The following is a 144,179-nucleotide window of genomic DNA, read 5'->3' on the forward strand; positions in this document are numbered from 1 at the left end:
AGAGCCCCAAGAGGAAATAATTGTTCTTGTGAAATTTGAAACCCCTGAATAATTCTATTAAATAAAGAAATGGTAATTAGATGAATAGAAATAAGTAATAAATGTAGGTGTATATTGAATAGATAGATAATCAGGGAGGTAAGAATATAGATGTTGGAGCTAGAAAAGAGGTGCCAAGAAGAGAAAAGGTGCTGTAGTTCTCTATTTAGTATAAACAGTATTCCACATTGTTTTTTTGCATCTAATCTAGACTGCAGGTGATGAATACCTACTCAGACAGGAAGGAAGGGCACAGGGCAGAGTCATTCAAGAAATAACACAGCAATTAACATCAAACTGGTGGAAAATTCAACTCCCAACAGGCCTTGAGGCCCACGATGGCGGGAGATTTGACTTCCAGTAGGCCTTGAGCTTCATTATATGCTCATTGTAATATACTAACATGCTAACTGGCACTCCCACAGGCACCATGACAGTTCCAAGACTGACCATATAAGGTCAAAAAGTGATGGTGACCCAATTCCTGGGAATCCCAGCCCCTTCCCCAAAGTAGTTGGAATAATCTTCCCACTTGTTAGCGTAAAAAGTTACCCAGGCCATAAAAACTAACTATCCCCACACTTCATGTCTGCTCTCTCTTCTGAGTGAGATGGCCCACACTCTGTCTATGGAGTGTGTAACTAAATTTACTTTATACTAAGCACCCAACCCCCACACCTCGTGGCCTTTCTCTTGCCTTCGGAGACAGCCTGCCCTCTATCTATGGAGTATGTATCTCTCTGAGTAAATCTATCTTTACTCAACTGTATGTGACGCACTCTTGAGTTCTTTCCTACATGAAGCCAAGAAGCCACACTTGGCAGGGTTTCTCAGGGACTCAACCGAGACCTGTGACACGGCCGTCCTTTGGCCCTACGTTCATTTTTCCTGTATCATACTCATAATTTTTACCTAACCAACCTGTAGTAACTTTTTATATACAAGGTGAATTTTAATATAAAGTAACATTTCAAAAAAAGAATATCTTTAAGGGAGTTCATATTATAATATGAAGAACACATACAGAAACTTAGCCATATAAAATCATGAAAAATTCAATTCATGTTAAGTTGATTAGTAATTATTTGAACATAGGGAGTATGAGAAAATATCTTTGAAGATTACACTAGAGAAAAAATGCAGGAACCAGTCCATAAAGAATCTGTTGCTTTCAATAAAGTTTTAAAGAAAAATTTAGTAGATTATACTTGTTCATGGTAAACAATCTGAAAAACATAGAACAGACAGAAAAAAATTATTTTTAATCCTCCTACCTTATAATTGTGAATTTTTTGACACTTTTCTTTCTTTTATATTATTATTTAGTATGTAAATTTGCTTTTATTTTTGGTAGTTTTCTGTTTTGTTTTTTGCTTTAGTGTTGTAAAATATCTACAGAATAAGTGCTTATCACTTTTGCATTCTATTTCATTTAATCTTTCTTATTAGGATTTAATTATGCCAATTAAAATTCATAGAATATATATTTTAAAAGCTAAATATAACTCCATTTTCTAGCTATAGCATAAATTGACAGTGTCAGCTGAAAGTTCATCCAATTAGCAAATTCAGAGTCTCACCATCTGCTTCATCCTGCCCCTCATATCACTGTTTACTCTGTCATAGCACACAATTGATTTTCTTATAGCATGAGCATAGTCTAAAATTACTTTGCCACTCATTTATTAGTTATATTCTCATTTTCTATCTCAAATGAGGCTCCAAGAAATAAAAGCCTTGTTTACCTTATTCAGGAGAGCTCAGACCTGTTTTTTAGATACCAGATACCAATAAATATCTTTAATGGATTAACAGAAATTATATAATATAAAAACTAAATATTGGTAATGTAATTCAAACATGGATGTTATATAACATTAGAAGCAATAAGAATTGACAATTATTTAAATCTACAACCATTTCCTGTAAGAATTTATAGCAAAAGTATATTATAGGTTGCTTACCTCAAATATTTTATAGATAAGAAAATGATAAGAAAACACATATCTAACATCTTAAAGTAAGCAAACCTAGCCAATATAAGATATTTTGCAGTAATAATTCCTAAATGACTTACTTTTTATTTTTATAAATTTCTTCTTAATGTAAAACTAATTGATAATGTAAATGTAAACATAAATATAGGAAAGAAATCTTTATTGGGGTTATTTATCCTATTATATTTTCTGTTGAATTAGCCAATAGATGATTAGACAAAGTATAATAATTCCTTTTACTTGGAGATTCTACCAGGAAGGACAAGAAAACTTGGAAAACAACCTATTTGTTGAATGGATAACAATTAGGAAATCATTGATAGAAAAAGAATGAATTATAAAGAATTTATTGTAGAAATAACATTGATTTCCAGGTCAGTAGAATGATGGGATACACAGAAAATTATACTTTGTGATTGTTGTGAACATTTTTTATATTTGATGGAAAAAATAGAATTTTATGGGCACCAATCATTTCTCAGTCCAAAAATATAAACATATGTCTCCTATAGTCTCAGGAAAATAAATCTGGTATGATTATACATTTGTTTTTTAAAACATACCTGAACTTTTTTTTCTTACATGTTTTAAGCACTGTTATCTAACTACAGTTAAAAATCAAAATCCCATTTTAACAGGGAACTTCTGCCTCCAAAATGCTTTTGTACATCTTGATGATCAAACCTCCCCTAAAGGAAGGCTAATTATAGGCTTCAGTATGCACCTGGGTGAAAATTAACTTTTAAGCAGCCTTTAGAATAAATGTTTTTTAATTATTATCATTATGCAAAAGCTGCATAAATGCTTTTAATTGTACTTATAAAGTAACATTTGCTATAATCACTTCTAATATCCAAGAGCAACCACAAGGGTTTTTTTTTCCTTTTTTATTAAAAATAAAAATAGAACCCTCATTATTGATTCACAGGTCATTTTACTTTATGAGCACAAATGTTATAACTGAAATACATCAACTGCAAAAGTGTAACATGTGCTCAGTGACAGTTAATTAAAATTGAATTTAAAATATCTTGAAAATACGTTTAATTACATGATTAAAGGTCAATATACAAGATATTCAACTATAGTGTTGAATTTTGTGATTTGATTACCCTTTGATATTAAGCATAACATTTTTATAGAGAAGTAAGATTGAACATGCACATTTAAAAATAAGAATATGTTTCATTTATTTGAAAAATATTTGATGCTACCATATTTTATTGTCTCTTTTAAGAAATATTGCTTAAAATTGCTGCCTGTGTGTATGAGTTAGTGAATAAGTTTTTTTTCATTTTTTTACTTTTAATGGAATTTTAGTCATTTTCAGTTGTGGTAAATACACGTAAAATTGACCACATTAACTATTTTTAAGTGTACAAGTTCAGTGACATTAATTATATTGTTGTACAACCATCACCACCATCCATCTCCAGAACTTTTTCATCATCCCAAATCGAAACTCTATACCCATTAAACAACAACTACCCATCCCCCTCTTTCTCCACCCCCTGGCAACCCCTGTTCTACCTTCTGTCTCTAAGAATTTCTGCTCTAGATCCCTCATATAAGTGGAATAATACTAGATTTGTCTTTTTCACCCATGTTGTAGGATGTCTCAGAACTCCCTTTTTGAAGATGAAGAATATTCCATTGTATAGATACACCATATTTTGTTTACCCATTCATTCATCAGTGGATAATGGGTTGTTATGAATATGCTTGTTTGAGTGTCGGTGTTCAATGATTTTCATTTTCAAAGAGTCACACTAACTACTGTGTTGAGATTAGATAGTAGATGTCAATACTAGAAGCTGGAGACCAGGTAAGGGGCTAGATGAGTGATGATGGTGAGAGAAAATGGTAGTGGTGGAGGAAGTGAGAAGTTATCAAACTCTGATTGGATCTCAAAGATAATGCTGGCCTCTGGGCTGAAGCAGTGGGCATTTTTCTGTGCATTCTTTCTTTCAAGGCTAGCATCTGATACAGTGAAATTTACTTCTTTCAACTTTCTATGGGAAATCAGAAAATGATACTTCTAGAGAAACCTTGTTGTTTATCTATAGAGAGACTGACAAAAGTGCTAAGCAGTCTTTAGTCCTATCTCAACCAGCTAGAGGCCTGAAAAATTTCTCAAGGTGCCAGAAAACCTGAACAAAACACCAAAAAAAGTTTAATTTTAACCATTTGAGAATAAGTTTTGTTTCCACAAAACTTTTGCTAAAAGACAAAATGCACTGTCGTAAGGGTATATTTTTATTCAAACTTAGCCAGAAATTAAAAACAAAACAAAACAAACAAACAAACAAACAAACAAACCATGTGCAAACAAACCAAAAACACCTTTAAAGTAGCAGCTTGAGCTACAATTGATGAAGGGGTGGGGAAGACAGGTAAGAGGCTATAATAATATGGAGTGAGGTAGCAGCTGTTTCAACTTTTGTTCTTTTGTTTTTCTTTCGATTTATTTCCCTCTCCAGCTACTTTTTATAAGAAATGTGCAGAAGACGGAGATGTGGTATTTTAAAAACACTGTCTCCAATTTTTATTTTTGAATAGAAAAAGTAATATTCCAGACAATTACTTAAAATTTAGCCTCAATGATTAGATTAACTGTGATGCTTCTTTTTAATATCATATGTAATCACAACTCTAGTATCTGTCAGAAAGTTTTAATGTTAATTTATTAAATCTTGACTGTTTAATTATGTTCATAAAGTTTAAATATGTTATTGACTATATTATGTGCAAAACTGTAGGCTGCCAGGATCATAACTGTTACACTAAATGATTTGGAGGTAGAAGCTAAGATCTTTGATCTGTGATTATATTTTTCCTCTACTGCTTATGATTATTTCCCATCCCCTGGAATGGGGACTTCATTAGTAAAGATATAGTAAGTTCTGCTTTGATAAGGGGAAGATTTATGTGAAAAATTCATTTTCCTTGTGGTCTAGTCTACTTTGAGTAGTTTCATCCTCTTGAAGACTGCTTAAACCAATTCATGTAGAGATATGTAGAAGAGAATTACTAAACACCAAGTAACCCAAAGTAAACTGATAGGTAACCCAATCTTTGAAGATATCATAAGGCATTAATTCACAGATCTATGCATTTCTCAAAAGAAATGTTTCTGGTATATTTTATATACCAGCCAGTAATGGTATATTTTCTATTTTTAAACTTTCTGTGGTGTTTTTTTAAATGTATGAGTAGTATGCTCTACAAAAGTGATAGAGTGAAAAAATGGAGAGCAAATGCATTCTAAGATATAATAGAGAAATGGCCTGAGAGGAGACTGATCATTTGAACCAGGATATTGAATACAACCAGGGAAGATAATTTTAACAGGAAAATACAAGTTGTGGTAATTCCATTCCTTTATATCTGATGTAGTCCAAAGAATAAAAGAACAAAAGCAGAAAATGTTAGTATTCTTTTCATATGTGTTTTTAATTAATTTCAATTAATTCAATTTAATTAATTCAATTAATTCAATCAATGATTTGTTTTATTGTTATGAATTATGTTGGCTTCTAAATAAGTAAACTATCTAAAAAGCAGAGGCTGCATTATTACATTTTCTTCTCTCATCTACTGTTTGCCCACAGCTGACATTTAGTTCCTTTAACAAATTTATCAATGAATGGAGTAGGAAAATTTGAATGTTAAGTGGCAGTATCTTAGTACTGTTTCCCAGTTATATGGCTGATAATAACATTTAACTTATTCCTTAAACTACAAAACTGCTTCTTGACCAATCTCATATTACTTTAATGATGATATCATGTATATACATACCTCATTTAAATTAGAGATAAGGCGTATTTGTCTTTCTCTATTGAAAACGTGGATTTGTGAATGCTAATATCATCATAATCTTTAATTTTCATAAAAATCGTAGTTGTTGAAAATACACATACAAGAATTTTAAAATTCGAGAATGTAAGTGCATTTTATTTATAAGATGAGGATACTGCCACTTTGGGGGAATACAGTCTAATGAAGCATATTTAGGATGGCATATTATGTTATGACAAATATGATTCCATGCTATTTTACTGAATGGGTATTAGTGAATTAAAGTTTGTTGTCTTCCCATGAGATATTTTAATATTTTACATTTGGGATGATAATAACGTTTTTAAAGGAGTGCTTTTGTTATTTCTTAAATAGTCGTTCACATAAACTCTCACAGAATGCATATAGACCTACTTTTACCAAGGATATTATGTCATATATATATATATCTAAGAACTTTAATGAGGATATTTTGATATATGTATATCTATCTATCTAGAGAGATAGATTTATGTCAGAGAATTGGAAAGTCTCTAGAAATTAACCAATCTAAACAACCCCAATTTAAATATGAAGAAACTAAGAATTTCTTTTAAATATATAATATGTATTTAATTTTTGTCAGTTATATCCTTGTCAAAATATATATGCATATTCACATATACACTCATATACACATGCATACAGCCTTGGAGAAGACATAAGAATTTAAAAGTGTAAAAATAAAGCAAAAATATCTTTACACTTTACATCTCAAAGTTCCAATTCACTCTCTTTTTATCATCACATATAATCCATTGAAAAATATATATTTCAATATATATTTTCATATATAAATGTGATTTATTCATTTATGACTGTTAAAATTCCAGAATGATATACAATGTATATATTATGAATAAGTAAGGTACATGGCTAATTACAACTATTTAACTTTTAATATAGGTAGAATTTTCATAAGAAATTGATCTCTTAGCATAAGATACTTGATACTTCTCAGTAACATATTGAACAGTAAGAAAAAAGTTAAATTGCTGTCAAAATAATATATAAAATTTGAGTGATTAAATGTTTCAACTTTTAAAAATATTTACCTTAGAATTCAGATATTTTAAATTGTCCTAAGCAAATTGTATTATGAAATATTTAATGAAGTAAGAAGATTTCATTCAAGGATCAATCCCTTGCAAACATATTGGATGCTATTTTTCATTAGTCATATTATAATTTCTACTTTTCATTTGTCTGAAGTTTATTACTCTAAATTTAGCTAGGTACTACCATTTTATATTTTTACTCAGAAAAAATACTGTTATTTGTGAATTTCTGAAACACAATAGGCAACCATCATTCATCAAGTTTGATTTGGTGAGTCCATATACTACTTTTCTGTATATGAGATAAGATCACTTATTTTTTCTTACAATATAAATGGAATCATTGCCGATTTCCTACGCATATAAGAATTGAATTTCTTCAGGTAAATCTTATGTTTCTTTTGTGCCCACAAAGACATCTGGATACTCACTAGAAGTGTAAAAATTCCAACTAGAAGAAAAAAGATATAATCATTCATTCTCTTATTTTTATCATGAATACAGCAAGTTATATTAGAAACAACTATCATATATAGCTCTTAAAATATTTATCAAATGCTGCATAGTTCTCTATCAATTTTCTTTACTCACATTTATCTTCTAGCATAATATACATTCAATCAATCAATGGTTATATAGACATAAAAAGTACATAGAGATTAAAATAAATCTATATTTTTTATGTCTCACTGCCACAAAATACTCCCAAATAAGGAGTTTAAAAAATCTCTTTGAATTTTTAAATAATAGTTTTCCATATGCTTATAAAATACCTCTAAATATACATATACACACATATGACAAACCACATTAATTGTAATCCAGATTTTTGTGCAGTTGAACAAAGAATGGATGAAATAGACAGAACATATATCCCTTCTAATACATGCATTTCATAGCAATTTGACTTTTTCCTCTGTGTTAAAATGACCAGCTTTCAATATTACTCATACTCCCAGCCTTCCCTTCACAGGCACATATGGATGCTTGAAGACATAGTATGTACAGGTCTGTGAGCATGTACAAGAGAGTTTCAAGTGAAGTGTATTAATATTATTGCTTCTTTTTAACAAAACTTTGTTTCTCAATAAATATATTTGCATTTTCTAGCTTGGGTTAAGCCACAGCTACACAGAGATGCATATTAAATAAAGTTTCAATATATTTTAATACTGCTAAAAAGTTCAAAATAAAAATAAAAGCATTCCCTTACAAATATGACTAATTTTAATACTATAGCAACTTGTCCTCAAACACCACATATCTTAAAGGTGTATTTACTTCAATTAATTATGAGTAAACCTAAGTCTTACCTGGCAGTGTTTGCGTCATGACTGTGAAACTAATCCATGATCCAATCTGTTAGATTGAAACATAACAAGTATTTACTTGTTCACTAATGGCATTCAATAGGCAATTAAAAAAACTTAAAACACAGTAGAAAAATTATAAGTAGAAATACATATCCCAAAGATAATCATTTCATTGTTAAATATGATAAAGCCATTAAATAATCCCATAAAACAGTGTCATATTCATAAGAAAATGAAAGATAATGTTCTAAAAATGTTGATTAAAAAATAAAACCCAGAAACTTCTCAGGTTATTTTATATGACAATTGTAAAATTTTCTTTAAATATAGATTAATATATGTACAAATATTCTTTATTCTGCAGAGAAAATTATGGTTGAATAATTCCAATTTTCTATGCCCATAGCAAATTGAAATCTATATAATCATCTATATTTATGTCTATTCTATGCCTGTATCTATGGTAAAACCTGTATGTATAATGATATCATATATGATAACACTTATAACATATATTAACCTATAATACATGTAAATACATAAACACATGTATTTAGTATATCATCAAATAAAGTTCAGTTACTTGCATATGTAAATAACATACCTCATAGGTGTAGTTAGGACAGGAAACCAGGAAAAACATCCATGTAAAGGGGTTATAATTTGGAGTTGGGAAACAGGCATTATTTCCTTTTAAAAAGGAGTAAAATGTCAATGATGTTCCATATTGCAAATCTGATCACATGTTGTATAGGTCTAAGTTCCCTAGAACAACTATATACCATGTGAAATGTCATCATATATTTATAAAAACTATTTTCACAAATTACTTCAGAAGGCACCCATTTTCAAATGGTACGACCTTTTGACTCAAATAGAATACCTATGGTTTTCTGGCCATGTCTACAGCTATGTTGCTGTGAAATTAACCACAAAAATCAGTTCTTTAAGTTTTTAAATAAAGTTATATATAAACATTACTTTGTATATTTGTATACTTTGTAATAGTTGCAGCAATATTGCATACTGAGATTCATAAATGCATTTTAACAATTGCATGCCTCTTCCTATTCATTAGTGTCAAAGAAGATATTGTTGGTTGAGATTTTTAAATATCTTAAAACCCTCTATTAAATTAGTGAAAATCCAAAGTGAGTTTTATAAGGATGTCATTTAAATCAGAAAAATGCGAAAATCTCTCATAAGAGGATTACAATGAATATCAGTGTAGTTAATATTCAGAAATGCCACATAAATTATTTCTGCTCAGTAATCAGGGTTGTCATTTACAGCTCTCATTATATTTAGCATATTGTATTTTGATTTTTGTTAGTTGCTTTTTGCCTCTCGAATTTTGTTCAAGAAACATTTGGGTAACAAATTTCCAATGGTTTCAAGTTGAACTTTGAGCTGTGATATTTTAAAATAAATATGAATTATAAAATTACTATTCTCCATAGCAAGATTTAATCAGATATCACATTAACTAATCTTTCAGTTATAATACTAAAGTCATAATGAAATGTCAGTATGTTGTTTTCAAAATTGTGACTACTGTTGAATTGTTAAAGTAAAAAATATATTAGACACTATGCAGATTTCATGCACTGCTCATTTCAAGATAAAGACATATATGTATGCCATTGAAGTAGTACAGATTCTCTTGGTAACATTTATGTAAACGCCTTTACGTAACTTCCATTTATTTATCAATAGAAAGATAATTGAGGAACCTACCCACATTATAGGAACTGAATTTCAGAGGCAGAATTTGCACACAAGATAATCTAGGTTAAAGGCAGTTTATGACTGATAAGCCACTGGAGGTAGTGGAATGATCAGTGTCCACAAATATTCATTTCTTCCAGATGTCATTTGTAGATTAAATAACCAATATGTTTTATGACACAGAAAAACATTATATAGGTATTTTCTAAAGTGTATATAATTGCTATTAATTATAATAATATATGTTTATAAGTTACTAATTTAATATTTACATTTCTGTGATATGTTTTCTCAACCCATAGTTACTATTTATAATAGAGCTTCAGTAAAGTTAAAGTTGAAGGTTTTTTTGTTTGTTTGTTTGTTTTTTTAACATTACAATGCTGCACCACCCATATTCTTCTTCAGGCATAAAGGATTTATCCAAAAAAAAATATTCTGGGAAGTGTTTCATATGCTTCACCAGACTGCCAGAAATGTGCAAGACAAGAAAATGTGAAGAAATTCAGACAGATGTTAAAACAAACTTGAAGAGACAAACAGACCTTTACTACTTAGTTATCTGTTTTTTCATATTTTTAAATGAGATTTCGTGTGTGTGTGTGTACACAGATACTTCATTTTAGAGAAACCATTATTAGGGAATATAATTTAATTCAAATATTTGGAAAATTTAAGCATACAAAGACAAGAAGTAGAGAATAGTAATCTCAAATGTTTCCAACAATTGCTTTAAAAATAGTAATTAATAGAATTCACTCTAGAGAAGATTAAAAAAGAGACTAACCTGTGTGATTGGGATGAGCCAACACAACATTGATGAAATGGTTTCCAGCTTCACAAATCTGCAAAATATTTCAACCTTTTCAGTGTGATATACATGTGCCTCATTAAAAATACATTTTATAGATACACAAATATCCATGTAATATATTAATTCCAAAGATCCCCAAATATATATTATTACTCTAATTGTGGGAAGAGGAAATTTTGTATTATAATAATAAAAGAAGCTATTGTGGATAGATATAGAATCATAGGAATGGGTCACCTTGATTTAGAGATTTTGAAGATATTTTTGACCCTTTTAGACAGCTATAATCAAATTCCCTTGTTAATCAGATCCTGCTGATTATCTGCTTTGTACTTGATACAATAAATAAATTTTTATGGTGTGAAGAGGCAAGTTATATCACTGAAGATAGATTTGGCATAGGTTTACATATTCTAAATTTATTAACACAGTAGCAACCCTTCTATTGCAAGGGTAGTATGGTTCCCAGCTGGTTTTAGCTTAGTTTAGAAAATCTGTTGTAAGCAGTACTGCCCCACAAAGACACTTACTGCTTGTCTGTCACCTGACCCCTTGATCATGTTTAGTAGGCATTATGACCCTCTAAGAAGCTCAAGTGTTAATGTCTCCTGGGCTAATAGGGTTTGAATTTGCAGCGTGTATCCTCTGAAGTTAAAACCCTTTCCTTTGTCTGTCATACATACTTTACGTGATTTAACATAAAATGTATATTCAATATATAAATAACATGTTATTAATAACAAGTTATGTTATCCAAAATATTGTTTAGAATCATTCCACTTTTCACCAAATGATAAACTGTATCCCATAAATTGAGCACTCTTAACTCAATGGCTTTAGTGCTATAAATCTCTTAAAATATATCTGATTTTGCTCTTTTTCTTTTCAACAATTTCTGAATTCCTTTCTTCGTATATAATTATAGTTCTGTAAACTTTTAATTTCTAGGTGGTTCTGACATTGAATAACTGGCATATATTTCTACACCGTAAATTTTATGGAAGAAATAGATTGAAAGAGAAAACAAAACTCCATTTGTCGTTACCTAAAACTGTTATACAAAAAGTCATTTGGAATAATCAACTTCAGTAGGTTGATTCTCTCAGAAGATAATATTAGCACATACACCAAATAAATTAAAATAACATTTGAAGTGCCAGAAAAATCATATGATTGTTAGCATTCGTATTTTTGCACAAATTAATTGTAGAAGAGGCTTCTAATTTCTAAAGTTACCATTAGAAAGAGAAGATTAAATTTTCAGAATTTTCAGATCATTATTTTCAGTTGAAATTATTTACATGAGTAAATGTGATTAAGAGTAGGTCTTTTGCTGGATGGCCCTGTGTTTGAATCCTGAGTCTTTCACTTACTCATTGCTATTGATTAAATGATTTAAATTTTGAAACTTTCCTTCTTCACCTAAATGCAAATTTTAATTCCTGTTTCATAGAGATTTTACAGTGATTAAATGAAATCAAGTACCTGACATATTAATTGCTCAATTAAATTATTCTGATAATTTTAGTTACCAATGTAATCAATTAAAACTTCTTTAGAGAATTGCTCTGCATTGATCTCACTTCTCTAAGTTTCTGTATTGCATATTGTCAGCACCACAAAACACATAATTTGTTATAATGTTTTATTTGTGTAGGTTTCAGTTAGACCACTAGAGTAGTCTTACCATAATTTATCATTAGGTGTTCTTTATCCCACTCCCCCCCCAAAAAAACATAATGTGTACTAAAATAAGAAATATGAGAGAAGAGGATAAAAAAGTGATAAATGAATAAGCCATATTTTTCATTTTGCTACCTACTGATGAAATGCTTACCTATGTATGTTCTAGGGGCAAAAAAGCACTGACTCTGTCTATATGCTTGGAAGTGCTTAGTTTATCATTAACCTAGCAACTTCCTAATGAATTTTAAAGAGAAATTGTGACAATCTGTAATTTTTACCTTAAGCACTGGCTTTCAAATTCTAGGTAATAAGTGAGTTCAATACAGGTTGCAGTACTAGTTGATCTAGATAAAAGTGGTTGATTTAATTTCCTCTTGGGTCAGAGCTTACTAACATTAGAAAATTCTGTCAGTGCTATAAAACTCAATATGTGGTTTTATCACTGATTTAAATTCCAGGGACACATTAAATTTGAAACATTGGAATATTTCTTAGCATGATTACATACTTCTCCTGGATTGATTCTTACCCAAATTAGATGTCTTCATTTAGTATATTGTATATTAACACAACAATTTCATAAATAGCATTTGGGGAAGTTGCTGACATTACTTTTGACTTTATATTACTTAAATTATAAATTATCTTAGATAATAAAATGTGTCGATACTGTCTACTATGAACTATGTATGGCCCCTATGTAACACATATGACAAAAACAATTGTAGATGATAAATATACAGAAACATAAAAAAATAAGGAGACAATGTCCAGATATATTGAGAGAGAAATAATACCCAAACATTATATCCAAAACAAGCATGATTTTCCTCATTATAATAGTGGAGCAAGTAAATTTGAAAATATTTCTATTGGGTTGCTCATATATGAACTGATCATTTGCAACAATCTTACTTTTTTCAAAAAGTAATCTAATTAAAAATAAGTTTGTATTTTTTAAAACAACTCACAGAGAGATGCAACCCACAGATATTACCAGAATTGCCTGAGTTGTAAAGAACAAGATGGCCTAGATTTTAAAATCATTGTACAAAAATGTGAGTATACGTAACATTACTGAACTGTAAACTAAAAATGGTTAAGACGGTAAATGTTCTGCTATTTTTTAACTACAATTAAAAGTAAGAGTAGTCACTAGGTAAGGTATTTAAAGTGAGAAAGAACTTTAGAGTGGTAAATAATAAAAATTCAAATGGACTTAAATCTGGATTCATATGGTGGCTTAAAGCAAGTGAAAAATATTTATGCTTTATTTTATATAAACTTTATTGAGTAATTTGACTACTTGTTGCTTCTCAATAGCATTCATTTGAAAAATAGCAGAGTGTTGATTCAATATTCTACTTTCCCTCAGCATTATCATTATATGGATAAATATGAAATATGAAATTTTAGCTAATTAAAAATTAGTTTTTTATATCGAAAAATCATCTTTTAAAATGTTTTGGTTCAGAACATAATCAAAACATTTTTCCTTTTTCAGCATCTTCTGTACTCTCAGTTCTTTGAGGTTTCAATTTTATCTTTAATCAGTACAACTAAATATTTAATAATGTACAGTGTGGGGAATGTCAAATTTTAATAAACCACAATGGACTTTGGTTAATATATTAGAAGTTATATATTATGCATCACATCATATTCTACAGATTTTTCTGAAAACATGCCCAATTAAATCCTGCTGTATCCAGACTGAAAGACATGATTGGAACAGAAAATAGAAAATTTCAGCAGTAAGATTCTTTTTGTTTACTACTAGGTACAGTAGTCGCCCCTTATCTTCAGTTTCACTTTTTGCAGTTTCAGTTACCCATAGTCATTTGTGGTCTAAATATATTAAATTGAAAATTCTGGAAATTCACAATTCATAAACTTTAAATTGCCCACCATTCTGAGTAGCATGATGAAATCTTAGGCCATTTCACTGTGTTTGGACATTTTCTTAATATGTTTATAAATTAAACTTTGTTATAGGAATGCAGGTTAAGGAAAAAACATAGCATATGTAATGTTCATACTATCCAAGCTTTCAGGCAATCACTGAAGGTCTTCGAGTGTATCTCCCACAGAAAAGGGGAAACAATGGTATTGTGCCTCATTCAGTAACATGTTGGCATTGTAGCAAAGATTCCAGTGACCGATGACCAAAACAAAGGATTGAAGGAGACGAACTTGCAGGGATATATAATTTATATATTGTTCTTTCTTAAAAGTTTCATCATATTAAACATTCTCTACTTTAAAAGTTTAATAAGTGTCAAATAAGTGACAAAAAGTGAAATAAGTGAAATAAGTGTCAAATAAAGTGAATAAGTGAAATAAGTGAAAATAAGTGTCAAAAAAAACCCAAAACCCTAATACAGAATTTGTAGTCATCAAGTGGTTAGGCTGTCATATTGTCAAAGTAAAATCCTCTTCGTTTCCACAGTAAAAGCAAGTCATCTTTGTTCAATGATTTTATAATATTTTTAGAGGAATGAACATAATAGTCATCTTATTTCTGCATATCTATTATTCCCTTCAGTTTTATATAAATTATTATTAATTATTGGCAGCTCTAATACCTAATATTGTTATCATTTAAGCAATGTGATAGTCATTTTACTAATTCATTTGAAATGCAGAAATCTGCCAAAATATGTCTAACACTCATAAGCTTGTTTGAGTTGCAGCTATTTTTATTTTCTCTAGTCATAGTGATGGTAATAACAATAATTACAATTTTGTTTTATTTATTTTAATATTTCAAGAATAAGGAAACTTCAGGTTAAATATATGATTATAGGAAGTTTCACCTGTAATACATACCAACTATTCTGATCTTGGGAGGTTAACTTATACCTTAAGGGATAAATCATATCACATAGGCTGAAATACTATTTGATATAATAAACCAATATTACACTGTTTCAGCATTCATTGTCTTATAATTTATATTACTATGATCATAAAATTATAGAACTACATGCATTTATTAAGATATATTGTTCCTAGATATGGTAAAGTTCCTAGATAAGATATGATATATTGTTCCCAGAATCCTCTCCACTAATTACTGTTCTATGCACAAGGTCCTTTTCAGCTAATTGTTACAAGAGAAGGTGTGACTTCTTGATAAGAGCCTAATTTATTACTTCCCCAAGATTTTCCATTTTGATAATAAAAATACAAACTTAACCTGAATGACTGAATAACTAATGGTGAGAATGAAGGTACAGAGGTAAAACCAGGAAGAAAAATTATTTTCAGCACTCTGCCAACCATGTCTTATGAGTTATTATCTATTCCTCCATTTCCTACATTATTAAAGACAGTAAGAAAAGCAAGAAAAAAATTCCTTTTCTCATGAAACTCTCAATGTACAAAAAATTGAAAAATCATAATTGCTTCTGGGGAGCACAACTAAAGTTGAGAGTCAATGAAGGAAATAGGATTGTTAATTATATTAAATATATAGTGTTTCGCAATGGTGAGTTTGGTGTTCTGTGGATAAGTTGGGTTCAGAGGATAAAGGGGGTCATAGAACTATGAAGAGGCTGGATTATAGTGTATCTCCACAGTACTTACAGCAGAAAAACCAAGTTACATCCAGATGTTATGGAGGAAGATATTCTGAAGTCTTTATAAATTTGCATATATTTGATTCTACTTGTTTGATTTTTTTCCTTGTAGATTTTGTGATACCAGGATATATTCAAGGAAGGAAAGTTACGTTGAAAGTCAGAAAGAATTTATAAAAAAAAAAAGAAGTGATAGAATACTTCTTATAATATAGTGTAAACATTGCAAAACCTACCAAAATCAAAGATTTTACACAAAGAATCATTACCTAATTTTAGAAAATATACATTGTAAAGTGTCTTGTTTTATTTGCAATATACTTTGGTTAGTATATTAGGGAACACGATAGTAATAGAAATAAAACAAAGGGAGCAGAAGAGAGTATTACAATTATTGATGGTTAGTCCACAAAAGGGATGATTCACACAATAATAATTAAGAATTAGCTGTAATTGTATTCAACTAAGTTCTAACATATTATCTTCTTACCAAATGGTAATCTGGCTCTACATAACAACAGAAATGAAAACAACTTTAAATGAATATTTTTTTCTTCTGTGTTGAAGCAGTGTGTAGATCAGTAAATGAAAACAGAAGTTTCTCAAACATAACATTTTATTAGTAAAAGAAAATTAGCACTTGCAAATATGATATGCAACTTTCTGGTTGAATTTTATACAAGATTTCTTTTTACACCTTTATTGTGGTATGATTCCTGTACAGTAAACTACACGTTGAAACCACCACCACAATCAAGATAGCTAACATTTCAATCACTCCCCAAGAGGTGCAAACAAGATTGATCCATGAATTTTCCCTTTGTTCCTTCTATATAATAATTGATTCTACATAATGTTATGTATGCTAGGCATCTTCAATTTAAGTGATTATATATAAACTCAGTCAACTCATTATTTGTTATATTCTGTATTAGAATCAATTTCTTAAAATTTATCTTGCTATCATATTTTACTTCTGAAAGTTGAATGTCTTGCCTGCATTGATTATTATTGAGAAGCCACAGAACTAGCAGGCCTTCCTTTTTAATTTGTCATCACAATTTGTGATTTTAACAGTCATGGTGGACCTTCAGTCTCATTTCTAAATTTCAATTTGCAGTGGAACAAAATTGCATTCAAAATTTGACTTTCAAATAATATTTTTTCCATATATTTAGTACTATCTATAATTAAAAGCACAGGTTTTTTTTTTATCTTAATTTTGGTCTATGATTAAAACGTACTGCTTCTTATGTGCTTGGACTTGTGGAATTAAAGTTATTACATTTACTTACTCTGTCAGTACTGGACATAGTCTATGCAAAGTACTAACCGGTATTTGTATAGTTTGGCATGTTGGCCCCTACAGACAGCAATTGTGATAAAAGATTCCTATTTGCCTAGTTCTTTTTATTATTATTTAATAAACATTTTCCAATGGGTGATGTATAAAATATCATTGATTAATAAAGACATGTATGAGGAGGAGGCCCTAGTAGCTTGATAAAAAGAGCAGTTTTTAAAAGTCTTCAGAGGAAAGTATATATAGCAAACTACTAGAATTTCAATTATTTCCAATTATGACTCTTTTCATTTTTTAAGAAAAATATTATAGCTATGATGGCATATAATGATTTAAAAAGCTACAAATTTTAAGAAAATTATTGTTTTATACTAGAGCCATAGATTTACAACTATATCACATTTGAGAAAAGGAGGAAAGCAAGACTGTTATATAAAATGGAAGTTGTGTAAATATTTTCAAGTGTCATTGTAAATATTATATATTATGCAAATATTGTGTTATGTAAATTTCTTTCACTAATGAGTTAATTGAGTTTGCACATAATCACCTAAATGACAGTCAACAAGTTGCAAAAAAAAAAAAAGTAGGATATAATATAGGAAAGAAGGAAAATGTGAGAAACAATTAGGCATTAATCTAAAAATGTATCTGAATAAGTAGCAAGTATGTGTTTATTATTTTTTAATCCATTAGTTCATTCTTCCATTTGCTCAAATTTACTGAACAGTTAATATACAGAAAACATTAGGCTTGGAACAATATAGATTAGCAATGAAGGCGTCAAAATAAATAAATTGTACGATTGCTGTCTATGAACAGTATACACACATGGAAAATTAAAAGGTGGTGATATATTTATGACATATTTGCTTAAAAATTCTAAACAAAATAATTTGTGTCATTAAAGCAAGTAGGAAGCCCCTACTTTGTAGGATACTAGGTGTAAAAAAGATAAAAGCATAACCTGCCCCTCTCACAGCCAACACAGTAGTGGATGTTATTAACCAAATTATTAATTATGTATATATGTACATGCATACAGGTTCATACAAGAGCTTTTCATAAAGTGTAGTGTTATAATTTGTGCCTTGTACAAAATGGTGGGGTATAAGTTGTTCAATACAAACTTTACAAAGGATCTGGACATGTGCATGAATCATGAGAGTTTATCAGTGTACCACAGGCAGGAATAGCGCAGTTAATCTTTCAAGGGTAGGAATGAGGAAAAACAAGAATAAGGAATGAAAGCATGCAATTATGTGGTATATGAAGCCAAATATCTATCTAATAAAATAATGCATTTCAGAAATAATAAATAGTCTGTTGTACTCAGATTGATTTATATCAGATTCAAACAATATGTATGTAAAGTTAAATGGAATGAGCTAAAGACCTGAACTGAGAACAATTAGTAAAGAGCCCCATTTCATTAAAAAAAAATGGACTTTGTTTTCATCCAGAATTACTCAACATTACACCAAAGTGGTTTTTGGATGATCATCAGGTAGACTTGTAAAACTTTTTATTCTTAGAAGTCCATAAGTTGGTAAATGTGCAGATAATAAGAATTACTGAGTTTAATTTTTTCAAAATTTACTCTATTTCAAATAATTCTAATCATCATTTATAGATGAATAGAACATTTTGGTTAAAAGATTTAGAGAACTAATGACTTGATTATAGGAAGTTATTTGATTTATTTCATTTAATACCATTATGTATATGATATAAAATAAATTTTCTACATGACAAATCCTCAAATATAATCTGTTTGAATTCTGAATAATGCTACAGTTAGAGTATGAATAGCCAATAATATAAATACGTACCAGAAAGTTGATAGTAGATACTATGACTTGCCTGTTTCCAAATGCTACAAAGCAGAAAAAGAAAATGTTAGGTAAACACTCAGTTTTTGGATTGCATACTACAGATGTAATTCAGGCAAGGCTTACTGACTATCACTACCCTCTAATCAAAAGTACTATGTGATATATAATTAACCTTTTGGGATGATACTTTTGCAGTCTAAAGAGATGGTAATATTTTTGCTTTCCACATAATATTTTTCTTCTAGTAAACTAATGATATTTAGGATATAAATGGAATCTATTATTAATTTGTATTATTAAACTCTTTGATGGCCTATTAATCTATCTCATTGTCACTTTAAAAAGCACATTAGTATGACCTAACATAATGACAATCAATATCTCTTTTAATGTTCAACAGTAAAAAGAAAAATGCTAATAAGTAATTTTTATTTTTGCATTGATGTTTTACAGCAGGCAATATGTTAGTGTTTTATAATTTTTCTTCATAAAAACAAATATATGAAGTAAGTATCATTGTTCTCACCTTACAGTAAAGAAAAATATAGTTTAGGTAGTTTGCCACATCATATAAATAATACTGGACAAAATGGAATTTGAAACCGGGTTCTAAATTCACCTTGTTCATGGTGGAGAAGTTGGTATATACAAAACTAATGAAAAATAGAATTATCTAACAAGCTCATTATCTGTATTAACAGTTGAATTTCTTCTAGTTTTATGTGTGTGTACATGTAAATTGTATTTATTTATATAAACACATCTACAAATAAAAATTAATGTAATGCCTCACTTTGAATCTTGGATTTTTTTATGTAGGCACGTATTCAAGGAGTTTTCATAATTCATTGAACATTTATTGTCAAAGGTATGATAGAATCTGCTTCATAATAATGCACAATGTGGTTAGCTCTTAAAACATTAACTTATTCAATTGCTGCATAGTTAGGGTCACTTTAATTTTATGTGTAGTAGACAGTACTGCTTCAAACATCTTTCTGTATTAATCTTTTACTGAAGTCCTATTTCCATGAGTTAGAAACTCTAAAGTATAATTTAGTTAAAAGTTATATAAGTATGAATACATGGATATATGTATGAAGTACATATTAAAAACATATACATGTGTTAGAAGTTTTGTTTTTATAAAGTGCATGTATATAATTATAAAATAAAATACATTAATGAAGAAATTTGGGAAAGAGATAAAGGTTCAAAGGGAAAATAAACTGCATGAAAAATCCCACCATCCATGAAAAACTAGTTAATATTCAGATTTTCCCCTTTGGAAATATACATATTTGTTATATACTTTTTACAATATTTGATAGAATAATTTTCTAATCACCTATTTCCTTAATATTATGTTATACATATTTTGCCATATAATTAAACATTTTTCACCAGCTAAATCATAATAATTAAATGATATCTATCCCTATCTACCATAATTTTTTTTTAATTTGTATCTGCTAAACTTTATTCATTCAACACTAGTTATTAGAAATTTATAAGACAGGCTGTGTACTTGTGATAAGTTAATTATAAACAGAACCAAATGCAGTCCTTACCTTAATAGAAATTACTTTCCGATAAGGAAACAAATACTCATCATATGCTAACAAATGGAAGTTTGCAGCTTTAATAAGTGTTACTAGGAAGAATCTATGCAATATTTAATATAAAAGCTAAAAAGAAGGATTTGTTGTAATCAGGGAAATCAGAGAGGACTCTGAGCACATGACTGAGCTTTGACCTAAAAAAAGAATAGATATTAACACAAAGAAGAGAGGGATTCAGAACATTTCATGCATCAGAACTGTGAAGGTATGCCTAGTTTTCATTTTTTAATGAAAAAAATTATGTGGTAAAAGCAGGTACTGGGCCACAGTATAACTTTATAATATTTTTATGTTTATTTCCAGAAAAAACCCAAAGTTACAGATAATATAATTTGAAACAAACTTTCTAGAAAAAAATTAGCCACCATTAGAATTTTCTATAGTATTTTTATAATTTGTATATTCTACATTTAAATAGGCAAAAAATAGGACATTTTTCCTTGACCATTTTTGATATTAAACATTTGTGTATTAAGTTTTCTGAAAACATGCATTCTGGTTTGTGGTTAATGGAATATTTCTGCTATTGGGCAGTTCAATTGTGATAATGTATTTTTCTTAATTACCTTTAAACATTGTTCAAGAAGTATGAAAAATGACCTCCCTAATGGTATATGTGTCCGAAATACATACCAGTAAGGTTTTTTCTTTTGTATTTAGAGTGTGTATGTATCTGTGCAAATGTTATTTATTTTATGCAGTCAAATCTTTTGAGAGTAGGGTTTTAGAAAAGGTGAAGCTATTCGTACAGAGGATACAGAAAGAAGTGAAAAAAAAAAAAAAAAGACCAGTTGATGTAAAAGACATAGAACAACAGTTTAAATTATGACAACATAAAAAAGAACAGAAAATTAGTAGCCATAGTTATAATAAAGAAAAATATCCTGAATTAAAGATGAGTATGTAAATCAAAATAATATATATACATAAAGTGAAAGGACATAAAAATAATGATGAAAGAATTAAACACACATGAAAAATAAAACCTCTGTTTATTTCTTCTGATTGTGAAGGTAAAATGGAGAAAGATTACATTGTAAGCATGCAGGTTTTAAAGATAATTTTCAAGGGAAAAGATGTAAAAGTTGGCTCAGCTATTCTGTAGCTCTACGTATCTGAACTTAATGAAGCACCCAATTGGAGTACAATGTTTTAATATAAAGGAATTTCTAGCTTGTTTAATTAGTATGTTTGTTTCATTTCCTTAAATATGATTGACTAATAAGATTACAACTACTTAACTGAAAAAGTTTAATTTGTACTCTTTTGTCACTTTGTCACAGTCTTCTTAATTTTTTTTAAATTTCAGATTCAATAGTTATTTAGGGAATAGGTTTTTAAGTATCTAGTTTCAAACTTTGTGTTTAAAATTTTTGATACTGTGTTTTAAGGTTTAATTCATCTCATCTAAAGATAGTGTAGTTTGTACTATTTCTACTTTGTAGGGACAGCATTGAATTTTTACAATCTAATATATGATCCATTTTTAAAATATTTAATCTATAAATTAAAATCAAAGAGTTATAAAAGGGGAAAATCAATCTTTAAAAATCTTAGGCAGAGTTAATGAATGCAAGGAAAGTTTTTTTTGTAGTGTTACTACAGGAAAGTAAAATTCTTAAGAAAATATTAAACCTAACGAATGTCATAATCTTCTAACAAATTAGATTTGTTGGATTCGATTATTTTCCTGCTATGTGGACTAATTAAGTTGGTATGGACTGAATGGTGTCCCCCAACATTCAGATGTTAAAGCCATAACCTTCAGTATGATGATGTTTAGAGATGGGGCTTTTGGGGTAAAGTAATTAAGTTTAGGGATTAGTGCCCATATGAGAAGTAATGCCAGAGAGCTCGCTCGTGCTCTCCATCTCCCTCTCCCTCCTCGATCTGTGTCTCTACCGTATGAACGCACCAGGGAACCCAATCTGCCAGCACCTTGATCTTAGACTCCCCAGCCTCCACAGTTGTGAGAAATAAATTCCTCTTGTTTAAGCCACTCAATCTGTAGTATTTTGTTATACAGCCACGGTTGACTAAAACAACTACCAATTTAAGATACAGAAGCTTCTCCTGCTTAGATCAAAACTAAAGGTCAAATTGATGTGATTTTTTTCCTCCATAAAAATGTCTATCCAGAATCTACCTGTCTGGCTGATTGGGGATTGGCTAGCCTTTTGTTCAGATTACTGCTTTCTGTGTCCAAACTGCAGGTTCTTTTCCAGTTATTTGCTGGTTGTGAGTGAACTGAATAACAGATGTGCAGTTACCAACCACCATCAAATGTCACAGACCATGATGTGCATCCATTATTTATAGAGTGATATGTGGACTGAATAGCTAGTTGGAAAATTTGTACTTTATGCAGTTGCAATTAACATATGTGGTAACTAAAATTTACAGCATGGTCTTGGGGGCTGATATTATTTAACTAAACCATAAAAACTGAAATTCATGCATATCAGAGCCATGCAAAGCACAGAATGCCATTACATGCTATTCACTCTACTTGGAATCAGTGTTGTAATGCTCTGTGTATTTTCACAGAATTAGAGTCCTGCTTATATCATATGCATTTATCTTGCACAAAGTAAAATTAACCTTTTAGGACCTTATTTTCCTAATACATAATGGGAAATATTAACACTTACATAATAATGTTTCTCATTACAAAATAAATAGCAATTCTGTAGTCTTTGACAAATGTTTTCCAAAAATATTTTGCATATGATTAACACAATCAATCTCTATTATTTTGTGTCAGATATATGAATGTAGCATTTTTCAGAGGCTTCTCTTCTTAAACATACTATGGATCAAAAATACCACTTTTTAAAATTTTACTATTAATGTTCTAAAGTGAGTAAGTACATCTGATAAAATATTTTAAAAATCAGATGGAGTTTGTGAAATCATGGATATTATCCTCAGTATTCATAGTTAAGTTTGTTAGTATATAGAAGAGTTAAAATTTTGAACATTGCTATCATTTACTCTGATTGCTGAACTAGATTTGCTGATCTTGGAAAAGAAAGACCCTGAAAAATTTAATCCTCTGTATCAGTGCTTCAAGCGAAGATACTAATTTATTTTAATATCTTTAAGGTTTAATTATTTCATAAAATCCAAAATACAACCTGAACACATCCTTTATATCCATTTATTTCAAACTTTATAAACTAGAAATAAACCACAAAAATAACTGCTAATTAAACATGAAATTTCAACACGTAACACTAGGGCTCTACCGTGTGTGGCTTGTGGGCTGCAGTAAAAGCTGAAGAGAGAAAAGTCCACAGTATATAAAAGAAGTGGAAGTTTTTTATCAGGGTAAATATTTTCCCCACAAGATTAGAAACTGAGGATTTAAGTTTGATCCAGTGTCTATTTCACTAAATTACTTCATCTGAGTCAAGGGCCAAGACATTTGATACAGTTATAAATAGGAAACAATATGTCACATAAAAAATGCCTCTCTTTTTTTCTTTTTGAGTTATACTTAAAAGAATACATTATTTACTTATTTTTAAGTCCCTGATATTTGATTGCACATGATTATGTGATTACATAGAATGTTTCTTTTTCATCTTTACCCCTTCATTTTACTCTCCATCATTTTGGAGGTTTATAATCAACTTGTATTTTTTTTGCTAGAGTTTCTATGGAAGGAAAACAAATCAAAATATATCAATCAAATTTGGTCTTTTAAACCTACATAAAAATTTAATAGAGTATGTGTGAAAGCAGTTTAAAATTGGCATTTTTTCATTTTTTATCATTAAAACAGAATCTCTTGAAACCAGTGTATTATAACATTTGCAAACACGTTAAACCACATACTAAAGCAATAAGTGAAAGTTTTTGAGTTTAAAAGAAGATCTTTTGCATTTTTTCATTATGATAGAGTGAAAATCTTCCTGTCTTCACAGTCCTTAATGTGTGCCATGTTGTTCATCATTTCTATGTAGTTTAGAGCAGAGTTTTAATATTGGCAATTTAGGATGGGGTTAGATAAGAAGAAATTCTACATACATGGTGGTGTATACTGTGGGTGATTAATGTAGTAGGCAATCCAAGAAGTGAATCCCCAATAAAAGGCACAACTCTACAAATAAAACAAAATAAAAATTAGAGGGTATATATATACACACACACACACACACACACACACTTATTTGATATCACTAAGAAAATGCATTTCTTTGCTGGGACCTTGTTAATATAAGAAGGTATTTAGGAAATAGGTAAATATAATGATGTATTTTAGAAAGATTTTTCAAGAATATTTTTTCTATCAAGTAATAAATATAAGGGAAATAATAAAAATAATAAATAATATCTCACAAAAGGTATACCAATAGCCATTTCCAACAGTAAAGAATGAAAGAATGAATTATCTAATCATTAGTAATAATGTTGCCTGATCAATTATAAAGAAGAAATGGCCTGTTTTAATATGATCAATTTTAATAACTTCTGTCCAAAGAGAAGCTAGACTAAATGATTTTGAGGTTTCTAAGAGTTCATTACAATTACAATAGAATGTGTGCTTTGTTGAAATTTTTAGAAAACAGATTTTTGCAAAAATCCAGGAAGATTTTAGTAAAGACATAACTCCTTTTGATACTAAATTTTATATTGGAAAATAGATTAAAATAAATTTTAATTTGAATTGCAACATGTTATCTAATGTACATTTCCACTTCAATGCTTCAGAAAATTTCCCATTTTCTTGAGAGTTGTATGATGGTTAATAACTCTTGCAGTCATCAGTTTTTGGAAGAGCAAAAGCAATGTCAATACATTGATGACAATCATAAAGATAGGGTGTAGTACCATCATTTTAATCACACATGCGTATATTTATAGGAGAGTTATATACGAGATTCCTCCTCTTCAAGTGGCACTTGGTCTGAATTCAGTGCTAAGTATTTCCAAAATTGAAGGTGTCTAAAAGTATGTAGCTTGTAACATAAAGTCATGGCAAATCTTTTATGTAGGTTTTTTGGTTGAGGGCAGCTCCAATGAACTTGATCACCTAGAAAATGATATTTTAGGGGCAGAATGCTTAAGATATGCCAATAGGGTTGAACAGAAAAATCTAGGCAAGAGAAATAAACATGATTAAATTACTTTGAAGATTATCCAATGCATAAATTTCTCAATAATAATTATAATTACATAACATATTAATTCCCACCTTTATCAAATTTTTCAAAGGTGTATGTCCTGCAGAAACCTTGTGAACAAATAAGGTTTCCAAAAGGTATCTGATATAATGTAAACAATGACAGAAGCAGGCCAAGCTAGAAAGAAAATAAAACATAAACACATTAAATTTCCTTCCAAAAAATCTGGCTTGCCTTATGCATTAGATGTTTATTTTTCTATAATAGTCTGCTTATCAAAAATATTATTTCTGATGACTAATACGTAGGTATTTGTTTCAATAATTTTATTCTCAAAATTTTCCGTATTTATTTATAAATAAAAAGACTGTTACAATAGCCTCTATAAATTTACTTCTGATGTCACTCAAGATATTTTATAATACCAGTTATAAACTGTATGTTCACACCTGCCCCCTGTGTGTGTGTGTGTATATATATATATATATATATATATACACACATACATATACACATTTATATATATAATTGCAAATGTGCTTCTATCAAAATGCCTCAAGATTGAAGCAAAAAATTCACAGCTTTTAAAAGTATCCAAAACCTACTTAAAATGCATTTGACATTTTATAATATTCCAGATAACTTTTTCATTGTCTGGTTGTCCTTTAGCAAGTCCCATAAATTGAAAAAGTTTGAGGTTCATTTCCTACAGAGTCAATGCAGGTTTTGTTTAGCTTGTTTTATGTTTGATTTTTGGCTACCTAACATATTGCAATATTTTGTGTGTCTCTTTGTGTATTTGTTTTTGTTGCTGTTGTTCTTATCACCTCTTTCTTGTCATTTATGTAACTATTATTTTAAAAGTAAATGTCAAATGTGATTTATGGAAGTATATTTTCCTGTTTGTACTAAAGAAAAATGTATTTCCATTAATATGCACCAATTTTGTTATAAAGAAAGTTATAAAATTTACTAGTTAAAATCTGATGTACCCCTTCAAAAAACAAAAATTTAAACACAACGTTCATAGAAAAAGCCATTTCAGAACTCCTATCACCATCAGATTCCTCTCTTTTCACACTCTTAGAAGTGCCCAATGTAAAATAAATTTGTATGTAATTGGTTGGTGTATCTATTCATTCAAAACATTATTATTGAGTATTTTTTTGAATTAGGTAATGTGATATGCAGCAGAAATTGACTAAACTTCAAAAGACATCCATTATATAACTTAAGCTCTTCAGAGGAAAAGCACAAATGTCTATGTAAATATATAAATTTAAGGCAGTAAATTGTATAAAAGAAAAACAATGTAGGAGCGTAATTCTCATGGACGGAATAGAAATGGCTGCCCTGAATAAGAAATATTGAGCTTTATTTTAAACATGAACAAGAGATAAGGAAGAGGAGAGTAATGAGGATGGAGGGAGAGGGATGGCACATGTAAGTGCCCTTGTGGGAAAGGGGACATAGTAGTTACCAGGATATGAAAAGTAGTCATTTTGGCTGCAGTACAGAACTCACCTACAAAACAGAAACAGACTTGCAGACATAGTAAACAATCTTATGGTTATCAGGGGAAAGCTGGTGGGAAGGGATAAATTTTGGAGTTTGAGATTTGTAAATATTAACCATTATATATAAAAATAGATAAAAAATAAATTTCTTCTGTATAACACAGGGAACTATACTCAATATTGTGTAATAACTTTAATGAAAAAGAATATGGAAACGAATACATGTATATATGCCTGACTGGGATATTATGATGTACACCAGAAACTGACACACTGTAACTGACTATATTTCATTTAAAAAAAAAAAGAGTAAAGGGAAGATTAATTCAAGATGAGAAATCTGTGAGTCAAATTGTTCTCTATCTTCTAGTATCACTATGACATCAATTTTTCTTAATTCACTTAGAGTTTAGTCATTTGATCATGTTCCTATTTTTTAAACAAATCATGAACTACGTCTCAATATAGCATCTTGAATAATTATTCTTTCTCTTTAATTTTGTATACAGAAAAGGAGAGAGAGACAGATAGACAGACAGATTACTTTCACAATATGCTAAGGTAGTTATATATTCTGCTTTGATAATTGTCCTGGTCTTCTTTTTTATATGCTTTACTTTAAAATTTGATTTTGGCTTTTGACTAACTAAAGGTAAATTGTAAAATTTTTCCCCAGGGTATTAGTTTGGTCATTATTTCTTTCCTATGCTCCTATGCAATTTTGCCCATGTTTTTAGAGAAGTATTTATACTCAGAGCCCTATATATTTCCTCTCAATTTTGTAATTTAAAGTTTCTTTTGATACTTCTAAATTTTCAGATTTATCTTGTTAATTGTGATCATTAACTGAAAAGATGCCTACTTTAAGGTATAAAGTATTAAATATTATTAAAATACAGTTCCTTGTTTATAAACTTGTAAGTTGGCATATATACATTATTTATGGTTATCTAAAATATATTTCCCTAAAATTGAATCCACTTTAAGTGGGTTTAAAAACAACCTTTATTAACATAATGTCTGTGTAATAGTTTGTCTCCTCCTTAATCTGTATGTACCATACATATGTATTACTTACTGTACCACTGGGTGACGTAATCTTCTAGAGCTCTCTTTCATGTCATATATATATGGGATCCTCAAATAAAAGAGGAAATATATTAACAGAGGTCCTGTGTATTCAGCCAAAAATACCTGAAAATAAGAAGGTGATTTTGGTTAAACAATACATTTTTCTAGACATTATTAAAGTTTACTTAGGGCCATAATAAGCATGTCCACAGACTTAGCTTGCTTCATGAACTGGTGAAATGGACAAGTGAGCATCTAATTTTTTAAAAGAATTAGACTAGGTGCTAATGCAAATAATAAGAAGTCTTCCTTGGAAGAATTAGCCAAGACTTAAGAATAAGGACAATTATAAACAGTTAATTTAAAATAAAAATAAATATTGAACATAATATAATGATTTCCTCATAAATAGTACAAAGGAATTTTTATTTAACTAACCAAACTATTATAAATATATTCCTTCATGTCTCTCCAGCCCCATAAACACTTCATTGTCTTTGATAACTGCCCCTGTCACTGAATGGAATGGCCTATAGTTCCTTTCTTTTTTTTTTTTTAATCTTTTTATGAACATGTCATCTTGAACTCAATTGATTTGACCATGATTCAAATTGAAATAATTTATTTCTCTCTTTTGGAAATTTTAGACTTAATTCTAATGAGTCTGAGTAAGTAGTTTAAATGACTGCCTTCTGAATTCTGTAGTTGAGGGCCAATCAGATATGTGGAGTGAGATATCCAACCTATAGAGAGACAATCATAAGATTTGGAAAGTCTGGAAATGAGACTTTGTGATGGGAGAAAGATTAATTGACTGACTGGTTTTGTGATAGTTTTCTGAATCTGCTAACTGTTCATTATTTGGTTTTGTTTTGATGCTAAAATCAGGTGAAAGTCACTCTCTGAAATTTTCAGCCAGAGAAGGGAAAATAATTTCCCTATGAGGGTTCAAAGAAAAGGGAAAGAATGCAGACATGGCAATGATAAATCCAACTGCCATTACTACTTTGCTTTATGTTTGCCAATTTTCATCATTTTCTAAGGAGGGAAACATGAAGCTGTACATGTTCTGCTCAGATATGCAGGTGTGCATATTGATTTAATGCTCTTATCTCTGGTGAGAATTTTGTATAACTATCTGGGTAGAATATATGATATAATGCACATGCATATTTAATTATATATGTGTATATATATATGCACACACATATCAATAGCTACTTACATATGTAAGTTTCTTTAGTTATACTTTTTAAAAACAATATTATCTCATGAGCCATGAAAGACTTTTATGTGACAGGAAAAACAATGCAACATCTGATAAATTCAGTATTAAGGTAACCTTTTTACTGAGAGAATACATTAATCTATGACATACAACATGCCTAATTATTCAGATATAAATAAAAAGATATTTTCCACTTAGGAGTGTCTGATATGAGAGTCTAGTTAATGCTCTAGAATAATTAGGAGAGTGATTATTTTATTAAAAAAAGTTTAAAAATATTTAAATGCCTCTGATCTAGTCAAGTCAATTTTCAGCAAATTCTGTAGTAATATATCAGGAATGAAAACTATGGCAAACAATAGTTAACCTGGACTGAATGTCAGTCTTTGAGTTAATAAAAATGCTATCACAAATATGAGGTTTTTTTGTATCAGAGGAAATTAAACTACAATCTTATCTCCATCATCCCCTTAAAAAATTGGGAACACCTGGTAGCTTACAGGAATATGTTCCAGGAGAACCAGCATCTTATCACAAATATTTTTCGTGCTGAAACATGGGGGTCAAAAGAGTACCAAAATATGAAGGAATATCCTGACATAAAAGTACTGAAGGGAAATAAAATATAACTTTTGGACAGTGCATCTTTCAAGCAACATATCTATTTGGATGCAAACAGAAGGAAGGAATAGACTTTGATTAAACATAGAAAGTAATCTGAAAATAGTTTTAGAATAAAAAGAAAACAAAAACCAGATAGACAAATAGTAGTAAAACAGACTTCTGAAACAGGAACTGATATTCTTTGGCTAAAAACATGGAGAGTAAAAATAAAATTAAAGCCAAAATAAACTCACAAATATATACTTGCAAGTATACAGCCCAAGCAAATCAAACAAATCTATTAAGACCAGAAACTCCATTATAATCCAGAAGTTTAGTATAGATTCTATATTCAAAATAAGCAAATATGCTCTCTTATTACTTTAAAGATATATTGTGCTTTCAAATTTCAGTTTATTTCCAATGTCAAATTATTTCCTTGCTTTCCCTTTGTTAGAAAGTTCTCTGTATAAACTAATGTGTTGCTTTAAAAAATTTTTTTGTGTGTATATATTTTTTTATTGAAGTATAGTCAGTTAATAATGTGTCAATTTCTGGTATACAGTACAATGCTTCAGTCATGAGTTGCTTTTAAATGTAAAATTCACTATTTCTACTTAAGCAAGCTAGGCAATTAGGATTTTTTGGAACTTCTGAGGAATATTCAACTTGGTATATGTCTAAATTGAAAAGGAAGAAGGCAATAAGCTATTTTAGAAAATACAAATTGAAACATGCTGCTACAATTGTTGTGAATTGATTAGGACTCTTGTGCTTGGACTGCCCTTAATACATTTTATTCTCCGTTTAAAAACAATTTTTTTTAGTCCTATCATTATTAAGGTAGTGTTGGCTTTGTATGTTGTCTAAAATTGCAATTGACAGTTAAAAACAAAATAAATTGTATGTCTCACAGTTGCTGGAAATCACTGACAAAAATAAAGTAGTGCCAACCTTAACTTTCTAAAGATAGGAGAGCTATTAAGTAAAATTATGAGAACATCTCCCTATAGTAATTTTACTTTGTACTCAATGAGTACTATGGGAAGCAATATGATACCAGAAGGCTATTTTAAAAATTTAACCATTATATGAGTAACATATAATGGAGAATTCTATTCAACATTATTCAAACAAACCATCCTAATGGGACCAGCAAGAAAAATTGATTGAAATGTTTTTCAGGAGCCAAAGAATTACTGAGTCATTGAAGAATTAGAAGGTTGAGATGTTTAAAATGGGGCTCCAGTGTAGTGACCTGGTAAATGAAGCCTAGTAACAGATGAAAAGACCACATTTTCTGAGGGTACCTGAGAATGGAAAGACAAAAATTATTGCTTGGAAACTTTTGAAGATGGAGGTGGCTTTATAAAACCTCCAGGATTTGGATTAGAACCTAGAAGAGTTACAGTCTGGGAGTAAAGATGAGACAGAAGTAGATCTATCATCATAGGTACTGAAACTCAGTCTGAAATCATTTCAATCATAGATTCAGTTGAGTTAACCTGGACTCAATATTGCTATTAGTCCATCTGCAGAATGATAAATTATCTTTGAAAGAAGATACCATCTTCCTAGGCCTTAAGTTATCTTTCAATTTTTTCACATCAATTTTCCTTCACCACGTCAGAAGTATGCAAGTATACAAAGAGTGAAGATATTGTGACCAAAACCAAAAAAAACAGTAGACATTGAAAACAGGTGAACTAAAGATTAATGAAACAGAATTGTAAAATATGTACTTTTAAAAAACAATCTTTTAATGTACAAAGAAAACTAAACGTTGAGGAATAAAGCAGATATTTGAAAGCCTGAAAAGAAAAATATGAAAATGTAATATAAATCCCAGAAGGAGAATGCAAAGAGAATAATGGAAAATAAAAAGATGAAGAGATTATGGTAACTAAATTTTTAAATTAAATATATGAACCGTAGACTCAGATAACACTATAAACCCACAGCAGGATAAATAAAACCACAATCATAACTATGCGTACCATAATCAAATTCCTGATAAACAAACAGTGGGAGTCAAAAAACAGAATAATGCAGTTTTGTGAAGTAAAGATAAAAAATAACTGCCAACATGAAATTTTTTCTGCAAAATTATTCTTCAAGAATAAAAGTTGAATAAATAGATTTTAAGATAAACAAGAATTTAGTGCAATCACTAAAGACAGAACCAGAATAAAGCACCAAAGATGTTCTTCAGGAAGAAGGATAATGATTACATATGTCAGCTCAGTATCAGAAGGTAAAACTAAACTGCAATAAAAAGGGTGAATCTAAATAAAGATTGGCCATATGAAATTATAGTGGTAGATTTTGGCTATATATATATATATATACATATATATACACACACACATATATATACAGAAAATTAAAATATGCCATAATAATAGAAAAGTCAGGAGCCCAAATATCTTAATCATTCAACTATCTATGAAGTATCTTCACATTAGTAAACTTAAACAATTTTATTGATGTTCAGTATTTTAAAGCTGCATATTGCGATATCTTGGGTAATCACTAGAGTTAGTGAAAAAGGATTTAGCTACCAAAAGAACAGAAAGTCTACTAGAAAAGAAAGTATGACAATCCAAATGGGGCAAGAAAAAAGGCAGAAAATGGATTATAAGACACATGAGGCAAATTAAAAGAAAATATTGTTTGACAATTAAAAAATAGATAATTTTTTACAATTAAAAACCTATGATTAAAATTTAAAATAAAAAACTATTAAACTATTAGAAGAAATCAGAAGAAAAACTCCCAGGCCTAGGACTAAGCAAAGATTTCTTACATATGATAGTGTGGGCAAAATCCTTAAAAGAAAACATTGATAAATTAGATTTGTATTAAAATTGAAAACTTTTTGCACAGCAATAAAAATCCTGCTAAAAGGCTGAAAAGAAGTTAAAACAGAGAAAATATTTGCAAACCACATATGAGACAAGGGACTTGGATGTAGAATATAAAAGGTGCTCTTTAAACTCAACTGTTGTCCCAGATAAATAAAAACCTATGTTCAAACAAACACCTACACACAGATAGGTAATAGCTTTATTTGTAACAGCACAATACTGAAAACCACTCAGTGTTTGACAATAGGTGAATAATTAAACAAACTGTTACATCCATCCAACTGGATTTTTTTATTGTAAAGTTTTTAATAGTTTTTTATAGTCATAATTTTTATTATAATTATCTATTTTAATTGTCAAACTTTTTTCTCCTATAATTATTTTCTTTTTATTTATTTTGTGTTTAGAAGTTACAGTTTTAAGTACTATTAACAAAAAATAAACAAGAGCTTCCTAACAAGTGAAAAAAATAATTTAAATGTTGGAAAAATTGGCCTCATTAACATATTTATAGACTTTTATTTAATACATACTCCACTGGAAATAAATTATATGACATTTATATAATTTATATAATATTAATATTTCCAAATCACTCTGAGTAGAGAGCACTTTAGTTCTTTACTGTCTATACCCAAAGTTGAAAATCACTTAGTTTCTGAAAGACATACTGACAAGCATCAGCAGTGGTCAATCTGAGATGCTATTGACATTGTGTCATTCAAGCATGATGGAGAGAGAGCAAAATACTGAAAACCACTCTATGTTTGACAATAGGTGAATAATTAAACAGACTCTGTTATATCCATCCAGCTGAGTACTACTCACCAATAAAAAGAAGCAACAACCAGGATGGATGGAAAGGGCACTATACTTAGAGAAAAATGAACATCAATCTCAAAAATTTTTTTGATTCTGTTTATATAGCATTCGACAAGTGACAAAAATATAAAGATGAAAAACAGATTGGTGGTTGCCCCAGGACAAGAAAAAGAGGATGTGAATATAGAAGGGTCACATGAGGGAGTTCCTTTGTGGGAATGAACAATTCTGTATATGATTTTTGTTGGTAGATATGTTAATATATGCAAGAGCTAAATTGCATAGGACTGTACACATACACGAATGAATGTAAAAGTGGTGAAAACTGAATAAGATCTTTAGTTAAGAGGATTTGTATGATGGGAACTATATTATTCTAGTAAACCTTTTTTCTAAGTCTTTCAGTAAGCTCCATGAGACAAGAATTTTCTCAGTATTCTGTAACAATGCACTCTTACTTGATGAAAAATATTATTAAAATCTTAATTTTGATTTTGCTAAATTAGAGATTTTTTTCTTAAAAAAAGAAAACATGATAATGGTTTTATTATAGGAGCACATTTTAATATTTTACAAATGTTCAAGAATGTTATGTGTGGTAAAATATTCCTTTTATTGTATAATTTAGTTGATGTAAAGTGGGTGTGATTGCAACGCAATGTGTGTATTTTGGGCATTAATAGGACTGACTCATTTGGAGCAAAAGAGTGTGTGAACCATAGTGTTGATTTAAAAATATCCAGCCTATTTTTGGAGGTTTCTTTGTCACCTAAATGACTTTCCTTTCAAATAAGCTATAATTTTCTAGTACAATTGTCATAGAATTCTACCTTAGCACTTTTTATCCTTAGTGCTTATCCAAATGATACAGCTGGAATTTCTAATGAACTCAGTTAATGCTGCTCACTCTGACACAGCTTCTGTAGACAGAATTCCCTTTTCATCATAAGTGGACAAAGACTGTGAATATTTTAACCTTTGAAGATCAAAATCTGCTTGTCTCAAACCTCTTTTAGCAGAGGTTATAGGTATCACATTTAAGTATTAAACCTTTTGGTTACAGGATGCATGCATTAATAGGTTGTTTTATGAACATTATAATTCACCTCACAAGGATTCAGAATATTCTAAACTCAGTTTTTAATGCAACAAATTAGTACTCAAAGCCTCAACAAATCTCGGAAACTAAAGCGACCATTTAACGAAACACACTAAAAGTAATTATCTAAATACAAGAAGATGTTAAAGGAGAGATTGCTAGAAAAGTAAAGGTGTGACATTTTGATTAATGAATGTAAACTTGAACTTTTCTTTTTGAGAATTAAATAAAGACATATAAATTATCCTCTGATTGTAATAATTTTAAAATTGATTGTTGCACTATGAAGGGAAACAAAGCACTATGCTGGCAAAAAGAAAGCCATTTTGAATAGAAAATATTACAAGTATAATCACATAACAAATATAAAGTAGAATGTAATCAGAAAAAAATCTTTCAAGTCTGAGAAATACCAAGAAGATAGGTTTAATTTAATTGAAGAATGATTGCACTATTTCTGTATATCAGTGTTAAAATTGTTTTTCAGATTAACTCCTTTACTGCCTGTCAGTAAATATCACAAGTATTTCCTCTTGCTACTGAAGCTATTCCATCTATCTATTCCATTACTCATGAATACTTCATTATTTGTGAAGTAGTGTCAAGTATTTTCTCTGTTTCTTAGTCCTCTGTATCTTGTAATGTAGTCTTCATTCTTCTAATGCCATTGGATTCAGTTGCCACCACTTTGAAAGCCCCTCCTTCAAGACAGTGAAAAGAACACTCCACTTCCCATAACTCAAAGTCTTACTACTTAACTCTGTTTTCAAAACGTCCTCCCCACTTCCTTGGAACATTTTTTATTGAATGTTCTATCTCCCCTCTTTCCAATGAGAAAACCATCTTCATTATCCCCAAGCTCTTAAAAGGAAAAGTTAAAGAAAATACCGTTTAACTGACAAGGCATAAGGAAAGCAGAAATGAGGCCATCAATCATAAGACAGATTGAAAATTTGAAAGGAACTTATCTTCTTAATTTCAACCATGTATATCCATTGCTCCAATTCTTGAGTGAAATTTTGGCCGCTCACCATAGTAAGAATGGAAAATTTAAAATACCATCAGAACAATATTATGTTTCACTATGAATTTATTTGACAGAAAATGTCCTCTCTGTCAGCACATTATTCACATCAAAATATGGGATATGTATATTGCATTTCAAACTGATACTTACTGTAGTCCAACTGACTTGCCGACCTAGGTCTGTAAAATAGAGTGTGACAATGGAGGAAGTTGCAATACTTTGAATGGTTACGTAGTCCTTCAAAAAAGGCCCACCTTAAACAACAAGGAAAGATTATTTTAATACAATTTCAAGGCATAATGATAAATAATTTTTAACGTGAAACTGGAGACAGCTAAGGATGACTTTTACATAGAAATTGTAATTACAATAAACATTTAAAGTAAAATAAAATGTGAATAAACTCATTTTATAAAGTATATCTGGCAAATTTTCAAATACACATGGTTTCCCATGCTATCTAAACAAAGTGCAAGCTCCCACTAGCTACTACCCTATTGTGTTCTGAGAAAGTGTAATATTAGGTAGTATCATAATCAAATATGGTATGAGTTTTTTTTAAGTATAATTTTATGTGTTCATATACATAGATATCAACTGCCCTATAAGTGATTTTATTATAGGATAAATTAGAGTAGAATGATTTCAGTGACCGTTGCAAAACACTAGGGGATGGACATGATTCACTTTTTTAAAAGATCACTATGGATGTTGTGTGGTAACTGGGAAGAAAGGAAGCAAGATTGCTTAGGAGGAAGCCAAAATTCATCAAATAGGAGGGATGATGTTTGGATTAAGGTGACACTGGTGGAAATGTTAAAAATTCATCCATGCCAAATTTATTTTGAAAATAGAGCAGGTTCAACTTGAGAGGAGAGTATTCAGTGGAATATAGACAATGCTTAGATTTTTGGCCTGAGCACTTAGGTGAATGACAATCTCATTAACTCTCATGAAGAAGATTGGGGAAGGACAGGATTTAAGGTGAAAATGAAGATTTTAGTGAGGGTGTGTTTAGTGTGTGATATCTATTAGACATTCAGGTGGGAGCTGTCAAATAGATACTTGGGTAGCTGTGTCTGCAGATATTTAAAAGTCATTAACATTTAAAGCCATGGGGCATGATGAAATTATTTATGCATTCAGTTTGAAAAGAAGGGAATGGAAACTGAGACTGAGCTTTCTAGCACTCCAGGCTTTTAAAGTAAGAGAAATATACAGCAAAGATTACTGAGAAGGAATTTCTCATGAAATAAGAGGAAAATAACAGAACTGATGTCCAAAGACTTGTAAAGGAAATGTTTCTTTCTTAAATATGAATACTAGACAAGTTTGGTAAGTGTATACTGAAAGATATGTACAAAGATGTTCTTTTTAGCATTAGTTGTAACAAAAACATTGTAAAAATCTTAAATGTTCATAAATAAGATATGGACAACTATATTCTGTTTTAATCAAAGGTGTACTGTACAGAAAGAAAAATGAGTAGATTAGAGCAATATGTACCAACATGGATGAATCTCACAAGTATAGTGCTATTATGTTGTTATCATTGTCATTTTTATTTATATTACACTTTATGCTAACCTATTTGTGATTTATTTTATCTCCAATCATGAAAATGTGTCATTTTATTCTCTATTATGGAAAGAAAGGCTAAGATGTTAATTTATGACTATTACTAGGTGATTTTCAAAATCCAAGACATAGATTTACAATCATAATTATAAGTATTTAAAGTAAGATAAAAATATACAATTGTTATATATTAATTTTGCTAATCCAATATGAATATAATGGGCATCATTTCTTTGATTAGCTTATGATATATGACTTTAAAAGAGATCATCTAGGTGGGCCTGAGCTAATAACAGCTTCTTTGCATCTGCATGAAGGAGTCATAAAGAGAAATACTGAGATTCTATATATTAGGGAGAGTCACTGTACCACTGCTGGTTTAAAAATGGAAAAGAGCCACATGGCAAATAATGCAGGTGGCCTCTAGGAACTGAAAGCCAACAAGGAAATAGGGAACTCTGTCATATAACCACAAAAGATGGCTCTGCCACCAAGATTGAAGATGGGAGTAGTACTTTCTCAAGTCTTTAGATGAGAATTCAGCTCAGCCAACATCTTGATTCTAGACTTGTGATAGTTTGAGCATAAAATCTAATCTTACTGTATCTTCAAGCTAATAACCGAGTGTTGTTTTAAGCTGAGAAATTTGTAGTAATTTGTTGCACAGCAATAGGAAGCAAATGTAACATGGTTCAAGGTAAAGACTTTGATATCCAGATGGTCGGTAATGTCATTGTGACAATTGCATATAACAACAAGAAATGTTACTAAGGACAGACACTTCTGATGGCTTTGTAGCACTTGAAATTGTGATGAAAACATCTTTACAAAATGCATCTTTTGACACCTTGGAGGCAATGGTTCCCACTCCTCTATGACCCTTGCTGATTTCAAAAAACAGAACATTGGCATTATATATTTAAAATGTAAACCCATCAATATGATATTTGGATAAAACAACTTAGCAGAATTCAGACATATCATTAATCACACCATTCTTAAACTCAGTAATCAGGGACCCCTTTCCTTGGCATCCCATGCCTGTGTCGTCTTCTAAAGGGAAAAGAATATGTCTAGAGAACCTAGAGTCCAAGAAGAATTGTAACGGAAGCCCATTCCATTTTTCTATATCATATTTTGGCTATTTATAGACCCTGAATTTCCTGCCTAAATTAATTCAAATAGAAGAGTAATACATCTTTGGGGTTCATTTTCTCCCAAGAATGGGCGAGACCTAAGGTGCATACCTTTAAACCTGGGGGTTTGCAAGGCTATTATATAAAAAGGTATGGATGGTTGGAGTCAGTGAGGTGAAGAGAAAGACCAACTCTACTCATTCTTCACACCTTTCTACTGTACAAATCTAAGGAATCTAAGAATTAGAAATTTACCCCTGTATTTCCAGGACATTATGAAGCACATTAATCACAGTAGGAAGAGAACACATTTTAGTTGCCAGTTTGTATGACATATTTATTGCAATGATGGCTGCAATTTTTCACCATTACCATATCAACACCGTTTACAATATGGCTTATAGTTCCTTCTATTGAGTTGGTGTCTATTTCTCCACCCCTTGAATGTAGCTAGCCTAGTGTCTTGCTTTGGCAAAGAGAATGTGGGGAAAGGGATCATATGTCATTTCTAAGCCTGGACCTCAAGAATTTTTGAGTGTTTGTGCTCACTTATCTGTACCTCTGATCCCACCATGAGAACAAGTTCAGAACATTCTGCTGAAACATGAGAGACCGCATAGGGCAGAAAAGAGTGGCTGCAGTTGTGACCACCTTACAACAGTCAGTCCTCAGCAATCCACCAGCAACTGTAGCTGTATGAGTGAGCCTAGCCAGGTAAGGCCAAGTCTAGCCCAGCTCAGCAGAACCACTTAGCCAAATAAGTGTTTGCTATTTTTCCCATAAAAATAGGCTTCCTCTTTTATTTATGTTTCAGCAATGTCTTGTGTGACGGAACTTTAAAAGGCTCAAAATTCACATGATATCATTGCTCATAGTACAATCATTCTGGCAAATACATCCTGGCAGCAAATAGATGTAAATATCTTGCTCTGTCTTGCTGCCGTCTTTTTTGCCTTAATGTTAATAGTTATAACTATGATTAATGAAGCATCTACCATGACAAATTATTATAGTGCTTTACAAACATAATCTTACTTAATACTTATAACTCCAAAAAGCCACCATAAGTTAGTCTTTATTAGCTCTACTTTACAAAAGAAGACCCTATGGATAAATAGGTAGAAGAGTCACATTTAAAATTCTGAGTTACTCCAAATAACCTCTTCTTTGCACCATATCCTGCTTATCTTACTAAATTAATTGGTTCTTCTTTTCAAATATGTCGTCACATTCCTATCCAAGGACACTTAGAGGTCTATACTTTATTCAGACCACTTCCTGGTACACTCAAACCAGGTATATAAATATAAGGGGATAGTAAATAGTCACATTCACTGGAAAGGTTAAACTAACAGAAATTCCCCAGTCTCTAATAGTGTCCTTCAAATTGAGATTTCACTTAACATCGATGCCTGTGGCATTCTGTTTTCGGTATTGTAAGAGTCAAGTTCAGAAAACAGTACCACTATTTCACTTTATGTTTTTTCAACATCCATGTGTTGAAAGGCATTTATGTGCCTGGCACATACTATGCCCTGCAGAGGCAAAAATAAACAAGACAATGATTCTTCTTCTTTAAACACTAGTAAGATAGGAATTTATCTTGAACACTCGAGCTTGGAAGAATTTGACACCATCAACAAAGTGTGACTTACAAGAATGCCATGGATTCCTGTCTTTTCAGCATAGAGATCTCAGAGAAAGATGGACTGTTTAAGATAGCAATGAAAACAGCACAACATCTTAGATCCAAGAAGATCATCATTTGTCCTTAAGTGAATGTGATATTTGAGAAATAGCCTGAATATTAGCAAAAGCACCAGAAAAATAAAATGCAGTTCACGACTATATGGAAAAATTTAGAGACTGAAATTCCTTCACAGATGCTTCTTATAGATTTACAGTTAGGAACACGAACTGAATAGCCTTCCACAATTTACATTTTACCCACAGCTTTTATTTAACAAGTCCAAATTTAAGGTCAAGTTGATGCAATGTCAATAATAAGATTCTTAGCAGGACTCATTTTTAAGTGTGTCTATTTAAAATTGTTTTTGAATGGAGAATAGAGTTTGACACTTTAAAAAACTTAAGGTTTATTAATGGATATAATACTTCTCCCTATAATTCATTTATTTCTGCTCCTCCTTACCTCCCTTATTCTGCCTTTAAACAGAAAAAAAAAAAAAAGGAAATGGAGATAGGCTGTATCAATGAGAATAAATTAGGACTCAGTGGAATGAAGGAATGTAGCAGTAAAATCTTTAGAGACAGGAAGATGTTAGTTCACATCCTGCCTCCAGTACACACTGACAGTAAATCTGTGAAAATTATCTCTTTGAGACTAAAATTTACCACTCACAAAAGAGGAGCACTAGCTTGTTGGGACGATCAAATGAGATAATATATTTAAGGCATTTATTACAATGTCTGCCATTTAGGAAGTAATAAGTAAATATTAGCTATTTATGACATAAAAGGGATTCTAAATTAAAAAAAAGATCAGTGAAGTTGGTTCTTACCACGTTCTAGCTGCAGTCCGATTCGAGAGGGGTACCACTTTGGACCTATTCAAAGACAAATAACATTTGATTGTCCACACAGGTGTAAAAACATTTTAAAAGCTTCCATTGGAAGACAGATTAGATCTTAGGACATGAATAAAACTGATTATCTAGTGTCAGAAATGGAGATAGTGGTTACCTTTGGCAGGGTGCTGACAAGCTCTGATGGATGATTCTGGAAGAAAGCATGACGGGAGCTTTAGGGGTGGTGATTTTCTGCTTTTTGACCTGGGACTGATAACAATTCAGTTTGCGGCATTTATCTAGGTAAAGTGACCTATGACTTTGCAAATTATTCTTCAATACAAATCTTAAAAATCTTAATTTAAAACTAGAGAACTTTGATCTCATTAAAAATTCATTCAATACTGGCATGTGAAAGTGGGTTATTTTCTCTATCAAAATACTACATACTATTGACTTTTAAAATTATGGGCATATTGATCATAGTAGAAACATCACTTTAGTATCTTCTACTTATACTACTATTAGGAATGAATAGATTACCAAAGAATTCTATCTAGATAGGATAATCAAAATATCTTTAATTTGCACTGACATAATAAAAAAGTTAGTTAACAATTACCAGAATATAATTATTTTCTCTTGAAATTAATTCTGTTATTATTTAAAATCTCTGTTGAATATTTAATTCTTAACTTTGAGATACAATTTTAAGCAAATTAACTTGATAAATAATAAATTAAAAGAAGAGTATTGTCAAAGGAATTGTTATTTCATTTTTAAAATATTACTTTCTAAAATGTCAGTAAGAGTAATGATAATATGATAAACTGGTCTATTGCAATCAATTATTTCTAAATTTACTGCAAAAAGACAACTTACATATGTAAGTTCTCTTGGACAAATGACCCATAAGTCAAAAATCGTGATCATAAGTTAAAGGCTATTTAGGATTATATCTAAACAAAATTTAGTTATACTATGGCAAATGAGGAAGACACAAACTCTGACATTTGATTTTTTAATTAGAATATATGCAGGTAAAGACAATTTATGTTTTGTTTGTTATTTGCTAATACTTGTTTTTATTTATATAGCCATTTGTTATGGAATATATGCTAACATTATTTGTTGAAAAGTATTTAAAAATAGCAACTTTATTACCCATTGAAAAGCTGCTGTCAAAATATGATGCAAATGAATACAAAAGAGACTTCTACAGTTTTAATTGAGTTTCCAACTATGGATATTGGAGAAAATACAAACCTTATGAAAAATCATTTATATTTGACAGTAGTCATTGAGTACCTATTGTGAGCGTGTATTAGCTGTCAAATTGTCCATTTTAATAATATTCATGTAAAACATCATTTTCAATAACAGTTTATGATGCTTTTATTGATAGAAATGCCAGTGCAAAGCCAACTCTATTATTCTAAGCAAATAGATCTGTCTGTGAGCTTGATGAGTCCATACTGTCTGAATACACAATGGTCAGTCAGAATTTAGAAGCTCTAAACACTTTCAGGACATAACCAATGTCCTTCTAACATTTTCAATAAAGATAAACTATAAATGTATTTCTGAAGTAAACTTGGAATTTAAAAGTTGAGCTCTTTGAACACTGTGCCGTAGTGAAAGTGTTATCAACTGCTCTGTAAGCTTTTAGATTAGTTTCAGTCATCTTTTCAAAGAGCAAAACATACATTTTCTGAAATGCTCTGTGCTTGTTGAGGGTGAACTGGAATAGGCTGGAAGAACAGGAGAAAAAAAGACAGTTCATAAAGGAAAAAGGACATATATTTCATGAGGATTTTAGCATGTATGAATAACACTGAGTATATTGAACTTGGACAGCTGGTTCGTACCTGAATTATGACTATGTAGTACATCTAATGCTTCTGCCAGTATCTTAAGTTACCTAAGATGTTGAACTTGACTTGTGTGACTCCTATCATATTCTAGTCATGACTTAGAGTTCTTTCCTTGATGATTGGAAGTGTTCATATCACTATGTAATAATATCCTAAATAAGTAATGTCTTCATGTAATTCAAATATATTTATTTTAATAAGATAATGTTTTCTAAATTACTGGTTATTAGTAGTTTAGTCTCATTAGTAAGTTGAAAAATAGAGTAGTGTTATTCTCAGCATAATATGCAGGAACTGAATAGAAAATAAACAGAATAGGACAGAATAAAATAGGATAGAATAGAAATGGATTGCCAGGGCACTGGATGCAACATATTAGAATAAATTGTGGACAGATAGAATTTCTCTTGTTTCTTGAACTTTTATTTCAATAGTTTAAATTGTATAAATGCATTTGTGTTTTACAAGACTAATATGCATTCCTTATTCTGAATCATAGTAAAAAATGCTTGAAATCCATGGATCTCTATTATATATATTTTAAAAATTCCCTAAAGCTTTATATTATAGAACTTTTACATAAAAATTGGCATTAGTGATTGCATTAAATCCTAAGATAAAACAGATTCAAAAGGTTTGATTATTTTCTTTCTTCAAAAGGATTTGTTTTTAAATTTCTAAAGATTAAGGAACAGGGTGATGATATAAATTACATTGGATATAAAGTATCTAAAATATATGGCAAACCATATTTAATCAAGTGTATATGCCAGATAACCTGCTCTTATATTCTTTTAACCTAAGAACGTATTGATTGCCATCATTTTTATTACAGTTAGAATTCCTTCTATAGGATATTGGCTAACAGTGTAAATTTTAACTTAAATGCACCACTCATGCTTTCAGAGATTGAAGTTTAGAAGTGATATGTCAGCAATAGTCAAGTGAAATGTTTTATTATTGACTTACTGATGGCATGTGTTTTATCTTTGTGTAAATGAAAATATAGAGCCAATTAGTAGTTAGAACATACAGACAAAAAGCATACACAGATTAAATTATTTAGTGTGGTATAGTCAGAAGATACTAAAAATTATTTTGCTAGCTTTTGATTACATATGGTATTAAATACTTAACTAAACCTATGTGTCATATTATTACTGAAAGAGGAAAAATTTAGAAGAAAAAATAGTGGAGAAATTTTTCAAAATTTATTAGTACTCTTCGCATGACCTAGACTTGACTTCCTCACTTAAAACACCAGGTAAATCTTGCCCCCTGACCCCTACCATTTTCTTCATCACCAATCCTACCAGGAAGGAGAATTTCTAGGAACAGTTAAAGATTAATTAAATAAATCACTTAATTAATGTGATGGAATAGCCATAGTGGACCATGGAGACTTTTGAGGAGAAAGTGATAGTGAATTTTTGTTGTCTGTATCTTGGATTCTCTGTGGCTGATGTGGTGAGATGAGACGAAGAGTAAATAGACACAGAATATAGTTCTGAAAAGTATGCTATGCGGACCTGGCTCTCTTCAATAGTTCAGTGGAGGAAAGATAAAACAATGGTCTACAAGTTTCTATATGGCTCAGTTCAGTTCCTCAAGATTCCAGAACTGAATATAGGAGAAAATAAGAGTAATTGTTTGAACTGTTCACTGTGTCCTGCCACTAGATACAATTGTTGCAGTCAAGGTCAAGGTTAATCTGGGAGATGACAGTTCTTAGGAAGAAGCAAAGTAGGTCCACATTTTCTAAGTAATTGATATATACAAGATATTAGGAAATACATTTGAAGTGTTCAGAAAATAAATATGGTACTTTTTAACAAAAACTTTAGGTAGCAATGTCTCAAAATAAATGGAGCATAAATTTAAAGTGTACCAATTGTTATTTTCAATAACTGAAAAGAAAAATGAACTACATATAATGTGTTTATACATACTATATTATAAATACATTGTTTACTTTTTTCAGATATAGGAAAGGATTATATGTATGTATAACTATGTGGATCCATTTTAAGGTTAAAAGATAAATGGAAAAAAGTTATATGGATGAATGAATAATCAAACATGAATACAAAAAAAATATTTATACTTTAAAATTGCTCCTGGAATAATGAAGTCTGGCATAATGTAAATGTGTACCAAAAGTTAATATAATTCAAAATCTCTTGATAACATTCCCTGCATGAAAATGATTAAAGAAAGGATATCACCAATAGTTGACAAAGAAGTTTTGCCAGTAAAATGAGCACAATGCATTTCACCTTCAGTGAACTTTCTTCTTACCAAATAAAATGTCAAAATAAAATAATGCAAATGCTCAAATAACATAATTAGAAGGTCATTAAAATCCTATACAAAAGAGACATTTTAAAAAATCTCTTCAACTCATGAAATGAACTTAAGTTAATCTAAAATGACTTCCTAAATTGAACCAAAGTGACTATAAATTTAATTGAAAAACAGTTGTGTGCCTAATAGTTGCTAGGTGCATTTCAAATAATATCCCATTTCAGGATAATCTTGTAAGGCAAGCAAATAAAACAAGAGTGTAATGTGAATAAATTAAAGAAACTACAAGCATGAAATAAAATAATTTAAAATAATTTAATTTATTTAATGGTAGTAGTCTCCTGTGCTTGAATTATATTAAATCAGACCTGAGTTTTGAACATATATCAAGACACAACACTTTGAAGAAAAGATAACAGGCAAGGGGCCGTTCAGAGGAAACATAAAGCATGATGATTTGTCTTTCATGAGATGAGTCTGAAACATCGTATATATTTCATAAGAAAAAAACACTTAGGGGAAAATGAATTTAATTTTCAAATAGTGAAAACTTAAGTAGGATAAAGACAAGGAGTATTAAAAGAAGTTAATAGAGTTAATTGGAAGAAAGAGTATTTGTGCAGGGTAAGAATGTCATCAAAAGTAGTTAACCAGTGGTTTCCTCTCATAGACATGTGTAATGTGAATATTTAAACTATAGTGTAGAATAAATTCCTCCATTTGGTAGGAAGGTGAACTGAAAAACTTTTAAGATATCTACCTATCACTTTTCAAAAAAGCGTTTCATTCTATATTATTTAAAAAAGAATACCAGAAACTACATCAGGCTGTCAATCATCCTAACTATATACATGTTTAATCTTTGTGTAAGCTAAATTAAATTTTTAAATAATTGACATAATAAGCATGAACTATTACTTATAATATGCATAATGCTTATTATGCATAATAAACAGACACTGTTTTCCCGTAGTATATTCATAGTGTAAAAGTCTTTGAAACATACCTACTATTAATCATATATTTGAACAATGGAAAAGATAAGATTGACAATGATGAGATATTTGCCTGAATTAAATCAGTTATTTAATGGCTAAGCCTGGTTTATCACCCAAGGCTCTCAGTTCTCAGTTTACTAACCTTTCTAAAGCCTATGTTGTTTCTGATTGTTTTCAATCAGTAAATAGCATGGCAAAGAGAAGTAAAAAGAAAACAATAAGTGAAGAAAAAGAAAAATGAATATATATTTAGCCACTCTTATTCCTTAATTCCTTGATTTTCTAAGACATAACTGAGATTTTTTATTTTTTTTAATTGAAATATAGTCATGCAATATTGTTATAGGTGTACGATACGGTGATTCACAAGTTTTAAAGGTTATACTCCACTTAGAGTTATTATAAAATATTAGCTATATTCCCTGTGTTGTACAGCATATCCTTGTAGCTTATTTATACATTATGTTTTGTACCTCCTAATCCTCTCCCTCTTTATTGCCCCTCCCCACTTCCATCTCCCCACTGGTAACCACCAGTTTGTTCTCTAAGTCCATCCATGTTGTTTAAGATAGGCAGATGCAAAACTTCATTCCTTTTTATGGCCAAGGAGTATTCCATTGTATAGATACTACACCTTCTTTATTCATTCATCTGTTGATGAATACTTAAGTTGCTTCTGTACCTTGGCAATTGTAAATAAAGCTGTTATGAACACTGGGGTAATTTCTTATTTCATCTTACCTTATTTTTGTTATGCACATTAATGTCTTTAAAATTTAGATATTTCAGTAGCAAGTTTAAAAGACAAAAAGAATCATGTCACTTATAAGTGGTTTAAATGACATCTCACCCTTTGTATTGCTTTAATCTGTGAGGACACTCTATACGGAAGCTTATTACAAGTTTGCCAGATGTATGATCATATATCTTTGTCTTCTTGTTTATGTAGGAATTGAAATGCCCTGCTCTATTATAAACTATATTTAATGTCTTCTGAGTGCCCACTAATACACTGTTGGGATCTACATGGCATGATTACTATTCTTCAGTGTTTAAAAATTAAAGAAAGAATGATTGACAACTAAGAATGATGCAAATAATAACATATTGTACAGTGTCATTTTTAATAGAATTTGGAATTCAGAGAAGGCTAAGGTAATTGAGTATTAGAAAAGTATGAGAATATTTTATGAAAATGAGAAACCATGGGCAGACCCTTCATTAACCCATAATATATAACTAATTAGAAGAAAATTTCAGATAAGAAGCATATGTGGAAAAGTAAAAATACACATTGAATCTTTTATCTTCCAATATGTGTGTATGTATCTTAAATATACACACTGAAGTAAATGTAACTTTGCAGAAAATAGGTTATTTCCCTAAAAAAAAATTAAAATAGCAGATAACAAAACTGATGGATTGTATTTATTGATGATTAGTTATGTGACTTTCATAGTCAATAACTGCATTTGGTGGAAATTATAGCCCCATGATCATGATTCAGTGTATTCACACTGATAAGAAACCTCCCAGATATGGTTATGCTATGAAAAGTTAAATTAATATACTCAATTATCAGTACTTTTTAAAAACAGACATTTAAATGCAGCATAGTACAACAAATGTTCAAAGCCTACAATTAAGTCCAGAGAGCATCAGATACATAAAGAGTCTCATAAAATTTATCACCTAAATTTATTAAAAGATGAATGAAGATGTAAAATAATTAAAAATGTGAGAAAAGAGCTTGGCACTATAAACATTCAGAAGTTTATTTGATAAAATACCAAATAAAATTTATAAAAATCAAACAATTTTATGATAACAAAAGTGTAATGGAATGATGGTATAACCTATTAGACCAGGCAGAAGAGAGAATTAGTCAATTAGAAAATGTGCTAGGAGAAATTAGAAAATTAAAAGGAATAAGAGACTAAAAATAGCAGATTTAAGAGACATAGAAAAAATTAATGATATCACATATATTAGGCATCTACAGGCATAAGCAAATAATTTCATTAACTGCAATGGCAAACTATGTTTTCCACCCCACTTCCTATTGAGGACAACTAAGAAAGTATGGCAAAATATTTTTTTATAAAAATCTCCATATAGAGTTAATAAGGAGATGAAGTATTATGAAGCCAGTATTTTGGAGGAAGGGAAGCCCAGAAAGCTTTGGTCCAGCAATTTAAGCCACATTTCCCTAGAGATAATCTGCTTATATTAGAAGAGACAGCTGAGCAGGATTTTCCACAGACTCACAAGCCTGAAGAAAAAAAATAAATAAAAAGCACAAAAACAACCTATGGAATGGGAAAAAATTTTTGCAAATGAAACTGACAAAGGCTTGATCTCCAGAATATATAAGCAGCTCATACAACTTAATAAGAAAAAAACAAACAACCCAATCCAAAAATGGGCAGAAGACCTAAACAAGCAATTCTCCAAGGAAGACATGCAAATGATCAATAGGCACATAAAAAATGCTCAATATCACTAATTATCAGAGAAATGCAAATCAAAACTACAATGAGGTATCACCCCACACCAGTCAGAATGGCCATCATTCAAAAATACACAAATGACAAATGCTGGAGAGGCTGTGGAGAAAGGGGAACCCTCCTTCACTGCTGGTGGGAATGCAGTTTTGTGCAGCCACTGTGGAAAACAGTGTGGAGATTCCTCAAAAGACTAGGAATAAACTCACCATATGACCCAGGAATCGCGCTCCTGGTCATATATCCAGAAGGAACCCTACTTCAAAATGACACCTGCACCCCAATGTTTATAGCAGCACTATTTACAATAGCCAAGACATGGAGACAGCCTAAATGTCCATCAACGGATGACTGGATACAGAAGATGTGGTATATTTATACAGTAGAATACTACTCAGCCATAAAAACCAACAATATAATGCCATTTGCGGCAACATGGATGCTCCTGGAGAATGTCATTCTAAGTGAAGTAAACCAGAAAGAGAAAGAAAAACACCATATGAGATCGCTCATATGTGGAATCTTAAAAAAAAAAAAGCATAAATACAAAACAGAAATAGACTCATAGACATAGAATACAAACTTGTGGTTGCCAAGAGGGTGAGGGGTGGGAAGGGATAGATAGGATTTCAAAATTGTAGACTAGATAAACAAGATTATACTGTATAGCACAGGGAAATATATACAAGACCTTATGGTAGCTTGCAGAGAAAAAAATGTGATAATGAATATATATATGTTCATGTATAACTGAAAAATTGTGCTCTACACTGGAATTTGACACAACATTGTAAAATGATTATAAATCAATAAAAATGTTAAAAAAATAAAAATAAATAAGTAAAATCTGAACTCTTCAAAAAATTAAAAATAAAAGAATAAAAAGCACAAAAACACACAGACTTTATGCTCAATAAAGAAGGATAATTCCTAGTAAAAGCCCAATCTTTCCATTGCAATTATAAAATAATAGCCAGTCAGAAACAGATCAGTTTTTTTCAGGGAATGAAGCTGCATTTTGAATACCTGTTTAGATTCAAGTGCTCTGTAATTTCAAAAGTCCAGTCCTACTGCCTGAGGAAGCAAAAATAAATCTCTCTGGAGAGATTCAACTATATCCAGAGTCTTTAATTACCTCTACATTTTTTCATGTTTTCAAATTTTAATGACTGGCAATTGGACTGAGAACAGATTTCTAAATGACAGCAATAAGAGATGTTGGCCAAATAGTTTCCAAATAGAGTATTTTTTTAATGTAAAATGAGAACATTATTAGTTTGACTGACAAATCTTATGCTCAATAGACCCTTTCTGTCTGTTACTAGATGAATATCTAAAGGATCAACTTTGAGAAAAAAAACTTATCCCAGGAATAAGAGGTGAAATAAACTAAACAATATTGAGCAAATAAATTAACATATAAGTAGATGATTTATATAAAATGGGAGTGTATTTACGTAACTTGATTATATAAAGTAATAATGATAAAAAATAATTTATGTTAATATACAAGAATAAATAAAATACTAGAATGCAATAATGTCCAAAATGGAAAGTATTCTCTGGATTTAAAGTATTTGAATTTAAAATTCAAATACTTGTAAAATTTAGGAAGAATGTAGACATGGTTATTAATCTCAGATTTGAATAAAAGGCTTTTAAATAATTTTTGAAAATTTTTTACTAAAATTTTATATACCTATGAAGCCAAACTTCCTTTATAACATCCATCTGTTTTCCTTGTTCTGGCATCCCAAAATGTACAGAACTTTCTTCTTTCCTGTCTGGCAAAAATCCCTGCTCCAATTGGGAAGTTCTCTTGCATACAAAACAATATTAAGGGGCAGAAAGTATTGACCAAGCCATGGAATGCTAAATAGGAAATACTATGGCATTACAGAATGCCATGTGCACATTGCATTACCACTTCGGTTATATTGCTTTATTAGTTAGTACTTTTATGCTCTTTCTAAACAATAAAAGCCTAAAAGCCTCAACAAAAGGACAGACACATGAATTCTGTTTCTTTTCTCATAAGAAATAAACATCAAGTATCATACAGAACTCTTCCTTTCTGATGATTTAATATTGTTGAAGCAGTTGTTTTATTTGTGAGAAATGATTCATTCATTACAGCACTTCACTAGAACTAAATGAACCATTTTATTTCCTGCACACCATTTCTTTGCAGTCTTACAAATGCCACCTACATAATTAAATGATCAGGCTAAAATGGAATCAAAGAAATCAGTAAAAATGTGTGATAGTATTTATGTGTCTAAAAATTGAGAGAACCATTTCCTATCTCATACTGAATAACAACAACAAGAAGTTTTAGCACTCAAACTAGCACCAATGTGTATAATTTTGCTGACCTTGAAAAGAAAATGCATCTGCTAGAGAGTTTGCTATTACAAAGTGCTCAAATGAGAAAGACAGAGTGTTACAACACTGTATAATCAGCAACCACAAAGCAAGGCTTCTGTAGGAAAACAGACATGGTTCTAAAAATGGAATATTTAAAAACTGCATAAACAAATACTCAGTTATAAAATAAAGAGTATGGAAGCAAGAGACATAAAGTAACAAGCCAATTTCACAGTAAAATACAAGGCACAAAGCAAGAAAATATGGGACAGAAAAAGAGCATACAGAATACAAATGAACTATTTTTATCTTCTCTGGTTTAAGTTTATAACCAGTTTGTTTACTTAATTACCCACTATACTGCTAAGGGATCACAGAGATTGATCATCATGCCTACATGCCCAGTTACTTTAGAGATCATTAGCTGTCTAAGTCTCCCAGAACATCCATCATCACAGTGGTATTTCTCCTAATTTGTCTTTGTGCAACCACTTGTCAGAACTGTCCACCTCTCTATGTCTTCTTAGACTTCTCCAGTGTGCTTTAGGGCATTTATAGTCTGCCATCAGCAAAACCTTTTAAATCAACAACTTCCACTAGGGGGAAAAAAATCCCTCTGTCTTCTTAGTTGAATATAAAACTTTTCTGCATCTTCTTCAAGTGGTGTTGGTCTTTATGCCAAACTCACTCAATTGTGGACCTAAAAATATATTAGGAATCCTCCTTGCTATTAAATCCAAAACATTTGTTCTCCATTCTCCTCCTGGGATACCTATCACCAGACTGTACTGTTGCTATCTGTGATGGAGTGATCTTTACATCTAAACCACTGAAGAGTTTTTAAGTCAAAGTATCCTCTCCACCTCTACTCCTTTACCATGGTGACTTTAATATCACTTAAATTCTCTGTCCTTTAGTTCCTTGATCTACTCATCTAAATGTTCTCTGTCTACTCTCTCACTCTTTCTCAGTCTCATGCTCACCAATAAATGTATCACCTCCAAAGCACATATTTCAAACATCCTACGTTCTCATCACCACTACCTTTTCTTTATATTTAATTAAGTTAGTATTTCTAGCTCAAAAAAATTTTGATTCTCCAAGCTCTTCCCAACAATTATGTTACTATTTTCCCACTATGATAAGTTTCTTATTTCTCCCACTTTTTAATTTTTCTCTAAGCCCAATTCTAGTTTCCATAACTGTAATCACATGCTAATCAATGGTCTTAACTACTTTGCCCAACATTCCCTCTGTCTCACTATCTGGAAAACACTAAACCTTGTTATATTCAACTATTCCATTTTCTGAGTATGAATATGAGTTTTTGAATGTCTTTCCCCTGATACTATCACTTCTCTGATTTACCTAATACTATAAGAGTAAGCAGATCCCAGAATTGCTTCCCAGTTACTTTCCCCCCTTACCCTGTTTTTATCTAAAATTATCTTATGTACATATTAAGATGTGTAGTATACATTTCTTCTTACTGTTGCACAGCATCGAGAAAACAGGTAGCTATAATAATTTTTATTACTTTAATATATGCAGTAATTAGAAGACTGCCTGGCACAGAGAAATGTGTGTTTTTTTAAGAAGAATTGGCATGGTTTTAATTAAATGTGACATTACTTATTTATAATAAATCTTTTCCCTATATAATGAGTAGTGTTTTGTTGCTGCTTAATTGAAAATTCTGTGGACACTGACTGGGTTAAAATTCTGAGACTATAATCTACCAGTTGTCTTTCTTATCTTGGGCATGTTACCTCTCTGAATCTCATTTTTCTTATCTGTTAGGAAAAAATTAAAATAAAAGAAGGATAACATAGTCACCTAACTCTTAATGTTTTGAGATTTAACTGAGATTATGCATGCAAATTACCAAAAAGTATTAAGAATTAATTTTAAAATGTGATATCTGTGAGAAAGATTTGTATCTGCTGAAATTAACAAAGGTAAGAGGAAAACAGACCATAAATATTTCCAAGAAAGAACACATGTGCAGATTGAGCCAGGTAAGAAATAGATGCTGTGATACAGTGTCTAATCATCTACATCTTCATGTGTTCATGTTAGGTACTTTTCATTTAGCTACTGTTCCTCAATGGTACAAAATGATCATGCTCATTAAAATGTGTATGAACAATTGTAAATTCCACATTATGCTAATATAATTCTATTTATCAATTAAAAATGAACTAAATAGATTTACAGAATCAAATAGAGCAAATAAATACTAGAGTATGAATAATTTCACAGTCAAAATACAGTTGCTGTTGAACAAAACCAAAGAAGCATTACCCACCCTGTCCTTCAAATTATATATTAAATATATTTATCTTTGACACCAAGATAAACACACACACCCATACACGTAAGAGTATAAGGACATTATGGAGACCTTCTGTGTCCTAAGGAGCTTGAACTTGATGCTAGAGGCAGTAAGGTAGTAAGGGTAAGATACCAGAGCAGGTCAATATATGAGCAAACGTATCCAGTAGGAAGCTACTGCAGATATCCAGATTAATTACAAAAACTTGAACTGTCATTTTGAGAATTATAGTAATTTGTAGATTTCACATATACCAATAGTATAGAATTGATATTTTTTAGTAGTAGTCATTTATTTAAGTCAGAGGCCTCTTTCAGAAAATTGCATTGTAACGCACAGCGTAAGAATTTTAATAAATATATTTATAATATGGCTGTATATACACACATACACGATTAGTTGCTCTTATAATTGAGGTATTTCAATTGTTTTGGGATTGGGAAGTTTACATTAATTTGTAATTCTCCGAACCCTTTAGCTTCAAATATAAACAAAACACCTAGGATGAATATGGCTTCTTCTTATCAAACTACTATAAATACTGAGAAATCCAAAAACAGTTCTCAGCTAAGGCAGATAAACAGTTCAGAAGGTGAAAATCTTCCATGTCAATAAACCATTGGGCATTTTAATGACATTTTTGCACTGCAAGATGATTCAGTATGAAGTATGTTTTATTATATATTGTCCCAAGGATTGCTTCTTTTCAGTTTTCATCCTTTGGGACTTGGGAAAAACCTTGAATGTTTCCAGATTGAATCTATTCCCCGAGCTTTGTGTGTCAAAATACTAATGAATTGCTCTGAGATGTCTGCAAGATATAGAAGATACTGAGATTCCACATTGGCTGTTTAATATACAGTTGAGAGTTCCGAGGAGATAGTTTTGATTTCATTCATCCACTTGTGATATTTTCTAAACCATGGAATTGTTTAGAGCACACAAAAAGAGAAAAAGAAATATATAATTCAAAGGGGAAAATGTTGAAGATAGAACCTGAGTAGTAGTAATATTTAAGAGGCCTCAGAATGATGAGCAGTCCTCAAAAGAGTCTGAGACTGAGAGGTCAGAGAAGATAAAAATCAGGTATAATATCTTAGAATCAAGTGGGCAGAGAGTTAAATACAAAAGCAAACAACAACAACAACAACAACAAACAAACAAAACAAAGGAAGACCATCAAAGAGAAGAGCTGGGTACCATGTCAAAAGCAGTTGAGAGTTCAAGTTACAAATGACTAAAAATGATCCATTGCCTTAGCAAAAAAGAAATGGCAGTGGCCTTAGAAAGATCTTTGGCATGCCGACAATGGAAACTATTTTGAAGTGACTGCTAAGTGATGGATCAGAGGAGTGATCCTATTGCTAAAAGTGGTTTGTAAGTTGAGATAGTCTTGATAAAAGAATGAAGAGGAAGCATTTGAAGATACAGGAAAAACGGGCTTAAAATAATAAATCTAAGGATATGGAGAGAGGACTGCATAGAGGAACTAAGAATTTGATACGAATCAATCGGTGAGAGAGTAGTTTTGATAAAGTACAAAATAAACTGTTAAGCTAGATGATAAATCAGAAGACAGATGGTGTTCTAGAGATTATGTATATTTGTGAGTTCCAGAAACTGGAAATCCTGAAGCCAAAGAGTGAGATATTTGGAAGGTAGATGGTCCAGTGATTTATGCAGAGTTTCTAATATTAGAATTCACTTCTAACTAATGAAAAATCTCATGGTGTGGATAAGGCAGCAAGTAGCGAAAGCAGAGTGGAAGTGAAAATTCAGAAAATCAAGTAGTTTTGATACTGGCATATGTTGGATGGTTATTATTTTAGATGTAATTTTTAATGTAATGCCAAGGCCTAGAATGAAGGCAAAATCTCTTAGCCAGATTCTAGAGCTTTCAAAGAAAATAGAGAAAGGTTGGGTAGGTAAATACAAAACATAAGACGAATGAGAGGTAGTAAACTAGAATAACATGAATCTTATAGTAGGTGAAGTTTTATGTGAAAGAAAACTTAATGATTTAAATTTTAACAGTTAACTAGATGATGGTGTAATGTGGATTATGACAAAATATACAGATTTTACTTGATAACCACTCAGTCAACTTCAAAATTATACTATAGATACGTCTATGTAAAATATTCTTTCTAGATTAAATCTCACACATATTTAAGGTCTGTATATTAAAATTCACAGAATATACATATAATACCACGTAATACTACCCTATAATCATTTAGGTGATACTATGACTAGAAGCTGTTTCAATGTGGCTTTATTCTACGAATATTTTACTCTAACCCATTTTGAAAGAGAACTAGGACTCATTAAAATAAATGCTGGAAATATAATAGTGCTATACAGGGTCATATTTGGTAAGTATTAAAAATGAAATATAGCTGTATTATATAAATATTAAGATTATAATATTTGCAAAACATTATGTTTCTGAAAATACCTAAATTCAACTTCACAGAACCCTAAAAATAAATGAAAGTGATGTCAAGAAATTATCTGATCAAAATTATGAGTGAAAGAACAGAGACAATATTATACAATATAAATGATCATGGAAGACATTTTTAAAGTAGAATTGATTCTCTAAAATTTAGATGTTGTTAAAAAAAAGAAAATGTATATGTAAATGAGAGAAAATAGCTGTATATATTTATTGTTAATATATGAGAGGAATTTAAAATTATAAAAATGATGACAATTGAAATGGTGAGAATCTTATACTCCATTCTTACACCAGGATATAGTCCAGAGATTAAAACAATATATGTAAAAAATAAAATCATTACTTGCAAGAGTGCAAATAAAACAGAAATTAACATTTTTAAAAATTGGAGGATGAATAAATAAGCCACACAAAACAGAAAGTATAAAATAAGTAATTGACAAAGTTAAATTTAAAAGATATATTTTTCCAGAAGAAAATTTTAAAAAAGGTGTCTCTGGCCTATAGACTAATTCATGAAGGCCTTATATATCATTAAGGCAATAAAAAATCCAAATAAACAAATATGTGGGTGAAGACCACAAACAGGTAATATAAAAAAATATAAAAAATCATAAATAAAAGTATGATAAACTTCACTAGTCATCCAATACATGGAATCTAATACTACATAAAATATTTTTCCACTCATCAATTATGAAAAATTAATCTCCATAAATATTCAGTATTATTGAGAAAAGGTGAAAAAAAGACATTCAGAAGTAGTTTTCAGTCTGTAAATTAGGAGAAAAAATTTGCAATACATATTAGGATTTCAAGTATGACTAATGTTCACAAACATGGATTATCCTAGTGAATATATCAGTGCATGGTACATGGTAAATATTCAGTAAATATTTTTCAACATTCAATAAATATTGTTGAATAAATATACATAATATTACTTTCTTATGGGAACAATTTAATATATGCACCAGAGAGTTTGTATTGCTTATTCAAGCAAAAGCAAATCTCCAGTAATATTGATGATGTAAACTATTGACATAAAAATGTATGTAGAAAATGTACTGACAGAAAAAGCTGTTACTGAATAATGTATAAAATAGGTGAAATTATGTGTATAGGCATAGAGAAGTATCTGCATAATATTAGTGAAAATGTTAATAATAGATGGATAATGCTTTACTCTAAAGTTTTTATATTTTTGGAAATTTACCTTGTACATTATTCATTTTATTATAGTGAAAGGTGAAGCTATTATTATCTTGCAAAAATAATCTTATTTATTGAATTTGTTGTTTTGCCAACAAAGGTTATACAAATCAAACAAAAAAATCATACGTGAAAGAGACATTGACACACTACTATCTTTTCAGATTAGGGAGAATATTGTTCTACAATTTAGCACATATAAATTTAACAATAGTATTATTTATATTTTCAAGGGATTTATAACAGGATCTGAGTAAACTATTTGATTATGACCTGTTTTATGAAACATGAAAAATGAAATATGTTTTTAACCAGCTAGATAGATGAGAAAACAGGTAAGAACAAATAACCCACTTTATGACATTTTCTTGCAATAACAAAGCATTGTTAATAAAACATTTTCCAAGCTCCTGTGCTTTGTTTTAGATTGTTTACATAGAAATCCACTGTGATGCATTCCCAGTCTTTTGAAAAAGTTCCTTAAGGAAGAAAATCCCAGGAAAGAGACTAATGCTTCAAGCTATGTCTTAATAAGCTGCCTTGCTCTTTTATATTACTTATCATACATTATTTCCATAATCCTGCTATTGAATGCCATTTAATCAGAAACAGTAGTTGTCAAAAACAAAACAAAAGTTTCTAAAAAGAAAGAAAAAAAAGTAAAAGGGAAAAGGAACAGAAAATGCCATGCTTTTTAAAGTTTGGGAGATGATCTTTGACTTTGTGCCAGTGGTTTTAGTTCTTTGTGTGCTTTCTGAATTTGTATTGTGAGAGCATTCCATTTTAGAGTATGATAGCCGATCTTTCTCACTGTCCAGATATCTATATCCCTTTAAAATTTAAATGTCCTAACACAGTGTCATATTCAAATATAAATTGGAAATCAATCATTTGCTATAGACTATCTCTTCTAATAGTTGATGTGTCTATAACGTAGGTACATGCTCAAGATCAAATATGCTAACCTAGTCATTTTGGTACTTGGGGATTATAAAAAATGTCTCATAATATCAGGCTCTGGAAACATCAGCATGTCATGAAAGATGAATGAAAATAACCCTGTCATTGCACAGCAATACACAGCTTTAAAGGCTGTACCATAAGAGAGACAAAACAATTTATATGAGATCACACCTCACACACTTTTCAAATTGTTATTAGTTATGGCAGTTTTATTACATGAACCTTGGCTGGCAAAATGGCCATCCCTTCCTGACAGTTTGATCTCCTTAGATTCTACAATCATATATCACATACATAGAATTCTCAACACTTATGGAAGTATCCAATGACATTAAGTACAGAGTGGTGTAAATTTGACCAGTATTTCAAAGTAGTCACAGTGAGAAGTCCATTTTTAATACCTAGGATATTAATATGTGCCAGTGCTTTGTATTGTGGTTTAGACTGAAACCACAAAGAAATCACTGGCTTAAGTAAGACATTTAAGAGATGTACTTACGGCAAGGGCCTTTTAGTTAGTTAAGAAGACTTAGAGACAACAAAATTGTACTAGTCTTTACATCATTAACTGATTTTTAAAATAGAAAACACTTATGAGGTATCATAAAAAATGTTTTGAACAATGTATCATTACACTTTGTGATTTACTGTACATACTAGCATAATAGGATAGATTTGAAATGTAGTTTCTTCTCAAAATATTATTTCAGAATGTTTGCAGCTCTTGATATTGTGTTGGTGATACATCCTTTAGTTTTCTTTATCATTTTTATATTAATATGCCAATCTTAAGAAAAAATAAATCACAATTTCCCTGAAATTTAAAGGAAATTTATAAGAAAGCCATCTTTCTGCATAATCACTTTTTTTTAGAGATTTGACATTCCTCTTTATTACCATGTATAAGTTGTTGAACTGTTTTGAAATTTACTGAAGAAAAAGAAAGGTAAAAATATCCTATCAGCTACTTTTGAGACTCAAGAGCGGATCTGTGGCCACACAGAGTAACATGGATTAACTTTAATGTAAAATAAAATTTTCATCATTTATAACTAATAGATTCAATGTTAATCAATTTTATGTGGTCATTCAATTTGTGTGTGTTTGTGTGGGTGGATGGGTGGGTGCTTGCACACATGAATGTTCTGCATGCCAGAAAGTCTTGATGGCTAGACTACAAATACTCATCTTTTTAGTAACATAGCATAGTTCCTAATTATTTAACTTGAGTAATTATTTCTGCTACTAAAGTACTTTTTCAACTATAGTAGCAAAAAATGTGTTTTTAAGATTAAATTGAAAATACATACAGTTTGTGATGTTTGAGTTATTTATGTGGACACAAAATATTTCACATGAAATAAAATTTTGTAAATTACCAAATACTGTTGGCTTCAAAATTATGATTCTTTCTCTAAAACTGAAAAAAAATTAACCGTATTTGGCATAAAATTTAAATGATGCATACAGAATCCTAAATGAAGAAGAGATATTTTAAAAATCCTGCTGAAATTTAAATAGGTGAAATATAGTTCATGAAATTTCACATTTTTCCTGAAATGTTTTCAAAGTCATCAAGGATATGGCTAACTGACATCTCTTTTGTTATTTTCAGTTCAGGAGGGCCCATATAATCCAGTTTCTTACTGTACAGCGGCACATTTCTTAGAATTTCTTCAAAGATCAGAACATCAACAGTGACAGGTTTTATTAACTCACTTTTGAAATCTACATGTAATATAAAAAATTTGGTGATATTGCTGCCTACTTGTAAATGATCCTTTAGAATCTTATTGATTAAATTTCTAGAAGGTGAATAGCCACTTAATTCCCATAGCTTTCAGAAAATGTAATTTTGACTTACTGAAGAATAAATAACCTACCAAATTACCTATTTCTCTATGTAAATTATTGACAAAGCTCATAATTCCTTTTGCCGAGGAAGTTATTAGAGAAAGTACGTTAGCTACTTCTTCAGTTAGCAGTAGACGGCTTCTTTAAGGAAAACATTCTGCCACTTCTTTCCTTGGTGACATTTATCATTTTTCTTGCTTCTTTTGTTGAGTGATCAGGGTATTCTACAGCCTTGTCCAGGAGGCTCCTTTCAGATCGCCAAGAGAATACTCATTACTCTATGCTGTATGTGATAAATCTTTCTACTGTTACCTTTGTTTTGAGTTACTCTCCTTGAACCTTTCAAACTTTAGCAATGTATATATCCCCCTGGCCTTTTTGCAAGGATGTATATGCATTGGAACTCTTACAGTAAATTATATATCCTTTCATGTGGATGAAACTACGGTTGTTCTACTAATCACATTGTTCCTTCTTTGCTTTTTTCCCAGGGCTCTTTTTGGGAGCTGCAGAGACAAGTGGTCCAATAGATTACAAACATCACTGAAACTTTTTATGGTGTTGTCAACTAATAGATGACATACTAGTCATTGGCAAAATGATTTTGCTTTTTCTTTCAGAAACTTCTTTTATGACACAGAATCAGTTCACAAATTACACTTCAGCTGATTGTCATTTTTTTTACCCCAGTTCATATATTACTAATTCTTAGATTAGTCCAGCAGTAGAAAATTCCATTTGCAATTTCAAGCCACATTAGAATTTTTTCCTTTTATTTGGATTAACAGCTGTTTTTAATTTAATAGTTGGTCTTATGGTGCCATATGGCATTAGACAAGGACTTAGGTTATTCTAACCAATTAATTGTGAAATAGGCTATGCATTATTTATTGCATAATTTCCAAAATAACTTCTAGTTAGTTCCCTATTTGCAAATGAGACTAATGATAACCTCTCCCAACAGAGATACATAGGTGCTATTAAGATTTCTTCCTGAAGAAATTAACAAAAAATATGACTCAGTAAAATAGAGGCAATAGAGTTTAGTGATTAGAGTACAGGGTCCAGAGTCATATTCCCTGAGTTTAAATTCCAGCTCTGCCACTTGAACTATGTGATCTTGGGCAAATTATTTTATCTTTTTTGTTAAAGACTTTCATCTGTAATCTTTTAGTAGTACTAGAAAATAATAATTCTGCTAGATGATTCATAGAGTTTATTTTGTAAAATTTGCTACATGGAATTATCTTAGGAGATTCATGACACATTGAATATTTGATGAAAGTTAACTATATTTATTTTTATTATTATAAAGTTAATAAAAGGTGGCTAGAACAGAACATGCAAAGATGTTATAAATCACAATATTTCATAGCAAGTACTCAACTTTGATGTTTGCTATAACTATAAGCAAGACAAATGTCATAAGGAAATAGTTTTCCTTTTCCTTCCTTTTTTCATTTTCCTTCCACTTCATGATTTCCTGCAATTTTCTTACTAATGTTTATCAATTTTGACAAATATGTTACTAGTCCATACAAACTCTGTGAGAAGAAAAAATTCATAGCGTACTATTCTAATTTCATGGTGGTATTATTTCTTGTGTTTTTCTTTACTTAGTTTTTAAGCATGTACCTTGGGTTCTGCACCCAGTTCCAACAAGTGTGTAGTAGGGGAAAGTTTTCCCCCACACCAACAAGCAATTTTCAAGACACCACCGTAATGTCTTACAATTTAACTCAGTTCTGACACTACCTGGAGATAGCATCAGATTCCACATGTTAAGTGTTCAGTCCTACAGAACTGCCCTCCCAACTCCCTTCGGATGTCAATTTCAAGCCCAGATTCTCACCTATGTTTCTGACTAACTGACTTAAGAGATTCCCATGATCCCCTCCTTGGGTTCAATTAAGTTGCTAGTGTAGCTCACAGAACTCAGTGAACCATCTTACTTACTAATCGTAAAAGGATATACCTCAGGAATAGCCAGATGGAGGAGATGCAAAGGGCAAGGTTTGGGGAATGTTGTGGAGCTTCCATGTCTGCTCTGAATCTCCACTAGTTCAACAGCAGGGAAGCTCTCTGAACCTTATCCCTTTTGGTTTTTGTGGAAGCTTCATTAAATGGGCATGATTTCTTAAATGATTGGCCACTTGCAATTGATTCACTTTCCAGCCCCTCTCCCTTCTCCAGAGGTCAGCGGTGGGTTGAAAATCCCCACCCTCTAATCATTTGGTTTGTTAACCTGACAACCTAGCCCCCATCTTTTAGTGTGGTCCAAAATTCACCTTGTTAACAGAAACACCTTTATTGGTGTTATCACCTAGGAAATTTCAAGGGTTTTAGGTGCTCTATGTCAGAAAAAGGGGACAAAGATCAAATATATATGTATTTTATTATAAATCACAGTATTGCAGCATCCTAATTTATTTTGCTAATTTAAAAAGAAACACTAAAAAGCATTTATTACTTAAAATTTATTTTAAAATATGTTAAAACTTTTGTCTCAAATGAGAATCCACAATATTTATGATGAATTACCTAGAAACAATTCATCAAGTGTTTGGTACATTTGCTCACCTGAATCAAAATCTCACACAGTTAATTTTGTCAAATATATGTGAGCTTTGATATAAGCTTTGAAAATATGTTTTTATTTAACTTTGAAAACATTTAGTAGATGCTATTTAATCTGTTACTTCAAAAATATTGACTCTCATTCAATATTCTTGAAACAGTCACTGGATTTTATATCTCACCCAACTTTAAAATTGTGGTTTTAATTATAATTATGATATTTACCTCAACTAAACAATTATAGAAGTGACCATTCATAGTAACTTACTGGTGGCTACTTACTTTTTAAAATTATGCATGACATTGGAATGCCTTTTGTGGCACCTTTTTTTGTAATTGCAAACCACCTTTAACTACAAAACCTATGGAAGTTTTTCAAAAATTAGAAAAATGGTGTTTCTTTTTAAGAAAAAAAAAGCTATTGAGATGAAATACTATCTCTATACAACTTTGTACAGCAATGGTATTTTCCAATTTCTCTTAGAAATTCCTTGGCTTACCACAAGTAATGGCACAGTTTCTAAAAAGTATGTTTACTAGACCTTTGCTTTGAGAATTCTTTAAATTATTTTTATTAATATATCTTTTATTTTATCAGCACATAGTATCACATTTATCCCTCTTCTATGGAAGTCTAGACTATAGGAATTTAAATAATTTTGAACATGATAAATCACAACAAAATAATTTTTAACATTCAGAGAGATTATTTTTACTGGAATTTGTTATTGAGCAAACATTTTGATTGTTTATTAGTTAAATCCACTAAATAGAATACATCATTACAGATTTAAGTTAGTATATACACGGTTGTGGTTCTTTGTGAATTCGATTATTTTCCAAAACTACTAACAATTATTATTCCAATAAAGTTAAATTTATGCCAAAAGAGGAATAAATTACCTTTAGAATAAAGAATACATGGAATAGTTGTTGAATTGAGTAACATGAAATAGAGTTATCCAACTTACCTAGAATATGGGTAATAGTAATAGTATGCATATGGGAGGGTTCTTTGGTTTTTTTTTAAGCCTCTTGAAATCTTAAAAAAACATTCACAGAATTGTAGGCACAGTGTCACCTGGATTTGTATAATTCTTTATTCTTCATCTCAGTTTTGAAAACAAAGTTTACTTTCTCTGTGACACATTTGTGAGAAGACGAGAGTGAACAGAGTGTGATATATAGAGATATGAGTATGAAAATCACTGAGGCTCTCCAGGAAAGACTTCAAGATACAAGCAAGAACCATAATTAAAAGTCTTAATGAACAGATGGTAGGAGATTAAAAAAAAAGACTAGTGGAGGATTAGCAGCTGAGGGCATTTCACCATTTTTGGTACATTGAATAAAAATAAGAGAAATAGGCAAAATTATATTTTTGTGTGTATACATATATACAATTTATAGTATTTCTTTTTCATGAAAACCATTGTTCTTTCCCTTTTTGCCTTAACACCTAACATTGTCATAGTTCCTCCTCTTTCTACATCTTCACCATTCTGATTGCTGTGGTGTCACCAGGGTAATCTAAAAGATGACTCACAACAAAGCAGAACTGAAAAATTATGAGCTTTAGAAGAGCATAAGATAGTCACTTTACAGGACAAGAAAAATCACAGTAAAGAAAGTTCTAAAATAGAGCTAAGAAAAATGTTAAACTGACACAAGCCAGAGAACTAGGAAGAAGACAAGAAATCAAGATGAGTCAGAACACCTAAGAGAACAAAGGACAGAGATAAAAGACATGTAAGGAGAATTTTCCCTCAGGAAACCCAGTCTTCTGATAAGAGTTTCGTATATTTTTTTCTTTAAAAAATTAACAGTTTCTATTATAACTCTAGGGCCTGAAAATAAACAGCATCAGAAATACTGTAATAAAAAAAAAAAAGATCTGATGTCAGAAAATAAAGAAGTCAACTGTAAAAAATCTTATAGTTATAAAACTGTGGTTATAAAACAACTGTAGTTATAAAAATATAACTATATATAATACTTATGATATTTATTTTTTAAATAATTTATCAATTTGAAGAAAATATTCATTGCTGTCCAATTTTAAAATATGCTAAAAAGATAAAATATTAAGGCAATCAACACATAGCTCTTTTTTTAACCATTATATATACAATATATATTGTTAGATTTGTCAATATTTTTTCATTTCCATTCACCATTTTCAAATATATTAAACATAATGTCCAACTTAATTGACTTTTAGATACTTCTCTGTAATGTGATACAGCAAAAAATGTTTGTGTTCCTGTCCTTTGTGAAAGCTAAAAAAACCAATGAGTTTTTGAAATACAGTGTAATAAGTGCAAGATTTCCTGAATATTATTTTTCTTTGAGTGATGGATATACTTTAAAGTAAAGGTAATTTTGAAAAAGTAGAAAAAGATACAATTCACTTAAAGCTATTAAAGTTTAGAACTGTGCTTAGAAAAGTGACTAAAATAATAGGTGTATAATACATATCAAGAAATTCTTATGTTTTGATTAAAGCTAACCATATTACTGTCACATTTTCAATTGTCCAGTTCTGAAACTGGATATTTCTAGGATGTTTTGCAAGCTACTTAACCTCATTTTCCCAATTATTAGAAATAGGCTCTGGAACACATGCACATAGAACTGGCTCTAAAATTTTAAGTTGCCGTGTGGTTGTTCTGTTGGTGTATAGATATAAACTAACATAAAATAGTCATAAAATTACACATCAAGGTGACTGCACATTCTTCTTAACACATACATTAGATTTTGATTAGTTTCCTTGTTTTCAGACAATAATAAATATATATTTTATACAATCATTATTAACTTATATAAAATCATTTTCTTGTATCTTTCTACTTAATAGTAAAAAGGTCTTTTTCAGATGTCTTTGCACTTATTACCACAATCCAAACTTTCTGAAACTACTTTATTAGATAAGATTGTTCTAAGTCTTTGCAAGGATAGCAATTCAATTGCTAGCTTAACAAAGCATATGCATTTAGAATGTAAATAAACTGGACATACTTGTGGAAATTACCAGAGTAACATCTTTCACATAGAATATGTCCTAAAATACAAATTTGGAGTTTTCAATAACTTAGAAAATATTGGCATGAATATACAGAGAATTTAATTACCAAGCTAAAAAAAGCTAGAGAATTAATCCATGACAGATCTCTATACTTCTGTTTTATTCTCTTTTTCTCTACTATAATGCATTTCTGGTTTTTTAATGCATATCCAAATCCTACATGTCTTTACAGTGAAATATCAGCACTCACCTTCCTCAGTAATGTTAAACTGGCTAAACATGTTTCAAATAATTCTATTCCGTCCTGTATATGATTTATGTTTCTATTAAAAATTCTAAATAGATTTGTCCCAAATATAAATAAACTTTATATACATTGACTACTTATGTTTTATGTTTATATTCTTTATGTATACATATTGAATCTTCCTAATGAGCAATTATTTGAAGGCTAATGAGGCATCTTTTATCTTTTGTAATTATTCATTAAGCCTAGCATAATGTTATATATACAGAAGGTATCCAGTAAATATTCTATATTTTTCCTGAAAGAAAATAATGAACATGATGAAACTACTACCTATTTACTCCCAAGTATTATTAAACAATTTGATGTATTTTAAATTGTGAGCTTTAAATATTCTTAGAAAAGAAATGTTGTTCAACTAAATCTAAAAGTATTTAAAATGGATCTTAGCAAAATCTATAGATGTACAACACTAAAAATGAATTCTAATGTAAACTATAGACTTTGGGTAATAATGATGTGTCAGTGAAGGTTCAGAGATTGTAACAAATGCACCACTCTGTATGTTTATGCTGGAGGACGCTGTTTATGCGTGGGGCAAGAGAAATGGGAACTCTGTGTATATTCTGCACAATTTTGCTTTGAATCTAAAGCTGCTCTAAAAAATTAAGTTTATTAAAAATTGTTAACTAGTGATTTTAAACATTATCAGTATGTTTAGCAGGTGTAGGTAAACTGATTGAAAAGTTGTAAAAATAAAAATTAGACAAACATACAAATATTTCCCCATAAATAATAATAGGAAATCTCTTAGTGAGGTAAATGTAGCCATTAATAAAGTTAAAGAACATAATTTAAATACATTACATAAATAATTCCTATGTGGAAGAGATTTGATCAGTATAAACGCATGGAGGAAAAATTTTGTTCTATATTTGCTTTAATATAAAGAAATACCTTGTATTGATTAATGCTTTTCATATATAGGACTTTCTTATTAGAATTTTTAAAGTTCAAATAAAAAATTAAAAGAATGTTGAATATTAAAGCATGAATTAGAAAGTTAGATATGAAAATGTTCATGGTGAAGAGGTGTTTAGCATAATATTATTTCTGAGATCCACATAAAAATGTGGTTTCCACACATTCATCAAAATATTCAACTTATTTTTACAGATAAATTTGAACCAATCTGAGAAAAAAACTATAATATAAACTCAAAATTATATTAAAAACTTACATGCTTTGTGAAATTTTTGTTTAACATCATGAATAGTAGATTTTTGTGTCATCTGAAAAGGAAAATAGTAAAAATTATAAGAAAAAATGTTAATTTGCTTGAGATATATTTGTTTAAGAAGAAAACATAATTTAATATGTTTAAAATATAAAATTAGTACAAAATAACCAGTCTGTTTTGTTTAGCTCTTTAGTCACTACTGATTTGACAGTCATGAAACATTGAGTCAATCTTTTTTTGAAAGTTTTATATTTGTATTTAACAATAATGGTGTAATTTTGAGACCATCAATTAAACGTATGAGTAACTGCATAAGAAAGAGAGAAAGTAAAGGAGTTTACCAGAGGAGTCCAGGGATATAAAACTGATTTATATGGACAAAAGAGGGATATTTTCCTTCAGAATATCATGAGGAAAAAAATAACCTGTCTAAGCCCCTAAGTTAGTTATGTTTTTAAAACTTCCATCCAAAAATACTAAGTCTATCAAAATTTATATTGAATGTATTTTTTTGATTCTTTAAGTATATAATGGTTTGACCAATTATTTCATCTTAATCTACTAAAATTAACTCTATTGTTAGAAAAATGAATAAAATAAATATTTCTTTATCTAAACAGGAGAATTCATAAAGATAAGAATTCTATCCAAATACCTCAAGTTATCACAATATTTTCGACTTTCTGACTTTGTTCATATCAAACTTGCAAACTGAAATTCTCCTTCATCTCTGATTCCTTCCATTGGCTTATGAAAAACCCAACAATTCTTTAAAGTCTACATCAAAGACATTTTCACAGTTATGCAATAAAAATTTATTTCCTTCCTTTAAACATGTATAGAATATTGTATATATGATTTTTTTTTGCTACACTAAAATCATGGCTGTTTTTAGAAAATGAAATGAAAAAAAGTACACAAAGAGATGGCACATAATAATTCTCCAAGAAGTCCTTGTTAACATTATTGTATTTAATATTGTATTACATATCAAAAGTATAACAATGCATACACTTATTTTACTATATTCCAGTTCCTCCCATAGCCAAGTATATGCTATACCAGTCAGAAAATTTTTGTCTGATTTCTTTTTTGTATACAGTTTACTAAATAAGGAAGTTCTTAGATTAAGCACTGAAGAATAATATTAGTCCCCATTTGTGTTATGCTGTAAATAACAAAAGGACCCCAAATAATTATGTTGGTATGAAATTTTAAATATTTCATAGCATTGTCCTTCTCTGGAAGATGTTAGGAAACATTTGAAAAAAGTTTTTAGAGACACTGATATATATGTATGTATGCTTGAATATATTATATTTTAATTATAACTTTGATATTTGAATTATATTTTTAAATGTGATGGTTTGTTTTAACAGTGTTCATTGCTTTATCTCACTGTTACTTATCACAAAGCACTATCATATGTTGCTTCTTCTGACAGGGATGCCTAAAATTCACTAGAATAATAGATATTTGTCTATCAGTCTTTTCAAGGGCCATCTAATCTCAAAAAAACAGGTGATTTTCATGATTAACAACTCATAGTTAGGGTTTGCTGAATGCTGAACTTCCTCTTTATGAGGGCACATAATCTTGTGTTTACCTGCTGGTGGTTCCAACAATCTACGAGATCCTTGAACACAATGACCTAGAGTAATATAGTTTGTGTTTTAACATGTGGTACACCATATAGCATGTAATAAAATTGAAGTCAACAATAAAGTTGTGAGTACAAAGTCATGTGAAAACAGTTCCTTGATCTTGTATGAAAATCTTTCACAAGTAGATTATTATGAAAAAGCTGTATGCTTTTTCCCAAACTACAGTACCTTAAAGACAGTCTTCTAATTGACATATACGTATTTTTTCCTGAATTTGCAAACTTTCTAGCCTAAGATTATGCTTTCTTGAAAGAAATCTACATGTGGGAAGTGGGTTATTACAAGCTTTTCACAAAGTTTTTAATTCGTTTTTTTTTTTAAATTACATTTGACTTTCACATGTTAGAAAAGGGCTGATTTTGAATAAATCTTTTAGAACTGCCCTTTCTGGAACAATTTTAGTCAAATACAGCAGAAAAAATATAATTAACCATTAAATGATTCTGACAGTGTTGCTCAATTAGCCACAAGACTGACTGTGCTTGATCAACTCTTTCAGTACTTTAGTTGTACTCAGAGCACAAAGAGAAAAAAAGATGATAATTAACAGAGCATAAAAGAATTTCTGATTACTAAATTTATGTCTCCGTAGCTTCATCAGGAAGTTTATTCATAATAACTTCTACTTTGTAGCTAGTTTTACAAACTCTTAAAAAGAAGAAGCTATCATTACAATAATTTATTCACTTTTGTAAATAACAATTAATTGTGCATATGAGAGAAATGAGTATTCTAACATCTGAAATCCTGAAATTCTCTTCTTAAATGTTTCTTTCTCATCAGAAGAAATTAATCTCAAAATGTTAAGTAGGACAAGGTAAATGATGTTTGTTAGTTGAACCAAAATTTTACCTCTAAATTTCAACTGATCATAGTTGAGTTTTGGGTCATTATTGCTTTATTCAACACTTAACTTGATTAATTTAGGAAAAGCTTTCCACATTTAAGTGAAACAGGATTTGCCTGAATTTGCCCCATATGAAAATACTGCAGTAAAGAAACCCTTTTTTTTTTCTGTCCTACTACTACTTTTTAAAACTGTATTCTAGCCACTTCTCAGGAACTCACTGAAATGAACAGATATCTTCAAACTACCTCCAAAACAAAAAATATCCTACTTAGAGAAATGAAAATTAAGTGGTAAGGAAAAACAACTTGAAATTTGTTTGACAGAGTAATTGCAATGTGCAAACCAAAAATTGCTAGTAAACTCTGTAAATAAATGTTTCTACAAAAGACACACTATAGTACATATAAAATATAAAGATACATAAAATAGTTCCATATACTTTACTCAGGATGAACGAGGAGTTTTCTAAGTAAACAAATGTTATTTTACTAGTAAGTAGATTGTAACTAAAATACAAATAAGCAATAAGTGATCTATATGAAAACATTTTTATAAATTCAAAACATGTTTGGTATTTTATAGAATATCAAGTATTTTCACCATGAATAAAATTGACATGATACTACAAATATGCAGAAATACCAGTTTTAATAAAATTTAATTGTTTTAAGTTTAACTGTATTTAATTTACTATTTAATTGGAAAATTATTTTGTATCATACCAATTTTATTTCCTTATAAACTATAATGAATTACTTAAAATGAGTTTTTGTTATGTCAAAATAATATATATGTATCCATATATCAGTTTTTAATATTATAAATATATTGCAATAACACATTTGGTCAACTTCATTTTAATTCAAAAACAAACATTAAAACATAAAATAAATTCTTTAAAATCTTCACCATAGAAAATTTCAAAAATATATTAATCAGAATAATGTATTTTTAAATAAATACTTCATTCCCCAGTAAATTATATGTATATGTAAATTTTATTTAGGCATATAGCCTAGATATTATTTATATTTTTATTACATATACATATATATCATATGAATATTGTAAATATAAAAGAAGAGGGAAAAGTATGGTAAAATATGACTGGATATCTAATTTTATTACATATAATTTTGGTATAGTTATTATATTATAACATGGCATGCATAAATAAATACAATTTCAATAGCTACTCTAAGACTAATATTTAATTTTTGTAATCCTTCAATAAAACTGAATGTCTCTTATTGACTAGAATATTTATTTGTAGTGTCTATCACTAAGCCATTTTATTTCTATTTAATACAAAAATAGTAGTCTTTATGTATTATTTATTGAATAAATGACTTTCTATATACTTGTTTTCTGTCTTATAGCTTGAAATTCTAAAATATTGAAAATAAGAAAGAAATTTTAAAGTTGAAATTAGAGCTGGATACCCTAAAAAATACAAAAAGAAGAAATATTTTATAAATTGGAAAATAATTCAGATTTTAAGAACACAGAATTTTTCATGGTGAATACTCTTTCTGGAATAGTTTTAGAATATGTTTTGTATCCTAGGTGAGAATATTTTTGAACTAGAGGGAATCGTAAACACCAGAGTTAAAAGCACATTTTTAAGAATAAAATAAAGTTTGGTGAATTAATATTTATGATTGCTTCATAGGTGACTTTGACTGTGCTTTCCTACTGCAAGTTTATGAAGCCAAGAAAATAATCCTTGCACTCAGGAGAGTTTACACTTCACATGATATAACTGAAATAAGAAAGCCCAAATCATATTAAATGAAGTAATTTCTGTCTAAATACTGAAGAACTATTTCAAATAAAATAGTATTACCTATGAGCAAACTAATAAGTAATCATTAAGAAAAAATACCTGTTAAAAACATTAGTGAACAAATGACAATCATTTTCCTTTTCAAATAGTCACACATATTACATGAAAATTAACTGCTATGTGAAGACAGTTAACAAATGAATATTTTATTTCCTATTGATTAATCATTCAACTTCAAGGGGAGAGCATAGCTAAGTGGTAGAGCACATGCTTAGCATGCACAAGGTCCTGGGTTCAATCCCCAGTCCCTCTGTTAAAAAAAAAAAATTAAGTAAATAAACCTAATTAGCTCCCCACCCTACCCCCGCAAAATCATTCAACTTCAAAATCAATGTAAATATGCATAATCCAAATTAATTTATATTCACTTCTTTCAAAAAGTGATTTTTCCATAAACACAAAAATTTTACATCAATAAGACAGTTCATTAAAATGTATGCAAATAAAACTAAAGAGGAAAGAAAAAGTCCCTGTGATATATTTTAAATCCAGTTTGACTCTTCTTAATTACAAACTGTAAAATATTTCAGAGTCCATGTTAAGTGATACAATTGACTAGTGATGATCAGAATAAAAAGGCGTTCTTGGAATAAGTAAATTTATAGTCTGTTGAAAATTATTGATTAAAACATAATTGTTTTCCACTTGGTTTGCAGAGACAGTAACAAGGACATTTACCAAAATCACTTCATCTTTAGTTTTAAAAGGGAAATATGACATTTATGCATACTTCAGTTATTATTGCCATGAAATTTATTTTGAATAAAGTCTCAAATATAGTGAAAATTACAATGGAAGTGATAAGTAATAATGAACTCAGTATCAGTAGTAGTTATCCATCTGTTTTGTGTGTATGTATGTATGTATATATCCTACTTATTAGTAATAAAAATTATAGTTTATCCTGTACTACTATGGTGATTGTAAAAATAGCCGGAATATTTTGCAGATCCTCCCCTCAAGTAGAGTTTATTTCCCTGGACATTAAATTTAAGCTAGCCTTGTGATTTGCTTGAACCAAAAGCATGTGTTGAAAGTGAGGCTGTGCCAGTTGCAAATCTAACACCCAAGAGGCCATGTATTTCTAGTCTTTGTGCTAACATCCCTGATCAGCACCATGTAAAGAAGCCTGAGTTAGCTTCCCCAGTGATGACAGAGACGTGGCCCAGTTACACCCTTTCCTAGAGATCATTCATTCCCAGATCAGTGACCAAGCAGCAGCGACCTGGCAGCAGGCTTGAGAGCCCAGCATATGTCAGCAGATCTGCTGAGCAGCTGTACGCTAAATCACCAAATAACAGAATAATAAGATAAACAATGGTCTTTATTTTAAGCTGATAACTTTTGAGTATTTGCTCTCAAATGGTAAAGAACTATTAAAAATATTAATCATTAAGAAGGGACAAAGAAGAGAAATATATAGCTCAATCATTTCACTGTACAGATTACAAATTCAGAAGAGAGATGTTAAATATTTAAATATTTACATCAGGTTTGTAGATCACCTGAGATGTTAATTCTATTGTATAATGAACTTTTTACTATTTTCTACTGATGATATTAAAGATACATGTCGATTAAATTTAACTTTAAAAAAATACACTCAAATTTCAGCTTCTATACACAAAAATGAAACTAACATGGTACCACTGTGCAATATGTCACATATTTAGTTTTATAATAAATCTGAAACTATTCATCAGTCATATAAATATTTAACCTTAATATTCAAGTTACTTAATATCTGCTTTTGAAAGATGCACAGTGCAGTTAAAGTGAATTTCAGCAAAAAACAAAACAAAAAAGTAACAGAAAACAAAACCAAAATTTTATAATGCATAAGATCTTAAAATGTAAGGTTTATTACCTTGGTGACTCAAGGAAATCCCCATTTTAAGATTCATATTATTTCTTGGGAAATGAGTTATGGGTAGCCAGTTATCTAAAAATAAAAGTAAGATTTTACCTACCTCTTTTAGCATCAAATATTTAAATCCATCCAATTTGAACACTTTTCTTCCTAAAATACATTTATTGTCCTACCAAGAGAAGGATAATTTAAATGGTTCTTGGAAACTAAAGACAAATTAGTTATTTTAGCAAATATTTGTTCTATTGATCTCCACTTCTCTAAAAAGTGACGCTGGTTGTTAGACTGGGATCTTTGGCTTGCTTTGGACAATGGAATGTGGATAGAAGAGGCAATGTCCATTTCAAACAATAGGTCTTAAAAGGCACAAAAACATCTGGGAGCTTCTGGCTTATACCTTGATGAGTGCATGTTCTCTCATTTCTTGGACTTGTTCCTGCACTCGCTTGCTACACGTGCCACTTGTCTTTCTTGAGAACACAGGCAGCCTAATTCTTTCATCTAAAACAAGCCTGATTGTTTCATCTAAGCAAATCAATTAATAGAATTTGAGTGAGAAATTGGGGCTCTGCGTATGATTAAAGTGAATGAACTTTGAAACAAATTTTGGAGGAAATAACTTCATTGCAAAGAGTTTGCTTACTCAAGTAGATTTATAATTGTTCAAAATATTGGTTGTTCCTCCCTGGGCAGGCCTCCCAGAGGGAATATTTGGTGTCTCTCCCATGTTGAACTCAGGCATGATACTGATTGACCAGTGAAATATGAGAGGAAACAAATGTTTAATATTCAAGCAGAAGCTTTAAGAGCCAGAGTGTGGTTCAGCAACTGTTAGGGACTGAAAATGTTTTTGTGTCCCACAATCCATGTTGAAATTCTGTTCCATAATGTGATGTTATTAGGAGCTAGAGTCTTTGGGAGGTAATTAAATCATGTGGGTGGAGCTTTCATGATGGAATTAGTGCCCTTATAAAAGAAACTTCAGAGAATTCTTAGTGCTGTAGATACAATTAGAAAATAGACTGCAGCTTCAAAGGGGATCCTAACCAGAACCTGGCCATGTTGGCACCTTGCTCTTAGACTTCCAGCTTCCATAACTGTGAGAAATAAATTTTTGTTGTTTTAAAAGCTGACCAGTCTATGTAACATTATAGCAGTTTATACTGACTATGATACCCCTACTGTATTCACTCTACTTGGAAACTGACATGACAACAAGAGCTGCTTGTCGTTGCAGGAAAGAGAGCTCAGAGAATGGCCACATCTCATCCACATTGGCATGCCATCTGGGTGTGAATTAAACCTTTGTTATTGTCCATCATTGATTATTTGGAGTCATTGATTAATCTAGACTGAAGACTACTGTTATGTGTTGTGTATTGTCTATGTTCAAAAAGTGGTAGGATTTTTTCTTAGATAACTAGATTTAATCTATTGATGTGAAGAGACCCTCATATCCTATACCCTCGATGGATAGTTTTAAAAGGATTTCCCAAACATTAGAGATCACTTCAAATTCTGAAGTGATGGTAATACATTTCTTTTTATCTACTTCAATGCTTCTATTTTAATATTTATGCTACAGTTTTTAAAATATGGAGAATGTGAAATGAGTTTCAAGCAAAAATAATGAGGAAGAAAAACCAACTTTAGAAAGTTCATATTATTGATTAGTTGTTTGACATCAAACCACAGAGATAGATGCTACAATTACTTCTGCACCACTGGCTCACTGACCTCATAAATGCAATGACATAGTGCCAGCCACTGAAAGCGATGGCATTGCTTTTCAAATTTCATTGTGTGTATTGCATGTTCACAGATGAATTCATCCTCAACAATTAAACAAATTCTGAGTATTGATCATCTTAGAATAGTGAAAAATTTATTATTTAATGTGCCTGAAAATCTGAAAAATATTTGATGATTAAATGAGCCATGAATCATCAACATCTTCATTACATCTCTTTACGTTATATCATGCTTTATCTGGAATTCTGATCAATGCATTTCCATGACTTTGAAGGCCATATATTTCCATACCCTCAAATGTATATCTCCAACACTAAGTTGTTTTCATAGCTGCAAACTTACATATACAATTGAATATTTAACACATTGACACGGATGGCTCACAGTGATCACAAATTTAAAAATGCAGAACTGAATGCTATATGGGTTAAGCCAAGAACTGCTTCTACTCCATTAATGAAACCAATATTGAATTTTTCAAGCCAGAGTCTTTATATAAACCGTAAATTTTCAACTTCATTATCTGGGAAATCTGAGCTTTACTGATTTGATCTCCTATGTTTAAAATCATCCCCCTTCTGCTGTCAAAAATTTTTTCAGTATCACCTACTAGAAACATATTAGGTAATCATTAAACATTCACTGAAGAAATTAATATTCAGTGGAGATATAGAGTACCTAATATATTCAATTTATTTAATTATCTTATATGTATAATAAAATATCTTATTAACTGACTTTACAGTTTTGTGCATACATTTATTAATTGTTTTATTAATTTTTTTCAGATTTATTTAGGCATAACTGACAGATTAAATGGTTAAGATATTTAAAAGGTACAATGTGGTAAATTGATACACATATACATTGTTAAAGGATTCCCTTGTTGAGTTAATTAACATATTCATCATCTTACCTAATTACCCTTTTTGGTTTTGGTGGGAACATTTAAGTTCTACTCTCTTAACAGATTTCAATTTTACAATACAGTGGTATCAGCTATAGTCATCATGTTATGCAGTAGATCCTCTGGTCTTATTCATCTTACAGCTGGAAGTTCGTACCCTTTTACCAACTTCTCTTTATTTCCCTCAAACTTCAGCCAGCAACAATCACTTTTCTACTTTCTTATTCTATGAGCTTAACTTTTTTTTTTAATTCCACATATACGTAACACCAGGCAGTATTTGTCTTTCTCTGTCTAGCTTATTTCTCTTAGCATAATGTGTTGTTGTAATGACAGAATTTCCTTCTTTTTAAAGACTCAATGATAGTTCATTGAATATATATAATGCACATATATATAATATATATACATTTTTTTTTATCCATTCATCTGTAGATGGATACTTAGGTTGTTTCCATACCTTGACTATTGTAAATAGTGCTGCTAATAAACATGACAGCACAGATATCTCTGAGATGGTAATTTTGTTTCTTCTGAACATATACTCAAAAGTTGGATTGTTGGATTATATGGTAATTCTATTTTCAATTTCTTGAGGAACCTCCATACTGTTTCCATAGAGGCTGTGCCAATTTATATTCCTACCAGCAAGTGCACAAGGGTTCCCTTTTCTTTACATTCTGGCTAAAACATGTTGTCTCTTGTCTTTTTAATGATACCTACTATAACCAATAGATAGCCAATGAGGTTATATCTCATTGTGGTTTTGATTTGCATTTCCCAGATGATTAGTGATTTTTGAGCATCTTTTCATGTACTTAATTGGCCATCTGTATGTCTTTGGAAAAAATGTCTACTTAGGTCTTTTTTCTACTTTCAAATTGGGTTATTTATACCTTTGCTATTGTATGAGTTCCTTGTGTATTTGGGATATTAACCCCTTATTGGATATGTAGTTTGCAAATATTTTCTCCCATTTCATAAGTTGTCTTTTCGTTTTGTTGATAGTTTTCTTTACTGTGCAGAAGCTTTTTAATTTGATGTAATCCTGCCTTATTGTCTGTAATCCTACAGTTTTAGAAATATTTTACAACTTATATACATATATATATATATGTATCTGCTCTCCTCTTTCTCTTTGTTATGTTTTTCCAATGATAAAAGGATATTTAATATTGAAATAACAAAATTACAAATATCATCTTTAATTCAAGTTTCATTGAATGAACCTGTCAGAATAGTCTAGGTTATACAACTCAGTAGTTTGAAACAATATATGCTTATGTTTCAACCTTACATGTGTATCACAGATTGACTGGTGGAACCACTCTGCATTTTCCTCACTCTAGGATCCATATTAACAAAGCAGACATCATATGGAACATTGTTTGTTTCCAAGGCAGAAGTTAGGGGGAAAATGGTGAAATTAGAGTAGGTTCTTAAAACTTCCATCAGGAAATGAATACATGCCTTTCACTCTCATTTCACAGCACACAACAAGTTACTTCAAAGAGTTAGGCAAGTTTAATTCTGCCATGTTCCTGTGTGAGAACTAGGGAAAAAATCTTATTAAAGAATACTAATATTTGCCAAAGTCTACCCTTCTGATCAAATAATTCTTCCTCTATCATTTACTCATGGTATGTGTTTTCAAAATGCACACACCATGTCCTCATGGAAGCAGCACAAAATTCCTTCTAGTTATGGTGTTGATCTCAAAGCCCAAGGTGTCTGAATGATATGAGGTATTATATACCTATTCATTCAGAGACCTATAAACCAAAAGACCAGATATCTGCTCTCCTAAAGCCCATTTCCTGCCTATGGATGCTAAGGAACCAAAAATGACTTTAAGGCTTCTAAACTCAGAGTTTCTAAAATGTTTAAAATTCTATCTAGAATATTCTAGAAGACAATAAAACCAGACACTATTCCCATCTTTTCTCTGTATGTCATAAGCAAGAAATGCCATGCATATCTCACTCACTCATGATACAGATAGATATATACATATAAAGTTACATATATATTTCCAAACATCATTTATTTATATATGTGTGTGTGTGCATATATATATGTATGCACACACACACATATACACAGAGAGGGGCTGGAAAATTTAGGGTTTTTCTCAAGATGGGAGGTAGAATATGAAATATTATTCATGTTCCTTCTGTTACATAAGACATATGCTTTTCATCTTTGACCAAGAAAGACATTAGTTTCCTGGGCACATGAGGGGAAATAAAAATGGTCAACTCATCAGCTGTCAAACAAATATAAGATCAACTATTTTGTTACATGCACTACAAAGTTACCCCCATCACCAGTGTGGCCTGCTATGTATAATGTCCATAAAAGTCATGATTGCGAATAATAATCCCCACTGCATATGGCGGGCAGTTTAGTCTCTGCTCCTCTTGGTCCAGAAGTGGTAACTATTAGGCATGATAACATCATCATTCCCCTCATTGTTATGTAGACAGCAATTTTTGGTAACTTTTATCAGTCTCGTTTGATAGTAGAAAAATAGTCTTCAGTAGTTGTGCAGGGGCGTGCACTCATCTCACAGGCTTAAATGTAGAAAAGGCAACCATATAATTCATAGTCCAAGTTTTAAATGTGAAAAAGCATTGTTTTTAAATGCACGGTGACACAAGAATAGAAAATATGATACTGGTAGGGAGTTCTACCTCTGGACATAGATTTTCTGGCTTCTGTAATTGAATAGACTCTAGGTGACAATTAAAATGATAATGCAGTAACAGAACCACTTCACCTATAATAACAAATTCCAAATTCTATTTCACCTAGTGATATTGTGGAGCCTGATAAATATATCTAATAGAAACTATAATGTATTTATAGTAAATATAGTGTGTTTACTCTGTTTTGCTAAATATACTGTGGATATTCAGGGAGGACAAACAGGGAGAGATTCTAGAGAGACAGCAGCTTGATAAACTGTGTGAGGTGAGGCCTTCTCCATCAGTTCATTAAAGAATTGGCTCCATAGGTGAATTCTCTACTGATGGGAACACCATGGTCATGCTGCAATCACTTGCTGAGAGTCAGCCTCTTCAACCTCCCAAATAAATAACTGTGAGGCAACAGCATGAGCAGATCTGAAAAAAAAAGTTATGCGTTCCATCACATACATGTTATGTGTTACAGAACTCCATGTAGTGAACTGTCCTTTAGGGACTGATGTGACAGTGACTGGTATGTGTAATTAGAAGAGACATAATCAGGCAAAGGAGAAATGGGTGTCTTTGTGTACAGAAACAAGATTAAACTTTGATTCCAGATTTTTTTATTCTGTTGTAACACAGTATAGTGTCAAGTTCAGTTAACTTGAAAATCAGGTGTTTTAGCCAAATTGTACTTCCATACTTAAACTATGACATACAAGGACCATTAATTTAAGTTACATGGATTCTACGATCAACAAAGGCCTAAGAAGACATTATGTCTCTACTATGCCAGAAATGCTCATTGAAAAGTAAAAGCAAATGAGTAAATGTATGGATCTATTTTTTATAATCATAAAATTATCTATTTGATTTATTGCCTCTCACTTCAAAATAAAGCAGATTTTATTTTAGCAATTGACAGGTTAGGGGCTGTTCTTGCTGTTTACTTTCTTATGTCGAGTTAAAAGAATTCTACATAAAAATAGCTCTTTAGATAAAACTAGTTTCTCAGTAATTTTAGAGTGAGAGCTTTTTCAGTTTTTTCTATCTATAAAAACAAAGTAGCATATCATCTGAATGATTGCCTCAGGTTTCTGTGTTAAAGTCCTGATTAAATTAGATTCAGACTATAACAGGATTTTATTAAATGAAGTTTATGAGAAGCAGACAATAAATATATATTCAATGGCACAGAGGCCAGTGTTGACAAATAAAGGACTCAATTAGACAGGCAGTAATTCATCAAATGTTTTGTGAAAAGAAATTACTAACTACATTACATTTTGATTTTTTTAAATCAAATAACCAATAATTACAAAATCAGAAACATCCAAACATGAAGTAATATTACGTGGTTATTTGGGAGGCAGTAAAAATGATAATGAGAAAACTTAAACTGCAATAAGAAAAAAAGGACAAGTAATCATTAATTCACTCTTTTTACAAAATGATGTTAAAGTGATGAATTTATAAGAAGGCAGAGGTGGAGCATTCCTTGATTTAAGAGTAAGATCAACTCTCAAATAAAATATCTGTTATCAAGTTGTACTAGGCAGTTCAAAATAAATCTGCCTAAAGGAGAACTAACTTCTGATAGGAAAACAAATGTGTGTGACATTCATAGGCTTTATGTGGTGGCAGACTGGTGGGCTCAGGTTACTTCACTGAATCCCGGTAGATCAACAGGGATTGAAAATTATTTGAAGACTGTCAGTTTAAAAATCCACTAATAAAATATAATATACTAATGGTATGTAGCCTGAAAAAGGTGCACATTTGAAACTGTTAAGTGGGTAGGGAATTAATCTTTGCCTTCCTTCCTAGATTCTCCAGAGGTGTCTTTATAGCAATATGCCTTCAGTTAAAGCCTGAAAGGCCAAGGATGTAAGGCATTTAGAAGAGATAATTTCTACTTTAGGAGATTGCCCTTTTCTGTTAAAGAAATCCCCAGGATGATCCTTCAGTGTGCTGGGACTGTTCATAACTGGAAGAGATTTCTAAAGCCACTCTCAATTTTTTCAGTAGAGAAAAAAAAAATCATCCATTTGGGCTCAGTCAGCACCTTGTTCTTACTTCTGTTTTACTCTGTGTTATATTACCTTGTGTTGGACTATTTACATGTGATTATCCATCACAATGTGGTGAGCATCTTGAAGAAGAGGGAACATTTTGGGTGGTTTATTTAGTTTCCATGCTGGTGTACCTAGTATCTGTAATAGGGTCTACCAGCTGGAAGGCTGGTATTATTCAAAAATGTTTAAGAAGAAAAACCAACAAGGAACAAGGACAGTAGGAGGGATGGAAGGAGAGAAGTGGAAGGCAGGCAATGTTCCAGGATTACATCCGTGCAAGATATTCTTGTCAGTACTTGATAATAATCAATGGGTAACATTTTAAGGGTAATATCACCTTCAAACAATGACTGCCTTCAAATCTTTGAGCTCTTATCACGGAGCCATGGAAATATCATAGGTTTTACAACAGAAAGTAAGATGCAATGTAAAATGAGATGAAGCCAAGATACATACGCTCTGATGTATGTATGATTTAGGACTGCATGGAACGTAGGTACCGTCATTACACATTCTAGCAAAAGTATAAATTTCATCACTCATGTGTTTCTAATAATGCAAACTGAAGCTTTCAGGGAGCACCAACATGTGCCCACCAACATGCGTTGTGAGAATATTAAAAGCTTAATATGATAGAAACATCAAATTCCACTTGCTGCGACATTGCCCCTGCAGTCCTCTTTCCTTTAAGCCTTTAGATAATTTTTTTAAATGGGTGTTTATTTCTTAATGTTGCCTTAAAATCTTGCTCATTTTACAAAATACTTTCGAGGAATAGTTATAGGAAAGAAAATTGTCAGTAGATAATTTTGAGTGCTGAGGTCAGTAAAAGGAACACTAGAAAAATTGTTATATTTTAGTAAAATTAAGATCACAGCAACAAGTAAGGTAATGATTTTGATAGTTGTCAGGCTACCAGAAAGTACAGTAAAATGTTATTCTGCACAAGGTACATGCTTAAAATATAATTATTTTTAATTTCTTTAAAAATAAATCAAGTATGAGCATGAAAAGGTCACACCAAAAATATTTCCCAGAAATAAATTATGTAAGCAGTCTTCATCTTTTTTTGTTTGAACTGTTAGATTATGAAAGAACCAAGAATTTCTTCATTGTGAACTTTCTGACAAATAGGAGAGCGTACACATCTTCAGGTTTTGCTGAGTTTAGCTAAATTACTCCCTAGCATTGCTGCCTGACTTTCACATTGTTTGACCAAGGAACCTGCAGGGAGCTTAAAGTGACTTGCCCCTCAGGCAAGCCGAAGCCCCCATGCATGCCAAGGCCTCCTCCTTCTGTGCTCCTTAGATAAAACCCTCTTGGGGTTTACCCAAACCCCAGTCTTTTGGTTTGAATTGACCAATCTGGCCTTAGCTGAGAAACCCGAAAGCACTCCATTTATGGACCCTAATGAAGGCATGTGTCCCAGGTCCTGTCTCTCTGTCTGTGTTCTTCAGTGTAGTCCCCTGAGGCCTGCTTGATTCTTCCTCCAGGACTGTGAGTAATAAACTCTATTTCATTTTCTCTCCTGGTCTGTTGTTGAATCTCAGCTTACCATCTGGCACCATGTGCCCCACTTAACAAGTGTTGATTTGACAAATTCATAACAGGTTTACATTTAGAGAGATTGCCGTAATTCATCACAAAAATCCCAGTAAAACTGAATTTAACTGAAGTAAAATGGTAATGGAATATTCCTTTAACCTGTAATACCACATTCTATTCTATTGAACCTGGATACAAACATTTGTCTAACCTATGTGGGTTGTAACTACATTTGCTAGAAAATACTATATATTTATTGCATAATTATTCTGTTTTGTTATACATATGATTTTCAGTAAAGATTAAATTAGAAATATATGTATGTGTGTATGTGTGTGTGTATATATATATATATATATATATATACACACACACTTAAAGGTTTAAGTGTGTCCTAAAAACATGCTCTATGATTTACATTTAATTTGAATTATTTTATACTTCTCAAACATGGATTATAAACACACATATGAGAAAAAATAATTTAACTTCAATGCTTTTATTTCACTGTGAACATTTTACTAAACTTTCCTTCATTTTACAGTTCTTTAGTACATTTAATTGATGTGAGAATTCTCATGGTATTATTAAATTTGTAAATTTTGTTAGCTGTGTCCTACTATATTCACAGCTCTCAGCTATAGCCGTTTCCTTAAGGAAATTCCTCATGAAAGGTGGTATTTGTTCAGGTGCCTCCAGTGAGATAACTTAGGTCAGTAAAATGTACGGGAAAAGAAAACGAGGCCAGTGCCCAGTGTCAAAAGCTGGTTAAGCGAGAGGCGGCTAAGTATCCCCAAAGTCTCCAAAGATCTCTTGATGTCATGTTGCCTGCAAATGTGTCGGTCCTGAACAGACTCACAAAAGATTTGCTTCTCAGTTTTACTGAACTCTCTGTCTTCAGTCTTTCTACTATCATTCTATCTTCCACATGGTTGCCAGATTTAATTTTCTGAATGGCAAATCTGAAAACATTATCCCTCTGACTTGAAAGAAAAGAAAAAGTCCAGATGGTTTTGCAAGGCACGCAGGCCCCCTACCCTACTCCCACCCATACCATCTATTTTCAGTTCGCTGCATTCTGCAGCATCACACCATGGACTGACTGACATCAGTCCAGAAACCTTGCTTGTTACTTTTCTACTTCTTTACTTTTGTAATGCTAATTATTGTTCCAAGAGGTTGCTCCTTCTACCCTGCCCATGCTAGTGAATTGTACTACATATTTTTAAAGATCCTTCTGAATCTTTCTTTCCACTGCATTCATCTTTATTTCTCATCCTCATGCTTAAACCACTATCAGATGTTTTCCCCAGCATCCTTTGTATAATTTGTTTTAAACTCTCCTATGCTTGTTGCCATATTATAATTTGTTTTAAAATGTGTAATCTCTCTTTCTGATTTGACTCATGCATATCAGGGTAAGGAAATGTGTTTAATTTTCAACCCCATATAACCTAACATATAGTAACCGCTCATAAAGCAACTAATCTGAATAACAAAGTAAACATAACCCTCTCGCCTCTACATTGTCTCTCTGGGATATAGTCACCACTTCACAGCAACATTCTTTACACAGAAAATGTTGTCTAAATCTTATGTTTTTTAGCGTGTGATCAGAACTATTAATTTTCTTCATTCAGTCTTGACTCGTGGGTTTCCGTAGTATAGTGGTTATCATGCTCGCCTGACAGTCTTGACTTAACAGGAAACAGGCTCTCTTAATTGCACAGTGTAGCCCTCTTAATTTTCTTCCTGTAATGGTTAGCTTTTCTTTTTTCATCTCATCTTTAAATTTCCTAGGAAAACATGATTTATTCACATTCATTCATCTAAAAATGTGTTATTTTAGTTTTAAGGTTTTTTTCTATATTTAAAACACAAACCTTTGAGAGTTATTATTTTATTACCTTTCAAGAAAGTATAATCTTTAGAATGAAATCCAAGAGGAGCCTGGATATGGCATGTTCCAATTTTGCATCCAAGATATATTTATTGTACAATAGCATTTAGGTCATTTGATCTGTTTGAATCATGGCAATGTTGAAAAGGTCATTTTCATGTCATCAGTTTAGTGTCTCCCAAACTATGTAGGATAAGGTATCATTTTTGAAAAAAATTCTGCTTTGTTGTGGACTAATACATCTGTCAAATACAAGGAAAATAAATTGCTAGAAATAAATGAAATACTGACCAAATACAGTCCTCATTTAAGAAAAGATTATTTGATTGAACAGGAACAGAGTTACTCTTTAAAATTGTTATGATAGCTTACAAATGTTCATTCCCAACTACTAGGTTGTATAATGTACATAATGGAGATTTCAACTAATTATTACTGGGACAAGGAACACATCTGCTTATGGGAGATCATAGCGGCACACGAAGGGGTTGCCATCTCAGCTGGACCATGAAGAATGATTGTTAATTAGACATAAGACTGTGACAGAACAGTCTAGGCAGAGGAATCAAATTTGATCAAAACTAAAAGAACAGAAATTACAAAATTGTTTTGGGACTGGTGAGTAGTGTAGAATGTTGAAACATTGAGTAATAGAGAAAAAGGTGGAAGATAATCCCAAATATGTGAATCAGACTACATAAGAGTCAGTAGAGTTGAAGAATGAAGTGTTTGGGGAAAATATATTTTTCAAGACTACTGCTACGTACAAAAGAGCCTTCCAGAAAACTCACGTTTCTCATTTCCCATTGCTTGTCTCCCCCATTTCAGATTCGATTTCTCTTCAAATCACTGTACCTTAAATAGTCTAATTAAATTCAACAATGACTGCCTCAGCATTTAATGCAAGGTATACTTACAGTGTTTCTCTATGCTTCTTAGCTGCATTTGACTCTACTGATCTCTTGTCACTAAAATATTCTTTATTAGGTTTTGTGATGGAATATTCACCATATTTCTTCTATCTCTCTGACTCCTCCTCTTTATTTTCCTTTTTCAGCTCCCCTTTATTTAAAACCTTTACATTTTAGAATTCCTCAGGTTTCTGTAGTTGGTTCCTTTCTCAGCCATCACACTGTTCTTTCTTAATTTTATCTTCTCTACTCCAGTGGCTGCAAGGATCTCCTCTATGTTTCTAACTCCCAAGACAACATGTTTCATCATGACCACCCTCCTGAGTTCTAGATCTTCTCACCCAGATGCCTACGGAGTATCTCACAAAGATCTCCAACTTAAAATGAACAAAACTGAGTTTTGGTTTCCTCCTCACCTCTCTACTTGTTGAATAACAACAACAATAGAAAGCAAACATGCAACAAACAAACATAAAAATCCACAAAAAAGATTCAGTTAATTATGCCATCCTCAGGATCTGCAATTCTCAAACAGCAATTTAATATCATACTCACATCTCCCATGTTCCTCATTCTTGACAACCAAACAACATGTCCTGTTGTTTCTACCTCCTAAGTATCTGTTATATCTTCCTATTTCTGTTTATCTTATTCACTGTCTGGACCACACATAAATACCATGTCTCTAGGGAGATTTTCCTGTTCCACAGATTAACTCATCACCCTGTGTTTACTACCATAAATCACTTTGTGCTCCCTCTTATGTTGCAGGTATCTTTGCACCTAAAATTACTTCTACAGTGTTTGTCTTCCACAGGAGAGAATAAAATCTACAAAAAATAGGAATTTTATCTTTTGCGTTAATGCATTCTCTCTAGAACACTAGATATACATCTTAACAAATATCTTTTGAATTAATACTTACAACACTATAACGACAAAATAGAGAGTTGGAGAACTACTGAATCTGATAATTTCAACTCTTCTTTTTAGAGGCATCCTCTAAAAGTTATTCATCTTTTTTGCCGTTCTAAATGGATTATCATTGCATATTATATATTAGGAGATAAAAATGGCGTTTTATTAACTCAACTGTAGATAAAAATAGTTTTCTTAGATGTGATATATTTGGAAAATAGAAAAATGTAGACAATTGATTATGTATAATAGTCTATATTTGTTAAACATTATTTATAAATAATTTTCTGGAGTATATTTATTTTTTCTCTACTATTACATTGATATGCAATGCTTTTACATCCATTGGCATCTTTTATGGTATATCATGGTATTAGTAACCAGTGCATATTATTTAGAGTATGAGAGTTGGATATAGAACTTTAGAAACCAGTGCTACAAAGATGGTCCCTGTGACTGTGCTTTCTAATTCTAATACTTCCTAATCATTTCAGAAAGGGATAGTAATAACTATCATTTTAAAATGCCTACATTTTACAGTCATACTAGAAAAGTATCAATTCAGATATTTTCCCTCTTCAGTGGGTGAAAAGTATTTTAAATATATTGCTACTACCTAAACTATGATGTTTATTTACAGAAAAATAACTATGTGACTGACATGGTGCTACATTTTGCATACATATGTAAAATTCTTAGATATCCTGGAAGACAGATATTTACCCTAATGGAAAACCAAGGATTAGAGAGTTAAGTAACATGTAAAGGTAATAAAACATTAACTATTTGCAAAGCTCAAGTGCAGAAACAAATAAGTCTGACTTCAGAGCATAAACCATTGCACCACATTGTCCCTCATCACATTGAGTGTTTGGACACTATATATCTTTTCTGAGAGAAATGTAAGTCAGGGCAGATAATGTTAAAGTACACTGATTCTTTTGAAATTAGAACTGCATGCTGTATTATAGAATTCCGAAGTATATGAAAAAGAGGGGTGAGCTTTGGGGATGCTCTGGGTTCATAGAAAATGATTATGTTAATTACCTCTTTGGAGAGGAACCATCCAACTCAATTTCTTAATTTTTTAATGATATAAATATTTTAACCATATTTTGTTTAATTCATTATTAAAGGGAATTTAAAATATTTTAAATTTCTAGGTTTGAATGTTAACTAGTGCTAGTATATATATTATATTATAATATATATAATGCTATAATATATATAATGCTCAAGAGCCTATCTTTGTCTTAAATGGAATGACAAGTGGACATCTTTCTAAAATAGCACATCTGCCCAGAAACACATTGTAGTGCAAATCAGATGTCCCAATCATGAAATTAAATAGAACATGAGAATTTTGGCTAATGAAAGTCATTAATATCTTTTACATAATAGTGTATAATAGTTAAGAGCAAGGCACAGAACGTGTGTTGGCCAGGTTCAAACCTTAGTTCTAACACGTGCTAAGTTCTTCTTTTCAGCTGTCTGTGCCACCTTTTCTTTTTTACATAAGTGAAGAATAATAATATATAAATCCTTTTAAAGAAAAGGACAATAATGAGCAGAGATATTGGACCAGGTCTAAGGAAAAAGAAAAAGCAGTCCAAATTTATATTAAAATTCTAGTCTAAGTGATACCAGAGGTCATAAACTTTGTTGCATCATGCAACATCTTAAAAAAAAAATAAGCATAAGGGGATAGAAGAGAGGAGCAAAAAGGGAACCAGAATGGAAGGAGAGTAAAAAAAAAAAAAAGAGAGAAGGAAAAGAGGAAGAGAAAAGCAGAAGATAAGGAGAAGAGGAATGGAAGAAAGATACTGTCATGTGCATATACATGAAATTCTGAAAACTGTCATTAGGCCATTTTAAGGCAGATATCATTCTCCTTTTACAGTTGAGCATATTAAGGTATAAATATGCTAAGTTGTATGCCCAATGAAAAATATTAAAATGTTAAATTCAGAAATTAAGAATTACCAAATTTTCTAACTGAAGTATTAAAAGTGCAATTTTTATGAAGCCTTGCTACCCTATAATTTTCTCTACTATTTTCTGGTGAAAATTATTATTTTTACCATTAGAAGGATTGGAGAATTATTGAGTACTTTATTTTATTTGTAAGAAGTATTGTAAAAGAAGTTAAGAATTTTGATATAGAGCAAATAAAACTATAGGAGAAAGAGGGGTCTTGAGGTCAAGTTTCTTGGAAAAAAGATTACTGAAAAAAGAAAGCAATGATATTGGAAATTTTTATCAACACTAGTGTTTTAGAGTTCTTTCCTTGCTCTTGAATCATCCACTTGTCACTAGATAAGCTTCTGACATTTTACAATAGGAGTGAAGCAAGAATAGTTAGCAACTTAAATTACCCAGTTAAATTTTTAAAATGTATTTTTCACATATATTTTTGGTGTTCCAAAAATATTTACTATGGTATTTAACAATATTTTTAATCTGCAATCCGTTTTATCATCCTTGATTAGTCATATTATTTTAATTATTTGTGGAAAATACTTAAATTAGTCAAATTAACATTCCCATCTGCATTACCTTCTTTATGAAAAGTTTGTTAGCTTATCAGAACATGACTATTTGTTAGTAAATTATACACTAATACAAAGTTAAATTCTGTACAACTTTGTTGGGAGCAAGTCAGGAAGAATTTTGGCATTCAGTGGAATTATTTAATTAAATATCTTTTTCTGTGAATATATCTACATTTATTTGATTGATAATTAGATTCAGAAAAATAGTAAAAAGTATTTTCAAATATACTCTTCTACCCCAAAACTGTCACTGCTAAGCATGAGTTCACTGTCAGATCCACATATCTCTTAAACAGGCATTAATTCACTGAGTAAATATTGGTTAAACACTTTCTTTGTACCAACCACTGTTTTAAATGTAAATACAGGAGTGAAAACAAAACAAATCCCTGATTTTGTGAAGCTAGAAAATAATTAACTAAAAAAGGAAAATAAACAGTATGTTAGATAGTAATAAGTACTAGTAAAGAAATAGAACAGGGAGGATTTAGAATATTGGCAGATTTTTCATTTTTAAATAGGTAGTCAGGAAAGGCTCCAAGGAAAAAGTGACAGGTGAGTAAAGACCTAAAAAAAGACACTGACCAGTTTTGAGTAGGAAATGATATTATCTGACATAATTTAATAGGCTAGTTCTGGTTGCTAGGTAGAAAATATATTGAATGTGCTAAGGACAGAGCAGAGGCTAGATTTAAGAGTGCTGGCAATAGAGATGGTGAAAATTTGTCACTCTGGATGTATTTGAAGGTTATCACATTGAAGATGGATTGTATGTGGGGTGTGAGATTAGGAGATGAGTCATAATGCCTGTAAGTGTTTGACTTGAGCTATTTGAAGGATATAGTTGCTACTTATTGACTTGGAAAACTCTGTGGAAAATTTTTCAAGGAAGACCAAGGGCTCAGTTTTAGACATACTAAGCTTGAGATGCCTAAACAACCAAACAAATGGATAGATAGATGGATTGATACATAGATATATAAAGAGATACATAGGTAAATATGCAGATAGATATATACATAGATACATAAATACATTTGCAGTTCAAGGGAAAAAGATAAGCTGCAGTTATATATTTATGAGTCATCAATAGGCAGATGATACTTAAAGCTATAAGATTCCATAAGGTAAATGACCACAGAAGGAGAGGAGTTCCAAGGACTGATTGGTGACAGTCCACACATAGTCAGATAATAAAGAAGCAGCAAGAGAAAAGGAAGAAACCAATGAAATGAGTTTTCTTTTAAAAAAAGTATGTATTATCCTGGAACTCAAATAGCAAAAGTGTTTTAAGGAAGAAGATGTGCTTAACAGTGGGAAATATTGCTGATTTACTGAGGGAGCAAAGCGTGACAGTTGACCTTTGGAATTAGCAAGGTATTTGTCACTGTGTCACTGGTGACTGCAGCAGGTTCATATAGTGGGAAGTGATGGAGGCAAATGCCTGAATGCAGTGGATTTAGAATAGAATGAGAAAAGGAAAATGTGGCATGACAACATGAACATGATGAAAGGAATGAGAGAAGTGGGATAGAAGCTGTAAAAGATAATGAAGGGAATAGAAGACTTTTTTTTTTGGTTGGTGTGTGCGTGTGCATGTGCATGTGTGTGTAAGTAAATAAAGAACATGGTTCAGTATATTTTCTTTAAACCCCGAAATTCTCTCAATGTTTTTGTTTTAGGATATCTCAAGTACATACTTTGTCTATTCTGAAATTAAAGTTATAATACTGTGATGCAAACAAAAGTTCTACTAGAGATCAGCATATATTACTAAGATACATACATCCTACTTATTTGAAAATTCGTATGTAACATAAGCATTGTAACAAATCATGTCAATGAGTAATTGTCAAGAAGTCTTGACAATGTACAGTCTCTCCCAGTGTAACAAGGTTCATCACTTATTTTTTTCATGGGTTTGTATTCACATTAAATTTCTCTCTCCAAATTGTTATGAAAACTTACAAAAATATTTTTGCACTATTATGTTCAAGGCACTATCCTAAATATGTTACATATCTCATGGCTACTCTTCACTATAGGCTTACAAAATAGATTTTATTAATCTGTTCTAAATAAGAGTCCTGGTGATCAGCAATTCAGTGACTTTCCTGAGCCTTGATAGACATGACTGATGGAGCAGGGATTCAGTCCAGATATGCTTAGTTCCAAAGCATATGACCTTTAACCTTTACTGCTTTTTAACACTATACTTACTGAAAGACAGGGACTAACTTATGAGAAACACTTCTTTTGTATACTGAGTAGAGCTAAGTACAATGAAAGGCAACTAACATGACTTTACTCTTCATAAAGCTGTTAATTTGTCTAAGAAAAAATAATATATTTGTTACAACAAACAGAATCATTTTTCTCACGTTTACAAATTTAAACTGTTAATAATCATGATGCAAAAAAGTGTAAACTAATTTAATTTTTTTCTTTTAAATGTCTTGCCATCATTATGAAACAATTTACCAAATTATAAAACTAAAACAAGACAAAATAAAATCCAGTTCTACTGACAAGTTTAAGATTTGAGTGCAGTAAGCTGCACATCGATGGTGTTGATTGTGCAATAAAAGCTGGTGAGGAATCCAAAATTAATCCTTTATCTAGCCTACTGATTTCTCTAAAGGTTTGCCACTGGAGATGCAATTACCAGGACTCTTACTGTTCAAATATAAGATTCTGAAACAAAATCCTTATCTCTAAAGAATGCTGGCTTTCTGCAAGCTTAATTATTTTTGCAATTTAATTAATATCTAAAAATGTAAGTCTCCATGTCTTAGTTTCAAATAAAATTTCAATAACAGAAAACTTAAATGTACAGGGAATATAATTAGAATCCCATCAGTTTCTCATTACTTCAAGGTGGATTTTGTGTCAAAATTTAGACACATACCAGAAAAGACAATGTCCAGTCACATTTTAGAATCTTGGTCTTTGGAAATCATTTATCTATTTAATATCCATTCCATTTATTGTTTTATTCCCCTTGATTTCATTCTATTTTCCTTATATGTTTTAAATTTTCAGAAATGAGACATTGCAACATCTGCAAGTTCTGGATGACAATTTTATTTTTTAGATTTGTCTTATCCTGTGTGATATAAAAAAATCCAAAAATTTAACTGAGATAATTAAATTGTAACATGCATAAAATTTGTAAGTTGAAATTCTATTGTACATAATATATATTCATCATTTATATATGGCTCCAGTGGTACTATAGAAAAAGAATATGATTTAGAGTTGTGAAGAAATGGTTTTGAGTCTCATACATCCCACTTATGACCTGCATGAACTTGTAAAAGTTCTTTACCTTTCATTTCCACCTGTAAATAAAAGTTGATATTGCCCAACTAATGTTATAATTACTAAATAAGAAATCACATAGTATCTTGTTGGCAATTAAAAGCAAGTAAATAATTTCTTCTCTTTCCCTCTTATCTATAAACACAGCTAGAACATAGATAAATGGAATCAGTGATTGAATTTTATTTTTAGGACAATGGCAAAAAACTTATTCAACATGCCTGTAAAGCAAAATAAATATATACTTTTATTAAAAATGTCAATCTTCCTCATAGTGAATTAAACTACTTGTGTTTTTTCAAACTTTTGAAAAACTGAAAACGTTTGTAATATTGTACATACACATGTATATCTACAATGTACATGCATATTTTTGTGTTGATTTTTTAACCTAGGATATAAGTTCTTGTTTCCTTAGTGAAACATCTGTAATATGAATTTAGAGATAGAACATATTAAGTGAGATATTCTTTACAGAAACTTAAACACTGTGGTTTTGAAATATGTAATCTTTTCATAAAAAGTGAAATATTCATATTTCAAAACAAATCAATTCTAAATTATTTTCAAATGACTAGATTTTACACATATGCTAAATATTATTTTTAATAACTTTGGTGCTTTTTGCTTGCTGTTTTCTACAAACACTGTTAAAACCCTATGAAAATTTGTATATTTAAGAAAGTGCATGAAGAGAAAAACCTAGACATTTTGTCATGTAAGCTGAGAAGGTGAGCACTGAAAATTTTACCTCCTGACAATGGTCAATGTTAGGAAGAAACCTAGAACCTACTAATTATTAGCTACCATTTAAACTGAATATGAAAGATGCAGTGTATATTTTCTACTGAAACAAAGTATATAAAATATACTTTAAAGTATATTATAACGTATCCATCTTACTCATCATAAAATTAACATTACAAACCAGGAATATATTTTGATATAGACTTGTTAGCATTTAATCAAGTGATCAATAATCTTTGGGGCAGAAAAGAGAAGTTTAAATAAATAAATAAAACTCACCTTATCCACAATACATATCTGCTTTCTGGTGTGAGCATCGAGAATTTCAATCTCAAAGTGAGTAGTTTTTACATGTTTAACTGCTGCAGCTGATCTTAGAGGGCCTGCTGAGAGTATAAGTTGCGACAAAGAGTGAAAATTTCTCAAGTCATTCTTCAGTATGGACCGTGTAGCTCTTGAGGAAATTATTTCTCTCTTGCGTTCTGAAGCAAGGGACTTGTGCCTTTTGAACATTGTGTGAACTACCAGAATCTGTCATGTCAACAGGAAACACTTGCAAGTGTGTTGCCTTCGAACCAGTTAAATACTGCTCGTGAAACCCAGAAAGGTCAAGTGGCATGCCATTCCAAGAGTTCAGTTTTATTTAGCAGGCTTGAAAACAATGACTGATCTATTTCTATATATAACACAGTATTGTGGATTGCTGCAATGTAGATTACTTTACCAGCATTCAAATTATTTCTCTCTTTCTTCTTTTATCTCTGCTTTTTAATATGGCCACTAATATCTGAAATTCCAAAGCAAGAAAAGAATAGACAACAGTTTTCATTATCTCTGAATTCTGGAGGCACTAATCTTCAAACACATATATTATTATTCACAATTCACATTTAGACATATTTAAAATTAGCATAGTGCTATCTTCTGGTTAAATTTAATAACACTTAGTGCATTACATAACATACTTTTTTTTGTAAATGTTTCCTATGATAAAGATTTGTACCATGTTTTTAATACATACATAAACATCTGATACAAAATGGATGAATTCTTCATGCTAAACAGGGAATAGAAAAATGGCAAATCATCTATGAGACTGGAATATATAGAGAGATATTTTATAATTTAAGAAAAAGGAAGTAAGTCTTATTTTAACATTTCTACACACATTATATCATTGGGAATCATTAAATTTATATACAAAATCAGGACTAAACATCACACTTTTCACAAAACTAAATTATGGTGAATTCAAATAATCTCAGAATGAACAATGAAAAATTATAAACAACCTGGGAAGAGGGGTTTGTGGAAAAGACTTCAAGTACTTTGTGACGTGTATAACTGATGAAGAAACAACCAGGAAACATCCAAACTATGTCGTCTCTGACTCAAAGGGATACTGTAGGAGAATATTCTGGGATGTTATCATCAATGAAAACATGAAAAGAAAATGGCTAAAATTATAGAGGGAGAAATCTATATATCTACCTGAGTTAATCTTTACTTTTATAATTAAATAAGATAATGTAATATTTATTTTTAATTGCACTACACCTTATGCACTGAAGATTCACTTACACGTTGTTAGGTTATCATTTTCATGTATAGACCACTATGACAGTCAGTATTTAATATTTAAGAAAATAAAAGACAGGAAAATAATGTGTATATATATTTGCACCTACACCTACACATGTTGTCAGTTTTATCACCCCAGTTGTTCAGAACTTTAAACTTGGCATCATCCTTAATATCTCCCTTTCTCCCACACCTCAGATTTAATCCCTCAGAAATCGAGAAGCCAATCTTGACGCCATACCCAGAGCTACCTTCAAAGTGTTAATCTCACCTGTATTGCTTTTCCAAACTGGTCTTTCTGTGTCAACACTTGCCAATCTGTAGTCTTTTTTTAACACAGCAGCTGAAGTCATCAGCCTCTATACTAGAACTGGTAATACAATAATCTGCTCAGCATTCCTATTTTATTTAATAGAAAAGCCAGAGTTCTCTGAAAAGTCTACACAACTCTGCATCATCAGCATTTTGTTATATCTCCGATTTCATCATCTAATCTATCCACAGTGCCCAGAACAGTGTATGGAATGCAGTGCCCAATAAGCATGTATTAAATAAGTAATCAATTAATAAATAATCAATAAATGTATCATGAAGGTGTAGGCAGAATGCTAATTGCTTGCAGAGGTGAACTATTTCATTGTATCAAAATAACATTACTGCACAATCCATTTATCTTCAGAGATAGTTTATATTTAAAAAAAAAAAGGAATAATGGAAGGACACGTGTGCCAAACTGAAAGAGCTCCCATCACCAATGCTGGAATTATTCAAATAAGAAAATAAATACTGAATGACAAGACATTCTAACTTAAAGAATATGCATATCCATGAATCCATACTGTTATAAACAAATAATTGAATAAATAATAAATAAATGAATGTGGACAAGATATGACATTTTCTTACATAAGAGTCCCAAATATTATATGCAGATATTCTCTCCCTGAGTATGGGTTTTACTTAAGTAACACACTTACAAAAAGGAATGAGTGGAAAGGGAGAATAGAAACTTTTTAGTGGAGAAAACTGGCAGGCAGACAGCATTTTGACCTAGAGGCCGAGTCTAATATCACTGGGAAGAGTCATGTTGATATCATGTACCAACTGGTATCTTGAGATGAGGACAATTCACCTCTGCAGTTTATTTCTAAAAGTTCATTTCCTCCGTCTAACCAGGAGAAAACAACAGACAGACCAAATTGAGGGACATTCTGCAAAAATACCTGATACCCTTCAAAACTGTCAAGAATATGAAAAATGAGGAAAAATTGAGATAATGTGACAGATCAAAAGAGACTATCTAAAGACATGACTAAAAAATGCAATGAGGTATTCTGAGTGTTTTCTGGAAGAAAAAATAAATTCATGGAAGTTGATGAAATATGAATAACATCTATAGTTTAATTAGTAGTATTATGCCAAGGTTAATTTCTGAATTTTGATAAATACGAAAGATTTTTAAATTAGGGGAAACTGGGTAAAAAAAATATACAAGAAAACTTCTGTACTTTCTTTCAATGATTTTGTAAAATTATTCCAAAACCAAAAGTATAAAGTAAGCACACACCCACAACGAAAAGGAATGAAGAAGGAAAAGAAAAAAGGGTAAATGGCACTATTCAAAAGGAGAAAATTGCAGATTTTCATCTGTGCCTATCACCTAAGTTAAATATTTTGGAAAAGAATAAAAATTATTTCAAATATTATGTTATTTATTATTTCACTTTGTATTTTGGAAGTAGTTTAAGAATAAAATGTTTTTTGTTTGCCAAGGTGTTCTTATAAGATGCTAAACAGATCATAATAAAATAACACCCTGAATTACTACTTGTTTAATACTAGACCTGGGAAACCACTTTAAGCTAGATTGTAACTTAAAATATGTTTAAAATAGAGAACTATTATAAAATGATGCAGTGTCAAGTAGGAATCTTTATTCTAATTGCATTTATTTATAATAAAATGTAAAGAGGATGATAAGAATATCATTGTTCTTTACCCTCATTTTTTTTTGACAGAAAGCATATCATTTCAATTTATTTTCCATTTAAAGTGCTACTTCTTATTAGATCATTTTACATAATTAATCGACATTTTTAGAGCAGTTTTAGTTTACACAATTGATTGTTTGAAAGTGCAGAATTCCCATGTATGGACTTTCTTCTCACCAAATACACAATTTCTCTCATCATTAATATCTTACATTAGTGTGAAACATTTGTTACAATTGATGAATTAATGTTGATAGATTATTTATGAATTAAAGTCCATACTTTAGGATTTAGTCTTTGTGTTTTATAGTTCTATGAGTTTTGACAAATGGATAAATTCATGTATTCACCATGATGCTATCATACAGAATAGTTTCACTGACCTGAGACTGTCCTGTGCTTCACCTATCCTCCCTCCCTGCACTCCTCCTGAATTCCTGGCAACTGCTGATCTTTTTATTGTCTTAATAATTTTGCCTTTTCCAGAATATCATTAATTGGATTCATACAGTATGTGGTGTTTTCTAAGACTGGATTCTTTCATTTAGCAATATGCATTTAAATTTCCTCCATGCTTTTTCATAGCTTGCGAGCGTTTAAAAAAAATCACTGATAATACTCCACTGTATGGATGTATCACAGTTTATTCATTCATCTATTGAAAGACATCTTGAATCTTGATGGCTGCTATGAACATTTGTGGGCAGATATAATTTCCAATTTGTCAGGGTAAAAAAATTAGGAGTGTGATTGCTTGATAAAATGGAAAGCCTATGTTTAGCTTTGTAAGAAATTATCAGACTGCCTTCCAAAGTGCTTGTACCATTTTGTATTCCCACCAGCAATGAATGAGAGTTCCTGTTGTTCTACATCCTCAACAGTGTTTGGTGTTGCCAGTGTTCTGGAATTTGGTCATTCTACTAAGTGTGATGTGGTATCTCGTTGTTTAAATAAGCAATTCTCTAATGAAAAATGATGTAGAACATCTTTTCTTATGCTTATTTTCCATCTTTGTATCTTTGGTGAGGTGTCTGTTTAGATCTCTTACATGTTTTGTAATTACTTTTTTTTCCTCTATGTTGAGTCTTAAGAATTCTTTTTGTATTTTGGATAAAAGTCCTTTATCAGATATGTTTTTTCCAAATACTTTCTTCCTGTCTGGCTTGTCTTCTAATTCTCTCAAGAGTATCTTTTGCAGAGCAAAAGTTTTTAATTTTAATGAAGTCCAGCTTTTTTTTTTCATTCATGGATTGTGCTACTGGTGTGTTATCTTCTTAAAATTATGTGGTTTTACATTTATATCTTTGATCCATTGTGAATTAATTTATGTGAAAGATATAAGGTATGTGAATAAGTTTTCCTATTGCATGTGGATGTCTAGCTTTTCCAGTACCATTTGTTTAAAAGACTAATCCTTTCTCCGTTGACCTGCCTATAATTGCTTGATTGTATTTGTGGGGTTCTATTTCTAGGCTATTTATTCTCTTCTATTGATCTGTCTATTGTTTTGCCAACACCATGTGGTCCTTATTATGGTCGCTTCAAAATAAGTCTTGATATCTGATAGTGTCACTCATCTGACTTTGTTCTTCAATATTGTAAGGGATATTCTGGGTCTTCTGCTTCTTAGTTCAGTTGTTATCAGAGATACTCCATGTGCTTCCAAAATTACATTGTGGATTTTCTAAATTATAGTCTCTCACATTTGAATATCTTCATGTTAACAATGACTATTCTCATAAGATTTAATATTGGGAATCTCCAGAATTGATACACCTTTGCGCTGAGTCAATGGCAAAGGTGCAAAAGTAAAGGACACCATGCCTATCATTGGATAAATTGTTCTTGTCCATTTTTCTAGAGAGTAGTTCAATAGTCTGTATTTACATTTTTTGCCAGTACTTTAAGCAACTGATGGAAATTGTAATTATCCATACATGTTTGTGACATTTAACCAGTGACTGTGTCACCCACCAGAATATAAGATTCATGAGGAAAAGATCGGATCTAATTTTGTCCATTGCTCTACCTTCAAGGCATAGTGTTATTCCTGGCATATAGTGAGTACTCACTATTGTTTGTTAAATGAATAAATAATCATGTGAATAAATTTTCCTCTCTAAGTTGAGATACTAATCAATGATATCACAATAAGGTAATCAGTGGCATTTAAGAGCATCTTTGATGATAGAAAGGACCTCATGATAAAAACTATGTTTTTAGTCTGTATTAAATGTCATCTGAGTAAATCCTGGAAGACACTAAACCTGAAATTAGGCAGGTGAAAGAAAAAGAAATAGGAAGCCAAAGACAAACTATTTGTCCTGGGTATTTTTTGGTCAAAGTTCATAAGAAAATATATATTAGATACAAAGAATCGGAGTTTAGGAAATTAAGGTGTGAGCAGAATATTAAAATAAACATCAAAGTATGCTATTCTTGTACCTAAGCAAATATATAAGCAAGTATTATGTGTCTAGGAAATAACATTGTTCAGGGGAAGTAGTATTGGTTCAAGAATTTTCTTGTTATAATGTAATAGTTATGTGATGTCAAGCTTTCCATTATCTCTCACATTTTACTAACTTTATGAATTTACAAGACTTTTATGAAATATAATATAATGTATATAAAGTAAATAGGGACGTTTCTGAAAACTGGAGGGTGTTCAATATATACAAGCAATGTAATTTCTCAGTTTTGGTCTCCAAAATATATTTATGTCTCCCCAAAAATCATATATATGCTTTTCTTTACCCCATCACCCTACTCAAGTATTCAGATTATTCCTCTCCTTTACTTTTCTAAGTCAAAATGGTTATAGTACTAGTTCACATGAGAAAATTAAATTTACTCATAGTAACCACATTGATGCCCAGTTCTAATCTAGTTCAACTGACTCCTTAAAATATCTGCAAGTATATTTATTATTCTCTTCCCCTATAAAGTGTATGTAGTCTTATTTTTTCCAAGTTTCTCAATTTTAGTAATACCAGTGAACTATGAAATGGTCTCTGAATCAGCAGGCTAAAAGCAGATAGAAAGGACCTGAGTAATATGAAAATAAATTATTTTCTGAGTTTCCAGAGGATATGGGTTTTTCCAGAAGAACATTTTATATCCTGATTGGGTTACACAAGTTTCTGAAAATCCTGAAACTACCAAGTGGTTAAAACCACTGATGTTAACATTTCAGTTAAAACATAATAATTAGAAAGTTATATATAATAATTGAATATTTATTATGGATACATGAAATAAGTTCCTTGTAATAAAAAAAAAGGATTAGGAGAGAAAAATATGTGTTCTTACAGTGACAAAGTTTCAGTTTTACGTTTTTTACCAACGGACTGGGATAATTGATCTAAAACAATTATCAATACAAAATAATGATAAATATTTTTTACCATTTTTTATCATATTATAGATAAATAATAGTTGCTCTATTTAAAAAGACTATACCTGAAACATAGGGGGGAAATTCTGGAATTAAATTCAGAGATATAGGTTCCTGGTCTAACTCTGCCAATGTGTGCTGTGTGATACTGGATAAACTGGGTAACTTCTCTCTTAATATTAGCCGTATCATTCATGAAATGCACACGTTCTCAACATGATATTTAATGAGCCTTCTAAATACAATTTCCAAGGAATATTTGAAAGTTTGTTTCCTATTTAAAAATCAGCCATAAGAACAAAGAAGTAGAAGTAATATCTTCACTATAGTCTTTCCCTCACAAAGTTATTGCGCAAAGTAATATTTGTAAAAATGAACTGTGAAATCCTATAACATTATTACTAATTAATTAATCAGACTGGAATGGAAGTCTCTGTACTTCACTAAAACTATGGTGAAATTAAATGTTCCTGAAAAGCACATCAGTTGGACTAAGATTTAATCATTTTAACTGAGGAAAACATATTCTCATCTTGCATGTATAAGGTTCAAGTTTTATGCAAAATTAAAATATCTATAGAAGAAGAAAAGCAAAACGGAGGTGGCAGAACTCTAGCAGCCCATGTGCTTGTTTATTTTAGAGGTCTTCTTATTTTTTTTTTTAATTCTGAGTTGAATATTTACCAAAATGTTTTCTTTGAACCATTTATACAAATTACAAACTCTCCAGAAACCATTCAATCTCAGTCTCTCTAACTCAGCTTTGCCTGCTTCATTTTCCCTTGGTTGCACACTAGGTTTTTATTAGGGCAGTTGGCTATGCCCTCCCTCGTATTCCCTGAATCATCCCTGGAGAGTTTCCAGATAAGCAGGCCTGCCCTTCCTAGAGTCTGCCACACGACTGCATTTGTTCCATGTGTGTTGACAAATGCTGGTCTTTATTTTAGAAGCCGAGGCCATGTCAATTTCTCCTCTTTCTATCAGGGATTTCTTGCCATGAATGGTGTGGACTATAAAGTCCCTTGCTCCGTATTGAAAGAAAAACTTGAAAAAAAATTCCCTATACTTGGGATCTATATATTTAGAAACAAACTCACACTTCCTATGCAGTTTTATCTCTACTTGGGTAAGCTGTGAGGAAATCACAGTGAAACAAAATGCTAAGTTTCCATCTGAGAAATAAGAATTCAGTATCCTCATTTTTTTTTATTACCTTCAGCTTATTTTTCTACTGGGGTTGGAGGATTGAGGCTATTACATTTCTTTGGTTTCTCAGATTTTTAAGGAAATTTTAAAACCATCAGAGAGAAGAATGAGACATTACAGGGTGAGAGTATTAACTCTTCATCCTCATAATTTAAAAATCAGTAGCATTATTTTTATTTAGCTTTTTAATGCACATTTCAAATAATTTAAGTTATATGCCCTGAGATGTTTGAGGTACATTTTCACCTTGAAGCAGAGAGATTGACTATAAGTATTTGAAATACCATCTTGTCTTATGATTATTTGGGATTGTCATGTTTTTATTTTTATACATTTTATGCCTTAAGATTTGCAAAGTTTATCTAGAAAACAACAAAAGTTATGTCTACAGTGAAGTATTTGGTGTTGACAGAATAACAGTCAGTGATCATGTGAGGCTTATTATAGTTCTGGTAATGAATTCAGCGCTCATCCACTTCACAACTGTGTAACTGTATCAGATGGTTTTCATTATCGATGCAGAAACTGAGGCACAAAAAGTTTAAGTAACTCAACCAAAATGATGAGTCAAAAAGTGGCATAATTCATCACAAACCAGTCTAAGTTCTTAATCACTTTCTAGTATCACATATTATGGCCACACACATTCACATCCAGGAATAAATATATATGTAGGGATCTATTATTTATTATTACATAGTTAAAATCATTCAGCACAGATATTTGTATATAATACCGAAATATAATTGTGATTGCAAAATGATAGACACATTTTTCAATGGCAAACACACCATATCATCTATGTATGAGTTTATTTATGCTCACAAGTGTATGTGTGTGTCTGTGTGTGTCTGTGTCTCTGTGTGATGACTTAGAGCAATTTGGGGAGCTTGCCCTTAATAAAATAACAAACATAATGTCCCTTGACAGACATGTAGGCCTATGCTTCTCTGACTTTCATTCACTCTCAGTTTGTCTGAGTCAATTTTCCTGCCATTCCTACATCCTAGCCACTCTGGAATTTACTTGGGCCGTGGGGATACCTAGAGTTACACAATTTTCTTAAGAACTGAAGTAGGCCATCACGAGGTCCTTATGTTTAATATATAAGGAAATTAAACTATACCATACTGAAAGTGATTTTATTTTCTCTTTTAAAAGGATATATTATTATTCAGCTTTTATAAAGGAATTGTATTTCCTTTAAATCTCAGGATTCACCTTAATCTGTTTTTGAAAGAATACAGCACAAGACCTAATGTGTAGCATGGCAGGTGCTCAATAAAATTTAATGAATAAACAAATAAATGACAATATAAAAATTATGCTTAAGACAGTATAAAAACAATGGGTAAAACATAGTTTTATGTTAATAAGTACAGTAAATATCCATATTGGGTTAGATTGTATGTGAAACCAGAATAGTCCTCTGATTATATTAGCAAGATCCAGTCAAGAATAGTCATATGCAAACTCTGCCATGTCTGTCTCCTGGTAGAATGGACTGACAGCAGATGAATTAAGAAATATCATACATCAGAAACATACATATTTTAAACAGTGAAGTGAACAGTATTTGCATATGGACTGGCTATGGGTTGTGGGAAAGGAGAAGGGTGAGGTTGATTCATGAATTTTGACCAGAAAAACTAGAAGAATTACCATATACCAAAATAAAAATGACTACAGGGAAAATGTTTGTTAGAGAAAAATTAGGATTTTTTAAAATTGTTTTGTTGTTAGACATATCATCCTTGAGACTCCTTTTAGGTTATTTATCCATGTGAGCTTTAGTGGGTAATTGGATATGGGAACATGATGTTTAAGGTCAGACCAGAATGGAGCTGTAAATTTGAGACTGTTTTCCCATGCATAGGCTACATTTAAAGTTATATGGCTTCCTGAGAATCCATTGTTCACTATTCCACTTTCTTCATGCCTTTGTTTAAAGAACATCTACCGTTCAGGGTCTTCCATGTCACCTCTAGTTTAAATTGTTAAACTTTTCTTAGCACTGGTTTATTTTTCTCCTTAATGTTTACCACTTTCTACTATACTATATAATTTGCTGTATATTACAGGTCTCTCTACCCAATAGCTTGTACATGCCAGAATACAGGCTGCTTGTTAATTTTATTCATTGATATATCTGTACCAGTTGAAAGAGGCCATCAAAAAGACATGACCACCAATTGACCTTCAAGCTGGACCTGGATAATTAGAGGTTACCACTTCCTCCCCTGTCTTTGGAATGTGTGTTCAGCTTGCTTTCCCTGCTCCTCAAAGTTGCACCAACCATGTAGCGTTGAAATAGAAATGTGGTCTAGAAGCTATCTGGACTAAGTATGTGACTGTGACTGAACATAGTTAAGCCCGCTATATAAACGTTTAAGATTCTGGTGGGCAGATGAAGAAATCTACTTGTCTTGTGACCGCCCAATACAAGCTTAATGAGTAAATTTCCTTGCTTATTAAAAGTGCCACCTACCAATCTGGAGCAGCCTCCCTTTTTCTTAGGTTTCTCCTACCCTCTGCATAAAGGGGCTGGTTTCAGGTCATATCCAGAAAGATCCCAGGAGTTTTTGAAGCAACACTACCACCCCAGCATATTACTGTTGAATAAAGGAGAAAGCAAGAATTTGGGGACTAACACAGGGGAAGAGCAGCAGCACTTAGGGATTCTGGAAAAATTCTAAAAAAATCCTCGGGAGATTGTGCAAATGATAAAACAGGGAACCAGGGAAGATGGTGTCTCCAAGGCCAAACACTGAAATGTTTTTAGAGATTGTGACTTTCTAGCTTAAATACTGTAGACTGGTTTGAAAACTGAAGGCTAAAAATTGAAAATTTGATTTGTAAGAAGAGGAAAGGAAATGAATATCCAGATCAAATTTGTAAAAGCTCCTGTAGAGAGAGGAAGACAGAAATAAAGGGTAGCTAGATGGAAGGAAATATGGGGTAAAGAGTTTACTTTTTAAATGTAAATGATATTATGACATTTATAAGCTGATATTAATGATATCATAAAAAGAATCAAAATATGATGATAAAGAAAACAAAGAGGTAATTGCTAGAACAATGTTCTTAACCAGCAAAAGGAAATGGGAGTTTATGTACAATTAGAGGGTCTGACCCTAGGTAGAGGAAGGGTCAGTCTTAGAACTGAGTGCAAAGAAGTAGAAACATATGGGCACAGAGGCAAGTTTATTGACAGATGTGGAACTTCTCTTACCACTGCTTATATTTTCTTATTAATATGTGACGAAAATTCAACAGTTGAGAGAGAGGAGTGAGGTAAAGGTGTTAGAAGAACAAGAAAAAAGAGAAAGTTGCTTGCCCTTATATGCTCAGCCTATAATGATTTTATGGTCTATTCTGGTATTATGTAACATAAAATGTTAAAGTTTTATATCAGTAACAACATATTTTTCACACATGCATGCTGCAGAGACTCAGTTTTTTACCAGTTTTCATTTCAACTTCATAGAGTCTGGCTAATTTTTAAAATATGCTCTTTAGATTATTAGAGCAATTAAAATCCTTTTCTACTGTTTTTAATAAATTTATAAACTCTGTGTCTGAAGAGATTTCATGAAAAACACTTCAAAGTCATAGGATCTTGCTCTTCTAGTTCAAATTTGATTAAGAAAAAACTAAGCTCATTTTAAAGTATAGTTTAATCATATTTGGTTGTATATTTAACTGAATATATTTTTTAAAAACTGAAATATAATTTTGTTTGATTTTCTACTTAATAATTACATATATTAATTGAAGAACCAATGCCAAGATGAAACAAATGAATTGACATTTTTAATAAGTTCTCTGGCGCTATCATTAGTTGTAATCTTAAACTGTGGCAGCCCATGTTGGACTTTGAAAGCTTCATTGTATGGAAAAACTCCTAGCACATTGCTTTATTTTGATGATGTCATCATTATTTTAGCAAATGACTAAGTCATATGATATGAGATAATGCTTGCTTTTATTATACTAGGACAAAGAATAACTAACTATGTTCTTGCTTCAGGTTATGTTAATGAAATTTAAAGACATACTCCAGAAAAGCATGTAGGTCTGTACACATGTTGCTGGGTTGAGCTTATTCTGGAAAACAAACAGCAAATAAATTACCACACTTTTGTAATGCCATTACTATACTTTCTGATAATCTTAGTTCCTCCTCAAAACAATCATGCCTAATAGGTTTATCTTCATGGAATAGAATTGGATACGGCAAAACAGGATCATTAAACAAATTGACAAAATTAGAAAGAGAACACACTGAGTTAGATCCCAAGTCTTCTGAGGAAATTTTAATGGCTGTCTGATAAAAAACCCAAAACTTTGTTCAGTAGAAAATAAGAAGTGAAGTGAAAATATATATAAGCAAAATGGAGGTTTCCCTGTGATGGGAAATGTAGGTTAGAGATTTAACCCTAGCAAGCTCCAATCTTTGTGCATGTTTATATAGCTGTAATTGAGTAGTGTGTCTACATAAAGGGAACTATACATATTTAAACATGTGATTGTACATGTGAGTTTCAATCATTTTATTTCTGAAATGTGCTGTACAATCTACTGCAGATAACATAGCTTTAAGATTTATTAATAAAACAAAAACTCAAACAATTTGACATAGCATTAAAAAATAGTATTTAAAGTTCTCTTTGTGCCTCTTCAGAAAAGTATCTTGGTCTCTCCTTAAGTTAAACCTTTCCCTTTATTTTATATTATTTATTTCTAAAAACTAAAGTATTGTGAGGGATTTTGGGAACCACTTTTTGATACTTATATAAACAGTGCTTATTCTTCTATGATTGCATGTTCTCCCAAACATTCTGTTTTTGAGATTTAGATATATTCATGCATGCAGTGAACATGATTTCAATAGAAGAAAATGGTCACCAGTTATTATACTTGACATGGTCAGATACCATTCCATTTTTTGGCATATAGTAACATTTATTTAACTGTGATTGGACACAATATTTTGCTATAAGTTGGTCAGGTTTTGTTGCATTTTTTCCCTTTACAAACAATTCTGCGACAAAAATATATGTACATGACTCCTAGAACACACATGAAAATATTTTGCTATGTTGTACACCCAGAAGTACAATGGCTGTGCCATAAATGAAGACATGTTCAATTGTACTGGAAAATAAAAACTGTTTTCTAAAATTGCTGCATAAATTTAAATGTGCAGTAGAAGTGTATAAAATTTGCAGTAGGAGTGTATAAATATTTTTCTGCATTTGATATTGTCATATACTTCATTTTTTCCATATCAATATGTGTAAAACTTTTTTTCACTGTGATCTTAATTTCCATTTTCCAGATTATTCATGAGGTCAAGCATGTTTTCATAGATTTATTTGATGACATGCTTTTCCTTTCTTGATACAATTAGTTTAAGATTTTGTTTGCAACTATATTCATTAGGCCTATAGTTTTCTTTTCTTGTACTATCCTTATTTGGCTCTGATATCAGGGTAATGCTGGCCTTGTAAAATAAGCTGGGGAATGTTCCTTCCTAATCAATTCTTTGAAACAGTTTAATAAAGACTGACATTAACTATTTATTTTTAAGTTTGGCAGAATTCACCAGTGAAGCTGGACTTTTCTTTGTTGGAAAATTTTTAGTGCTTCTTAAATCTCTTTACTTGTCTGTTCAGATTTTCTGTTGGTTATGTTTCTAGGAATTTCTTTCTTCTAGGTTAATTGCTGTATAGTTGTTCATAGTAGTATCTTGAGATTCTTTGCACTAAAACTGTATCAGTTGTAATATCTCCTCTTTCATTTCTTATTTTATTTATTTCAGTGTTCGCTCATTTTTTTTTCTCTTAGCCTGGCTAAAATCTTGTCAATTATGTTTATCTTTTAAAAAAACAAACTCTATTGATTTTTTTCTATTGCCTTTCTAGTCTCTATTTCATTTATCTCTGCTCAGCTTTATTATTTTCTTCATTCTACTAACTTTGGGCTTAGATTCTTCTTTTTCTAGTTCTCTGAGGTGTAAATTTAGGTTGTTTATTATAAATCTTTTTTTCTCCTTAGTGTACACATTTATTGCTATAAACTCCACTCTTATAACAGCTGTTCCTGCATCCTATAAGTTTTGGTTTATTGCATTCCACTTTTGTTTGTCTCAAAACACTCTTCAGCATTTCTTTTGATGTCTTCTTTGACCCATTGGTTGTTCAGGACTCAGAGTCTGAGTACTCTCAAGTGGCCAAATTTGTCACTGCAGCTACATGCAGTCACCAGAATGTTCTGTTGATTTCTTTTTTCCACCAGTAGCAGCCCTCTGCCTGGATTGAGAAGATAATTTTTATGTTTTAAATCTTTGCTCTCAGTGTAAGTAAGGATTAGTCTGCCATAGGCCATAGTATCCTATTTTGAACAAGAAATCTCAAATCTGATTTTTAAAATCAACTTTGATAATAGTTTTCTTAAATTGGAGTATAAAGACCATTTATATTTATCACATATTTCTCATATACCAATATGATGAATATGAATTTATTTCTATCATTTTTATATGTTTCTTCCCTAATCTGTCTTTAACCACTTTCTTGACTTATTTTGTATTTTTTATTCTTTGTTTTCCTTTTTGTTGCACTGTTTTCTTTTTCCTTATTCTTTTTTTGGGGGGAATTTTACACATATTTATATTCATTAGTGGTTTATCTTAAGATTTTAGCACTTACATTCAACTTAAAAATGTGAATACTATTTGATAGATTTTTCTCAGTTCTGCAGCCATATAATGAACTTTATATTATTTTGCATAATTAATTTCTTAACATTTATGCTACTATTATTTGGTATTCTTATTTCATATTGATTTATTATCCTACATACTTGGTCTTATTATGCAGTATTGCCATAGGTAATAATTGTCTGGAATTTCCAAATATTTACAGTTTCTTTTGATCACCTTTTTTTCTCCAATTTCTTAGATGAGTTTTCTTTCCTTGAATTTATCTGTCAGTTTTCTGCAGAGATGTTGTGCTGGGACTAACCCTGTATAATACCGTATACTTGGAAACATTTTTCCCCTTTTCTTCTTAAGAGAGAGTTTAATTTGGTATGCAATAAATATTCAGTTATTTAAAGGTATTATTTTGTTGTTTATGCTACCATTGTTTCTGCTAAGATATTAGTTGGCAGTCATTTTTCTCTAGGTAATCTGTCTATCTCTTCTCCCTTTTGTTTTTTTCCTTTTAAGATGCTCTGAAGATTCTCTATCTTTGGTTCTGAAGTTTCACTGAAATATATTGGCTGTGGATTTATTTTTTTTTGTTTATCATCTTTGGAAGTCACTAGGTTTACAGAGTGTGAGAATTGGTGTCATTTCAATTATCTATAAGTCTTGGTCATTTTCTCTTCAAAAATTCACTTTAGGATTAAATTTTTTAAAATAATGTGAACTTTTAATCTACAATTATAGTTCAGGTTAATTTTAGCAAGTTTGTGGTATATTAAAAGTACAAAAAACACTTTTAAATACAACTCCAAGAAACAATAACTGATAACATCTTAGTATAAACAACTGTTTTGTTTATGCTTTATTAAATTATAAAAAGTATATCATAGACAACTTAACATAAATGGATTTCTTAGACTATTTCTCAAGTTAATAAAAATTCTTCTACAACAAAAATTCAGTGACTCTATGGTATTATATATCAAAACCAATTTAATCAATCATCTATCTTTTAAATATTTAAGTTGTTTCCATATCTCCCCTCTTATGCTTAGTTATTAGGATATGATAGTGAAAAAAGTGGGAAAAATCTTTGCACAGAATTTGCAATCTACTTGGTGAAAGCCAATACTAAATAACACAGATTAGTAAATATATGGTATTTTTTAATGTGATAAATGTTGAGGGCAAAAACCACATGAAGTGGGAAGGATGGATACAGATTATCAGGGTTTGCTATGTGAAATATTAGCATGGCCAGAGAAACTTTCTCTGAGAAAACGTTTTGATAAAGACATGAATCAGAAACAAGTCATATAGATATCTGGAAAGATATGTCAGAAAGAGAGAACAACAAATACAAAGTCCCAAAGTGGCGGCATGCCATGGGTAAGAGGCCGGACTGCTGGATGGGAGAAGGCATTGGAGAGCATGGGATGACATCAGATGGTACCAGAGGGTCAGGTCAGGCTGGATTTTAGGGGTTATAGTGAAGATTTTACTGGGAAATAATTAAGTCTTTGGGGGATTCTGAGCAGAGAAGTGGCATGATCTGAATTAACAGTATCATTTTGACTACTTTGTTGAAGTTAAGGAGTGGGCAAATACAGAAACAGTGAGACCAGTTAGGAGGTTGCTTTAATGTTCTAGGCCAAAGTTGATGAACTTTTACTGGGGAGGCAGCAGTGGGGCTCCTGTGATCCACAGATTAAATTTTGGAGCAAGATCAAACATGAATTTCGGGTAGGCTGGTTATAAACAACTTAGACTGCTGAAGCAGATAGGTTAGGAATAGAGCAAGAACCATGTAGAGGTCATATTTATAGGTAAATGTTGTGTCTTTTTCTACGCTGTTATTTATAAGTTCCTGAACATGAAATGTGTATGGAAATGTGTAGATTTAAATATTTTTTCTATCCAATGTCAAGTAACTTTCCAATGTGGATTTTACTAACCTATGCCTTTGAGTAGTGCATGTAACTATTTTCATTCACATCCCCAAATACTAATATTGCTATTTTTAGCTGCTGTACTCTTTATTAATTAAAGTGCATCTCAATATTGATATAGTGTGTTCTTTAATTAGAGTAAATATGATGGGTTCTAAACAAGCTTAATTAAAAATACTTGAGTTAAAATACCATAATTTTTTACTTCTTCCTGCTTCTTCTTATATTCTTCATTATTACTCTTTATCCATATTTTTAATTTGTGTAATAAATACATTATTTGTCATTTCTTGCCTGCAGAACATTTGAATCTTCTTACACATTTGGGAATTCTCATTATGCCCCTTGGACATGGCAATCTGAAAGGGGAATGTCTTTTCTATTTCCATTTATTGCCAGACAAGATATTACTAGACAAGATACTGAATTCTGTTGCTTGTAAGTAAGAACCCTTACTGGTAATGACTTCCATACCCCATTACACTCAGAATGGGTCTTGCATATGCTGTTGTTTAGTACTTTAATGGGACAAGGATATTTTTATTCATTAGAATTCCTCTTGATGAGAGTATCACATGTACTGTGAAGAAATATTTTTGTTAAGCCACTTGGAACTGAAACAGATCCTCACTAGATGATTAATCATAAGACAAAAATTTGGTTATTCTGAGAAAGCAAATATAAGACAGAGAGACACTGCAGCCAGTGAGGTGATATTATAAGGCTATGGGACTGGACAACTTGAATTTTTCCTATTAAAAACAAAACAAAAGATAAATTAAATATGAATACTACTGTCAAAATTGGAAATACAAGACAAGTAGGAGTTGGTATTTATTATAGCAATGTGATTATATAATGACTCAAGATGATTAACCAAAGGTAATGTTATAAGCATATTATTAATAAATATACATTTAACCCTAAAAGAAACTAAGACCCCATAATGTGTTATATGTAAATTCAACTTTTCAACATTTTTGTTTCTGTCACTTCGCTATCATAAAAATAATCAAAACATGTCAGAATCAAGTCTTTTCTTTGGATAGGTTATTTTGCTTTGATTACTTGCATGCATTCCACTGTTTTCAATTATAATTTTCTCATTTTGAATTATTATTTTGAGATATATGACACATGCATATGGAAAGGTAAAAATTGAAATTGGGTGATATAATTCCTGTGGCTCAAAGTATACTCTCTTATTTTCACAAATTATTTCATCCCAGTAAAAAATATCACATTTTGTATTGATGAGTACCACTTCAATTGCAGATGATTGAAACCAAATTTAACTGTGAAAGACAAAACAAAACCAACAAAGAAACAAAAAAACAAATTAAAAGGGAAAAAAGGAAGATTTATGGTTGGAGACTAGACTATTTCATGAAATGTAAGGGAGAGTTGAGCAATTACTGATCCAAATTTAGGGAAAGAGAAATTCTATCTTCAGGGAAAAAAATAATCTCATGGTTGCACCACACCATTTCCCCATGTTTTGCCCTAAGCTTCTCTTTCATCAGGCTATTCCTGAGTTATATCCTTTTATAGTAAGCCAGTGATCTAGTAGAGTAGAGTAGAATATTTTTCTGAGTTCTGTGAGTTGCTGAAGCAAGTTAATTGAACCCAAGGAAGGGTCACTGGGACCTCTCATCTATAGACAGTAGGAAAGAAATACAGGTAACAACCTGGACCTGTGACTATGCTCTGAAGTGTGTGTGTGTGTGTGTTTGTGTGTGTGTGTATGTGTGTATGTATCTGTCTGTGTGTGTGTGTGTGTTGGGTGGCAGTCTTATTAGGACCTTAAGGTGTGGAATCTTATACTACCTCTGATGCTATCTCAGAATTGAGTTAAATTGTAGGACATCCAGCTGGTGTGGGAGAATTGCTTGGTGTTGTTGAGGGAAATCCCTTGATACATTGTATTAAGTGATCAAAATTTTAAAAATACATGTTTGAAAAACCCATGAAACCCCACTGGTTGTACTTGCTTTACATTCAGGACTACTGATGTCTCGTAAGTTTTAAGTGTTTTCCAACTTGCCTACTACATTTTCTTACTTCACTCTCCTGGGTTCCTAGATGCCTTTTTCCAAATTCTTCATCTTGTCAGGACTCCAGAATCTCTTCTTTCATCCCCAAGTTATCAATAGATAAACATGTTACCATTTCCCAGTGAAAATAGAAGCAATCAAAAGATATTCCACATGTTGCTTCTACCCATAAATAAATAAATTTGCTTCCTTGTAAATTGCTTTAACTACTATTAGGATGCTAAATTCCTGTATTCCTTTCTAAGGCCAACCTCCTTTGTAAACTAGATCTCGTCCGTTCTTGCATAACAAAAACATCACTCAGGTAGTATATCCTTCCTTATCCACCATTTTTTTCCTCTAGAGTATCATTCTGATAAAACAAACAAATGTTATAGATATAATAGCAAAAGATTTTATGACAGCTCTTGTTTACAAAATAAAATCCATTTTTACCTATTTCCCCAGTAACTATCTCGTTTTTCCTTCTCTCTTGAAACCAAAACTGCACCCAAGTAAATATTATCTTACTCACTGGCTCCATTTCTTCACCTCCAATTATTTCCTGAACTCACTTTAATCAGATGTTAATGCCTATTGGTTCAAAGAAACCTTTCATTAGGTCCCAAGTGGAGCAATCTTTAACTCCTCTCCTTTTCTTTCACTCCAAATCCAAATCATGTTAATATCCAATAAGTTTTTCCTTTAAAATTTACACACACAGAGACAATCAAATCACACCCTCCTTTCTAGTACATCTAAGGGAGTATGTCACCTAGATTATTGCAATGTTCTCTTAACCATTCTCTCTGCTTCCAATATGCAGTCTCCATATAACAGCCAGAGACATTTTTAAACAAAATGAGATCATATCAGCCTTCATAAAGTGTTGCAGTGGTGTCCTGTCTTATTCAGAGAGTAAGTCAACGGCTTTACAAATAGTCTACAAAGCTACATGTGATCTTCTCCCCACCACATACGTGATTCTCTGACTTCATTTTCAACCTTTTTTCTTTTAGTTTATCCTCTTCCAGTAATATTTATTTCCTTTCTGGTTAGTGAATACACCAAGAATGTTCCTATTTTGTGTCCTCTGCACTTGCTCTCTCCTCTCCCTGAAACCCTCTCCATGGCTCCATGTGGAAGATGCGTGTTGTGGCACTTCTGTCTGTTATCTGCTCTAAGGTGACTTTGCCAGAAAGGCCTCTGCTTGTTTACCTTCTGTAAAATAGACATACTCAAGGTGCCATATCCCTGTTACCAGGCATCACATAACTACACAGCATGCATGTTTGTTTCTTTTTTACTCCACCTGAATGTGAGACCCAGGATGGTATCTGTTTTGTGTAATGATGTAGTCCATTAACCAGGAATATTACCTAACATTCAGCAGATGTTCAAAAAATATTGTTAAAATGATGGCTAGACAGACGCATGAATGGATAGATGAGAGTTATATTGTGGTGTCAAAGAAATCTGTATGCTGCTCCACAGTCCAAACACCAAAGAGTAATGAAAACTTCTAGAAACACTTGTGCAGTTTGAAACAGAGGATATTATCCCAATTACAGGATAAAGCTCAAGGATAAAGCAGGATTCCAGAAAAAAGTTGATTTACTATGCATTTATGAAGGGAGATCTCAGCCTCACAGGCTTACCAGTTCTGGACCAGGAGAAAAATTATTTGAATCTTAAAGGTAGCATAGAAATAGCAGGAGAGTTAGTAGGACTGGTATGGGCAGAGGGCGGTACAGTAAGGGGAATCCCACTGAAATCTTCATGGATAGATAGCGGACTTCATGGATAGATAGGGGTACTAGGTGATGACTTTCTCGGAGAATCTCCAGGTGTTAATAGTATTAAGTAGAGCTCAAACACTTTTTCTTCCAGCTTTGGCACAATAAATCAGTTTTTCCAAGATATAGGATGAAATGAATGGCAACTGACTTTACTTTTTTTTTTCTCTTTCTTACTGTTAAATTTCAAAACTCTGTTCAGAATTTAGAGGCCTGATTTGTGGGAATGTATCCTAATAGAAACCTCAAAATATCTATTTGTAGACTTAATGTTAGTAGACTTTATGTAATTATAAAGATAGTATTTTAGTACTATTTTAAGTTTTATCTCATGACAAAAATATTTATCTATTATCTTCTCAACTTGGTTATTGATACAGTTTGCTTGAGTTAGTAATATTACCTTTAATATTATGGAATGAGTTGGTATTTTCCTGCTTGTCTCCTTTCTAAATCCAGTGATTTTTTTTGTAATAAACTTAGAACTAGTCATATTTATGTCATTTAATAATTTTGACAGAATATTGAAATTATAATCACAGTCAGGCACAGAATCCTTTACAGATTTGAATGGGAGACATTTGATCAGGCTATCCCAATGATAAAGAAAAAAATATGCAAGAGTTTAGAAGACAATCAACCTAAAATAAGTATGTCCATACAAATCGTACATTTTGCACAAAACTAAAATTGATAGTAGTTTTTTTTAAGTAAACAGTTTGCTATTTTACTGACACAGATGAAGTTTATTGAAATGGAAATATTACTATAATTTTCACCAGATATTTTTCAATATGATTAAATATATGAAGTAATATGGCTCCCTCTGCTTTATAAATAGTATTTTCTCAATTATACTGAAAACAAGGGAGTTATAAACGTATCACAGCATTCTAGCCAGTTTTTAGGGATAGCAATCCTGTCATCTTGAAAACTAAACAAGATTTTATACAGAGTAGTTTGATTTCATAATAGCAGAGACAAGTGGAACAATTTAATGAATGAAATCTGTCTAAATAAATAGCTTCTTCATCTTCCAATCTATACAAAACTCCCTACCCATATCAGATAAAAATTAACGTTGTGTGTAAGGGGCAGGGGAACTCATGATTCATTCCATTTTCATTGCTTAATAGATTTCTCATTTTTGCCAGGAGATAGCTGCAAAATTGCAATCTATGTGAGTAATTAATTGGGCAGTCTTGTTATTTTTCTATCTAACAGGAATGAATAAGTGACACCTAAGTTTAGGTGGGATAAATAGGCTTCTTTTCATCATCTTACTAACATTTTCCCACTATTTTGTTTTCAATTAGCATGTAAATGAAAGTAGCCTCCCTAGTGCTACACAACAGATTTTATAACAAAAGAGAAAGGGATTTAGCACATATCTAGCATGCATTAGAAACACCATAATTTTTACAACTTAGAGAAAATGATGCTGATATTATATACTTCCCATTTTAATTCAGAGACCTAAGAGCAGATTAATAAAATTGACTTATGTAAGATTCATTTAGAAATGTTATAATACAGAAATATTCTGACTGTTATCTTTCATTTAATAGAATGATATAGAGCATTTTAGTCTAAAATATTATCTTGAAAACTTTATTGATGAAGTATTGATAGAAAATTGCTGTTATAATATACAGTAAGTATTTGCTGATTTAAATTAAAAGGACACTTTATGTACTTCATAAAAATATTTGTTGAGTAAGTATATAGAAAATCAATTAGTTGATACCTAGTCATTTTTTATATTTAAGATCCTTTTCTATTAAAGATCCATATGAAAAAATATATATATGTAAATAAATATATTTGGCTGGTGCATAAACATGTTTTATTGTAAACACTTTTGTCACTTTCTCATATTAGATATATGAACACAACATAACAAGTGTTGTAGGCCAATCTCACTTCAAAAACAAACAAAGTAATGGAAAAAGAGATCAGATTTGTTAGCAGAGGTGGAGTGTGGGGGTGGGAGTACAGGAAATTGGATGGACGTGGTCAAAAGGTCAAACTTCCAGTTATAAGACAAATAAGTACTAAGGATGTAATGTGCAACATGATAAATATAATTACTGCTATATGTTATATATGAAATTTGTTAAGAGAGTAAATCCTTAGGGATTTCATTACAAGGAAAACAATATTTCTCTTTCATTTTCTTTCATATTGGATCTATATGAGATGATGGATTCTCACTAAACTTATTGTGGTAATCATTTCATGATATATGTCAATCAAATCACTATGCTGTATACCTTAAATTTATACAGTGCTGCATGCCAACCTTATCTCAATAAAGCTGGAAGAAAAATATATATTTTTTATATATAGTCCATGTAATAACTATCTGTATCCTAAGGTTACTTGCCTAGACACAATTGAAAATTATCTGTCAAGATTAAAGTGAATCTTTAAATGAAAACTTTTTAAAATGTTCTCTATTTGAAATATGAACAATAAAAATATATTTATAATAAATATACCTATTAGTGAAATATGCCCAACAGACAAAACAAAAATCTGATGGTGCTTGATGTTCTTGAGAATGAATCAAGCATACACTTTATTTTTAATATTTTCAAGGTTGCATAACATTTGTGTATTGATATGTGTAGTCATAGAACAACCTCGGGCCATATATAGTGGCCAAATGATGAATATTTATTTATAACAGAAGTGAATCACAAGAGAGCCTTTGGACAAAAGATTAATACCAATATGGCTACAAATATAGCAGTAGATGTTTTGTGATTAGAGATCTAGATTAAATATTGGATCACTGGGGTTCTGGATTTATTTTATTCCTTATCCACATTACCAAATAACAGGCCCTAAATAAATGTGTTTCAAAAGCATACTTAAGTGAATGGATGAAAGCTTGCAGGGTTATTTTCTCATCTATTAATGTAAAATAAAATTCCAAAATCATCTCATTTTATACCTGCTGTTTTTTTTTTCTGTTAATAGTTGTGAGAACAAATAAAATATGTATGGGACACATTTTTAAATGTTGAAAAATAGATTTTTATCCATAAGCCATTTCTATTATTTGTTTAAGAAAAACAACTCAAGTTAACATGTCGAAGTTGATAGATGTAGCAGACTTACTGTAAGAGTTGTATCATATTCCAGGAGGGTTATGTAAAAAATATAAAGAGAAATAATCAGAAAACTTTGTGTTACATATTGGAAAGTCACTGAGAGAATATTAGGACTATGGATAGGGGCTCTGGAATTAATATTCTCAAGTATAAATATACTAAAAAGAGGTCTAACCAGTACTTGGCTAAAGCATTCTGGGATTTCTCATTTATACAACAAAGAAGAAAAGAAATTCAGAAATAGAAAGAATTAAGGTTATAGGAACTGAACCAACTCTTGGGGTGGCCTTTCTTAATTCCATTTTGTCACCTTTTGATTTTGTACTTTTGATTATTTAATTCCATTTTGTCACCTTTTGATTTTGTATTTTTGATTATTTTTGTGTGTGTGTGCTTGATTTATATCCAATAGGTTTAACACAGTAGAGAATAAAGGACCTTATGGCTAGCAGGCAATACTAGAAGTAAGACAGGTGGCAGTACCATTTATTGTGGTGATCAAAAGATAAATGAGACAAAGTTCCAACTTAAAATTAAAGTAGTTTGAGACCATGGAGCATGGGGGGAAAGGAGCCAGGAGGCATCCAGGATCAAATGCAGAAGACTAGCATTCAGAGCAAAGAAAAGTAAAACATAAATCAGGAAAGTAAGACAAGCATCAGTACTTTGTTAAAATTAAATGCAAAATGAAGACCAGGCTTGAAAATTTTCTGAGCAGGCAAAACCAGTTCATCCGCGTAGGCAAAACTAAATTTAGCTTATTTCATGAATGTAAGTGAAACTTAGGTTATTTCTTGTAAATGCCTTCTGAAAATAATACAATAAATTTAAGTTTTTCCTGCAGATCAGCATGATCTTTTAACCAATCCTGATCACTAAGAAAACTGGAATGCTACAACCCATCATTGGAAAGAACAAATAGCCTCTGCAGTTTTCTCTATAAACTATCCTATAATAATGTATCTCTGAGCCGCATTCCACTGTTGCCTTGAGACTGCCCAGCTCACAAAATGTTTATGTATGCACGATAAACTCTTACTGAGTAGTATTTTATTGATATACCAGTTTTAATTTTGCTCTTTATGGGGTTTTGACAGGATTAGGACCATAATAGCAGACTTCACACCTATAACTTCCCTGTGGTCAGCAAAGCACACTGAATACCAGGTCTGCCACAGAGAGGCTAATGCCACATAAAAATCAAAATCACGTAATAACCAAACATACTCCATGCCTGATTATAATTGTTTAAGGAACTTGGCATGGTGAGCCAAGTGGTAATTTTCCTGTTTTCCAGAAATCAAACTGATAATCTGAAAGATATGTAGTTTATTTGGCTTCTGGAGGTCCAAGCTAAACTCTGTGTGATCTGTTGTAGTTTGGAGTTTAGTTAATTTCTCTCTCTTCAGTACTTTACAAGGGTCTTGTAAAGTATTTTCTGACATAACTGTTTGTATTTGTGATTAATCAGGAATGGACCACAGTACTGTCGGCAGTGCCATCACCAATGACAGCATGAGCACAAGTCATGTGGAAATCCATTCTAAATGAGTAGTTTCCATCTAAAAAAGAAACATCTTAGGGTTTCTCTTAATTGCCACATAATTACACATTATTTGCATTTAATTTTATCATTCCTACTTCCAAATTTATAGGAACACAAATGGGAAATGTTTCAGGAGTCTTACTTTATGCAACTTACTCCACAAGAGATTGTAAACTTTTTTCATGGAGGCCATATCACTTTTTTTCCTTTTCATTGCCTCCTGACATAACGGAGAAGAGCGATTACATTCTTGCATTAATCTCTGTGTGATAGCACTGTGAGAAGAACACCGGCACTTGGAGACAAAAGTAGTAACAGACAGTTGCCATAGCATGCTCAAAAAAGACCTGGACAAGACCAGTGAAACATACTGCCAAAAGGAAGCACTTGACACTCACCATGCTAGGACAGCATGTCAGTCAGTACCTCTGTCCTGAAATTCTAAATATGAGAACTTCCAATTAGACATTAGATCAGTTTCATTCAATTGCAGGGTGACAACAGCAACCATTAATTTTCAAGGTTAGCTATAGTAACAAACACTTTTCATCCTGTATTTTATTACTCATAAAGTAAGGACACTGTGAGACAATCTGTACTGTCTTATCTTAATATTTCTTTTTGTATCTTCCTCCATGTTAGTAGTTTCCAAACTCTTTCTCACATGACTTCCTCTACAGAGTCCCTATGTCACCTCTTTGGAGTAAGGCAGGAGTCTGCGGGGAGCCGCTCATGACGGAGGGCTGCCGAGCACAAAACTTGGGCGTAAAACCCCAAAGTGCAGGGCGCCAGGCTCTGAGATTGAGGCTGCCGAGCACAAAGGTTGGGCCTAAACTCCCACAGTGCGGGGCGCCCGGCTCAAAGGTCAATTGAGTCAGAACAATCTCTGTCCCGCCACACCTTTTACTAAAGAATGCACCAGGTGCGCCTATGCCTGAGGAAATATCCTTGAGCTACTAAGTCACAAAGGACCTTCAGAGGGAGAGATACAATCGGCACACAAATCAGTAATCTTTTTAGAGAACAATCACCTGAGCTAAATATACACGAGTCACGATGTTAGCCTAGAGGAACAATGTCTTAGCTTATCATCTTGGTTCCAGGAACTCTTAATCTTAGTTTTACAAGAACTGTAAACAATAATGATGTCTGTAACAATATACAAGTTAATGGTTTTAGTACACGCCTTAAAACAATACCTTTGCCTACAGGCAGGAATGTATGAGCTAATGGGTTAAAATCATATAAATTGACTGCAAGAAATAAACTCGTCGTCCACTCTTGACCTAGCGTCTTGCGGGCTAGAGTGAGACCCTCTCAACCCCAACTTTTCTTGTCTTGCTGTCCTTTTGTTACGTCTTTCCTTTTCTCAGTCCTGCAGCACAGATTTCTGGACCTGATCGATTGTCGGCTGGCTCCGACAGGAGTCTGCTGAGCAGAACTCTAGACAGCCCGGATACCTGCTTTCGTCAGAGCAGCTCTGCATTTATCTCCTTAACATCATTGCTTAAGAGAAGTAGAGGAATTCACCTGTAAATGAAGATTTAAGTATTGTTATTTAAGAAGACAGAATATCTGATTGCAGGCTATATTTGGTGATATTAATTGGCAGTAGTGTTTTTTCAACTTAACAGTAGTCAGAAATGTCACAAGACAGTAAGAATTTTCATACAGAATAAGGAAAGGAATCTTGTTTAATGAATATATCTACTAGGACAAGACAAGAAAAAATACTTTATTTTAAATTGCAGCCAATAAATCTTGTCTGTGTTAATATGCAGTTATAGTACATTATATAATATTCAACCTTTTCTAAAATTGGTGGCAAATATCCTTAAATGGCCTAAAAAAGACCCTAATCTGTTCCTTGCTTTTTCAGTAGCCTATCTTGTGTTGTACTGACCTTGATATCCATGTGCCAGGCATGCTGTCTTCTTTCCTTTTCTCAAAGATGTCATCTTCAAAATGTGGATTCACAAGTTGCCCCAGTGACCATGTATGGCTCTTCTTGATCTGGGACCTTTGGACATATGATTCTATCTGTCAACTTCTCTTCAGCAATTTATCTTAGGAGACTCAGCAAAAAAGACATGTCCACACATCATTTTCCTCTGTTATGGTGTTTCATGCTATTCTAGGCATACTCTTTAATGAATGCATTTAATTGTGTAATTTGTTGGCAAATGTCTCTCAAAGAAATATTACAGTGTGTATTTTGAATTTTTTTCTACAGCTAATCTAGAAACAGACTTAAAGCATAAAAATTCAGATGTTGTAGGTCCTTTAAATATAAGAGATTTGGAATCATGCTAAATATACTACAGGTAGATATTTAACCTAACTCCAACTATTAAATGATACACTTAAATGGCACAAGATTTATAGATAGTTTGCATTGCATCAGACAATGAAAAAATAAATATTTAAAATATAGCATATGCTTGTGTCTGTATCTAGTATTTAGCTATGTATGTCCCCTAAAATAATATAAAGTAAATCTAGCAACCATCTAAAGTATCTTTTATATATGAATAATTTTAATGTTCCTAAAAGTTCAACTTTATCTCAAATATGTTTACTTGAAATTTTGGGGGGAGGGGCAGGGAAATATAAATTAAGCAAGTAGATTCTAAAACTGCTTAATAAATAATATCTAACACTTTCAGAGCACTTACTATTTGCTGCAGAAAATCAAAGAGAGAAAGACATGTGTTGAGTTAGACAGATATTAATGAATGTATATTATAATCTCTATATTTTAAAGTTATAATCTATGATATAAATTAAGTATATTTTCCACATTTGGAAATCTAGCACAATTTGTAGAAAGAGAGAAATCAAGGAAGAAACAGACCTGTAGGAATTCAACTCTTCATCTAATTGAATTGATATCACAAGACACGTTTTTTTTCCCAGATAGCAATAAGGAAAATAGCACTCAAGAAAGATGATTACACACACACACACACACACACACACAAATATACTTTTGCTAGGGCAATAAGCAAGTTAATTTCTCTCATTGGGGGATTGACACTTGACTCCACCTACCCACTATTTTAAAAAAAGGAAATTATGGTTTTAGTAAAATATTTAAATTAAGAAAAGCCCACCATATGAGTTTATTTTCAGGTGTGAGGTGTGTACACTCATAAGGTCAGTGGTAAGGCTTAAAAACTTCATGAATTTGATTCTGAAATAGGAAGAGCCATCAGATTAAATTGTGGTCATTAATAAATGACTACCATTATGATCAGTATTACTTGTTATTTCAGAAAAAGAAAATGCTTCCAAGGATGGAGATGTGTCTATATCATGAGGAATTACTAATGGGTAGATGTAAATATTTGATTACTGTTATAAATGCAGTCAAAATTAGTGTCTTTCATGAAAGAGGTATCCATACATATAAGGCTGTGGCAAAAATTGAGAAAACATGAAAGAAACTCAATATATGTCTCTCAAAGGGAGATAAACCTAATGGATGTTATAGCTGCCCAGATATTACTTAAAACAATCATGATAGTCACATATCAATTAGATCATATCATGTGAAGAATTCGGAAAATATTTAGAAAACAGACATAAAAAATGTCTAATGGAATGAAAAATAAGTGCCACAAAAACCTGTTTCTTATTTATTTAAATTATGTGTTTGTGTCATCCATTCTAGAATCATGTACAACTTAAGAAATACTAATTTACCCAGGGTTTGTTTTATATTTTTCAGACATTCTATATGAATTTTCAATTTATAATATATTACTTTCTGTATATCAGCACTAACATCATCATCACAATCAAACTGCAACTTTCACCACTTCATATTTAAAAATTCCTGCCTTGATTTGAACTATCATATCTATGATAAATATAGTTTCTGTTATTGCTTTATTATAGACATTTTGACAATAAGAGAATAAAAGTGTATATATTGGCAATTTTGTATAATTTTTATGTTTTTACATTACAGAAAACGAATAAATGATGTTTACTGTTTAGGGAGACTATCAATAAGGAAATTATTCAGCTAGGTTCTTGCCAGCCTTCTATTTTTTTCTGTAAATATTGTTATAAAAGTAATGGACAAATGTCTATAGATTATTAATGAAAAAAGTATGATAACCAAATGTGCTAAACTTAAGTTGCTTTTATTGAATGCCAGTTGAAAGGGAAAGTTACTTTTTTCCCTTCAAATAAGTACTAACAACATACACTACACATGTGCTATCTTTAAAAATGTTAATATAACATATAATCAAAATCTATGTCTTACTCAGTTTCTCCCAATTAACTCCCTAGGCTTGTAAATTATAATATATGAATGCTGGAATTTTATAGGGCAATTAAGAACATTAAGTAATAGCAAATGCAGAACATATAAATGTAATATCTTTTTTATTTAAGGTAACACTACTTGCTGTAACATTCCAGAATAATATCCTAGTAGAAGAAAAAAAAATTATTTCTAATGGAATAAAGTCTCCATACTTAACCATCTTGATTTCTACAGATTAACAAAGAAAATGCATGGGTTAGTAAGCACCCGTGAATAAGAGTCAGCAGAAAAGCAAAGAGCAGAGATAGATAACAGAAGACATAGATATTCAATTACCACATATTCAAGTACCACAATTAACACATACAAGTTGAAAAGAGATAAATTTAAAAATAGATAAAGGATTGCCTTAGAAATAAGAACAATGAAACAAGAGACTTTAAAAATGATAAGTTACTTTGCAAAGAACAAAGTAGAATTTCACAATTAGTAAATTGTTAAATGTCTAAAACAAGATTAGATACACTTTAACAAGATAATTAAGAATTAAAGAGAGATTTAAATCAAGCAATAATCACAAGAAATGTAAGATATAGAAATGTAATTAGATAAATAAATCTATTTGTATAAGAAAAACACCTGAAAAATAAGGATATGGATAGGTTCAAAGTATAAGGCTGATAAAACAACATGGAAGGGAAATATTACAAATTAAGAAAATAAGTGAAGCTATGTTAATACTAAAACTAAAATAATGAAAAAAGCATTATTAAGAAAAAACGGACACCTAAATAATTTGAAATGCTTAATTCAACAATTATAAATAATGATTCAAAATATGCATGTGCCTAATAATACAGCATCAATATAGAGATAAAACATACATTAAGAGAATTATATAGATAGGTTGACAAATTCACTGTCACAGTGGGAGATTTTAAACATAGTTTTGTTGATATTTAAATGTTAATCAGTTAAAATATTAACAAGGACAGGGTAAATTTGAACAATATGATAATAAGACCAGGTACATACAAATCTATATACATATATAATTTTTTTATTAAGAACATTAGAGAATATTTAAGCTTCTCAAGCATGCATGGAACATTTGGAGAAATTGTTGATTTATTAAAAAATAACAAATCACATTTTCAAAATTTTCAAAGAATAAGTACCATCTCATGTTTTCTGACCACAATATAAGTAATATTGAGATCAGTGACTAAAAGTTTGCTTCTTAAAATCTACTTTAACTCATGAAGAAAATTACTAAAGTAGATCTGGGCATCATCATTTTAAGTGAACTAAGCCAGAAAGAGAAAGAAAAATACCACATGATATCACTTATATGTGGAATCTAAAAAAAAATATAAAAGACACAAATGAACTTATTTACAAAACAGACTCACAGACATAGAAAACAAATTTATGGTTATGAGGGTGAAGGAGGGTAGAAAGGGATAAATTGGGAGCTCTAGATTTGCAGATACTAACAATTATATATAAAATAGATAAACAAATTTATACTGTATAACCCATGGAACTATATTCAATATCTTGTAGTAACCTATAATGAAACAGAATATGAAAAGGAATATATGTATGTATATGTATATGAATGACTGAAACATTATGCTATACACCAGAAACTGACACAACATTGTAAACTTCAATTTAAAAATAGTTCAATTTAAAAAAAAGAAAATTACTAAAAAATATTGACTGGCATTCAATAAAACAGAAATGAACAGCTACAACATATTAATGAGTAGGAAGATTCCATGTAACAAATTTGTAGATTTTTCCAAAATCCATCTATAAAATTCATGCAACTCCTATTAAAAAATCCATAACGCAATGTAGTTATTACTCATATATATGTAAAACTAAATCAAATCAATAAAAAATAAAAAATAAGCAAGGAAACTCAAAGAGGAAGTACATATGACCTACACGTGTATGAAAAGACATTCAATGTCACTACTTATCAAGGATATATACATTATATACACAATTATACACCATTTAAGGCCAAGAAGATTGCCTGAAATTAATGTTTGTAATCTTAAGTGCCAGTAGGAGTGTTGAGAAATAAGAAACAGAATAAACTTTTTTGAGGACATAAATTCTCATAAGGTAATTGATAAGTAATTTGGTATCATTCAGTAGAATAGGAGACACCCCCAAAGTATGAGCTCCACTTTTTGGCATATACCCTGAAGAAGCTCTCACATATAGATATGAGTGATAGACACAGATATTCAGAGCTTCCTTACATGTTATGGTAAAAAGTGTTTCTTAATGAGCTTAAGGACAAATAACTAATGGTTTGTCCATATAATAGGATACTATCAAACCATGAAAATAAATGAACTGGAGCCATGCAAGTTGACAGAGCTGAATGTCACAATTATATCCAAGCCAAACAACAACAATAACAGCAAAATAGGCAGCAAGAGAAAAAAATAGAACACATAATATAATACTGTTTCTGTAGAGTTCATTGTTCTTTTAATACTCAAATTAAAACAGTGGATATTTCTTAGGGGCACACACATATGCAGTAAAACTATACAGAAATATCAGTGAATCATAAGTGGTTACTTTTCAGCTCGTGTCAGGAGGAAAGGGGTGATATGATGGGAACTTACACAGTGGATTTTAGTTTTACTACAAGGATTTAGTCCTTATGCCTACTGAAATGTATGTGAGCATCCATTAGTCAATTCTGTATATATATATATATATACTTTTCTATGTCTAAATAGTTTATAAAATTTAAAAATAAAAATCATATAATCTAACTGAATTACAGAGAATAAATACATTTATTTGATAAAGTATATCAAATAAAGACTTTAAGAACTTTTACTTTGGAGGCTAATGATTAGCAGTAGTAAATGTCTGATCTGGTTGATGTCTCCAAATCTATTTCTTAACCTGTAAATTGGAGATAATAATAGGATCTACTACATAAAAGGGTGCGATTAAAGTAGAAATGCACATAAACTGTTGAGCATGGTGCCCAGTCCATAGTATTTACTTGTTAAGTATAAACTATTATTGTCACTATTATTATCAATATGGACTTTGAATGTAAATATAATGACAAATCTTGGCCTTTTGTAATAATAATTTAAGTAGAACTAATTAGGAAAAATAAGAATAAAAATGCTGTTTGGAAGAATTCAATGTAAATATAGAAAAAACTAAAACATGGAGAAGAGACAAGGGATATTGTCCCCATGTTTTATAAATGCCCCTTTAAAATTAAAAGTTAGGGACTCCTTTTGCAGTTAATTTCCAATGTTGTTTACGGTTGTGAACTTAATTACTTGTATTTTGTTTTAATCTCAGTATTTCAATTTAGTGTAACAAGTTCTTGAACACAAGATTTAAGTTACCTGTGCCAGTGGACTTGAAATAATATGGGGTGATGGTAAATATGTGATTATTTATCCTTTCTGAGATGGTTTACTTGAAACATATGTTGCTTCACAACTCACTAATTCCATGTCATATTTTTGTTCTGGTATATTATTAATTGTTATAGTTCCAGAAAGCAGTTTGCATGTATATGCTACCTGGCACGTGGAAAGGCCTTAGAAATTTGGCAGTGCTGCAACAGCACTGTCACTCAAATCGAAAGATAATTTCCAAGTCAAGGGTTAGAACTCTTTCAGAGTGCCTGAAGAATATTTTATGCATCCATTTATAGACTGTTTAAAAAGTTCTTGTTTTACTTTATTTTACTCGAATTCATTTAAAAGAATTAATTACATGCCTACAAGAGAAACATATCTTTAGAATTCAGCTGGAAATAATTGTCAAAATGACAAAAGTAATTATATTAATTGTAATTACTAAGTCACCGTGAGTTTTTTTCTGTTTCTCTTACTAAATAAGCAAAGGTATGGTGTGAAAGATAAATATATCTGTAACAAGCTTTGATGTCACTTTATAATAGTTTTTTTTTGAAATTTAAAGCATTTCCTGGTAGATTAATCATAAATTTGTAATGTTTGAAATAAAACTGTTACTTTAAAAAAATTAGATCTAGACTAAGTAAGATCTCTTTAAAATAATGTAATTCTGTATGACTCTTCAGTGCTATGAAAACCTTCATTAAAGGAAATACGTTTATTGAAAATGTTATTAGTACTGATAACACAAGTCTTTTGGGTTTTATATAAACATCACATTCCCTCTTTCACTTCCACACTCTTCACATTTTCTGGTCCTACACTACATACTGATCATCCTCATAGGAGTATCATGGGTTTTAGGGGAAAATTCTATTTGGTGGCAATAAACTTTTACATAATTCCTTTTCTTACAAAGCCCCACATGGCAAAAGTCTTTAATGAAGTGACTATAGTACTAATAGATTATTATGGGAAAACATTATATTATGTGTATTAATGCAGTTGGCACATTTTCATTTTAAATATAAATAGATGAATTCACTTGATATTAACACAGTAACTATAATTTTCAACAGAGACTGCAAATATGATTTCTTTAAATATTGGCTATTTATGTCTTTAAAAAAATGCCATGTGATTAGAGTGACAGTTCAGCTTAAATGCAACACAAGGATAATAACTTGAAATAAGTCTCATACTTACATTGAAAAAAGAAAACTAGAGAGTTTATATTTGTAATTTTGAGGGAAGAGGCACATAATTTAATTTCACACTAATGCTAGTATCACCTATTAGAAATATCAAACATTTACCAATAATTCTTTAAAAAATTTTAGAGCTTATTGCATTTAAATCAGCCATCTACAATTTTTAAAATGTTATGAGTAAGCATACATGTTTGAAAGATTGTAATAAGAAGGAATTTGAATTTTTTAAAAAATAGGTAATTATTTCTTTGATGATACATTTAAAAGCATGTCATTCTAAGTAAAGTAAGCCAGAAAGAGAAAAAAATGCCATATGATATCACTTGATTGTGGAATCTTAAAACAAGACACAAATGAACTTATCTACAAAACAGAAACAGATTCACAGACATAGAAATAAATTCATGTCATGGTTACTGGTGGAGGAGGTGCAGGGTAGGGGATAGGAAATTGGGAGCTGGAGATTTGCAGATACTAAATACTTTATATATAATAGATGAACAATATTTATACTGTATAGCACAGGGAACTATATTGAGTATCTTGTGGTAACCTATAATAAAAAACTAGGAAAACAAATACATGTATATATGTATATGACAAACTGTATGCTGTAACCAGAAATTGACACAACATTGTAAACTGATTATACTTCATATTAATTAAGTAAGTAAGTAAGTAAGTAAAGCATGGTTGAGAAATCTGGATATATAAGTACTTGTAGAGAGTGATTTATATTTATTAAAGGACTGTTTTATTTCATCGACCATTCAAAATATATGATGCATTTTATGTAATGATGCCATCACCAGAACTGTACAACTTACTTGTGAAAAATGTGAAACTTTGAAAGAGATGAACAGAAAATGAAAAATTAACAGTCTTCCAAATTCCCAACTCCAAGATCTTTGTATAATATAGCATATACTCTCAAATTATCAAATTTGTTAAGACTTGCTATTAGGCTCCAAATAACTCTATGTAATGAACTGTATTGCAATATGGGAACTGCTTTAAAGAGAAATTCATCAGCAAAGTTGGAAAGACAGTACATCATTGCTTACAGAATAAATACAAATAAAAGTTTACCAAGTTATGAAAATAAAATATAACACATATTTATGTTCTCCAATTTTTAAAAATTCTAACAAGATCTGTATCTCTACAAGCCCAATTTCGCACTGATGTATGTAATTTAACAATAGGAAATGTGTTCTTTCTAGGAGAAAAAAAGAAACTTTTATTTTATCCACCAGTGTTAAGACCTAGCTCTAGAATGATAATATCAAAGGGCCCAACGTGGAATTTAGCACATCAGGCTTTAACTTGGAAATAGAGTGTCTGCAGCAGCATGTGCTATAAAATGTCTCCTTAACAGTCAGTAAACCTGGCAAGAGTCATTGCCTCCTACCTGATAGCTAGTAGGTTTTCAAATTATAGAATTCATTTGTCACACTCCATTTAGCATATCTATAACTTTCCAACAAGAAATGCCATCTTCAAGCAGTTATTTTAATGAGTAAAGGATTAAATGCTAAAGTAAGAAGTGATAGAAGAGAAACATGAAAGGCAATTATATCCCATCTCTTAAGACAGAAATAGGGATCACCTGTAGGTCCGTATCTATTTTTTCCAAAGACTTTATTTAGGAAGACCCATGAAAACACAGAAAAATAAATAGCGCTGCACTAAATGCAGACATGGTTTCAGAAGCATCTGTGAATAGGATCTTTGTAATGCTAGTGAGTATGTATTATAATTAATCTTAAACAGCATACAGAGACAGAAGAAGTGATTGCTACTATCCATTGAAGCAAATCGACATCTAAATGGAAATATAACTCTTACTGTTACATGTACATACTAAAACGAATCTGCCAAAATTTTCAGTCACATTAAATCCTACTAACTTTTTTCCTTTTTATTCAATAATAGTTGAATAAATATTTTAATAGTTCTTGAGATTATATACATTTTATTAGAGCAATTTTGTCACTTATTGGACATAGTGTGGGATAGAAATAAATTACAATCTAGAGCACAACAAAGTTGAGAACAATTTTAAAAAAAAATAAACTGTTATATGCTTTTCTAAGTGCCAGGAGGAAAATTTCTGAGTTGCTCTACTGCAACAGAGTTCTTACGAAGTGATGAAAATAATATAAAAGGGAACAATTTGATCCTAGAGGAGGCATTGGCAGCATGTTAGGACTTCTTATCATTTTCAGGCAGTGGAAATTGCCCCAAACTAAAGGTGGGCAAGTTACTTAATACAGATTGCTTCTCTGTGATACTGAAATATTCAGTAGGCTCTTCTCATTGTGTGTTGCAATTTAAAAAATGTATTTAAGTTTGTATTTTATGTCAAAATATTCTCTTTGAGATGAATACATTCCTTCCCCATATCTCTTTTTTATTTAATGTATTTTTCAAAGCTATTACACGTGTGCATATTCTTTCCACCGAACTCCAACATGCACTGATGACTTTGTGATTAGAGTTCATCTGTGTATAAGGACTTTAGAGGCTGTAAACAGGACACTTTCAGTGTCTGGAAAGCCTTTAACAAGATAAAAGTTCTTTTAAGTCACAGGCAATTATCTAAGGACAAGAGTTTGTTAACAAAAGCATGGTTAGTAATATGTGTCTTTTGAGAACTTTGATCTTCTTTAATTCATCACAGAAAACTTAACTCTGTTACTCAGTTCCAGCAAGGGGAAGAAGAGAGTTGAAATGATTAATGAATGAATTTGACTAATACGAATATCTTTATATTTTTTCATGAGGGATGAATGTTATAGCAAGTTGTCAGAGGGCCAGGGAAATGAGCAGAATGCGACCTTGTCCATACTGATGGAAAATTGAAGCTGGGTCTGCTCATATATGCCAAAGAGAGACATCTGGGAAATAGATGCTGTGTTTATATTGCTATTGTTAAACTTAGTCCCAAAATTGCATTGCTAGTTCATGATGCTAATACAAATTCTGAATACAGAAAAATTATTTTCTATTTTCAGATTACCACTATCACGACCTAGCAGGAACATTTTCCTCCCACATTTTCTAATTATCATTTGAAACCTGAAGTTTTCGAAAAGAATAAAAGGATAAATGATTCTTTTTATTTCATGAAACTTGTTTCTGTAACTGTTTTGTTCTCTAAAATTTCCCTACTAGGTTGATGGATTTTCAAATCCACACATGTAGCTCCACCTACTGATTATAATCTACATTCTTTAAAATGGATGAAAAAGAGATATCTGGTTCTTCTTAGATTTCTCACATATATCTTGGACAGCAGCTTAAAAATTCTGTAAATTTAGTATTTAATGAAGAAATCAAAACAAAACTTTATCAAAGGTATTTTTGTGAGTAACTGTACGTCTTGGCCTAGTTTATCCAATATCTATTCCTTTAAAACAAAGCTATATCACTTCTATGATTTGCCTTACTCCACTAATTATGTGTTTAAACCTCTCACTGAAGAAAATATACCTGTAATTCAAATAACCTGAAAGATATTTATAATCAAGAAAATATAATTCTAGTGCTTATCTACACATAACCCAAAAGCAAATTGCACATGTACTACTGGAATTGGATTCTTAGATAAACATATCAGGAGTAGACCTGGAAGGAAGGTAACCTGAAAGGAAATTTATTTCCATGCAGTTTTACATGTGACATCTGACTTAAAGTGGCTTTCACCATTCATTTATCTATACATTCATATACATTGTCAAGTAAATATATTCCAATATATTAAATTGAAATTAAATTATTTCAAGTTATTTAATTTGGAGTTCTCCAAAGATAATAAATATCTTATCACTGAAGCTTTAAAGTATGTAAACATCCTGGGGGCTTATACTAAGAACCAGGGTATCAAGGTTCAATCAGAGGAGCTAAAGCACTAGGAGGTACTTACAGATACAACATGGAATTTGTCCCAGGGGTTTGACCTTACAGGATTCTGGGAGCTGCTCGGAGATTCTCTGTAAGATTGCTGTGCTCATACCTGATGCTGGAGCCTGGAGTCTGCAGGGCAGGTAGTGAGGAGGAGAGGATGAATGTAACAATGGTGGAGAACAAAGACAAGCAGGACCCCTTAAGGATGGACTGAAGCCCATGTCAGCTTTTGCCGCTTCTGGTATAGATGGTATGGCTGTCCTGCAGAAGCAGCTTGTACCACTCCCCATGGAGCTAAATGTCTGACCCAGAAGTTGGAAAAGCTAAAGCAGGATCTAGGGGACTGTGAGCATATGCAGTCCTGGCTGCAGCCTCATGCTAAGGACATGAGCCAGCAGATAAGTGACAGCATGTGTGAACTACTACATTAGTTGCTGCTTCATGTTAGCTCTCCAGAACTTGCACAAGACCTCTTATGTGGCCCATCTTAAAAGGCATCATTCAGAGAAAGGAAAACTGGGGAATGTAGATTTGCATGGCCAAATCAATACATTGCAAACCACCACAGCCAATAAAATCTCTGATGCTACTTGTTGGTCCCTGGATTTCAGTCCCATAATCATCTACCCTATTAGTGCTAATAAATTTCTATTTTGATTCCAAAATCAAATGTATGCAGTAACACAATTCTTCTACATGGTATGTAAAGTTGATCATTTTTTAACTCTGAAGTTATCATCAAATATAACTTCACTAACACTAGGAAAAGATGATTTATTCAGTGTTTAGATAAGCATGAGAAGAGAGGTAATCATAGTTTTCATTGATGAGAGGGAGAGGTAAAGAGAAATGTCTCCTTTCTTGTTCAAGGAACAAAATTTAAATAAAAAAGTAATCTGAGAAGCTAAGCATAATGTAGCAGAAATTTTATTAGGCATATCTTAAATGATCTGTAAAATAAAGTCTAAAATTGTGCTAATTCTTAAATTCATAGTTTTATCTGACATATAAGCCATAGTAGTCACTTACCACTTCTTCAAAAAAGTATAACATAACAATTACTGTATTTTTGTAAGGATTTTCATTTTCAGATGATGGAAATATCAAAGGTTATTCACTTTAAAAGTGAAAGAAGGGCTTCTATTTGATGAAGAGAATATCTGTTATTAATTGAGTACTTCCTCTGTGTAAAATATTTGATACACATAATAGAAAGTTACTAGTGAAATAGGAATTTGTAATGCTCATTTTTCGTGTCTCTACACATTTAAAAAATTCCATCAAGTTTGATGTTTATAAATTCTCTAAACTTGGAGAAAACTTTTGATTTTATCAAAGAATACCAAAATCTATATTGTAATTCTTATATCTTAGGCAACCAGATAAGAATGATACTTAATTAAGCAAATCAATATTTAAAATACCCCAAATTCTCATCAGTTTGAGGAGAAAACTAAGATCAAATGATATCTGAGCTCCAGTATTAACCCCTACTGAGAATTCTTCAATACGTAACTGGGAATCCTTAAAGAGAATCTAGTATAATCTCGGAAAACTTGGCTTCTGGCTGGGTAGTTGCTGGCCTTAAATGCTTCTATTTTTTCCATTTCACCTCTTCTTGGCCTCTGTTATCCAAGATTTCCTGTCAACACTCAGTCTCAGCTCACAGCTCTGATCTCTGGCTCCATCATGTTAAAGATGTCCTCTGCCGACCTCAACTAGAGACAAACTCAAACTGTTACCTCTAATCTTCATGAAACCAAAGAGTCAGGCATTGTCTTGTTAAGAATCATAATCAGTTACAGAGATTCTCCTCAAGTTTTTCATAGAACATATGAATTTATACAGATAACTTTTCTAGTAAATACTTGTAACAGAGACTTTAAAAAAACATGTTTTTGTTATTGAAAGGAAAATATTAGTAAGGAATCAACCATATTAGAAATTCCATAATTTCAATTTAGTTATTCCACTTAGCAGAAATTTACACAATATAAAATTTGTAGTTCTATATTCATCAGATTTGAAATCTGATCAAATTTTCCTAATTATATTTTAATAAACTTACTTTTATGTTCACTGAAATTTACTTAATGAGTTTATGCATTCTAATTGAATGAGTATATATTTCAGAGACCCAATTAAAATATAATTATTTATATGAATATTGATTATAAGAACAACTTAGTATTATTTTTATAGTAAATATTATAAATTTGTGACATATTATTTGTTATTGACATGTTTTCTCTGAAATAAAAACAAGCCACCCAATTCTTAAAACTGGACGGAATAAATAATCCAGCTGAATAATAATAAACACCAATGATGATAATAATAATGATATAATAATTAATATTTATATGGTCAATTCAATATGCTAGAAACAGTTCTAATCAAAAAGGGCCTCAAACTGTAAAGATAAAATGAACAGACATGAAATAAGAGAGGGTAGTAGGTCACAGTATATAACCAAGCTGGACTAGTTTTAATGGAGTCTTCAATTGGAAATACGTTTCTATTTTTTTTTCTACTTTTATTCATCAACCCCTGTTTTCTTAAAATCCAGGGATAGAGAGCAACATTACTTTGATTTATGAAATGATTTTTTTCTCCCCACGCCATAAGGTTTGTCCTCCTCTGTGCCTTAGGACCCTGACTCTCCAGGACTATATGTTTCTTTGCCAGCTGGCTTCTGTTTAGGTTTGGCAATGGAATGTAATGGTAGAAGTCTGGAAGGCAGAATAAAAGAGAGGTTGCCTCCCTGATGAAGGGAACATTTCCTGGCCTTGGTTAGTCCCTCCTGGACTGCAGTTCCTGGGCTCTGGTAACATTTATTCCTCTCATTGCCTTCTGAAGTCTGAGAATGGTAACAACGTTTCATGGTTGCCTTTTTCTGGGTGCTCAGTATCCCTTGGTTTGTTAGCTTAACCCAGTGTGTCAATATCAGTACTATTAGCCTTTTGTGCCAAATGATTAATTTGTGCCAGATGATAGCCTCAGAGGGCCTATTCTGTGCCTTGTAAGACGTGTAGCCACATGCCTGGCCTCTCACTAGATGTCAGTAGCACCCCTGTACCCTGCCGTGATAAGCAAAAATGTATTTAGTCATTGACAAATGTCCCCTGGGAGGAAAAATCACGTATCTCATCAAAGGTTTCCCCTATTAAACTTTTTAAAGTCATCTAAATTGGCTTCTGTTTTTTGCTTGGAGGCTGAGCAATATATCATAGTACTCACTTCAGCATTTTATACTTTTGAATACAATTACCTTTTTTGAAAATTACCCATTCTTGACTTTCCCAAAACTACACTTTAACATTCTCCTGGCTTGATAACTGTCTAAAGGTTGTACTTTATTTATGTCTTTTAATTTTTCCATCATTCCATCTTTTATTAAAACCAGAAGCATGATAAGATATAAATATTCCTTGGCTCCTGTTTAGTATCAGTGAAGTGCTAGATGATTTCCACTCAGTGAATATCTGATTTGGTGAATATCAAATATCATTGAGTTAGATTTTAAGGCCTTCCCAATAATGAATTTAAGCTGGATAATAATAATAAATCCAATAAGAATGTAAGAATCTGCAAGTGGCTTTCTTTGGTGTAGTTTTAACTTTAAATGCTGTAAAAAAAATTATATATATTTTTAGCTTCTAGTGTCTGTTTTTCCAGCATGAGTCACCATAGTGATTTTTCTCATGAATCCTTACCAACTAGTGATGTTAGAAAAATATTCTGAGAGACTGATGAATATTTAATAAATCACTCCATGACCACCTTACAATGGTAGCCAATTTTACAATTTGTTATTTTTGTTTGTTTGTTTTTAAGTTGGTGGCATATCTGGTTATTATTTTTGGAAATAGATTTGTTGCTGTATAAAGTTTTTTAATTTAAGTGAAGCTTTAGAAATAGTTTTCTTTAAGACAAACATCAGTTTGAGAGAACCAAAGACCACAGACAGGTAGCAAAGAACTAAATGCCCATAGTGTATCTCCTTTTATATTATTCCAACACAAAAGATATTACATTAAAATGTAGTAAGAGAAATTTTATGTTAACATAGAATTATTTACTTAGTACTATGTATATGTCATTATAGTTTCAAAGAATGGAAGAAAAATAGTATTAGTCTCCTTACCATACATGAAAATACCAAACATACAAAGTCAACAAATATTCATATATATAAACAAGGAGTGATATGTTATTGTTCTGGGTCCCAGGACAAACCAGAATTCACTTCAAATGATTCAAACAGAAGGATTCTAACACAGGGATTCCTTTCATAGGCATAAGCACATGTAAGGAAATTAGCAAGGGATTGTGAGTTAACCAATAATTAGCAATAGCCAAAACCCAAAACTATCCCAGAGCTGAATGGGCACAGGGAAGAACTGTGCCCATTCAGCGTTACTGGAGACCAGTGAGAACTGGAACTGTGGAGGAAGAGCCGGGGTCTGAGAGGGAAGCAGCAACTGCCTGAGATGCTGTGTGGAAATAGGAAGGGAGCAAAAGCAAACAAACAAAAACCCACAAACAAACAAATAAAAATTTTTTAAAAATTCTTTCTTTTCTGTGCCTCTCCTAACCTCTAGGTACTTCCTGCTGCCTAAACTTCCAGGAAGCCAACTGGTCAGGAAATCCTTGTCACGTTATCCTTGGGATGTAGCTTTTTAGGTGCAGAGTAGGGCAAGAAAGTCACAGAATGGGAGTATGGGGCACATAGAGAATAACCAGCACAGCACTCCTGCTGGGTTCTGGTGCATCTATAGATTTCTCTCCCAAATTTTGTATTTTTATTTAGTCACTTTGATGGCAATTTAGAAGGGACAGTAGTAACAGTGTCTTAAATCAGCTCGTAGGATGAGATGAATTCCCTGCCCCCAAAACACATTTTTAGTCATGAAATAAAAGTCCTTGTTCATAATTCCTTAGACTTCAGTTGAATGGAAGATTTATCCATGTCCTATTTTCCTTTTTCTCTTTCTTTGGAAAGAGCTAGCATTAGTATCCAATAGTTGATCACCATGGTTTTTATACATCATGAATTCCACACTTTTTAAGAGTGTAGAATTAATGCTAATGGGGTTTATATTTAACTCTCCCTTCTTTTTAATAAAAATACATAGCTAATATGTATGGAAGGTTTACTCTGAGCCATGTATCATATGAAACTTGACATACATTATTTCGTTTAATCATATATAAATGATATTTCTGGTTTCCTTGTATCCCATTTTATGGAGGAGGAAATTGAAGCTAACAAATTGGCCAATGACCCATTATCATCAAGGGGCAAAGCTATCTCTTGAAAAAAAAAATCAAACTAACACAAAGCTTATTTTCTCAACAATTATATATTTTTCTCTCTCTTAAAGCATCCATTTATCTAATTAGTATTCAAACAGATTTACTTAATCTCTAATCCTAACCACAGGTCTCTAAAATAGTTTTTATTAATTAAAGGTAAAAAAAACTTACCAGAGAGATGACAGTACCTGTAGTAAATGAAACTTCATGGAATCTATTATTGTCACCTTGTTTTTTTTTTTTTTTACTATAATCTGTGGCCAAATATAAAACATTTGGTGACAACAGAAAAAAAATCACTATAATAGATGCATCTACCTCTCAAGAACCAATGATGTTCTGAAGACCAGACTGAACTGCTGTCTTAGGTCATATTCTGAGGGAAACCAAGTGTGAGTAAGAGTTTAGTGTCAGGAAGTTTATTAGGGACAAACCCTTGCTATCAACACCTAAGGGAAAAAAGAGAAAGAGAGCAAGGAAAGGTAGGGCAGACCCAATAGCCACACCCCACCCCTCAGAAGCTTTGGAGTTGAAATGGTCCATCTAAGTCATCCTATACTGAGCAGGAATGATGAATCCCTTATGCCCTCCACCCAATGTCCCCCCATCAATCATTGGTCACCCCAGGAAGGACACTACCTCTGCAGTGGAGATCATCCTGTAACTTCTGATAGCTGAAAGGAAAGCTGTCAGCAGACATTTCAGAAGCCAGGGTTATAAATTATTTTTAGAAGGGGAATCTGGGTTATACCTCTCTATATCCATTACAGATGTATTTTTCTACTGAGATATATAAACTAACATCAGCAATAATGAAGAAAATTTTTCTTCTTAAACATGAGTTGACTTTGTCGTAAAAGTAACAGATCAGCTGATCATATGATGTGTCTGCACCTTTCCAGGTGTCCATTCAACCTGTCTCCTTTCTAAAATTTGCCTAATTCATTATATATATCAATCATTGAGTCTTGCCATTTCAAATCAGGTTTTGAATTCTTAAATTACTCAAATATGCCAATTGCCAATCTCAAAAGCTCTTCTTTTCTTTCTGCTTTCATAAACACCACCACCAATATAACTTTCAAATACAATCTTAACCTTTTTCCAAATGCGTGGTTGGTTTGCAGTAGATTTGTTGTTTGCAGACAAAGCTTCGTTTATTGAGTACAGCAGCTGAGAAAGCTGTTCTGATCATTGGAGCCTGAAAATCCTATGTACCACCATTAAAACGACACAGTTTCTCTGCAAAAAGCTTTCCCTTCCTCTTTCTAGCCGGCTAAGACACAATGTAATTAGAACAGAGAAAAGAAATCTGAAGCTCAAACAAAAGCTGTATTGTTTTGAAGTTTAAAGGTGAGTTTGTACAAATATCAAAAACTAATTAAGCAGAACAGGTGATATTTAACTACTTTGAAGCCTCAAAAAAGGAAAATTGATTTTTATCTCATTGGATTAAATTACATTTGTATGTTGAGTGACACAAGCGCTTCTGTTACTTCTCTTCCAGGCAAGGTAAACACACTAGCTGCTATTTATTCATGTAACCCTATCCCTCAAAATTTCAGAGGCTGTTATTCTAGCATTTTATTATTGAACAAATATTTTGACAGGTGATGATATTCTGGAAGATAAACAGAAATATACAGCCAACCACTTCCACTATGTAATTTAGACTTAGAAAATAAGGTGTAGAAGTAATGGAATGTACTCACAGGTCAGTTCTACCTGCGTCTGATGTAGATTAAGATCAATGGAATCAATAAAGCTTAATTAAAGCTTTAACCATTTTATATTTTTGTCAGTCACAAAAACTAAAATGCTAGCAGCTCTGTGATCATTTCACTTCATTTCTTCTCGCTCCCCCAGAGTTATTAACGGCTAAGGATAAAAACACATAAGCCCCGTAGAAACATCAAACTATAGACAGTCAAGAAAAATTTCCTAAGAAAATGGGGCAGAGAGGCGCATAAAAATAGAGAAGGAATCTTATTCTCTGAAGCACACCCCCCAATAGAAAAACACCAGTTTTAACTGATTCGTTGTTATGTTTTGTATTTTGTTTTTAGAAAGTAAATAATGTAATTAAATGCTCAGGAGGAAGGAGGTTTAGTGAAACAACCAAAAGTTAATCTTGAAGAATGAAATACTTTTTATGACCATAATTCTAGGCTTTTATTATGCTGGTAGGAAATATGAGTGAAAACAGTATGGACTTTTGGGGGACAGTAGAGGGGATTCATGGAGCCTCTGTGGAATAAGATACAGAGGAGAAATGGAGCACATTAAGAATTAAAAAAAAAAACCTCATAAAAAGTCATTGTTATCTAATAGGGAATTTTATTATTCTTCTAGTTCATATTTTTACTTCATTCCTCAAATTAAAATTTCAAATGGATTTCCCTCTTAAAATGAATAAAATTCAAGATACTTAAAGTGCCCTAAGTTAGTGAATGATTTTACCCCTGACTACCTTTCTGGTCTTACTTCTTACCATTTTTCACAATAAGTTATTCTACTCTAGCCACCCTTTAGCCATTGCAAGTTTGTAAATATTCCACGTACTCACAACTCAAGTCCATTGAAGCATCTATATGCTATATCACAGATATCCACAAGGCTTGCTTGTCACCACCTTCAGCTTTCTGCTCATATATCAAGGTGGAATTCCTTGACAGTCCTATATCAAATTTCACCATCCATTATGATCGTTCTCATTCTGCTTTATTTTTTTTTTGTATGGCTATCATCACTTGTGATATAATATTGATTGATTGACTGATTAATTGATTGATTATTTATTGTTATTGTCTATCTTCTCCCATAAAAATGTCTCCTCCATGAAAGCATATAGCCCATTCTTTTCACTCTTGTATACTAGCACATGAAGTAGATTTAGTAAATATTTGCTGAATGAAGGAGTATATCTCCTTACCTCCCTACAGAAATTTTAGTATAAAATAAGCTTTCATTTTTTTGTTCTAAAATTGGATGTCCCTTGGGACATAGAATAAAGCATTAGTAGAGCCCTAAGATACATACAGGGTAGCATCAGTTCAGAGCTGCTTCCATGGTAATCAAAGGAGTAGTTAGTCTGGGAGAGCAGAAAGTCATCTCACAGGATTATTTATATCCTTGTGCTAGTGAGTAGAGAAAAAAATAACTGAGGAATTTCATGTACTCATTACTTATTAAAAGTATGGCTATATACTATAAAAGAGTTTAAGTCTCATACTTTGAAAATTATGTAATATGGTTCAGGTAATTTGGCTTTATGTTGATTTAATAGAATGATAGAAACTAAGAGAACTAGATGACCTAATATAGAAAAACTGTTTATCAAAGATGTTCCTGTTCCCTGGTGAACGTTTATTAGGAGTTGAATAGCAAATGATTTGAGGCTGAAAATACTACAGAATGTGGTATTTCCTCTACATGTATTCAAAGAGCAATCAAAACTGGCTCATCCCAGTCTGTTCTAAAACAAATCTACAGATTAGCCAAGACAAATATTTAATTCCAGGCTACCTTTGCTATTTTTTCCTTTAAGGCTCCTAAAAAGTGTTTTTTTTTCCAGAATAGCAATAAAAAATCTAGTCATAATATTCTTCAACTGTAAAAGGGTAAATTTGCTACTAGACATACAGAAGACTCTTGGGAATTAGATTTTGCCTTTAGGCCACTAATGTGTCATTCAATGAGAACAGTTAAAAAGAGAAGAGACACTTTGCTCCAGCCCAGGCTACTAAATCATTGGTCCCATATATCAAATAAAGTGAAAAAGTGTCTAATTGTCTAAGACCATTAGGTGTTAATTGCTAATGTATTTTAGAACAAATCTGAGAAAGGGCTTTGATTTAACTGTGAATCTGAAGTCTAAAACAAGTAAACCTTTGACATTTAAATTTCTTTGTTTACTATTCTTTCCACGTAGATTACATCAGGGTTTCTCACACAGTGCTTTTAAAAATATGTGGAAAGATTGATTAAATGAGCAAAATCAATGTATAAATTAATGAGTATGTTCACTGAGAAAGGAATATATTTAAACTTCTGTTCTAGATTGCCAGATACAGATGCCTTTTTAGATACAGCAACAAAGGCACAATCCATGAAAGAAATAATTGATAATCTAGACTTCATTAAAATTAAAAACTTCTGCTTTGAGAAAGACATTATCAAGAGAAAGAGAAGATAAGCCACAGACTGGGAGAAAACATTAAGCATATGAAAAGATGTTCCATATCATATGTCATCAGGAAAATGCAAATTAAAACAACAGTGAATAACCACTGCACGTCTATTAGAATGGCCAAAATCCAAATCACTGACAATGTCCAATGCTGGCCAGGATATGGAGAAACAGGAACTCATATTTATTGCTGGTGGAAATGCAAAATTATAATATAATGCCACAGTTTTGCTGTTTCTTAGAAGACTAAATAAACTCTTACCATACAATCAATCAGTCATACTGCTTGGTATTTACCTACAAGCGTTGGTTATGTCCACATAAAACTATGCAGGTGGATGTTTACAGCAGTTTTATTCATTACTGCCAAAACTTGGAAGTAACCAAGATGACCTTCAGTATACAAATGGATAAATAAACTGTGATACATCTAGACAATAGAATATTATTCAGCACCAAAAAGAAATGCGCTATCAAGCCATGAAAAGATACAGAGGAACATAAAATGAGTATTATTTAGTGAGAGAAGCCAATCTAAACAGGCTACATACTATATGATTCCAATGACATGACATTCCAGAAAAGGCAAAATTATGGAGATAATAAAAAGATTAGTATTTACCACTGGTAGAGTGGGGGATAGAAATGAATAGACAGAGCAGAGCAGATTTTTAAGGCAGTGAAAATACTTCGTTTATTATAATGGTGGATATATGTCATTATACTCTTGTTCAAACCTATAGCATATACAACACAAGAGTGAACCCTAGGTACACCATGGACTTTGAATTATTATGATAAGTCAAGGTAGATTTATCCTTAGTAAAAATTTACCATTCTGGTGAATAATGTTAATAATGGGGGACACCATGCCCGTGTTGGGGCAGGTAGTTTGTGATAAACCTCTGTACCTCCCTCCCAAATTTGCAGTAAATATCTAAAATTTTTCTGAAAAAATAGTCTTTAAAAGAATGAAATAAAATAAGGTCTTTTAAAAAAACTGTTGAGACCATTATTCATGTAAATAACTAAAACAGAACTGATCAGCTTGAATAAATTTCTTGAATTAAATGAATAAAGAGATCTGACCTGATATTTCAAGTGAAATTTCTCTAAAATATTTATAGCAGAACCTACTTAAGAGCAATGGCTATTAAATTTCAAATTATCAGATTTCCACTATGATCATATATCTTATGATCGTATGTATCTACTTCTAGTCTGCTATTAGGAGAGACAAAGTTATTCTATTAACACACAATGCCTAAATCACCATTGTTTGAAAAAAGAAAGATTCTTTTACTCATCTAACATGTTTAATATGATCTTCATAGGAGAGGAGACCTCTGTCCCATCTTAATGTGAGGTGAGAACAAATTATTTTCAATTAAATACTTCATCCCTGAGTGCCACAGTTGTCACATCTGGTTGGTTAGGACCAGTCATCATATTGATACAGGAAAATGGGGCACAAAAGGATGGTTGCATCCCAGGTCTCAGTCAAGTACCTGGGATGCATCCCGCCAAGTGAGGGTCCTTGTCTTCACACAGGAAATAATTCAAGAGTGAGCCTTAGTAGAGTGAGGGTAGATTTATTCAGAGAGATACATGCTCCACAGACAGAGTGCAGGCTGTCTCAGAAGGCCATAGAGTCCACGAGGCATGGGGGTGTTTAGTTAAGGTAAAAGTAGATACACACTCCATAGACAGAGTGTTGGGCTGTCTCCAAAGGAAGGCGAGAGAGAACAAGAGAGCGCACAGAGTATGGGGTTGTTAGTTTTTATGGGTTTAATAACATCGTATGCTAACAAGAGGGAGGATTATTCCAGCTACTTTGGGGAAGGGGCTGGGATTCTCATGAATTGGGCCAGCACCCACTTTTTAACCTTCTATGGTCAGCCTTGAAACTGTCATGGCACCTGTGGGAGTGCCATTTAGCAGCTATTGTATTACAATGAGGGTATAATGCAGCTCAAGGTCTACCGGAGTTGAATCTTCCACCATCTTGGTGCTTATTGCTGTGTGATTCTTTCAATGGTTATGCCTTGCCCCTTCCCTCCTGTCTCAGTATCACATAACTTTAACTGGGTTAAAAAGTATAAATCTCCATGTACCTGGAATAGAGAAAACAGAAACATTGGTTAATACAATGCCTACAGGATCTAAATCTCTGGGTAAGTGGCCAAAAAAAATCTTTCTTTTAAATTTTTTTGAGTTCCATAGGAGGAGGAAATTTGATAAACCACTGATCTGAATCAGCTTCTACTGATTCAGAGGTGAAAGTGTTAAGAGAAATTTGACTTGAATTGGATCCATTTGCTCATTTAATTCAATAATTGAATTCAAAATATTCAGTTCCGTTGCAGTTTTTCATATGGATATAATGGTTCTTAACTTTCAATGTCCCTATCAATATGAGTTAAAATAGACTCCTTTCCTAATTCATAACATTAAGCATATAATATCAGAAAAACATGGCAGTCATTCATTTTTCATTCTGCTGATGAATTGCTTATAAAATGGTAGTAAAAATGTAAGTGGCAGAGGAAATACATGTCTTTTTATGGAGGTCCTGAAAAAGTAAGTACACAGTGTAGTATCTGTGGGATGGTCACCTTCACTACGCCAATTTTGAGATTTTACATTTGTTTTTACAGAGTTGTCTCAGGATTTGAAATTAACAAGAAACCAAAGTGTTTTCTTTTGTTTTGCTTTGCATATCTCTTAGACCTGAATACTAAAACTAAATAGACCTAGCAAACAATAGGCTCAATAAGAAACAGGACCCTTTGATAATTTAGTGCCATCTATCAGATAATATAATGAGTCCACTAATAAATATATCAAGAAAATTCTGAAAAGTGTCTAGTAACTATCAGAATAAGCCTTATATAAATCTGCCATTAGCTAAGATGCGTAAGAAAAGAAAATACTGTATGAAAACAGCTTTATGTGAACCACCAGAGAGGAATACAAAACTTCATGACTTCAGGCATTTTTCTCAGTAAAGGGACAAGCACATCATACTGATTTTTTGATTGAGCCATTTGACAGGCTAGATGGCAGGTCACAGCTGAAAAGACAGCTGGTGTTAGGCATTTCCCATCACTCATATGACAAAAAAGTACTGTGAGCTTAACTTTGCAGTGCTTAAGTGCACGCTGATCAGGTTCTGTCTAACATTGTACCAGAAAACAGAACACGGTATTTTCATGGAGTGGAACTGAGTATGTCCACATCACATATGGGATATTTTGGGTTAGGTTGTCAAAATCAAATTTCCCTCAATGACTTGACTAATGCTGTCAATCAATTGAATAATTCAGATACTATTTAATATGAATGAGAAGAGAATATTGAAGTATTTGATTTAATTGATTTAATTAGCATGATGATTGTCAATTTTCCACCTCAGTCTATTACTTTATATGGGCAATTATAGTTCAGCAAACACTAATTTCTGAATCATGAAGATGAAAACACATACATTAAAAGAGAGGGAGAGATTGGCATGTAATACCATTTTTTTTAACTAAAATTGATAATCATTTTTATCTCTTACATTTTGCTTGAGAATTTTAGTG

The 144,179-nt window shown here is 31.4% G+C and overlaps 1 protein-coding gene across 1 annotated transcript; it reads right to left on the minus strand.

Moving 5' to 3' along the window:
* Positions 1-6,754: 6,754 nt before the first annotated feature.
* On the minus strand, positions 6,755-93,542 carry TECRL (trans-2,3-enoyl-CoA reductase like). The gene is made up of 12 exons (XM_006218767.3): positions 93,213-93,542; positions 67,386-67,437; positions 41,416-41,460; positions 36,330-36,433; positions 28,541-28,656; positions 26,017-26,122; positions 24,849-24,921; positions 19,192-19,235; positions 10,763-10,820; positions 8,852-8,937; positions 8,248-8,293; positions 6,755-7,385 (listed from the first exon to the last, which is right to left on the minus strand). The coding sequence occupies exons 1-12, from the start codon at positions 93,444-93,446 to the stop codon at positions 7,258-7,260; spliced, it is 1,092 nt and encodes a 363-aa protein (XP_006218829.2). The 5' UTR covers positions 93,447-93,542; the 3' UTR covers positions 6,755-7,257.
* Positions 93,543-144,179: the final 50,637 nt, after the last annotated feature.

This window comes from Vicugna pacos, chromosome 2 (genome assembly GCF_048564905.1).
Source record: "Vicugna pacos chromosome 2, VicPac4, whole genome shotgun sequence".
NCBI lineage: Eukaryota > Metazoa > Chordata > Mammalia > Artiodactyla > Camelidae > Vicugna > Vicugna pacos.

Coding starts and splice junctions, on each gene's coding strand:
- TECRL (XM_006218767.3), bottom strand. CDS start 93,446: ATGTTCAAAAGGCACAAGTCCCTTGCTTCAGAACGCAAGAGAGAAATA. Junction 8,294..8,851: donor GTCCTAACTACACCTATGAG/GTATGTTATTTA, acceptor TCAATCTAACAG/ATTGGATCATGGATTAGTTT. Junction 7,386..8,247: donor CATGACGCAAACACTGCCAG/GTAAGACTTAGG, acceptor TTTTTCTTCTAG/TTGGAATTTTTACACTTCTA.